This window comes from Hyla sarda, chromosome 6, assembly GCF_029499605.1.
Source record: "Hyla sarda isolate aHylSar1 chromosome 6, aHylSar1.hap1, whole genome shotgun sequence".
NCBI lineage: Eukaryota > Metazoa > Chordata > Amphibia > Anura > Hylidae > Hyla > Hyla sarda.
The window spans coordinates 37,156,465-37,300,643 of record NC_079194.1 but is presented as its reverse complement, the minus strand read 5'-3'; the positions used below and the strand labels follow the sequence as shown (position 1 = coordinate 37,300,643).

General features: G+C 45.2%; 1 protein-coding gene across 1 annotated transcript; it reads left to right on the top strand.

Moving 5' to 3' along the window:
* The first annotated feature begins 75,797 nt into the window (after window positions 1-75,797).
* LOC130275491 (putative gastrointestinal growth factor xP4) lies at window positions 75,798-143,743 on the top strand. The gene is made up of 7 exons (XM_056523536.1): window positions 75,798-75,862; window positions 100,149-100,290; window positions 114,593-114,733; window positions 115,336-115,482; window positions 132,882-133,022; window positions 133,101-133,244; window positions 142,991-143,743. Exons 2-7 carry the CDS (start codon window positions 100,227-100,229, stop codon window positions 142,999-143,001), a joined length of 648 nt encoding a protein of 215 aa, XP_056379511.1. The 5' UTR covers window positions 75,798-75,862; window positions 100,149-100,226; the 3' UTR covers window positions 143,002-143,743.
* Window positions 143,744-144,179: the final 436 nt, after the last annotated feature.

The following is a 144,179-nucleotide window of genomic DNA, read 5'->3' as shown; positions in this document are numbered from 1 at the left end:
ATAGGGGGCTATAGCATTGCATTAACTGATCTTTAACCATAGGCGTGCGCACGGGGTGTGCCGGGTGTGCACAGGCACACCCTAATCACCGCGGCCGCGGCCCGCTGCTGCAGGACTCTTTTTTTTTTCGCCGACATCACCAGCCCGACCCCCCACCCACCCACCACCCCCCGCTCGGCACCGCAACCACTACTACACACATTATCCCTACACTGACCGACCTTACATGCCGCCCGGGGCCGCTTTAAGAGCGCGGGGGCTGATGGGTCAGGCGTCAGTGCGCACGGCTGCACATGACGTCATGACGCACGCGCGCACTGTTTCTGGAGAGCCCGCACAGGAGAGGCCCGCTGCCAGGGCAAGGACAGGAGAAGCCCGGGCCCCCAGCTCTGGAGTCTGGGCTGCTGGAGAGGGCAGCTAAGGAGAGAGAGGCCTGCAGCAGCAGCAAGTGCCGGTAAGTGGCTGCTGACCTGCTGCCATACATGATGGGGATGTAGTCCTGAACTGTGAGCCTACATTATGTAGGCTCACAGCTCAGGACTACATCCCCATCATGTATGATTGTGATTGTCTATTATATGTAGGCTCACAGCTAAGGACTACATCCCCATCATGTATGATTGTGATTGTCTATTATATGTAGGCTCACAGCTAAGGACTACATCCCCATCATGTGTGATTGTCTATTATATGTAGGCTACATATAATAGACAGTCACAATCATACATGATGGGGATGTAGTCCTGAGCTGTGAGCCTGGGCATGTGTGGTGTGGTCAGGGCATACTGGGAGTTGCATGCTGGGAGTTGCAGTTACTACTGTAACGCCCAGCATGCCCTGACACAATCTCGGTCTGCTCTGCAGCTGTCCCAAAATTAGTTTTGGGTCAGCGGCAAAACCATAGGCTGTATCAGCCTGATACAGTCTATGGTTTTGTAGCTGACCCAAAACTACAACTCCCATTATGTTGCACTATACTCCTGAGTCCTGGGGAAGCAATGCATTAATTTTGGGAAAGTTGCAGAGCAGACCAAGATTGTATCAGGGCATGCTGGGAGTTGCAGTTACTATTTGTAATGCCCAGCATGCCCTGATGCAGCTTATGTTTTGCAGCTGACCCAAAACTACAACTCCCATTATGTTGCACTATACTCCTGAGTCCTGGGGAAGCAATGCATTAATTTTGGGAAAGCTGCAGAGCAGACCAAGATTGTATCAGGGCATGCTGGGAGTTGCAGTTACTATTTGTAATGCCCAGCATGCCCTGATGCAGCTTATGTTTTGCAGCTGACCCAAAACTACAACTCCCATTATGTTGCACTATACTATAGTATAGGTTATATGGTGCTACATGCTGGGGGGAGCTGTAGTTTCAGTTCAGCTGCAGAGATATAGGCTGGAATATGGATCAAGAAATTTCCGTGATCCAGATTCCAGCCTATATCTCGGCAGCTGAACCGAAACTACAGCTCCCCCCAGCATGTAGCACCATATAACCTATATTATAGTATAGTGCAACATAATGGGAGTTGTAGTTTTGGTGACCATATATTGTATCAGGGCATGCTGGGAATTGTAGTTGGTAACTGCAAATCCCAGCATTGCATTCCTTGAAGGAATGCAATGTTGGGAGGTGCAGTTACCAACTACAATTCCCAGCATGCCCTGATACAATCTATGATGACCAAAACTACAACTCCACACATCTTGCACTATATAGGAGTACAATTTAGATTATGGTGTAACATGCTGGGAGTCCTAGTTTTGGGTCAGCTGCAGACCCAAAACTACAACGTGCACACTGCTCCAAGCTTGCTGGGTGCCGCATCACTTTTTCAACCAATCTGGTGCAAAAAAAAATTCTATTTGGAATATTCCCCCCTCTGTGCCCCCATCTTATAGTGAAAGCGTTCTTCTGTTTGCCAAGTAAAGAACAAACATGAAGTTTACCATTCAACTTACAATTTTTTTTTCAAATCCACATCAAATGCCTCCCCAAAAACACCAGCAAACATACACACAAGTGGGAGGTCTAGTCAGGGCTGGTGCATGGATTTTTGACACTCTAGGCAAAACCTAATTTTGACAATCCTTTGGCTCCGCCCATTGAACCCCTTGGCAAATATAAGATCAGAGGTAGAATTAGTCCCGTAAGTCTCATGGTAAATTCTAGACTTGTCCTCCTCCCTACAATTATAACTATACTGCACCTAATGTGGGGGAACTATACTGCACCTAATGTGGGGGAACTGTACTGCACCTAATGTGGGGGAACTGTACTGCACCTAATGTGGGGGAACTGTACTGCACCTAATGTCGGTGAACTATACTGCCAACCTAATGTGGAGGAACTATACTGCCATCCTAATGTGGGGGAACTATATTGTACCTAATGTGGGGGAACTATACTGCACCTAATGTGGGGAACTATACTGCACCTAATGTGGGGGAACTATATTGCATCTAATGTGGGGGAACTGTACTGCACCTAATGTGGGGGAACTATACTGCACCTAATGTGGGGGAACTATACTGCACCTAATGTGGGGGAACTATACTACACCTAATGTGGGGGAACTATACTGCACCTAATGTGGGGGAACTATACTGCACCTAATGTGGGGGAACTATACTGCACCTAATGTGGGGGAACTATACTGCACCTAATGTGGGGGAACTATACTGCACCTAATGTGGGGGAACTGTACTGCACCTAATGTGGGGGAACTGTACTGCACCTAATGTGGGGGAACTGTACTGCACCTAATGTGGAGGAACTGTACTACTAACCTAATGTGGGGGAACTATACTACGCACCTAATATGGGGGAACTATACTGCGCACCTAATATGGGGGAACTATACTGCCAAATTAATGTGGGGGAACTATACTGCCAACCTAATGTGGGGGAACTGTACTGCTAACCTAATGTGGGGGAACTATACTGCCAACCTAATGTGGGGGAACTATACTGCCAACCTAATGTGGGGGAACTGTACTGCACCTAATGTGGAGGAACTGTACTACTAACCTAATGTGGGGGAACTATACTGCACCTAATGTGTGGGAAATATATTTCCATCCTAATGTGGGAGATTTATACTGCCAACCTAATGTGGGGGAACTATGCTGCCAACCTAATGTGAATACAAAAATATAAAATTGTACTATTCTGATCCCTATAGCCCTTTATTTTTCTGTATATGGGGATGTATGAGGGTAATTTTTAGCGCTTTGATTTGTAGTTTTTATCTGTACCATTTTTTTTTTTTTTGCTTTTTAGATATTTTTTATGGTATTTGAAGTGACCAAAAATGTGTTAATCTGATTAGTGCACTATTACGACATTTGGGACCCCACTTCTGATTTTGCCCAGGGCCACGCTAAGCCTAAAACTGGCCCTGGATCCAATCCTCCTACACTATGCAAGCAGGAGTGTGTGTATATGTATGCGCAGATTGAGTTTGTGCTTTAAGGTGCACACCCTAATGCAATAGGCGCAGGGGACGCAGATTGAGTTTGTGCTTTAAGGTGCACACCCTAATGCAATAGGCGCAGGGGACGCAGGGGACGCACGCCGGAGGCCTGCAGCAGCGCGGACGCGACCCAGGTAATTATGCCACCGGGGATGGGGGGAGGCAACGGGGCAGCGGTGCCGGCAATGGGTGCCGCTGCCCCTTCTCTCCCCCTGGCTGTCAGCGCCGCTTCTCTCCCCCTGGCTATCGGCGCCGACAGAGGGGCGCCGGCACCGATAGTCAGGGGGAAAGAACGGGCAGCGGCGCCGATAGCTAGGGGGAGAGAAGAGCCGGCAGCAGGGCTCTAGACCCCAGGAAAGGCAGGGGGAGAGAAGCGGGCAGCGACGGCCTCTCTCCCCTTGCCTTTCCTGGGGGTGTATCAGCGTATAACACGCACATAGACTTTAGGCTAAAAATTTTAGCCTAAAAAGGGCGTGTTATACGCCGATAAATACGGTATATATTTCACATTCATGTTTGTGAGAGTAGATATTCTGCAGTTGATTTTTATCTTTTCTCTTCTTGTTTTTTTTTTTTTATACAGAAACCTTAATGAAAGCGTGATGTCCACACGTGACCTGAACCATCTGATTCCCTGTGACACAAATGCCACCAGCAAAAAACATGAGAAATATGACTACAATTACAAATGAAGAAAAACAAATGTCATTCACACGTAATTCAAAATATATTCTGTAATGATAAAAAAATATATATATATATATATATATCTTTTGTTAATAATCAATAAATCCTATTCTCCAGGTAGATTACATCACATAAATGTTTTTTCATCCTTTGTCATATCAGGGAACTGGTGAAGGGTTGGGATGGTTCCTTGCTGATGTTTTCTAGATAGAATTATTGCTTTAGTCAAGATAATCTTTGCACAGTTGATCATATGTTATTCATTCAAATGTATTAATGCACCACATAAATTGTAAGGAGACTTCCCTAATGGCAGGCAGACGAAAATTGTCCACGAAAGGTCCAGGTTGGTTTTTTGTCTGTCCCTAAGGCCAGGTTCATACTACAGAATTTCCGAACGGAATTATGTTTCTGAATTTAGGTGGGAAATTCCGTTCCCTTTAGGTAAAATGCAAGTGAATGGGTTCTCCATTAACCGATTTAAACTGCAGAATTTTCTGGGCGGAATTTCTGTCCAAGAATTTAGATGCTCAATGTTCTGACAGAATTTTTAGACCTGCATTTTCTGGCCATAAATCCTGTAGTGTGAACCCAGCCTAAAGGGAAAACCTTAATGTTTAAATTTTTCTCTCCTTTTTTCTCTCTACAATTAAAATATCTTGTAATCTCACTTCTAAGTAAAGTTTTACATGCATTAATCCACTGTGAAACAAATTCTTTTTGGCTTCCATATAAATAATGCTTGGTGACCTTTAACCCCTTAAGGACCCGGGCTTTTTCCGTTTTTTCATTTTCAATTTTTCCTCCTTAACTTTAAAAAATCATAACTCTTTAAAATTTTCACCAAAAATTCTATATGATGGCTTATTTTTTGTGTCACTAATTCTACTTTGTAATGACATTAGTCATTTTACCCAAAAATCGACGGTGAAACGGGAAAAAAAATCAATGTGCGTCAAAATTTATGAAAAATCATTTTGTAAGTTTTGGGGGCTTCCTTTTTTACGCAGTAAATTTTTTGGCAAAAATGATACGTTATCTTTATTCTGTTGGTCCATAAGGTTAAAATGATACCCTACTTATATTGGTTTGATTTTGTATCACTTCAGAAAAAAATCATGAATACATGCAGGAAAATGTAAACGTTTAAAATGGTCATCTTCTGACCCCTATAACTTTTTTATTTTTCTGTGTTCAGGGCGCTATGAGGGCTCATTTTTTGCATCGTGATCTGAAGTTTTTAGTAATACCATTCAGAATTTTTGATCACTTTTTATTAACTTTTTTGTGGTATAAAAAGTGATCAGAAATGCGCTATTTTGGACTTTGAAATTTTTTGGCGCGTACGCCATTGAACAAGCGGTTTCAAAAGCAGTATGTTTTTATAATTCGGACATTTCCGCATGCGGCGATACCACATATGTTTATTTTTATTTACACAGTTTTTTTTTTATTCTTGAAATGCCGGGTGATTCAAACTTTTATTAGGGGAAGGGATAATTCAAAGGGTTAATGATTTTTTTTACACTTTTCTTATGCAATCTTATAGCTCCTATAGGGGGCTATAGCATTGCATTAACTGATCTTTAACACTGATTGATGCATCTCCATGGGAATGGATCAATCAGTGTTTTCGGCGATTGATTGCTCAAGCCTGGATCTCAGGCTTGAAGCATTCATTCGGCGATCGGACAGCCAAGGTAAGAAGACCTCCTCCTGTGCTACAGCTGTTCGGGATGCCGCGATTATGCCGCGGCGATCCCGAACAGCTCCCTGAGCTAGCCGGGCACTTTCACTTTGGTTTTTAGCCGCGCGCTATTAGCGGCGGGTCCCGGTTTCACTATGACGCCGGGCCTGCCGCGATATGATGCGGGGTCACCGTGTGACCCCGCGTTATATTGCAGGACCGGGACTCATGACATACGCGTACGTCATGGGTCCTTAAGGGGTTAAGCATTTATCTAAGCAAGAGATAATTAAAATCGTGTTACCTATTATATTAATTAATACAGTTAAATACTGGGATAACATTCTAAAAAATTAAATAAAAAAAAAAGAAACAACTGCTAATAAACAGTAACAACCCTATTGATGCTTCAGTCAAGTGTTGCCACAATATTACCATCATTATCTTATTTAAGTGGACACTTCATCTAAAACATAAACAATAAATACATATTTAAAAATGTCCTCCATAAATATGTCTGCCAATATTTCAACAATGGAGTCATAATGCATCCAAATATTGTAAATAGAAAAAAATCCAGTTTTATAAGCAACACATTAACCCCTTAATCCCTTAAGAACCAAGGGCCTACAGGTAGGAAAACTTTTTTTTTTTAAATCAACTGCTGCCAGAAAGTTAAACAGATTTGTAAATGACTTCTATTAAAAATTTTTAATACTTCTAGTACTTATTAGTGGCTGAATACTACAGAGGAAATTATTTTCTTTTTGGAACACATTGCTCTCTGCTGACATCACGAGAACAGTGCTCTCTGTTGACACCATGACCACAGTGCTCTCTGCTAACATCTCTGTCCATTTTAGGAACTGTCCAGAGCAGCGTATGTTTGCTATGGGGATTTTCTCCTATTCTGGACAGTTCTTAAAATAGACAGAGATGTCAGCAGAGAGCACTGTGCTCGTGATTCCTGCAGAGAGCTCTGTGTTCCAAAAAGAAAATAATTTCCTCTGTAGTATTCAGCAGCAGTAAGCAGTAATTTACTGCTAATTCAGCAGTAATTTACAAATCTGTTTAACTTTCTGGCAACAGTTGACGGAGGGCGTACCTATACGCCCTCAGCCCACTCCCTTTCTATAACGCGGGGCCACGGCGTGTCGGGTCAGAAACCATTGAGAAACCATTGATCAATGTAAAAGATAAAAATATAACATTAATTAAGCCGCATGGTCAATGGCGTACGTGCAAAAAAATTCCAAAGTCCAAAATGGCATATTTTTGGTCACTTTTTATGTCATGAAAAAATGAATAAAAAGTAATTAAAAAAGTCTGATAAATACATAAATGGTACCGCTAAAAACTTCAGATCATGGCACAAAAAATTAGCCCTCATACCGCCCCATACGCGGAAAAATAAAAAAGTTATAGGGGTCAGAAGATGACAATTTTAAACGCATACATTTTACTGCATATAGTTATAATTTTTTTTCCAGAAGTACGACAAAATCAAACCTACATAACTAGGGTATCATTTTAATCGTATGGACCTACAGAATAAAGATAAGGTGTAATTTTGTCCTTACCCATGAAAACATGTTGCTGGTCAGGTATAAGGATAAGAGGGATGTCCTTATGCTGACCACGATTCATGGTAATGACAGCTCACCTGTTCCTGTGCGAGGTACCACAACAATGGTCCTCAAGCCAATTGTATTCTGGACTACAATCAGTATATAGGGGAGTTGATCTCTCTGATCAAGTCCTCAAGCCATACATGGCCATGCGGAATACACAGGTATGGTACAAAAAAGTTGTGGTCTACTTGGTACAGGTTGCCATGTACAACTCTTTTGTACTGTCCCAGTACGCTGGCAACACTGGGACATTCCTCCAGTTCCAAGAAGAAGTCCTAAGGGCCCTGATCTTTGGTGACCGGGAAAGAGCAGACTGGAGTTTCAAAGGAACTGAAGTTATAGGTGCCAGGATCGTCCCAGGCCAGCACTTTCCAGGTGAGGTCCTCCACACTGTAAAGAAGGAATGATCCCAGAAAAAAAGCAGTGTGTCACAAGAGGGGGATACGGAAGAACACCACCAATCAATTTGACACTTGTCCCAATTATCCTGGCCTCTGCATTAAGGATTGCTTCAGGGAGTATCACATTTCCATGCAGTACTAAATTTTCCCTTTTCAGTTTAATTTCCCATAATTTGATCCTAATGTACCAAGTCCAGAGTGCATTCCAAATTTTAACCCCATAAACCAATAAATTGCCCCCAAAAAACTCTTTCATCAAAAAAACTAAGAAAAAAAAACCTGATAAGACCTCTGGGGTGGGGTGGGGGGATCACTGAGTCACAAGCATCAGGGTCTTTTTTATGTTGCCTCAAATGTGCAGCGCTCTTTCTCCACCTGAGCGGTGTGCGCATTTGGGGAACAGGTTAGCAACGGCCACACACATCACATTCCCTGAATGATGTTTCAGAGCATAGGGTTTAGGGCGGGCATATTTTATTCTACTTTTGGCTATGCTCTGGGTCACCATTCTGGGAACACAATTGGCATATCAGTAGTAACATTGGAATTTTAATTTCCCCCCCGAAGAACACTTCATCCATTCCTGGAAAATAAATTTAGGGAATATACGTCCGTTCCAAGTGTCCAGTTCCCCTTGTACACCTTCCCCAGGGGGTGTACTGTCTGTAATAGGGTCACATGTGGGTGTTCCTTTCTTCTATTTTCCGCTGAATGTATGTAACCATCAGCTACTGATATGCCATAGGCCTCAAATGCAAACAGACCTCTATGACTCTTAAGCCCTATAGTGCGCCCCCACAGCACTACATATTGGATATTTCCGTATTCAGAAGCAATTCAGAACGGGTTACAAAATTTGGGGGGCATTTTCTCTTATTACTACTTGTGCAAATGAAAAATTTGGGGTAACACCGGCATTTTTGTGAAAAAAACAACTATTTTGTCATTTTACAGCCCAATGTTCCAAACATCTGTGAGGTGTAAATACTCACTGTACCCCTTGTTACATTCCCTGAGGGGTGTAGTTTCCAAAATGATGGCACTTGAGGGGGTCCCACTGTTCTGGATCCATGGTAGCTCTGTAAACGCTCAAGGCCCCTGACAAAATTCTCCAAAAGCTGAATGGCGCTCCTGCTCTTCTGAGACCTGGTGTGCACCCACAGAGCAGTTTACGTCAAATATGAGGTATGTCCTTTCTCCTATAACCACTTGTGAAAATGAAAAATTTGGGTTAACCCCAGCATTTTAGTGTAAGAAATCAATTTTTTCCTTTTCACATCCCAGTTTAATGAACATTTATCAAACACCTGTGGGGTGTTAAGGCTCACTCTACCCCTTGTTACATTTCTTGAGGGGTGTAGTTTCCAAAATAGCATACCATGTGTTTTTTTTTTTTTTTTTGCACCATAGGGGCATCCTAAATGTGACATGCCCCCCAAAAAACATTTCAGCAAAATTTGCTTTCAAAAGCCAAATGTCACTCCTTCTCTTCTGAGCGTTGTAGTGCACCCGCAGTGCACTTGACATCCACACATGGGGTATTTCCATACTCAGAGGAGATGGGGTTACAAATTTTTGCAGGGGTGCAAAAATGTAAAATTTGGAGAAAAAATTCTAGTGAAAAAAATAATAATTTACATGTTACGCCGAGCGCTCCGGGTCCCTGCTCCTCCCCGGAGCACTCGCGGCGTTCTCCTCTCTGCAGTGCCCCGGTCAGACCCGCTGACCGGGAGTGCTGCACTGACATTCACGATGGGGATGCGATTTGCATAGCGGGACACGCCCGCTCGCGAATCGCATCCCAAGCCACTTACCCATCCCGGTCCCCGGCTGTCACGTTCTGGCGCGCGTGGCTCCGATCTCTAGGGTGAGCGCGCGCCAGCTCTCTAAGATTTAAAGGGCCAGTGCACCAATGATTGGTGCCTGGCCCAAATCAGTCCAATTAGCCTCCACCTGCTCCCTGTCTATTTAACCTCACTTCCCCTTTCCTTCCTTGCCGGATCTTGTTGCCTTGTGCCAGAGAAAGCGTTTAGTGTTGTCCAAAGCCTGTGTTCCAGATCTTCTGCTATCGCCATTGACTACGAACCTTGCCGCCTGCCCCGACCTTCTACTACGTCTGACCTTGCCTCTGTCTAGTCCTTCTGTCCCACGCCTTCTCAGCAGTCAGCGAGGTTGAACCGTTGCCGGTGGATACGACCTGGTTGCTACCGCCACAGCAAGACCATCCCGCTTTGCGGCGGGCTCTGGTGAAAACCAGTAGCAACCTAGAACCGGTCCACCGACACGGTCCACGCCAATCCCTCGCTGACACAGAGGATCCACATCCAGCTAGCCGAATCATAACATTACACATCCAACTTTAACGTAAAGTCGTCAAACCCCTGTGGGGTGTTAGGACTCACTGGACCCCTTGTTACATTCCTTAAGGGGTGTAGTTTCCAAAATAGAATGCCAATTTTTTTTCCTGTTTTGGCACCATAGGGGCTTACTAAATGTGACATGCCCCCCAAAAACCATTTCAGAAAAACTCACTCTACAAAATCCTATTGTCGCCTCTTCCCTTCTGAGCCCTCTACTGCGCCCAATGAACACTTTACATACACATATGAGGTATTTCCTTATTTGAGAGAAATTGGGTTACAAATTTAAGGGGGATTTCTCTCCTTTTACCTCTTGTAAAAATGCAAAAACTGGGTCTACAAGAACATGAGATTTTGAATTTTCTCCTTCACTCTGCGGCTCTTCATGGGAAACACCTAAAGGGTAAAAACACTTTCTGAATGTCATTTTGAATACTTTGAGGGCTGCAGTTTTTATTATGGGGTCATTTATGGGGTATTTCTAATATGTAGGCCCTTCAAATCCACTTCAAAACTGAACTGGTTCCTGAAAAATTCAGATTTTGAAAAATTTGTGAAAAATTGGAAAAATGCTGTTAGCCCTCTGATGTCTTCCAAAAGTAAAAACATGTCAACTTTATGATGCAAACATAAAGTAGGCATATTGTTTATGTGAATAAATATATAATGTATTTGGTATGTCTATTTTCCTTACAAGCAGGGAGCTTCAAAGTAAAAAATAAATAAATAAATAAATAATAAAATGCTACATTTTAAAATTTTAAATCAAAATTAATTAAACCCTACGGTCAATGGCGTGAAGTCCAAAATAGCATATTTTTGGTCACTTTTTATATCATAAATAAATGATTAACAAGCGATAAAAAAGTCCGATCAATACAAAAATGGTACTGACAAAAACTTCAGATCACATCGCAAAAAAAAGAGCCCTCATACCGCCCCGTACACGGAATTTTTTTTTTATAGGGGTCAGAAGATGACAATTTTAAACGTATACATTTTCCTGCATGTACCGTATTTATCGGGGTATACCACGCACCGGCCTATAAGACACATGCTCATTTTACCAAGGATATTTGGGTAAAAAAAGTTTTTTACCCAAATATCCTTGGTAAAATGAGGGTGCGTGTGTGTGCATGTGTATACCCCGATACACGGTTTCTGACCCCGCAGAAGCCCCCAGGAAAGGCAGGGGGAGAGAGGCCGTCACTGCCCGCTTCTCTCCCCCTGCCTTTCCTGGGGTCTAGACCCCTGCTGCCACCGCTTCTCTCCCCCTGCTATCGGCGCCGCTGCCCCTTCTCTCCCCCTGGCTATTGGTGTGGCGTAGTTGCGTCGCCCTGCGTTGTTGCTATGCGCTGCACGGCGCGGCGCAATGACGAGTGACGTCACTCGTCATTGCGTCTCGCAGCGCATAGCAACGACGCAGGGGACGCCACACCGGAGGCCAGAAGCAGTGCGGACCCGACCCCGGCAACAGGTAATTATACAACCGGCGATGGGGGAGGCAACGGGCAGCGGCGTCGGCAATGGGTGCCGCTGCCTCTTCTCTCCCCCTGTCTATCGGCGCCGCTGCCCCATTGCACCGATAGCCAGGGGGAGAGAAGGGCCAGCGGGGCCGATAGCAGGGGGAGAGAAGCGGCGGAAGCAGGGCTCTAGACCCCAGGACAGGCAGGGGCAGAGAAGCCGGCAGCGACGGCAGGTCTCTGCACCTGCAAAAGCCGCTGCAGTTCATTGATTTAAAGCGCCCGCTTTAAATCATTGGACTGCAGCGGCTTATCGGCGTATACCACGCAGATATACTTTTGGCTAAAAATTTTAGCCTAAAAAATGCGTGTTATACACCGATAAATACGGTAGTTATGTTTTTTTCCATTATTAAGACAAAATCAAACCTATATAAGTAGAGTATAATTTTAATCGTATGGACCTACAGAATAAAGAAAAAAATTCAATTTTTTTCCGAAAAATTTACTGCGTAGAAACGGAAGCCCCCAAAAGTTACAAAATGGTGGTTTTTCTTCAATTTTGTCACACAATTATTATTATTTTTTTTCACCATAGATTTTTGGGTAAAATGACCGATGTCATTAGAAAGTAGAATTGGTGGCGCAAAAAGGGTTATGATTTTTAAAAGGTAAGGAGGAAAAAACAAAAGGGCAAAAACAGAAAAATGCTTGGTCCTTAACCCCTTAAGCACTCAGTCCATTTTCACCTTAAGGACACAAACAATTTTATTTTTGCGTTTTATTTTTCTCCCCCCTCGCCTTCTAAAATTCATAGCTCTTTTATATTTCCATGCACAGACCCACAGGGGTGATTTAAACTTTATTGGGGAGAGGCTTTTCCACATTTTTTTTCCATTTTTTTTAACCCCTTAAGGACCAAGCCTATTTTAACCTTTAGGAGCAGGCCAATTAAAATTTTGTGTTTTCGTTCTTTCCTCTTTGCCTTCTAAAATCCATAACTCTTTTATATTTCAATCTACAGACCCATATAAGGGCTTGTTTTTTGCGAGACCAATTGTACTTTGTAGTGAAACCTCTCATTTTACCATAAAATGTACGGCGAACCCAAAAAAAAATTATTTTTAGGGAGGAAATTTAAAAGAAAACCCCAATTTTGCACATTTTGCAGGGTTTCGTTTTCACACTGTACACTTTACGGTAAAAATGATACATGTTCTTAATTCTGTGGGTCAATATGATTAAAATGATACCCATGGCTAGATACCGTATTTATCGGGGTATACCACGCACCGGCCTATAACACGCACACTCATTTTACCAAGGATATTTGGGTAAAAAAAGTTTTTTACCCAAATATCCATGGTAAAATGAGGGTGCGTGTGTGTGCGTGTATACCCCGATACACCCCCAGGAAAGGCAGGGGGAGAGAGGCCTTCGCTGCCCGCTTCTCTCCCCCTGCCTTTCCTGGGGTCTAGAGCCGTGCTGCCGGCCCTTCTCTCCCCCTGGCTATCGGCGCCGCTGCCCGTTCTGTCCCCCTGACTATCGGTGCCGGCACCCCATTGCCGGCGCCGATAGCCAGGGGGAGAGAAGCGGCGCCGACAGCCAGGGGGAGAGAAGGGGCAGCGGCACCCATTGCCGGCGCCGCTGCCCCGTTGCCTTCCCCCATCCCCGGTGGCATAATTACCTGGGTCAGGTCCGCGCTGCTGCAGGCCTCTGGCGTGTGTCCCCTGCGTTGTTGCTATGCACGGCGCGGCGCACTGACGTCATGCGCCGCGCCGTGCAGCGCATAGCAACGACGAAGGGGACGCACGCCGGAGGCCTGCAGCAGCGCGGACCCAACCCAGGTAATTATGCCACCGGGGATGGGGGGAGGCAACGGGGCAGCGGTGCCGGCAATGGGTGCCGCTGCCCCTTCTCTCCCCCTGGCTATCGGCGCCGGTACCGATAGTCAGGGGGACATAACGGGCAGCGGCGCCGATAGCCAGGGGGTGAGAAGGGCCGGCAGCTGGGCTCTAGACCCCAGGGAAGGCAGGGGGAGAGAAGCGGGCAGCGACGGCCTCTCTCCCCCTGCCTTTCCTGGGGCGGTATCGGCGTATAACACGCACATAGACTTTAGGCTAAAAATTTTAGCCTAAAAAGTGCGTGTTATAAGCCGATAAATACAGTACTTTTATTTTTGTACAGCTTAAAAAAAAATAAAAAAATATTGTACAAAATGAGTAATCTAAACTAGCCCTATTTTGACCACCTATAATTTTTTCATATTTCCGTATATAGGGCGGTAAGAGGGCTAATTTTTTGCATTGTTATTTTTTGGGGAATAAAATGTGACAAAAAGCAGCATTTTGGACATGTTTTTATTTTTTACGTTTATGCCGTTCACCATATGCGATCATTAACATTATATTTTGATAGTTTGGAAATTTATGCACGCGACGATGCCAAATATGTTTACAAAAAAAATGTTTTACGCTTTTTGGGGGTAAAATGGGAAAAACAGACAATTTTCATTTTTATTGGAAGAGGGGATTTTTCACTTTTTTTTACTTTTTATTTTTACATTTTTTCAAATCTTTTTAAAAACTTTTTATGTCCCCATAGGGGACTATCTTTAGCAATCATTTGATTTCTAATACTGTTCAGTGCTATGCATAGGACATAGCACTGATCAGTATTATCGGTCATCTTCTGCTGGAAGGCAGATCAGTGCAGAAGACCTCAGGAGATGGACGGAGGTAGGTGAGGGGACCTCCATCCACCATCTTGGCTGATCTGATCCCTGCGGCAGTGCCGCGGGTGATCAGATCAGCTATTATAAGTGCCGCACTGCCACAAATGCCGTGATCTGTATTGATCATGGCACCTGAGGGGTTAATGGCAGACATCGGTTCTTGCCATGAGGTACCATGTTGAACTTCCAGTGACCAGTATTAGAGAGTGTGAGTGATAGCAAAATATTTAGGGCACCTGCTCGCCATTCACACCTGAGACCTTGTAACACCAGCGAGTCACATGACACCGGGGAGAAAAAATGGTTGATTTTATTTTGTTTGAGATTTAGACGTTAATGGACTCACTTATGGAAGATACCGTACATAGTACAGTTGAACCTTTTGCTGTGATTTAACCAGGATTAAGAGTGAACAAATTAATTAGCCTGTTATGCCATTTTATCAGGTTACTGGTCCATAAAATACAGTGGAAGAATTAAATCATCTATTCATCATAAATTAATTTACTAATAAATCCCAATTGGCAGCAAGTGAACAAGAACATTTTCCTTACCCCTTGTAAACAGAATTGAAGAATGGGGTTCACCATGAACAGGATGAGAAGAAATTGCTCCACAGAGATGTAGTTTAGGAGAAGAGCTGCTTATCTGTGCCAAATATTTCTTTATTGGGGATAAGCTGACATCTTTTTACAAAGACTTATCTGAATGCTCTTCAAGAAAAGAAGGGTTAACTGCTGTCCCCAGGACAACACAATTCCAATTTAGGCAATACACACATCTTAGGAACCTTTAATTCTGTCTCATTTAACCCCTTAGGGACTGATTTTCACCTTAAAGTGGTACTCCGGTGCTTTCGCATCTTATCCCCTATACAAAGGATAGGGGATAAGATGCCTGATCACGGGAGTCCTGCAGCTGGGGATGCCCGGGATCATGCACGTGGCACCCCGTTTGTAATCAGTCGCCGGAGAGTGTTCGCTTCGGGACTGATTATGGTCGACCGCAGGGCTGGTGGCGTGTGACGTCATGCCCCCTCCCGTAGCTATCACGCCCCCTCCCATAGGCTTGCATTGAGGGGTGGAGCATGACGTCACACGGGGGCGGGGGCGTGACCATAATGGTCGACCATAATCAGTCCCGGAGTGAACACGCTCCGGCGACTGATTACAAACGGGGTGCCGCGTGCATGATCCCGGGGGGTTCATTTGGTCCTTTTGGGGGTTCCCGTTTCAACGCAGTGCATTATTTGGTAAAAATTATACCTTATCTTTGTTCTGTAGGTCCATACTGCTACAAGGATACCCAATTTATATTGTTTTTATTTTATAATACTTAAAAAAAATATAAATTAAATGCACCAAAATTAGTTAGTTTAAAATTGGCATCTTATGACCCCTATAACTTTTATTTTTATTTTTCTGTGTATGGGGCGGTATGAGGGTTCATTTTTTACGCCGTCATTTGTAGTTTTTATCGGTACCATTTTTGTTTTGATGGGACTTTTTGATCGCTTTTTATTAATATTTTTATGGTATCTGAAGTGACCAAAAATACACAATTTTGGACTTTGGTATTTTTTTAAGTGTATGCAATCGACCATGTGGTTTAGCTAACATAATATTTCAATAGTTCGGACATTTACATGCAAGATGGTACCAAGTATGATTATCTTTATTCTTTATTACATTATTTTATTTAAATGGGAAAAGGGGGGGGGGGGTGATTTAAATTTTTAAAAGGGAAGGGGTTAATGAAGTTTTATTTAAAAAAAATTTAAAACATGCAATCTTCTGATTGCATACACTAATCAGTGTAACCGGCGATCTGCTGCTCTAGCTTGCTGCACTGGCATGGAGCAGTAAATCACCGATCGGACAACGGAGAGGCAGATGAGGACCCTCCCATTGTCTGGTAAGCTGATCAGGACATTGCGATTTTGTCGCGAAATTCTCGATCGGCTCCGATGAGCTGCCGGGATTCTTTTACTTTCATTTTAGAGAGCTTCAAAGTTAGAAAAATGCTAAATTTTCAATTTTGTCATGACATTTTGGAATTTTTCACCAAGAAATGATGCAAGCATCGTCAAAAATTAGAATATGTCATGAAAAAACTTTCTCGGAATCAGAATGAAAAGTAAAAGCATCCCAGAGTTATTAATGCTTAAAGTGACAGTGGTCAGAATTGCAAAAAATGCTCCCGTCTCTAGGGTTATAATGGGCTCCATCCCTAAGGAGTTAAAGGGGTACTCCGGTGGAAAAAGTTGTTGTTTTTTTTAAATCAACTGGTGCCAGAAAGTTAAACAGATTTGTAAATTACTTCTAATAAAAAATCTTAATCCTTCCAGTACTTATTAGCTGCTGAATACTACAGAGGAACTTATTTTCTTTTTGAAACACAGTGCTCTCTGCTGACATCATGACCACAGTGCTCTCTGCTGACATCTCTGTCCATTTTAGGAACTGTCCAGAGTCAGAGAAAAAATCCCCATAGAAAACATAACATGGGCAGAGATGTCAGCAGAGACCACTGTGCTCGTGATTTCAGCAGAGAGCACTGTGTTTCAAAAAGAAAATAAATTCCTCTGTAGTATTCAGCAGCTAATAAGTTCTGGAAGGATTCAGATTTTTTAATAGAAGTAATTTACAAATCTGGTTAACTTTCTGGCACCAGTTGATAAAAAAAAAAAAAAGTTTTCCACAGGAGTACCCCTTTAAGGACTCAGGGAATACCTTGTACCCCTTTAACTCCTTAGGGACGGAGCCCATTATAACCCTAGGGACGGGAGCATTTTTTGCAATTCTGACCACTGTCACTTTAAGCATTAATAACTCTGGGATGCTTTTACTTTTCATTCTGATTCCGAGAAAGTTTTTTCGTGACATATTCTACTTCATGTTAGTGGTAAATTTGTATCGATACTTGCATCATTTCTTGGTGAAAAATTCCAAAATGTCATGAAAAAATTGAAAATTTAGCATTTTTCTAACTTTGAAGCTCTCTGCTTGTAAGGAAAACAGACATTCCAAATAAAGTATATATTGATTCACATATACAATATGTATAATTTATGTTTGCATCATAAAGTTGATATGTTTTTACTTTTGGAAGACATCAGAGGGCTTCAAAGTTCAGCAGCAATTTTCAAATTTTTTCACAAAATTTTCTAAATCTGAATTTTTAAGGGACCAGTTCAGTTTTGAAGTGGACTTGAAGGGCCTTCGTATTAGAAATACCCCATAAATGACCCCATTATAAAAACTGCACCCCTCAAAGTATTCAAAATGACATTCAGAAAGTTTGTTAACCCTTTAGGTGTTTCACAGGAGCAAAGTAAAGGAGAAAATTCTAAATCTTCATCTTTAACACTTGCATGTTCTTGTAGACCCAGTTTTTGAATTTTTACAAGGGTAATAGGAGAAAAAGCCAATTTCTCTCGAGTAAGGAAATACCTCATATGTGTATGTAAAGTGTTCGGTGGGCACAGAAGGGAAAGAGCGACAGTGGGATTTTGGAGAGTGAATTTTTCCGAAATGGTTATTGGGGGGCATGTCACATTTAGGAAGCCCCTATGGTCCCAGAACAGCAAAAAAAAAAAAAAAAACACATGGCATACTATTTTGGAAACTACACCCCTCAAGGCACGTAACAAGGGGTCCAGTGAGCCTTAACACCCCACAGGTGTTTGACGACTTTTCGTTAAAGTTGGATGTGTAAATGAAAAAAAAAATTTTCACTAAAGTGCAGTTTTTTCCCCACATTTACCATTTTTACAAAGTGTAATGGGAGAAAATGCCCCCCAAAATTTGTAGTGCAATTTCTCCTGAGTACAGAAATACCCCATATGTGGACCTAAACTGTTGCCTTGAAATACGACAGGATTCTGAAGTGAGAGAGCGCCATGCGCATTTGAGGCCTGAATAAGGAAGTTGCAATAGGGGCGGACCCGGTTACCCACAATAAAACCCTACACCAGTGTTTCCCAAACAGGGTGCCTCCAGCTGTTGCAAGACTCCCAGCCTGCCAGGACAGTCTGTGGCTGTCCGGCAATACTGGGAGTTGTGCATCAGCTGGAGGCTCTGTTTAGGAAACACTGCCGTGAGATATTTTTCATTTTTATTGGGGGGGGGGGGACATGTAAGGGGGTGTATATGTATTGTTTTACTTTTTATTATTTGTTGGTGTAGTGTAGTGTAGTGTTTTTAGGATACATTCACACAGGCGGGGGTTCACAGTAAGTTTTCCGCTGGGAGTTGAGCTGCGGCGGAAAATTTGCCGCAGCTCAAACTTGTAGAAGGAAACCCACTGTAAACCCGCCCATATGAATGTATCCTGTACATTGACATTGGGGGGGGGGGGGGGGCGGGGCAAACCTTGTGCTGTGGCAAAACTACAACTCCCAGAATGCACTGACAGACCGTACATGCTGGGAGTTGTAGTTTTACAACAGCTGTAGGCACACTGGTGGGGAACCACTGAGTTAGAAAACAGACTCTAGCTCAGTGATTGCAACCAACGTGCCTCCAGCTGTTGCAAAACTACAACTCCCAGCATGTACGGTCTGTCAGTGCATTCTGGGAGTTGTAGTTTTGCAACAGCTGGAGGCACATGGGTTGGAAACACTGAGTTAGGAAACAGACTCTTGCTCAGTGTTTCCCAATCAGTGTGCCTACAGCTGTTGCTAAACTACAACTCCCAGCATGGCCAGACAGTCAGGGATGCTGGGTGTGTAGTTCTGCAATATCTGGCGCTTCAGATGTTGCAGAACTACAACTCCCAGCATACCTGGACAGTCTGGGCATGCTTGGAGTTGTAGTTATGCAACAACTGGGGAAGAACAGTTTGGAGACCGTTAAGTAGTGGTCTCCAAACTGTGGCCCTCCAGATGTTGCAAAACTACAACTCCAAACATGCCCAGACTGTCCAGGCATGCTGGGAGTTGTAGTTCTGCAACATATGAAGGGCCAGATATTGCAGAACTACACGCCCAGCGTCCCTGACTGTCTGGCCATGCTGGGAGTTGTAGTTTTGCAACATCTGGAGGGCTACAGTTTGGAGACCACCGTATAGTGGTCTCCAAACTGTGCCACTTCAGATGTTGCAAAACTACAACTCCCAGCATGCCCAGACAGTCAGTGCATGCTGAAAGTTGTAGTTTTGCAACATCTGGAGGACCACAGTTTAGAGACCATTATACAGTGGTCTCCAAACTCTGACCCTCCAGATGTTGCAAAACTACAAGTCCCAGCATGCCCAGGCAGCTTTTGGCTGTGTGGGCATGCTGGGAGTTGTAGTTTTGCAGCTTTTAGAAGGCCACATAGAAGTTCACTTACCGCGATCTTCACTGCAGCCTTCTGCACGCCGCACTTTCTGGCAGCTCCAACTGCTGTCGATGCCGTCGCTGCTGCTGCCGCTGGTCCAGGATGCCTCCATCGGTCCGGGTAAGCTGGACCATGCTCTCCCCTCGCCGCACGTGTTCCCCCCTGCCCTGCCCCGACTTCGATCAGTGGGCAGAGCGGGGGGAAATGAACATGTTTTTGTAATACAGCAGCTGAATCTAAGAATTTGAAGAATTTAAAAACCGTCTGCTGTCATCTCCCTACTGGACCCGTGCTGCACCCAATTCATTTGAATGAGCCAGACAGATTTAGATAGTGACTCCGGTCGGATCACTTTCGATCTGTATCAGTTTTATTGCTGGACTAAAAACCTTGGCAGACCAATAAGAGAATAAAAAGTGTGAAACTGTATGTACTTAGTTTACAGCTGCAATAGACAATTTGCACTGCTTTTACAAGCTTCCTTCAATGCCTAATATATGTAACAAATTGCTGAGTTGCTAATGGTTTCTTTACAACACTGCCTGGCAATAGTCTATAAACAGTCACATTCAACTGACCACCCCCAAAAGTTACATCTGCAGTCCACAGGCCTGGAATGGAAATATTATCAAGAGGAGAACATGCCAGACTTCATGTGAGCACTTATACTTCCTAAAGCACAATGGGGGAGATTTATCAAATCCTGTCCAGAGGAAAAGTTACTGAGTTGTCCATAGCAACCAATCAAATGGCTTCTTTCATTTTTTTAGGGGTCTTTTCAAAAATGGAACAAGCGATCTGATTGGTTACTATGGGCAACTCAGTAACTTTTCCTCTGGACAAGTTTTGATAAATCTCCCCCAATATCCTTTGGCCATATGCTCTATGATTAAACATGAGAGCCTTCGTTCCTAATGCACCAAGTAACTTGAGCATTATTGAGCGGATTAGCCTCTTTGCACAAGCCACATTTCATCAGTTTTATTTTAGTTTAGCCAAGTTTGCCCTATTATCTTGTCATACTTATTGAATGCCCCAAAAATGAATCACTATGTTTAATAGCATAATAGCATGATGTTGAACATTTTGTCCACCATTCTGTATATATTCTAAGTAGGCCAAAAGTCTAAGTCTTCTCTACAAACCTGCCAGTATGAGAGAGGAATGTACTTATCTCCTTAGATATTTATGGCTGTTTAGATAAGACAGACGACAGGGCAAGTTAGCCAGTCTTGTGTATGTTATCTTAACTAACAATGAATTACCCATTTGAATGGATGGTTAGATTCACACATTTGTGTTAAAAGAGACATTGTATTATTAATCTTCTCCATAAATGTAATAGTGTGGGAAATGTCTATGGTGACTCTATGTCTGGAGATCCACCATATTTGATTACTTAAATGTGTTAAAGCTAATCCCTATATTTTTAATTTAGAGCTCCATAGTGTAGACTGTGGGTTTGAAACTAACTTTGGACAGTTAACCCTTAATTGAAATGATGCTAATTGGTGTAATGTCAACTAACCATACGCTAGGGGGTGCTATTGCATAGGCAACCAGAAATGCATTTTGTTATTGGTGTTATAGTGATGTCATAGTCATTACAATATGTATACGCCCAGCCTACATTCATTGGGGAATTCCAATTTAGGAGGGTGTGTCTAACTGATTAGGACATGGTAATAAACCATATTCAAGAGACAAAGGGATACCTACAAACCCACACCTAGAGAAAAGACTTAGACTGTCAAACACAAAGAGGTCTGCCAATGAAAGAGGTCCACAAGATGGAAGCCATGAAAGCCATGATATTGTAGATCCCAGCAAGCCGGATTGATCACACGGTACAGACTATGGCTACCCATGATGATGCGATGATGGACTATACAGCTTTCCCGGAAATAGAAGTGAGATTCTTACATAGACTTGGTAAGAGACACAAAAATGGTATTCCATTAAATTAAGACCAATTTGGATAATGTGGAGGGAATTATGCAATTTAGATAGGCGAATAAATTAATTAAATAAAATAATGAATTATCTCCATATTAAGATTATAGTCTTAGGATATTGTGAGACTTCATTCTACCTGCAGAAGGATCAAAGGATCACGACTTATAATCTATCAAAGCATTAAATTACTGCTTATAGATATTGATATAATTCCTATTTCACCAAGCTAAATGTTATAAGTAAAATTCTCACACAATAAACTTGACTAGGGCAACATTTACCTCCGCTGTGGCCCCCACACTACCCCCATTTCTCACCAAAACATCACGCAACACCATACTTTGGTATAAAAGGCCACAGCGGCCACTTTATTAAATAACACAACATATTATTATTATTAACCTATTAATAAATAATCAGGTGAACATTACCTGACCAACCATTTACAACATTATTAAAAATTAGTGCTTCCTTAACTCCTTAGCTCCTGCCACTGCAACAACTAAACCACTATTCCCCAAAAATCTCCAAACCCCACAACCCTATAAGTACAGGGCGGGCAGGCGGGCAACTTTCCTGACTGAATTCTCCTCACAACTGGTTCCCCTCCCCTCCTAGCTGAAACATTTATAAACTAACCTGACCCGACCCCTCCCACTTCACTGACCTGTACTTGACCCCTCACTCTACATGCTGCTGAAATGCCACCTGTCATGCACCCTTTCATTGCCATTCTGTCCATTCCCAGGTTCTCTTGACTAGGGCAACATTTACCTCCGCTGTGACCCCCACACTACCCCCATTTCCCACCAAAACATCACGCAACACCATACTTTGGTATAAAAAGCCACAGCGGCCACTTTATTAAATAACACAACATATTATTATTAACTTATATAATTATTAAATATATAATCATGTGAACATTACCTGACCAACCATTTACAACATTATAAAAATTAGTGCAATAACTTCCTTAACTCCCAAAGTAACTCTCCCCACCTAGCCAGAGAGGGACTTGGAGGCTTCCTAATCCTCATGGGGTCTCCTACTTTGCCCTGAGCCGTCCCACACCTAACCCCAGGGCACCGCCTTCAGAGACCCCACCCCTTTGGTCCTCTCCCGCAGGGGTTCACCACCAGAGGCTGGGTTCCGCCCCCCAGCCTCACCATTCCATTTCCTCCAACTTCTCTCCACCTGACTCCAAATCCCCCTCTAGCTCCTGCCACAACGACTGTTCGTGACCCCCTCACAAGCGGCCGTCCCCCCACAAAGCAACCGCTCTTTCGACCACCTCCCGGATCTCCCACGACCACAGATCCGTGCCGATGGGGTTAAGATGGACTCCGTCCGATCCAATAAACAGAGGTGACGCCACTTCCAGCTCCTTAATTCGAACTACCAACTCCCCATTCCTTGCAACAAAACGACCCACTACCCGATTGACCTTGGCCCTAGCCTTATTGATGCCAGCCACCGACCTGGCGTGCCGCCACTTCATCCGCGCCACAATATCGGACAATATGAGCAAGATCCCCGGAAAAGACGCACAAATTCTGAGGAGGTCCAAATGAATATCCCTCATCAGAGAATGGGCCGTACGGCACCCCAAGTCATTCCCCCTCACATGTAACACTAGGACATCAGGGGCCCTGTCCCAACTGACATAAGATTGCAGGAATGGAAGAACCCCAGCCCCCTTTCCCATCCAACGCACCTGTGCCAGATCACGAGAAAGCTCCAGCTGCCTCCCATCAGGGCGCACCGCAGCCCTCTCTGCACCCCGCCTGACATATGAATGACCAAGAATCCAAACCAGACAGGGAGCCCCACCTGAAAAACACAAGCATAAAAAATCAACGCAGAGAAAAACAAACTACCCACTCGATTATAACAAATGAGGACGGACATACAACCGGAACCTATCCGATTCCCACCGCCCAATCCGCTTAATTACCTCGGGCGACAACCCCCACCGGGAAGCCTCAGTAGCCGCCCCAATCCTAAAAGAATGTCAACTAAACTCCATAGAAGCCCTGCCCATCCGCTCCAACCCCAACCGAAAAACGCGCACAAACTGAAATCTAGACAGGAACTCCCCCCCCCGCATGTATTAACAAGGGGCCACCGGGCAAACATTCCACCGGGCAAACTGGAGACGCCCCGAACAGAGCCAATCTAACCACAAAACCCCTGCCCAACTTATCAGTTTTCGACCTCCTAACCAGACACTCCAAACCCCCCCCCCCCCGACTCACACACGTCCCCCGCCAGTAACCCCCCCCAGAAACCTTGCTGGGATAAACTAACTCGGAAATCCAAAACGCCCCAAAAAAGGCCAATGAAAAAGCCAAACAAAATAAAACCCCTTCAAATTCCGAAAAACAAATACCCGGCAGGACGCCACTCAACCCCACCAAAAGGGAAAAAGACACCGGCCTCCTAGAGTCCCTAACCCACGACCCTTTCCTGATGCCCTTCTTACCAAAAACGCCTTAGTGGAGTCCCTCATGCCCCGCACCTGAAACCAGGATGCCAGCGCTGCCAGCCGGCGACCCAGCCCTGAAGGTGAAATCCCATCCCCTTACAACCTACCAACAAAAAACAAAACAGCAGCTTCCCAATCCCCTGCCGACACCAATTCCCCCAAACTGCTTAACAACTCCTCCCATTCCCTCCAGCAGCTAGCGTAGCCAGCCCACGTGCTCACGCTGACACACCTGCGGACCAGAGCCAGGGCCGCCGTCAAACCAGCCTCCACAACTCCTCCGGGCAAGGTATCCCGTGGCCCTCCGCCTCCGGTGCAAACTTCCGAAAACGATTCCACTGGAAACGAGAAAGGAACAGCCCCCACAAAACCAAGTGGCGCAACAACCGAACCACCCGCGGCGAACGTGCAATCTGCGCATTGATAGCCTGCACCACCCCCAGGTTGTCGCACCGAAAGCACACCTTCCTATCCCTAAGCCTTTCCCCTCAGATCACCACCCCCACCAGGATAGGAAACAGCTCTAAGAGAGCCAGGTTCAGTACCAAACCCGACACCCTCCAAGCCTCAGGCCACGCCCCCACACACCATTGACCCTGCAGATACGCCCCGAAACCCTGACTGCCAGAGGCGTCAGTGAAAAGCTCAAGATCCCAATTGGAAACTGGCTCCCCCATGATAACCGACCTGCCATTGTAAGTTTCCAAAAATTGAGCCCACACCGCCAGATCCGCCCTATGTTCAGCCGTCAACCGCACGTAGTGCCTCGGCCTCAGCACCCCCGAAGAGCCGCCGCCAAACGCTGACAAAAAACTCTCTGCATCAGCATAATCCGGCACGCAAAATTAAGCTGCCCCAGCAGGGACTGCAAGTCCCTCAATTGCATTTTACGCGCCTGTGCCGCCGCCTCCACTGTCACCCTCAACTCAATCAGCTTATTGTCTGGCAGCCAACATTCAAGGGCCACAGTGTCAATGACTATCCCCAAAAATGTCAGCTGCGTGGCAGGCCCCTCTGTTTTATCAGGAGCCAAAGGGACACCAAAGCAGCCCGCCACCCGTTCCATCGTCTGCAGCAAGATAGGGCACACCGACGACCCCCCCAAAAAAAAAATCATCTAGGTAGTGCAAAACCAAGTCCACCTGTGACTCAGATCGCACCACCCACTCCAAAAAAGAACTGAACCGCTGAAAAAGGGAACACGAAATGGAGCAGCCCATCGGAAGACAACAGTCCACAAAATAAGCCCCTTCCCAACAAAACCCCAAAAAAACTAAACTCACAGGCTGCACCGGCAAAAGCCGAAATGCAGCTTCAATGTCGGTCTTAGCCAGCAACGTACCCCGCCCGTATTTGTGCACCCAACCTAACGCCACATCAAAAGAGGTATACGATACCGCACATAACGCAGGATCAATGCCGTCCTTCACCGAACCCCCCCACCGGATGCGAGAGGTGGTGAATGAGCCGAAACTTGTTTGGCTCCTTCATCGGCACCAGGTCCAGCGGGGACAACCGCAAATCGGGCAAGGGCAAATGGCCAAAAGGACCGGCAACCCTCCTCCTTTTTTGACTCGTCCGGTTTACCCCTGTCCAAATTAAATTTCTCCAGAGGTAACAGGGAGAAAATCTCCACGTATTCATCCCTCCAAATTTCCTCCCGCTCCTCAGCCTTCAGGTTAGCCCCCAGCGGCCCCTCGAAACAAACGTAAACCTCACCCTTCACCGCATCCGCCAGCCGAACGTCATCCACCTTCTTATCTCCAGCTGCAGGGGCCACAGTAGCCCCGGACGAAGCAACCGGCCCACACCCCAAGCCCCCCACCCCACTACTAAGCCCCGGTGCCAACTCCCCAGACCCACAGCAAGGAGCCACCCCCTGAATGCCCAGCCCCCCGACCGGCGCAGGCCCCACGGGGCCCATCGGAAGACGCCCCAGCAGCCACCTGTCGAGACCCACTTCCACCCGAACTGACTGACCCTGACCCCCAAACCCCCACAGGGGACCCCACCGGGGATCCCGTCCCTCCCGCTGCCCTTTCCCTCAATAAACCCTTAACCTCCTGCAACAGGCCACACAAACCATCCCACAACAACCTCCCCCCATCACCCCCAACCCCCCCCCAAAGAAACGGTGGTCAACTCACCGAGCCTCCCTGGCCCAGATGGGCCAGCGGCCGTAGGTTCAGATGCACTGGGACGATCACGGTCCTCGGATCCAGCCGGCAACTCCAGGGATGAAGAACCGCAGGCCGCAGATAGAGCAGGCGTGCCCACCAAACTCCGTACTGCCGACCGCTGGCACCGGCTCCCAGCAGAAGACGTCTCCGTTGCTGCAGGTATAGGTACAGAAGGAGACCGGTCCACCTCCTCCCCATCGCTGGAAAGCTCCCCTGAGCTCCGATCAGATGTAGCAGATGCGGGCCCAGCCAGCGCCCCCCCCCCCGTCTGGAACTGCGCCCTGCTTCTGACTCCTCCGGCCTCCTATCTGAAAGCTGCCGGCCCCCACGACCGGAAGAGGATCCAGCGCCACCGGAAGTCCCGTCCACCTCCACTACGGCCGCCGTAGGAAGGTCACGTGCGCCCCGACGGGCCACAGGAGAGGCGCTCCGCCTCCGTCCATTCCGCCGGGCTCCCCTAGCGCTCGGAACATCAGCGCAGGGTGTAGCCGTCTCCATCCTCTCCTCAGCACGGCGCCCCCGGTCCGGAGCAGCTGAGGACCGACGGCTAAGGCCCGCCCCCCCGCCGGCCACCGGCGGGTTTCCTCCCCACTACCCCGCAGCCGCCGAAACTCGGAACGGCAGCTGGAGCAGCAGGAGGGTCCCGGACGGGGCTCCCATGGCGCCGACGGGTGCGAGGGACAACATCTGGACTGAGGCACGCTGGTGGGCGAGACCTGCGGGCGCTGGAGCGCTGGGACCCCGAACCACTCGGGGCCCCACTACCAGAGGAACCGAACAGCTGATCCTCCAGCCACCCAGGCCCACGTGCCAGGGCCTCCTCCCTAACTCGCTGAAGGATGGCATCCAGGTCAGCCATCTCAAGGTAAGGGAAACTAACCTGACACTAACAGCACACAACTTTCCTGACTGAATTCTCACAACTGGTCCCCCTCCCCTCCTTGCTGAAACATTTATAAACTAACCTGACCCCACCCCCTCCAACTTCACTGACCTGTACTTGACCCCTCACTCTACATGCTGCTGAAATGCCCCCTGTCATGCACCCTTTCATTGCCATTCTGTCCATTCCCGGGTTCTCTTGCTTCAAGTTCTTCCTCCTAAAATATAGTCTAGCAAAGGTCATATATCTCTGCTATCAGTCTTAATAATCTTACTATTGTCATGTGTAGAAAATAGTCCAGAATGGGGCGGACGTATATTGGGGTCATGTAATGTGTGTCACGATGCCGGCTGGCTGGAGGTGGATCCTCTGTGCCAGAGAGGGATTGGCGTGGACCGTGCTAGTGGACCGGTTCTAAGTCACTACTGGTTTTCACCAGAGCCCGCCGCAAAGCGGGATGGTCTTGTTGCGGCGGTAGTGACCAGGTCGTATCCACTAGCAACGGCTCAACCTCTCTGACTGCTGAAGATAGGCGCGGTACAAGGGAGTAGACAGAAGCAAGGTCGGACGTAGCAGAAGGTCGGGGGCAGGCGGCAAGGTTCGTAGTCAGGGTGGATAGCAGAAGTTCTGGTACACAGGCTTTGGACACACAAAACGCTTTCACTAGGCACAAGGGCAACAAGATCCGGCGAGGGAGTGCAGGGGAAGAGATCAGATATAGCCAGGGAGCAGGTGGAAGCCAATTAAGCTAATTGGGCCAGGCACCAATCATTGGTGCACTGGCCCTTTAAGTCTCAGGGAGCTGGCGCGCGCGCGCCCTAGAGAGCGGAGCCGCGCACGCCAGCACATGACAGCAGGGGACGGGAACGGGTAAGTGACCTGGGATGCGATTCGCGAGCGGGCGCGTCCCGCTGTGCGAATCGCATCCCCGACGGCCATGACAGTGCAGCGCTCCCGGTCAGCGGGACCGACCGGGGCGCTGCGGAGAGAGAGACGCCGTACGCGCTCCGGGGAGGAGCGGGGACCCGGAGCGCTAGGCGTAACAGTACCCCCCCCCCTTAGGTCTCCCCTTCTCTTTGTCCGGTAACTGCCTCCCCTGGGATGAGGACACCGGGAAAGGATGGAGGGATTCCTCAACGGAAGGCAGAACAGCAGGAGTGGGAATGGGGAGGGAGGGCAGAGGGCGAGGCCTGGCACGGGGCAGTGTGACACCAGGACGAGGGCCATGAGGAGGCACCGAGGCTTGCCTGACTGGACTGGGAGGGGGGGAGAGGCACTTCTTAAGGCAGGCAGAGTCCATAACGACCTTAGGGAGACCGGATACAGGAGGAACCACAGGGTCACGGCAGGGAGTACTGGGAACCGGTTTAAGGCAGTCCTTGAAGCAAGAGGTACCCCAGCTCTTGATCTCCCCTGTGGACCAATCCAGGGTTGGGGAATGGTGTTGAAGCCAGGGTAGTCCAAGGAGAATTTCGGAAGTGCAATTGGAGAGGACCAAAAACTCAATTTTTTCGTGATGATTTCCGATGCACATTAGGAGGGGCTCCGTGCGGTAACGCACGGTGCAATCCAACCTGGCTCCGTTGACCGCGGAAATGTGGAGTGGCTTGACAAGACGGGTCACCGGGATGCGGAATTTATTCACCAAGGACTCCCGAATAAAATTCCCAGAGGCACCAGAGTCCAGGCAGGCCACGGCTGAGAGGGAAGAGCTGGCTGAAGTAGAAATCCGTACAGGCACCGTGAGACGTGGAGAAGCCGACTTAGCATCAAGAGACGCCACACCCACGAGAGCTGGGTGCGAGCGTGCGTTTCCCAGACGTGGAGGACGGATAGGGCAATCCACCAAAAAATGTTCGGTACTGGCACAGTACAGACAAAGATTCTCTTCCTTACGGCGATTCCTCTCTTCCAGGGTCAGGCGAGACCGATCCACTTGCATGGCCTCCTCGGCGGGAGGCCTAGGCGGAGATTGCAATGGAGACTGTGGGAGAGGTGTCCAGAGATCTAAGTCTTTTTCCTGGCGGAGTTCTTGATGCCTCTCAGAAAAACGCATGTCAATGCGAGTGGCTAGATGAATGAGTTCATGCAGGTTAGCAGGAGTTTCTCGTGCGGCCAGAACATCTTTAATGTTGCTGGATAGGCCTTTTTTAAAGGTCGCGCAGAGGGCCTCATTATTCCAGGATAGTTCAGAAGCAAGAGTACGGAATTGTATGGCGTACTCGCCAACGGAAGAATTACCCTGGACCAGGTTCAGCAGGGCAGTCTCAGCAGAAGAGGCTCGGGCAGGTTCCTCAAAGACACTTCGAATTTCCGAGAAGAAGGAGTGTACAGAGGCAGTGACGGGGTCATTGCGGTCCCAGAGCGGTGTGGCCCATGACAGGGCTTTTCCAGACAGAAGGCTGACTACGAAAGCCACCTTAGACCTTTCAGTAGGAAACTGGTCCGACATCATCTCCAAGTGCAGGGAACATTGCGAAAGAAAGCCACGGCAAAACTTAGAGTCCCCATTAAATTTGTCCGGCAAGGACAGGCGGAGGCTAGGAGTGGCCACTCGCTGCGGAAGGGGTGCAGGAGCTGGCGGAGGAGATGATTGCTGCTGAAGTTGCGACTGAAGTTGGTGCAAAATGGTGGACACTTCCGACAGCTGGTGGGTTAGATGGGCGATCTGTCGGGATTGCTGGGCGACCACCGTGGTGATATCAGAGATATAAGGCAGAGGGACCTCAGCGGGATCCATGGCCGGATCTACTGTCACGATGCCGGCTGGCAGGAGGTGGATCCTCTGTGCCAGAGAGGGATTGGCGTGGACCGTGCTAGTGGACCGGTTCTAAGTCACTACTGGTTTTCACCAGAGCCCGCCGCAAAGCGGGATGGTCTTGTTGCGGCGGTAGTGACCAGGTCGTATCCACTAGCAACGGCTCAACCTCTCTGACTGCTGAAGATAGGCGCGGTACAAGGGAGTAGACAGAAGCAAGGTCGGACGTAGCAGAAGGTCGGGGGCAGGCGGCAAGGTTCGTAGTCAGGGTGGATAGCAGAAGTTCTGGTACACAGGCTTTGGACACACAAAACGCTTTCACTAGGCACAAGGGCAACAAGATCCGGCGAGGGAGTGCAGGGGAAGAGATCAGATATAGCCAGGGAGCAGGTGGAAGCCAATTAAGCTAATTGGGCCAGGCACCAATCATTGGTGCACTGGCCCTTTAAGTCACAGGGAGCTGGCGCGCGCGCGCCCTAGAGAACGGAGCCGCGCGCGCCAGCACATGACAGCAGGGGACGGGAACGGGTAAGTGACCTGGGATGCGATTCGCGAGCGGGCGCGTCTCGCTGTGCGAATCGCATCCCCGACGGCCATGACAGTGCAGCGCTCCCGGTCAGCGGGACCGACCGGGGCGCTGCGGAGAGAGAGACGCCGTACGCGCTCCGGGGAGGAGCAGGGACCCGGAGCGCTAGGCGTAACAATGTGTAGTTGGTTAGAAGGGGGTGGGGAGTGTATTTAGCATTCCAAATTGAGATGTCTATGATTAGATATTGCCCATCTTGATATCATGAGGTTTCCTCTGGACACAGTCATGTAACCTTTTTGTTATATGATATTCTAACCTAGTAGCTCATGTTGTATTGTAACATAGTTTCTCACTACTCACCTATTGTTCAACTGTATGTAGTCAACTAGCTGAGTACCTGGTGTTGCCCATTTTTTCCTTCCTAATCCTTGTTGGGGAGGAAAATCAACAAAGGAGTAAGCTTTTGACTTCATATCCCGTCCTCATATATTGTTGTCATATCCCAACCCCATATCCATGACCTTCTATCCCGTCCTCATATCCCATCCTCACATCCCGTCTTCATATCCCGACCTCATATACTGTCCTTATATATTTCATCCTCATATCCCATCCTCATATCCCGACCTCATATCCCAACCTCATTTCCTGTCCTCAGGTGGGACTGATTTGTGATGTAGATATTGTAAGCTGAAAATAGAAGGGGACGTGGCTTTGTGGGGCTGGGCATGATTTGTAAGCCAGACCGAGGCACAAAAAGGGTAGAATAAAAGGCGTTGTGCTTAAAATGTGGGCATGTCTTTGTGAGATGAGGTGAGGCTTGCAAGCCGGATTGACACATTCACCAGGAGATGCAGCTTGTGGAATAAGGTACTGGGAGTCCCATATACTTGCATGAGACTAGAAACAAAAACCCATCTTTTATATAAAGGTTGTAGGTAAGGGTTAATTTAACTACCATATATTTTTATTTGACATATAAGTAATATGTGTGCCAGGTATTATTGAAATATCTCCAGCCGTATGGAAGTTATGTGGGAACATACATTTCCCGTTGATTTGCATGGGACTTTAAATACCGACCCTCACAAATGGGGGTAATAAAGGGTTAAATTAACTATCCTATATTTAAAGTGGACATATGAGTAACATGTGACCAAGTATTATCAAAATATCTCCAGCCATTTGGAAGTTATGCAGTAACATATATTTCCCATAGACTTGTATGTGACTTTAAACAAAAACCCCGACCCTGGCAAATGGGGGTGAGTAAGGGTTAAATTACCTATCCTATGTTTGTTGTTGACATATGAGTAACATGTGGCCAAGTTTCATGTAATATCTTTAGCCGTTTGGACGTGATGCTGGAACATACACACACACATACATACACACACACACACACACACACACACATAAACACACACATAAGCCCTCATTTACTAAGAGTGGAGTGTTTATCTCTGAGTGTTTTTTTATATACTCTGTGTATTTTTCTCCCTGATTTACTAATGTGTCGCACGGGGAAAAAATTGTGTCGCACGGGTTGGAAATTGTGTCGCACGCTAAATTTTGAAATTAGAAATATCTCAGAGATGGCAATGCAATTGTGAGCGGAAACATCTGCCGTGGAAATTCTGCTGTGTGCTCAGTGGAATTCTGCACGGACATAAGCATAGCCTCAAAAATGCCCAACATTTATCATTTTTATTTATGAAACTAAATAATATGTTATTATTTGGTTAATTTTTGGTTAAAAAAACTAATTCCCCCCCCCCCCCCAAAAAAAAAAAGGGTGTCTGGCTTTCTTAAAATAAAGTTCAGTGTAATGATTTAAAAAACAATAATGAAATATATATTCTACCAAATTTGACAAAAAGAATAAAAAGTATAACAATAAATGAATAAATGTGTAAATAACTTTAATTAGATTATAATTAAATTTAATTTAAATTTCAGATTGGATTAAATAAATGTATGAAACATTTGTTTAACTAATATAAACATCATAGGACATGTTTTGCCACATAAACCCTCCATTTTACTTTTTATCGACTGCCCAGAGCTGTAGGGTTTTCTTCTTCACAAACTAACATTTTTTTATGGAGTATTTTCTCACATATTTGGAGTGTTTTGGGAGTTTTGTGGGGAACACGCCCATTTTTTTCAATAACCACGCCTCTTTTGTAGGGTTTTCAAAACTCTCCGAGTGATGTCGTGTCATGATACTAGAATCTGTCTCTGAAAGTGTCGCACGGGGTGTGCGACACAATTTCAGTCGCAGAACCCGACAAAAATTGATGGGATTAGTTTAGTAAATGAGGGCTATTGAGTTTTATATATATATATATATATATATATATATATATATATATATATATATATATAGATTAACAAGCTTATAATGCTTACTAACATACCTAAGTGACATTAATTTGTATATATCATTGTGTTTGTTACTCATTTATTTTTATATCCTTATAACCAATAAATCGGCATACTTTTAGAATACCTGCGTATTATTGTATATAGCAAAACTACATCCTTAAGCGTTAATGTCATCCCGTCATAACAGAACTTGTTGATATCTGAGAAAATAGTCGCACTCAGATGTAAATTGTATTGATTGGCTTTGTCTACAATTCACTAGGTCATAATTTAGATATGTTTACATAAATTTTAAAAATTTAAATTGTTCTTAATTAATATTTTTATGACCATAATTCATAATTAAGTTATTACCGCACAACAATTTACCCACTGTAGGGTTATTTGTCCGTCTCAATTTTCCCTGATAAGTATTTGATAAAGTCACAAAGGGAGGTGACAGGGTGCAGAAGAGGTTGTATAGAAGTGGTAGCTCAGCATAAAAATGGCCCTTTTGACAGTGGCCACTCTGCTTAATCCCTGTGCAAGTAGTAGCCGTGTAGTAATTTACAGCCTTGAATGTCCTCTTCCGATAATTAAATAAAAAATTACTAAAAGCACAACATCTGCAATCAGAAAAAATATGCAACAAAAACATGAAAAAAAGCACTACTGTGTGGGGTATAACAGATCAATAAATATTAGAAATGTATAGGATTGCCCAAAATTGGGTATTCATGTGAAAAAAGATGATAACTTTATGTATGCAACCCAACCCCTAGCCACGTGTGCAAAAGCCTCTTTGTTAGACTCCAAATAATAATGAACCCAAAGAAAAAAGGAGCTACCGTATATACTCGAGTATAAGCCGACCCGAGTATAAGCCGAGACCCCTAATTTCAACCCAAAATCCCAGGAAAAGTTATTGACTCGAGTATAAGCCTAGGGTGGGAAATACCTCATCCCCCCCTGTCATCATCCAGACCCGTCATTAACATCCTCATCATCATCCCCTTGTCATCATCCCACACATCCCCCCTTCATCATCCCCTTATCATCCCACACATCCCCCTTCATCATCCCCTTATCATCCCACACATCCCCCTTCATCATCCCCTTGTCATCATCCCACACATCCCCCCTTCATCATCCCCTTATCATCCCACACATCCCCCCTTCATCATCCCCTTATCATCCCGCACATCCCCCCTTCATCATCCCCTTATCATCCCACACATCCCCCCTTCATCATCCCCTTATCATCCCGCACATCCCCCCTTCATAATCCCCTTATCATCCCACACATCCCCCCTTCATCATCCCCCCCCCCTTCATCATCCCCACCCCCCTTCATCATCCCCACACCCCCCCCTTCATCATCCTCTTCTCATCATTCGCCCTCAGTGGTCTTCAACCTGCGGACCTCCGGAGGTTTCAAAACTACAACTCCCAGCAAGCCCGGGCAGCCATCGGCTGTCCGGGCTTGCTGGGAGTTGTAGTTTTGAAACCTCCGGAGGTCCGCAGGTTGAAGACCACTGCGGCCTTCAACATCATCCAGCCCCCTCTCACCCCCTTTAGTTCTGAGTACTCACCTCCGCTCGGCGCTGGTCCGGTCCTGCAGGGCTGTCCGGTGAGGAGGTGGTCCGGTGAGGAGGTGGTCCGGGCTGCTATCTTCACTGGGGGCGCCTCTTCTCCGCGCTTCCGGCCCGGAATAGATGCGTTGCCTTGACAATGACGCAAATGACGCACCTCTGCGTCGTTGTCACGGCAACGTGACTATTCTGAGGCCGGGCCCGAAGCGCTTAGAAGAGGCCTCCCCGGTGAAGATAGCAGCCCGGAACCACTATCCCACCGGACCACCTCCTCACCGGACAGTCCTGCAGGACCGGACCAGCGCCGAGCGGAGGTGAGTACTCAGAACTAAAGGGGATGAGAGGGGGCTGGATGATGTTGAAGGCCGCAGTGGTCTTCAACCTGCGGACCTCCGGAGGTTTCAAAACTACAACTCCCAGCAAGCCCGGACAGCCGATGGCTGCCCGGGCTTGCTGGGAGTTGTAGTTTTGAAACCTCTGGAAGTCCGCAGGTTGAAGACCACTGCGGGTGGGGGAGTTCACTCGAGTATAAGCCGAGGGGGGTGTTTTCAGCACGAAAAATCGTGCTGAAAAACTCGGCTTATACTCGAGTATATACGGTACTCAAAAATTATGAGTCAAAATATTAAATATAAACTTTATTTCATGATGTTAAAAACATAGTGCAATTTGTTAAAAAAGGAGGAATACGGCACAGACAGGCGGCATACCTGGGACAATGGCAATAGATGTGCAAATACTGCTAAATCTCATTAAGTTTGTGTGTACAATTACTGAGGCAAAGAGGTACAATAAGTACATATGCTGGCAATTCAGGTTAAAGTGCAAGTGCAAACAAGATGAGGCCTAAGCAGTCCGGGGACGAAGGTCAGCAGACCGAAACACGTGTAGGGGTGGCGGCATCCTGGGACTTGCAGTATTTCCTCCATATTACTGTGGTATGTATATGTTACTTATCTGTTACTATATGATCAATGCTTAGGCCTCATCTTGTTTACACTTGCACTTTAACCTGAATTGCCAGCATATGTACTTATTGTACCTCTTTGCCTCAGTAATTGTACGCACAAACTTAATGAGATTTAGCAGTATTTGCACATCTATTGCCATTGTCCCAGGTATGCCGCCTGTCTGTGCCGTCTTCCTCCTTTTTTAACAAATTGCACTATGTTTTTAACATCATGAAATAAAGTTTATATTTTATATTTTGACTCATAATTTTTGAGTAGCTCCTTTTTTTTTTTGGGTTAATCAGAAAAAATAGAACACCTAGACCCAAACAGGCACCCCGGCCCCAAGAAAAGACATTGAGCTGGACAAAAACATAAGTGCAGATTCAATTCTCAATTTAAGGTGAACACAACAATGGAAATAAAGTCTGTTAACGACAGAATTATTGATATGTAGGCAAACATTTTGCCATGGCAATAGACTTTATTATAGTAAATGACCATGTTGTCCCCAGTTAAATAAACTTTACTTTCATCACCTTGTCTGAAACTGTTAGGCGCCATTCACACGGCAGAATTTCCAAGCGGAATCCGGCAGAAAAAAAGCTGCTTACAAATTCAGTTGCAGAAAACACTCCAATCGTTTTCAATTCTGCAGCACTGTCCACACTACAGAATTTCAGCGCTGGAAACCTCTGGCATGGAAATTCTGTCCTCCGCAGAAAGAATTGACATTGTCAATTCTTTCTGTGGAATCTGCTCGTAAATGCGTGGCTGTCTATGGAGACAATACATTTTCAAGTGGTCCTAGTTAGGACTGATGATTTGGCGCCTGCTATCCACAGAATGTCCAGCTTCAATTTTTCCAGCCGGACATTCCACAAAAATGTTGTATGCAAATGGGGCCTTACTCTCACCAACTCTAAATTAAATACAGCTCATAAGATGTCCACAATATTTTGGGCAAAGATATCAGAGGCTTATAGTTTGAAAAGTAGGTGGCTTTTGTGAAATTAATGCCATGAATAATCACAAATAAGTATCAAAAAGTAATGGTACCTTTTAAAAATGTCTGCAAAAATATTATCTAAAACTATATTATATTTTCACATAAGTCCTAAAAGTAGATAAATAGAACGAAATCAAACTAAAATATTTGACTTCTCCTAATATCTCATTTATATATTGAGTAAAAAATTCCAATATCCTATATTTGTGAGTGGAAAAATGTAGGAGAACCTTTCCTTTCAGTATCTGGTATTACCCAATTTTGCAGCAATATCTAAAGGGTTCAGGTATTGTTTAATAGCTCTGCCCATTGGCTTGGAATTTGATCCATTCCTCCATACAACATTTCTATTGGATTAAGGTTAAAGTGTACCTGTCAGATCCCACAAAAATATTATAATAATTTTATGTTACTCAGTACCAAATCCTGACCACGCACATCTAATTTTATACCTTTATCACATATATTTAGTATAAAAATCCCTCTTTTCATCCTCTCAGAGGAAGGGGACCACAAGCATAGTAACATAGTTCATAAGGTTGAAAAAAAGACCAGAGTCCATCAAGTTCAACCTATAACCCTAATGAGTCCCTACTGAGTTGATCCAGAGGAAGGCAAAAAACCCTCGTACTAGAGGTAAAAATTCCTTCCCGAGTCCAAATATGGCATCAGAATAAATCCCTGGATCAACTTTCTGTCCCTATAAATCTAGTATCCATAACCAGCGATGTTATTTTTTGTAATAATTTCGTTGTATGGCACAGGCTCCCAACTTGAGCCCGCACCATACCGGCCGGCCCCCAGCTGAGTCCTGTAGCTGAGGGTCGGCGTGTGGCGATTGCCGTGGCCGATTATTAACCTTTTAGATTGCTGCTGTCGAAGTTGACAGCAGTGTCTAAAGGGACATTTAAACCAACCCTAGTGGTCCAGTGGGGTGGATCGCCCTGTGCAACATGATTATGGGGGGGTGATCCAATGCTGAGGCTTACCTCTCCTGCTGTACTGGTACTGGCTCTGAGATTGATAGAGCCTGGCTGAACCTATATAAATTAGGTATCCTTGTAACTGCATGGACTTACAGAGTAAAATAATGGTGTCATTTTTACCAAAAAGTCCACTGCATAGAATCGGAAGCCCCAAAAGTTACAATATTGTGTATTTTTTTTCCCATTTTGCCCCACAAATATTTTTTTTCTAGTTTCACCGTAAATTTTGTGGTGAAATTATTGATTTCATTATAAAGTACAATTGGTGGTGCAAAAAAAAGCCCTCATATGGGTCTGTATGTGCAAAATTGAAAGCGTTCTGATTTTTAGAAGGTGATGTTTAAAAAAACGAAAGAGCAAAAACGGAAAAACCCTGTGTCCTTAAGGGGTTAAAATGATTCCCAACTAATAAAGGTTTTATTTTTATTTTGGTTTATAATACATTTTATATTTTTTGACTATAACATGCAATCATTAGATATATATATACACATATATATATATATATATATATATATATATATATATATATATATATATATATAGCATTGATCAGTGTTATCGGTGCTCGATTGCTCCAGCCTGCCCTCACTGACTGTAGCATCAAGGCACCGATCAGGTGGCGAGGAGGCAGGTAAGGCCCTCCCGCCATACTCTCAGCTGAACGGGACACTGCGGCTTTACCAAAGTGATTCCAATCAGCCCGACTGAGCAGCTGGGATTGTTTTTTTTTTATTTATTTTTTTTATTTTAGGCTCCGCAATCAACTTAGATTGTGGCATCTAAAGGGTTAATGTTGCACATCACAGAGATCGGTGATTTCTGACATTACGAGTCCTGGCCATCCTGCTATGATGCATGCTCAGCTCCTGAGTGTGTGTCATAGAAGGGGAGCGGGACAAGGGTGTGCATGTATGCCCTGTGTCCTTAAGAGGTTAAGTGTCCTCCTGATTTTGGACTCATAAATTTATTAACTATAGCTAATGGAAAAAAGGCCTTTAGTCATATTGCGGTTACCTTGGGTTCCTTTGTTACATCATAGACTATTATATATCTTGCTCTTGGTGTAATCTTTGATGGTCTATTACTTTTGGGGAGGGTCCTAATTGTCTTGAATTTTCTCCATCTATAACCTATCTGGCTGTGGTTTGCTGGAGTCCAAACTCTTTAGAGCTGGTTTTGTAACCTTTTCCATCCTCATGAGCATTAACCTGTTGGGGACGGAGGGCTGTTGGGGATCTGCCCTCCACCCACTCCCTTTCTATAATGCGGCCCCGCATCATAGTGGGTCAGGCCCGGCCTCTAACAATGGCCAGGACCCGTGGCTAATAGCGCGCGGCACTGATCGCAATAAACTGCTCCCAGCAAGCTCAGAGGGCTGTTCGAGATCGCCGCAGCAAAAACACGCCATCCCGAACAGCTGTAGGACAGCAGGAGGGTCCCCTACCTTCCTCCTCACTGTCCGATCGCCAAATGACTGCTCAGTGCCTGAGATCCAGGCATGAGCAGTCAAGCGACAGAATCATTGATCAATGGTTTCCTATGAGAAACCATTGATCAATGTAAAAGATCAGAGTATGCAGTGTTATAGACCCCTATGGGAGCTAAAATGTTGCAAAAAAAAAATTTATAAAGATAATTTAATCCCTTCCCTACTAAAAGTTTGAATCACCCCCCTTTTCCCATTTAAAAAAAAAAAAACAGTGTAAGTGAAAATAAAAATATGTGATATCGCCATTTAGCCCCAAGACAAGTGCAGATCCTTCCTAAGCATGTCCATTACTGTCTGCCAGGTACGTACTGAAATCACCTTATGGTGGATAACCCCTTTAACCCCATAGAAAAGATAAATGCCATGAAATTTGAATGTGATAACAAAAACATTGTTGCCAGTCCCTCATATAAGGGGAGGTCAGTAGTAATACTTGCCAAAGCTTTGCATGGGAGCAAAGTCCTGAACATCATGAATGACACAAAAATCTATTGTATGTTACCTAGGGATCCCACACAAGAGGGTAAATGCTTAGTAAACCTCCTATTAGAGGAGGGTGTAGGATTTGCCATTATAACAACCAAATAAAGGAGTACCTACCTATTCAGGGTGTATATCATTTGCCCTATATTTCATACTGTATTGGTCTCACAAGAACTTGTTTCTACCACCTCTATACCCTATAATAGCCTATTGTAGGCTCCATCATATAAAGGACTACAGTATGTGAAATTTTACATTTTGCTAAACATTTTACTAAACAGATTTCAGTTGGCTGAGGTGATATCTCAGCTTTGTACTCATCTCTACCCCATGACAGAACACACATAGCCTTAGGTTTTTTCACCTCCGTATTTACAGAAGATATTTTGCATCTTTATTTTGTGGGTCAGTACGTATGGTGATACCCAATTTAACCCCTTAAGGACTCAGCCCATTTGGACCTTAAGGACTAGGACAATTTTATTTTTACGTTTTCGTTTTTTCCTCTTCCCCTTCAAAAAATCATAACTCTTTTATATTTTCATCCACAGACTAGTATGAGGGCTTGTTTTTTGCGCGTCTAGTTGTTCGTTGTAATGCCATCACTCACTTTACCATAAAATTTATGGTGCAACCAAAAAAATACTATTTGTGTGGGAAAATAAAAAATAAAAACGCAATTTTGCAAATTTTGGAAGGTTTCGTTTAACGCCATACAATTTATGGTAAAAATGACTGGGTCTCTGGGTCAATACGATTAAAATGATACCCATGATTATACACTTTTCTATTACTGTTGCGCTTTAGTACATTTAAAATCCCCCTATTTTGAAGACCTATAACTTTTTCATTTTTCCGTATAAGCGGTGCTATGAGGGCTCATTTTTTGCGCCGTGATCTGTACTTTTTAATAATACCATATTTGCTTATACAAAACTTATTACATTTTTTATTAATTTTTTGGGGACTAAAATGTTATAAAAAAGGGGCGCATGCGCCCGGCTCACGGAGTAGGACGTAGGTGATGTGAGCTCCGCGCCACATTTGTCTTTAAGCCTCACTTAGCGCCGAAATTCGGCTCCAAGACGCTGATCCACTTACCCATCGGTTCCTGAATATGCCCCGGTCAGGCAGAAGGGGAGCTCTCCGCAATTCTCAGGTCCTCTCTCAATCAATTCCGGACTTATTCCGCTCCGGGGCACGCTCCAAGATGGCGACGGGGAGAGACGCTTCTCCGGCAGGCCTGTCTGATGGGGAGGAGCCTGCAGAGCCCGCTAACTTAACACCAACGGCCATGTTTTGGAGCATTAAGAAGATGTTCCACTCAGCTCTGTCTAAGGCGGTGGATGATTTTACCTCCCAGCTGCAGGACTTGGGCAGGAGACTTTCAGACAACGAGGCTAAACTGGACGTGCTGGCGGACGCAGCGGAGGAAGACAGGAGGGACATTGATGACCACGCGACACAGCTGCAGGACTTTGAACTTAAACTAGAGGACCTCGAAAATCGCTCACGGAGGGCTAATTTGAGGATACGCGGTCTCCTTGAACCCGATGTGGACCTTACTAAAACGGTAACAACTTTATTTTTTGAGCTTGCCCCACAGTTGGAGCCAGAAATGCTCCGTTTTGACCGCATTCACCGTGCCCTAGCTAAACCAAGGGGCCCTGACTTACCTAGGGATGTGGTCCTCAAGCTGCACTACCCCGAGGTCCGCGATGTCCTGCTGTCCGCGACCCGTAATTTGCCGGTGCTCCCTGGGATGCCTCCCTCGGTGAATATATATTCGCACCTAGCTCCATCCACGTTGGCCCGCCGTAGGGACTTCCGTCCTGTCACCCTCGTTTTACAACGTGAGCAAATAAAATACAAGTGGGGCTTTCCATTTTCCATTTCGTTCCAGATGAAAGGCAAGCTACATACCGTGCGTACCCTGCAAGAAGCGCAGGATATTTTGCTGCAAGCACGTGTACCATTAGTGGAGAATCCCCCCTTGCCTCCAAGAGCGCCTCGGCCGTTGAGAACCTGGACTCCGGCACCGCAGGCTAAGCGGGACCGACCCCCCTCACGGGAGCCACGCCAACCTACCTGAAGTGACATGTGCACCTTCATTGGCAAGTTGTGGATTGCTTTTTGTCCCCTGTTTTGATTAAGTTTTTGTTTGTTTTTCAAAAGGGCCTCTAGTCCTGACTGTGGATATTCATTTCATTTCCATTTTTCTACGATGTCTACTAAGCATATGAGAACTCTCCTGCTCAGCAAGACTTTAACTGTTGGATCTGCACCTATTTTTTGCCGAGCTGCCCGGGACTTGTGTACTTGAGACTTAATCTCTGTTGCCTTTTACCCCCACTCTGATCTTCTCCTTTTCTTTTCTTATCTTCCCTCCACCTTTTTCCCACTATGTTCCCTTGTTCTCCTCTCTAAGCTGATCCTGCTTCTCTCTCTTCATCATCCTGCTTTTCGTCTCTTCCCTTGCCCTTACCTTTCCGGCACCTCTCTTGGCTGATCTGGTACCTTTACTTGGGTCACCTATTTAGCTGGCTAGACGCAATGTGGACTATTGCGCCTCACCTGTCTCGACTGGGGCACAGGAAGTACGATGGTTCGGATAATATCTTGGACCACCTTTCCTGAGTATTGTATTGTTTTGATTTGTTTTATTTGGTTTGTTTTTGTCTTTTCTTTTGTTTCAGGAAGTTTACCAGCTACGCCTTTCTTTTATGATGGAAACAGTGTAACAGGATCGGTCGTCGCCTTTTGTAAAGTATATGTGGGTGATAGTTTGCCTTCTCCTTTTATATTCTGCTTTTTTAATTTTGCCCATTATGTGTAGGATAATATCATATAATGTTAGGGGTTTTAACTCCCCTAACAAACGGAAAAAAGCTTTCCATGCATATGTCCGCCTCAAGCCTGACATAGTCTGTATACAGGAATCGCATTTTACTGTGACTTGTTACCCTAGTTTTATTCATAAATCTTTTGTAAGAATGTACAGGGCGTCCTTTACCACTAAGTGTAGAGGAATTGCTATTTTTTTGCACAACTCCCTTCCACTTGAGGGGAAGGAGGCGAAATATGATCCTGAAGGTCGTTATCTAATCATTTTAGGCACTCTGTATGGGAAGAATATCTGTCTTGTGAATACTTATGCCCCCACCGACAACCCTATTTTATTCTTTAGAGATATGTGTTCCATTCTTGACTCCCTGACTGTCAGGATTCGGCAGCCTGGAGGTGGATCCTCTGTGTCAGAGAGGGATTGGCATGGACGGTGTCGGTGGATCGGTTCTAAGTTGCTTCTGGTTTTCACCAGAGCCCGCCGCAAAGCGGGATGGACTTGCAGCGGCGGTAGCAACCAGGTCATATCCACCCGCAACGGCTCAACCTCTCTGACTGCTGAGATAGGCGCGGTACAAGGGATTAAACAAGAGCAGGGTCGGACGTAGCAGAAGGTCAGGGCAGGCAGCAAGGATCGTAGTCAGGGGCAACGGCAAGAGGTCTGGAACACAGGCTAGGAACACACAAGGAACGCTTTCACTGGCACAATGGCAACAAGATCCGGCAAGGAAGTGCAGGGGAAGTGAGGTAATATAGGGAAGTGTACAGGTGAACACACTAATTAAAACCCATGCGCCAATCAGTGGCGCACCGGCCCTCTAAATCGCAAAGACCCGGCGCGCGCGCACCCTAGGGAGCGGGGCCGCGCACGCCGGGGCAGCACAGACGGGGAGCGAGTCTGGTAAGCGGGTCGGGATGCGCACCACGAGCGGGCGCATCCCACATCGCGAATCGCATCCCGGCTGGGGACATTATCGCAGCGCACCCGATCAGCGGGTCTGACCGGGGCGCTGCGAACAGGAGAACGCTGTGAGCGCTCCGGGGAGGAGCGGGGGCCCGAGCGCTCGGCGTAACAGTGACATATGAGACATTGTTGTGGGCAGGTGATTTTAACTTTGTTTATAATGGCAAGATAGACCGTTCTAATACGGTTCAGTTTCGTAGGTCGGGGACTCAACAACGCCTATTATCCAGTCTGTTTTCTATGCACTCTCTTGTGGACAGATGGAGGGAGCATAACGGTACCAGTAGAGGTTACACCTATTATTCCCCGGTCCAACGCCACTACACGAGGATAGATTGGATTTTGGTCAACGCTGCGACGGTGCCTCAGCTGGTCTATGCTCGTCATGTACCCGTGTCATGGTCGGACCATGATCTGGTATTGTCAGTCTTTAATTTTATGTCCCCTCTCATATTACCATTTAGGTGGAGACTTAACGAGTCTTTATTGACTTTGCCTAGAATTAAAACCCAATTGGAGAGTGATATAGCTTTCTACTTCTCTTTAAATAGCTCCCCGCACTCATCTCCACATTGGACGTGGTTGGCCCATAAGGCTTACATCCGCGGATGCCTGATCTCTACGGCCTCGGGTATTAAGCGAGATAGGTCTAGAGTCCAGGCGGCCTTGGAGGCCAGACTGTCTAGATTGGTTTTTGCCCATCAGCAGGATCCTACCCCCTTTCTTTATAAGTCTATTGCAATTGGATGCCCTGCTCTCTACTAAGGTTGAGAAAGCTTTGAGGTGGACGGATGCAACCTATTATAGGTTGGCTAATAAACCTGACAGGTTACTTGCGGCTATGCTTAAGAAAACTTCCTCGTTTAACCGGGTGCATAGTGTTCAGTTGAGACCTGGCCTCCGCACATCCCACCCTGATCGTATTTATGAGGCTTTTTCTTCCTTCTATACTCACCTCTACTCGGCCCCTCCTTCTCCCCCTAATTATTCTGCTTCTTTCAATGCCTTTTTCTCTCAATTGTCTCTCCCATCATTATCTGCTTCGGACCGGGAGGCCTTGAACAGACTCATCACGGTGGAGGAGGTAGAACGGGCCATTGACCATCTTAAATTGGGCAAGTCTCCTGGCCCGGACGAATTTTCAGCCTCCTACTTTAAAACCTTTTCCTCTTTGCTATTTTCTCAACTTGTTTCCTTTTTCAACTCTCTTTTTTCTGGCGCCAAACCTCCCTCTGAATTTCTTGATGCTTTGATCACTGTCTTGCCTAAACCCTCTAAGGACCACACTCTACCCTCTAACTATCGTCCTATCTCTCTTCTTAATGTCGATTCTAAACTACTTACTTCTATTCTTGCTTCTAGACTTAATTCCTATTTGCCCTCTCTTGTCCTCCAAGACTAGGTGGGATTTATCCCAGGCCGACAGGCCCCAGATAATATTAGGAAGATCTTGAACCTTATCAACTATTTAGATGTAACTAAAACTCCCCTGCTTGCCCTAGCGCTAGATATAGAAAAGGCCTTTGATACGGTCTCGTGGCCCTACCTGTTTCAAGTATTGTCGAAATTTGGCATTTCTGGTTCCTTTGTTAGCATGTTGCGTAGCATTTATTCGGCCCCAACGGCCTACTTGAAGCTGCCCTCCACTTCACCCTCATCTATATCTATAGGGAGGGGAACGCGCCAGGGATGCCCCCTCTCACCGGCGCTTTTTGCGCTCCTGATGGAGCCCTTGGCGGTTGCTATTAGAGACAATGTTAACATTAAGGGCCTTGTGGTGGGTTCGATGGAATATAAAACTAGTCTATTTGCAGATGACCTTTTCCTGACGTTAACGAATCCTTTAGTTACTTTACCTAATTTACTCACTCTCTTGGATAGGTTTGCTGGGCTGTCGGGGTTGAAGGTGAATGTGGCTAAATCGGAGGTTATGTATTGCAATGTCCCACCCTTGACACGTCATTTGATTTAATTAAATTTTGGGTTTCACGACTCCTCCCAGGGCCTGTCCTATCTAGGTGTTAATCTTACTACATCCCTTAAAACTTTATATGCAGCGAACTATCCTCCACTATTTCGCTCTATTAGAGCGGATCTCACTAAGTGGACAGTACCCCATATCTCGTGGATAGGTCGCATAAATGTATACAAAATGGTTATTCTTCCACGCATCCAGTACTTGTTCCGCTCCCTTCCCATCCCGGTAGTGAAAAAAGACATATGCTCTCTTCAACACACTATTTCCCATTACATCTGGAATGGTAGACGACCCCGCATTAATAAGACTGTTATGCATTATCATAAAAGGGTGGGTGGTCTATCGGTTCCCAACCTGCTTGGCCCTAACACACGCCACACAGAATGCCCCTAGATGGGTGGGGTTGGAGGCATCCCTTATCTCTCCCTACTCTTTTTTCCTTGTCTGTTCCTTCTCCTCCCCTTTCTTTCTAATCCCTCTTTTCAACCTGGCATTTCCACTGCCTCATATTCCTGGTGGCGCTCTGCTAAACTAACTAAATTATGTGACCTGCTGGTGGGTAAACAATTGATCACCATAACACAACTCTGCTCTATACATATACTCCCACCTGGGGATTATTTCCGGGCCCTTCAAATCCTATCATATTACTCCTTGTTGGGACCTAAGGGCTTTAGGGTGAACACTACATTCTATGAAACAGCCTTGCTTTATGGTCCTACGTTGTCAGGCATGCTTTCTCACATTTATGCTCATCTAAATGCCCCCCCTACTGATACTAAACTGCGGTTCATGGTAGCCTGGGAACGTGACCTACGTGTGACCCTATCTTTGCCCCAATGGCATGCTTGTTGCACGGCTATTAGTAGGGGTAGTTGGCAGGTCTCCTTAATGGAGACATCTATTAAAATCCTACATAGAGTCTATATGGTCCCTTCTAGATTGCACACACTTTACCCATCGGTATCTCCTCTTTGCTTCAGGGGAAGTCAGACTAATGGTTCTATGCATCATATTTGGTGGAGCTGCCCTACGGTAGCACAATTGTGGAGAAGGGTTCACACGCTCCTGGTGGATTTATTTGGTGAACGCATGCCCAGTGTTACGCCGAGCGCTCCGGGTCCCCGTTCCTCCCCGGAGCGCTCGCCTCATCCCCGTTGCTGCAGCGCCCCGGTCAGATCCACTGACCGGGTGCGCTGCGGTCCCGCCTCCTGCCGGGGTGCGATTCGCGATGCGGGTGGCGCCCGCTCGCGATGCGCACCCCGGTCCCCGTACCTGACTCGCTCTCCGTCGGTCCTGTCCCGGCGCGCGCGGCCCCGCTCCCTAGGGCGCGCGCGCGCCGGGTCTCTGCAATTTAAAGGGCCAGTGCACCAATGTTGGTGCCTGGCCCAATCTTCCAATTACCAATTAGTGTGATCACCTGTGCACTTCCCTATATTACCTCACTTCCCCTGCACTCCCTGGCCGGATCTTGTTGCCTCAGTGCCTAGTGAAAGCGTTCCCTTGTCTGTTCCTAGCCCGTGTTCCTGACCTCCTGCCGTTGCCCCTGACTACGATCCTTGCTGCCTGCCTCGACCTTCTGCTACGTCCGACCTTGCTTCTGCCTACTCCCTTGTACCTCGCCTTTCTTCAGCATCTTCAGCATCTTCAGCAGCCAGAGAGGTGAGCCGTTGCTAGTGGTTACGACCTGGTCACTACCGCCGCAGCAAGACCATCCCGCTTTGCGGCGGGCTCTGGTGAAAACCAGTAGTGTCTTAGAACCGGTCCACTAGCACGGTCCTCGCTATCCCTCTCTGGCACAGAGGATCCACTACCTGCCAGCCGGCATCGTGACAGTAGATCCGGCCATGGATCCCGCTGAAGTTCCTCTGCCAGTTGTCGCTGACCTCCCTACGCTGGTCGCCCAGCAAGCTCGTCAGATCGCCCAGCAGTCGCAACAGATAGCGCAACGAGATCAACAGCTGGCATACTTGACCTCCGAGGCACTGCGTATTCAGTCACAGATACAGCAGCTGCAGCCGCAGATACAGCAACAGCTACAGCTGCAACTACCTTCTCCGCCGCCGGCTCCTGCAACTCCTCCGCAGCAACCGGCCGTTCCTAACCCCTGCTTGTCCCTGCCGGACAAATTTGGCGGAAAGATCGCCCAACGAGATCAACAGCTGGCATACTTGATCTCCGAGACACAGCGTCTTCACTCACAGTTACAGCAGCTGCTGCCGCAGATACAGCAACTTCAGTCACAGCAGCTGCTGCCGCAGATACAGCAACTTCAGTCACAGCTACAGCTGCAACAACCATCTCCTCCGCCGGCTCCTGCAACTCCTCCGCAGCAACCGGCCGTTCCTAACCCCTGCTTGTCCCTGCCGGACAAGTTTGATGGGGACCGCAATGATTCTGCCACAGCCACAGTCCAGTCCTTCTTCGCTGAGGTCCGTGGTGTCTTCGAGGAGCCTGCCCGAGCTTCTTCTGCCGAGATTGCCCTACTGAACCTGGAACAGGGTGTTTCTTCCATTGGCGAGTACGCCATTCAGTTCCGTGCTCTTGCTTACGAGTTGTCCTGGAATAGTGAGGTTCTCTGCGCGACCTTTAAAAAAGGCCTATCCAGCAACATTAAAGATGTTCTGGCCGCACGAGAGACTCCTGCTGACCTACATGAACTCATTCATCTTGCCACTCGCATTGACATGCGTTCTTCCGGATGGCGTCTGGAGCTCCGCCTGGATATGGACTTTGTTCGCACGAAGCGTTTTTTCTCCCCGGCTCCTCTCTCCTCTGGTCCTCTGCAATCCGTTCCTGTGCTTCCCGCCGCGGAGGCTATGCAAGTTGACCGGTCTCGCTTGACACCTCAAGAGAGGACACGACGCCGCATGGAGAATCTTTGCTTGTACTATGCCAGTACCGAACACTTCCTGAAGGATTGTCCTATCCGTCCTCCCCGCCTGGAAAGACGTACGCTGACTCCGCACAAAGGTGACACAGTTCTTGATGTCAACTCTGCTTCTCCACGCCTTACTGTGTCTGTGCGGATATCTGCCTCTACCTTCTCCTTCTCTACTATGGTCCCCTTGGATTCCGGATCTGCAGGAAAATTTTTTTTGGCCTCTCTTATCAACAGGTTCTACGTCCCTGTGACCAGTCTCATGCGTTTCCGCACAGAACCCCTCCTAATGTGCATCGGACCTCTTCACGGAAAAATTGACTTTTTTTTCCTCAGGTTCTTTGGCCCCAAGAAGAGGGGGAGACCCAAGGGGGGGGGTACTGTTACGCCGAGCGCTCCGGGTCCCCGTTCCTCCCCGGAGCGCTCGCCTCATCCCCGTTGCTGCAGCGCCCCGGTCAGATCCACTGACCGGGTGCGCTGCGGTCCCGCCTCCTGCCGGGGTGCGATTCGCGATGCGGGTGGCGCCCGCTCGCGATGCGCACCCCGGTCCCCGTACCTGACTCGCTCTCCGTCGGTCCTGTCCCGGCGCGCGCGGCCCCGCTCCCTAGGGCGCGCGCGCGCCGGGTCTCTGCAATTTAAAGGGCCAGTGCACCAATGTTGGTGCCTGGCCCAATCTTCCAATTACCAATTAGTGTGATCACCTGTGCACTTCCCTATATTACCTCACTTCCCCTGCACTCCCTGGCCGGATCTTGTTGCCTCAGTGCCTAGTGAAAGCGTTCCCTTGTCTGTTCCTAGCCCGTGTTCCTGACCTCCTGCCGTTGCCCCTGACTACGATCCTTGCTGCCTGCCTCGACCTTCTGCTACGTCCGACCTTGCTTCTGCCTACTCCCTTGTACCTCGCCTTTCTTCAGCATCTTCAGCATCTTCAGCAGCCAGAGAGGTGAGCCGTTGCTAGTGGTTACGACCTGGTCACTACCGCCGCAGCAAGACCATCCCGCTTTGCGGCGGGCTCTGGTGAAAACCAGTAGTGTCTTAGAACCGGTCCACTAGCACGGTCCTCGCTATCCCTCTCTGGCACAGAGGATCCACTACCTGCCAGCCGGCATCGTGACACCCAGTTCCCCGTCTTTTTGTCTTTTAAGCAACAGACCCAGTAAGATGCCATTCCGCACCTTTCGAATGGCTCAATTCATTCTTATGCCTACCAGGATACATATAGCAGCCCAATGGAAGTCCCCGTTATTGTCATTTCAGAAGGTTATAGATAGAGTTAACTTTATTATGCTTTGTGAAAAACTGTCTGCCATTCGTGAGAACAGGGTGGAATATTTTGATAAATTATGGGAAGAATGGCAGGCCTCCTCTTATTGCCCACCTATACAGAATTGCCTTTCTCTATATTGAACTGGGAGGCGGGGAAGTTTCCTAGGTTTTATATGTGCTTGAGGCGTGTTTGTGGACGACCGATCCTGCCATTAACCTGTATCTGTATTGTTTTCCATGCGTATGTAATATATTCTTTGATTCTGTGCGAAGCAACAAGATGATGTAACCTCCATGTTCTTTGTTTTATCTGTTACTATGTGATTTTATGCCTGAAGAGGCATTTTACTATTTAACTTTTGCCTTTTGTACTGCTATCATTATTCTTTTCAATAAAAGATTCTTGGTTTGACTGTTAAAATGTTATAAAAAAAAGCAGCTATTTTGGACTTTTTGTTTTTTTACGTTCACGCCGTTCACTGTACGGGATCATTTACATTTTATTTTAATAGTTCGGATATTTATGCATGTGGTGATACCAAATATGTATATAAAATAATTTTTTTACACTTTTTGGGGGTAAAATAGGGAAAATGGGACAATTTACATTTTTATTGGGGGAGGGGTTTTTTCACATTTTTTTACTTTATTTTTTTACTTTTATTTTTACACTTTAATAGTCCCCATAGGGGACTATTTAAAGCAATCACTCGATTGCTAATCCTGTTCAGTGCTATGTATAGGACATAGCACTGATCAGGGTTATCGGTGATCTTCTGCTCTGGTCTGCGGGAAGGCAGCAGAGCCAGGTGAGGGGACCTCCGTCTGCCGTGCAGGATGATCGGATCGCCGCGGCAGCGCTGCGGGCGATCCGATCATCCTGTTAAGTGACCGCGGTGCTGCAGATGCCGTGATCGGTATTGATCACGGCATCTGAGGGGTTAATGGCGAACATCCGCGGGATCGCCGGTGTCCGCCATTACCGGCGGGTCCCTGGCTGTGATCCACAGCTGGGACCTGCCGCGCATGATGCTGGCATCGCTCCGATGCCCGCGGTTATGCTCAGGACGTAAATGTACGTCCTGGTGCGTTAAGTACCACGTCACCAGGACGTACATTTACGTTTTTAATGTTGCCATATTCCGACAGCTATAGCTTTTTTTTATTTTTTTGGGGACAGTTGTATGGGGACAGTTTTTTGCAGGACCAGCTGTACTTTTTATTCGTATCACTTTTGTGAAACATGCTAGATTCAGATCATTTTTATTACTTTTTTTATGATGTTCACTGTGCGGGATAAAAAATTATCATAATTTTATAATAGTTATGAATGTGGCGATTTCTATTATGCATATATTTTTGTGATAATACAGTGCTTTATTGGGAAATGAACATTCATTTTTTTTCCACGTTATTGATTTATTTATAAAAAAAATGTACATTTTATTTTAAACTTTTTACCTGTATATCTGTACTGCAATAGACCATAACAGTCAATAACTGACTTACAGTTCACCTGTGAGACACATCCTATGGCTGGACCACACAGGCTTCCATACTTAGCAGACAAGTGGCTAGCATCAGGCCTTCAGCTACCATGGCAACCATCGGGACCCTGCGATTGCATTGATCGTTCACCCTCCTATTGTCAATCCTATAGAGGTCGTGATCGGTAGAGTTGTTATATCTCAACTCTGATAAGCATTTTTGGTTATATAGATATAGCAAGCATGGGCATGACTCCTGGTGCATTACAACACAAATTTATCATGCCATTTCAGTATCATCTAACAAAAAACCTAAAGGGGTACTCCCGTGGAAAACCTTTTTTTTAAATCAACTGGTGCCAGAAAGTTAAAAAGATTTGTAAATCACTTCTATTAAAAAATCTTAATCCTTCCAGTACTTTTTAGGGGCTGTATACTAAAGAGAAATCCAAAAAAGAAATGCATTTCCTATGATGTCATGACCACAGTGCTCTCTGCTGACCTCTGCTGTCCATTTTAGGAACTGTCGAGAGCAGCATATGTTTGCTATGGATATTTTCTCCTGCTCTGGACAGTTCCTAAAATGGACAGCAGGACTCAGCAAAGAGCACTGTGGTCTTGACATCCGAGGAAATGCATTTCTTTTTTGGATTTCTCTTTAGTATACAGCCCCTAAAAAGTACTGGAAGGATTAAGATTTTTTAATAGAAGTGATTTACAAATCTGTTTAAAGGGGTTGTGCGCTGCCCTGACTTTCGGAGCTCCGGTCACAGCGTCCAGAAGTTCATTACTCCGAACCCCGTGTGCGGGCTTCCGTGTTCGCGGACGCCGGGCGTGACGTCACGCCCGGCCCCTCGTGACGTCTCGCCCACCCCCTCAACAAAAGTCTATGGGAAGGGGGCGTGACAACTGTCACGCCCCCTTCCCATAGACTTTGGTAGAGGGGCCGGGCATGACGTCACGCCCGGCGGGCGCGAACACGGAAGCCCGCACACAGCGTTCGGAGTAATAAACTTCAGGACACTGTGAGTGGAGCTCCGAAAGTCAGGGCAGCGCACAACACCTTTAACTTTCTGGCACCATTTATAAAAAAAAATAAAAAAAAGTTTTCCACTGGAGAACCCCTTTAAAGCTTCTATGGAGGGATTTATCAAGGCTGGCATCTCATACGCCAGTCTAAGTGAATCACCCATCAGCAGACACCTTTACACAAATGCCAGTCTGAGCTTCTGTTAATTTCAACTACAATTTACACCTGCTAGCAGGCATGGACTGTAGTAAATTTGGCATGTGAAACCACTCTCCTACAAGCAATTCCAACAGAGAAGACAGGACTGCACTCACCATACAACGGAGCTTTATTGGAGTATTCCAGGCATGTCAAGTAGGTGTGGTAGTGGAAGCCCAGCCCAGGAGAGTGCACAGCAGAATAGCAAAAAGTCGCAAAACTTTGTGACTTTTTACTTTAGTGAACTAAGATAAGCAAAGATTAAATAAATGTCCAACCAATGATATTTGAAACATCAAGTAAGAGAGGAGAAAGGGGGATGGGCACTACAACACGTAAACAGCTGGCTGAATTCAGCACAGGTAATGAGAGACCCGGTGAACAAAAATAAAAGCATGGGGTGCTAGACAATAGCAGAACCAGCAATTCCACAAAAATATCCAATATAGGAAAAAAGCATGTCTGCACTCACCATGTTAGATGATTAAAATTCAGACTTTATTGAGGCAGTGTCCATGTACAAATCTTGTTTGGACTTTATTGAAGCATAGTCCATATACAAAGCATGTTCACCTGGGTACAGGGAGAGAAGGCAGCCACCAGCCCGAGCGTATCAGCAGAACAACACAGCGGTTTCGCGTTATTGATGCATAATTCGCAGAGAGAAGATACAATAGGTTTAGAATTGTCATGCAATTTGCAGTAAAGTGCATATCTAATTTTTGATGCTTAGTCATGCTTTGTAATTACATTAATTCCACAATAGCAACTTGGTCTTCCAAAAGTGGGCATGTTGTTAGATTTTGTCTAGGTTATCAGATATATTATATTATCTAGATTATCAGGTATATTATCAGTGGATTTCTCCTTGTAATGCTTCCATGTCATGTCCTCAGAATGATACATAATACACTTCCATAAAAGTGTTATGAAGATTGGAATTGGATAGATTTCTGCTTTTTAAATAAAACAGGTCACCCACTTACTTATAAAAGAATGACCAAGTCTTGTTTTCTGATCCTCTCATAACATAGTAACATTGTTAAGGTTGAAAAAAGACCAGAGTCCATCAAGTTCAACCTATAACCCTAATGAGTTCCTAATGAGTTGATCCAAGGCAAAAAAAAACTTTTTTTTTTTTTTTTCAAATTACAAAATTACAATAATGCATTTCAAAATTCCCTTTACACAATATAAATAATCCCACCCACACCCCTATCCCCCCACCCACTACCAGCTAGGATGCCTCATCCCATTACTTCCACTCGTTTTCAACTTTTTGACCTATCTTTTTTCCCTGATAGTAAATAGCTTCAAATCTTCTCATTTGTTGAACTTCCCTCTGCCACTCAACCCAACATGGGCCCTGGGGAGCAAACTATCTCCTAAGAATAATTATTCTAGCTAATCCGAAAGCCTTTATCAGAACACTGTTCTTGCACTGCATCCTAAGTCCTATCCCTAGAATGGCCGTTTTAATATCAAAGCTTATCTTAGTACCCAATTTCGTTTCTACCATATTGTATACCCCTGTCCAAAAGGAAAGCAGTTTTGGGCAGCTCCACACCATATGTGACAAATCTGCACCTTCCATATTACATTTCGGGCATTTAGAGTCAAGTCTTTTTCCTATCTTATACAAGAACCCCGGTGTATATGGGATCCTATGTATCAGCTTTATCATAGAGGTTTTATGGTTCATATTGAGAGATGATTGGGAAATATTTATGAATACTTCCCTCCATTCTTCCCCATCAATCTGACCTACTACTTGCTTCCCATTATCCCTACTCTTTGGAGGAAATTTTTCAACGGAAAATCTAACTAGGCCCTTATATAAGTTACCTAATACCTTTGTCGAGGAGGACCGAAGCCCAAACATATAGTCAATTAACTCATGTCTATTTATTGCCCATCTAGGGTTGTTCTTCTCCTTCTCAAAAGCGCTTTTGATTTGTAAGTATGAAAAGTATTCGCTCTGACTAATACTAAATTCCCTATTGAATGTTTTCCACTCTTTTAGCATGCTTTCTGTCACAAAATCTTTAACTCTAATAACCCCATTTCTTTCCCAGTTAACATATTCCTTTAGTTTCACCATTTCTGGAAAATTTCCATTACCCCACATTAGTGTGTAGTGCATACTACCCTTAATCCCTAATAAACGTCTCGTGAATCTCCATACTTTATTAAACATATTACAAGTGGGGATTTTTCCCCTGTGCATACATCTTCCCCCTTCAATTAATTCCAAAGTGCTATCCCCCCTAATACCTAGTTTAGAAAAAAAAATTTTTTAAAACATCATCTTCCTTTATCATGTATTCAATTTGTGCCGCTATATAATACAGTTGCATATTTGGTATACCTAAACCACCACTACTCAAAGGAGGACTCAAAAATGTGTGTTTCGTCCGTGTTTGTTTCCCATCCCATAAAAAATCATTGATCTCACTCTGTATTTTATTAAAATGGTGTTCCCCTAACCAAACCGGTGCTGCTCTAATCACATGCAAAACCATAGGGAAAATAATTGTCTTTATCAGAGTATTTCTTTCAGCCATATTCATACGCAACTTTTTCCATATTTTAATTTTGTTTCTTACTTTATGTCTCAATGGGGTAATATTCAGCTGGGCAAACTCTTCTATATTTCTCAAAATCTTAATTCCTAGGTATTCCAGGGCCTTGTTTTCCTGCAAAACATGTATCACTCTCTGGCAGCCCTGGCTATCACCTGACAACATTAATAATCCTGATTTATTCCAGTTTATCTGAAAGCCAGAATATTTACTAAAATCCTTTATCAAATCAATAATGCTAACAAGCTTTCTTCCTGGATCTGTGACAAACAATACAACATCGTCTGCATAAAGCAGTATTTTCTCCTCCTCTCCCTCGACACCAAACCCATCAAACAAGCTGGAAGATCTAATCAACTGCGCGAGTGGTTCAATGAAGAGGGAGAAGAGGAGCGGTAGGAGCGGTAATAGAGGGCATCCCTGCCTAGTTCCTCTCTGCAGCGTCACTACCTCCCGGGAAATAATATTATTAATATTAACTTTGGCTTTGGGGGATCTATAAAGGGCCCTAAGCCCCTGTAAGAAGCCTTCTCCAAGATTCATATGTTCTATTATTTTAAAGAGGAAGCCCCACTCCACCCTGTCAAACGCTTTTTGAGCATCAAGAGACAGGATGGAGTGGGAGCCACCCTCACCCCTTGCCTGCATATTAAGAAAAACTCTTCTTATATTATTATAGATATTTCTTCCCTGCATAAATCCTTTCTGTTCCTTCCCTATTAGCTTATCCATCACTCGTTGCAAGCGCCTGGCCCAAATTTTAGCTAAAATTTTCTGGTCTGTGTTTAGGAGTGAAATTGGCCTAAAATCATCCATTAGGCCACTTTCCCTACCTTTCTTAGGAATCAGTACAATGATGGCTTCAGCCATAGTTGGGGATAACTCCCCCCCTACTCAAGGATTCATTATAAACCTCTAAAAGGTATGGCAGTAGCACACCCCCAAAACATTTATAAACTTCAAAGACCAGACCATCCGAGCCCGGGGCGGAGTTATGTACAAAGGACTTTAGAGCAGATTCCATTTCTCCTATACTAATCTCTTCCCCCATTTTCACCTTTTCTTCCTCGCTGATACTAGGGAGCCCTATTTTCTTCAAAAAAATGTCAATTTCATCATCTGACACAAAGCTTTCCCTCGAGTATAAATCCTGGTAAAATTGGGTTGCCACACTTGTTATTTCCTCCTGTTTAGTACATTCCCTACCCTCTTTATTTTTTATCCCAATAATTGTTTTTTTCACTTTCTGATTAATAATTCCCATAAGTGTTTTGTTTGGTTTACCTGTTTCAACATATTGTCTCTGTTTCCTGAAAAAAATAGCGCGTTGAGCCTTCTCTAGTGCAATTTTACTGTACAGGTCTTGCAGCTTTTTAAGATGATCCCAGTTCTCCGAGTTAGGATTAATGCCATATATGCTTTCGGCTGCCGCTATTTTCCCCAGTATCGCGTTTTCCTTCTCCTTACATTTCCTTTTAAACCTGGCGATATTCCTAATGAGAAGCCCCCTCAAGAAAGCTTTTAATGTATCCCATACTATCAGAGTATCAGCTGTGCTTTTGTTTATTTCCCCAAATTCTCTAATTTCGGAGCTTACCCCCTTTGTTACGCCCTCAATTTTTAACCAATGGGGATTTATATACATACTCCTAGAGGCTTCCTGTGTCTTCCTCTCCTTTTTAATATAACAGACTAACATTGCGTGATCTGACACACACCCAGGCTCATACACTATTTTATGAGTAAAAATTAGACCTGCATTATTAACAAGGACGTGATCAATTCTGGAGGCTGTTTTGTGAGTGGCATTATAACAGGAGAATTTCTTCTTGTACGGGTATAACTTTCGCCAAGCATCCTCCCATCCCACCTCCTGACACCAGCTATAAAGCAGAGTATTATTATTTCCCAAATTTCTACCCTTCTACCCTCATACTAGAGGTAAAAATTCCTTCCCGACTCCAAATATGGCATCAGAATAAATCCCTGGATCAACCTTCTGTCCCTATAAATCTAGTATACATAACCATCAATGTTATTCTCCAAAAATGCATCCAGACCCCTTTTGAATTCTTTTACAGAGTTCACCATGACCACCTCCTCCGGGAGAGAATTCCACAGTCTTACTGCTCTTACAGTAAAGAACCCCCGTCTGTGGTGGTGTAGAAACCTTCTTTCCTCTATACGTAGAGGATGCACCCTTGTTATATATACAGTCCTGGGTATAAATAGATCATGGGAGAGATCTCTGTACTGCCCCCTGATATATTTATACATAGTAATTAGGTCTCCCCTAAGCCTTCTTTTTTGTAAACTAAATAACCATAATTCTGATAATCTTTTTTTGGTACTGTAGTCCTCCCATTCCCCGTATTACCCTGGTTGCCCGTCTTTGAACCCTCTCCAGCTCCACTATATCTTTCTTGTACACTTATGCCCAGTACTGTACACAGTTTTCTATGTGTGGTCTGACTAGTGATTTGTACAGCGGTAAAATTATTTCCTTGTCGTGGGCATCTATGCCCCTATTGATGCACCCCATGATTTTATTTGCCTTGGCAGCAGCTGCCCGACACTGGTCACTACAGCTAAATTTACTGTTCATTAAGACTCCTAAGTCCTTTCCACGTCAGTCGACCCAAGTGTGCTCCAATTTAATGCATAATCCAAGCCCAGATTATTCTTCCCCATATGCATTACCTTACATTTATCAGTGTTGAACCTCCTCTGCCACTTCCCAGCCCAAACCTCCAACCTATCCAGATCCATTTGTAACAGTGCACTGTCCTCTATAGTGTTTACCGCTTTACAGAGTTTAGTATCATCTGCAAAGATTGCTACTTTACTATTCAACCCCTCTGCAAGGTCATTAATGAATATATTAAATAGGACAGGACCCAAGACCCCCTGTGGTACCCCACTAGTAACAGTCACCCAATCAGAATAAGTACCATTAATAACCACCCTCTGCTTCCTATCATTGAGTCAGTTACTTACCCACTTATATACATTCTTACCAGCCCAATCCTTCTCATTTTATGCACCAATATTTTATGTAGCACCATATCAAATGCTTTGAAAAAATCCACATATACGACATCCAGCGATTGCCCCTGGTCCAGTCTGGAGCTCGCCTCCTCATAAAAGCTGATCAGGTTAGTTTGACAGGACTGATCCCTCATAAATCCATGCTGATATGGAGTCATACATTTATTTTTTATCAAGATATTCCAAAATAGCATCTCTTAAAAAACCCTCAAACAATTTACATACAACCGAGGTTAAACTAACAGGCCTCTGATTCCCGGGGGTCACCTTTTGACCCCTTTTTAAATAATGGCACCACATTTTCCCAGCGCCAGTGCTGGGGAACAGTCCCTGTCACTATAGAGTCCCTGAATATTAAAAATAGTAGTCTGTCTATTACATCACTGTATTTCACCTGGCATTTCATTTTCCTCGGTGAATACAGTGGAGAAGAATTTGTTTAATATATTTGCTTTTGCCTGATCCCCGTTTATAATTTCTTCTTTATTGTTTTTTTAAGGGCCAACACTTTCATTTTTAACCTTTTTGCTATTTATATAGTTAAAGAACATTTTGGGGTTAGTTTTACTTTCTTTGGCAATGAGTCTTTCTGTCTCTATTTTTGCGGCTTTTATCTGTTTTTTTACATATTCTACATTCTTCTCTATAGCTTTTTAATGCTTCTTTACCGCCGTCCTGTTTTAGTAGTTTAAATGCTTTATTTTTGTCATTTATTGCCCCCTTAACTTTTTTATTCATCCATATTGGTTTTCTTTTATTCATGACCCTTTTAGGTATATACATCTACAGTGAGAATTTAAGATACTTTTAAAAGTCTCCCATTTAGTGTCAGAATTCTTGTTTCTGAGGACATTATTCCATTTTATATTGTTAAGGGCTTCTTGATCAAACTTTGCCTTCCTAAAGTTCATTGTTTTTGTAACCCCTCACAAGATTCTCTTATTGAAGAAAAAGCTATAATGTATTATATTATGATAACAATTTCCTAGGTGTCCTTCTACTTGCACATTAGTTACTCTGTCAGGTCCCTCCTGTAGGTACCACCACCCCCAGTCCCTAGTTTAAACTAGGGGTCAGAAGTGATAATGGGCAAAGACTTATGGAAGGGAGGTCATAAACATACTGGATGACACAAGTACCTACTGATGGTTACCTGAGGAACTTACACAAGAGGGTAAATGCATAAAGGGGTACTCCACCCCTAGACATCTTATCCCCTATCCAAAGGAACCCCCTGCGATCTCATCTGCAGCACCCTGTGTCATCTGCTGCATGGAGTGAACTTTACTCCGTGCCTGATGACAGGCGTTACAGGGGCCGGAGTAATTTGATGTCACGGCCCGCCCCCTCAATAAAAGTCTATGGGAAGGTATAGGATTGTGCATTAACATCCAAAATAAAACTAAAGAGTGTCTGGTTAACCCTTTCTATTCGTGACGCCAGGGTGAGGGCTCCTCTGTAATGCTTGTCCTACCGCCACCCTTCCCAAGAGCGATAGGGAGGTATAGAATAATTGAATGTCCACAACCGGAGAGTTTGCTGAAAACAGTCGGAACTTTACGGAAGATTTTATGCAAGCTTCATAACCGGAACAGTCTCTATACATGCAAAGTCTCTTAAGCATTGACAGTGGTTGGGACCTTAAGCGTTTTAGAGTCCGTAGACTGATATGCGCTGTTCCACTGGATTTAGGGGATTTAGTTGCAGTCCAGTAGTCATGCTAGCTTTAGCGGGGATTAGTTTAGAACTCACAGTTTAGTTTAGGCTGAGGCCAGCATGTCTTTGAAAGTTGCGCAGATCCGTCCTGCTAGTCCGGCATCCATGAGAGCAGCAACCCAAGAGAGCGATAATTGGCTGCAGCTCCCTTATATGGGGGGCTGGACTAGAGCTAATTGGTCCAATACTTCTGTCAATCACCTTTACATAGAATTATGGGTAGCAAAGGTCCTCTAACATACCATAGAGGAATTAACATAGTCACATGACGGAAGGTCCTGCAACACTAACAAGTTAAGTATACTATACATTATACTAAATATACATTATTAAATATGTACATAGAAACATTATAGGCTTAGAAAAAGAAGAGAGGAGACTAGGGGCTGTCCCACCTGGGGGACCCTGCCTGAGTGTAGTAACTCTGACTTTGGGGACCACCATACAAGGTACGGTATGCAATACGGTACCGGGACACCACATATTCATGGAGTAGCCTATTTGCTGTATATTTCCCACTGTATGTGCCTTTCAAGAAATTACTTCTACCACCTCTATGCCATATAATAGCTGGGGTATGGTCCCATATAGACAATTTCTGCCTGTGGCTATATGACATTCTTCAAGCATTGGTATGTAGAAACCCAGAATTCATAAAAGACACCAAGGACGTAAGACTATGTGAGATTTTACTTAACAAACAATTATGCCAGTTGTATAACATGTGATGTGTCAGCTTTGTACACATTTATACCTCATGACAGAACACTGATAGCCTTAGGTTTTTACCTCAGTAATTACAGTAGATTTTCTCATAAGCTGAAAGAAAACATAAAGACAGACACTAACTTTGTTAATGCATAGCATAATATATGAATAATAATATATGATGGAGTCTTCTTTCTCCAGGTCAGTGGTTATCCAATTGGGGCCAAAATTGCTCCCTTACTGAACCAATTTCTTTATAGCCTGATAGGATGAAGAATAGCATCCATCTTTTCTTTTGACAATCCATTCCTTCGTCCCATTGTGGTACAGTTGTTACATTGATGATGTGTATGTGGTGTGTGTGTGTGTGTGGGGGGGGGCAAACTTCATGATCTATATTAATAGTAAAGATAATAATCTTATTTGTACATTTTTTACATCAGCACTTTCTGACCAGGAGGTGTTGTTCCTTGATTTGAAAGGGTTTATCCAATCCAAGTTTTTAATTTTCATTTCCATTACGTAAAATGAGGGCAACGAAAACACATTAATTGGGTGTCTGTAAAAATGATGAACCAATCCCAGTGTTTGCTCTGCTGCCAGGTCACCACAACCCCAACTCCCATCATACCTTACACAGAGGGAACAAAACATCATAGTTTATGGGATGCTTTGTTCCCTGAATAGTCTGTCCCCTACACATGAATCACGTCATGTGACTCTTTACAAACACGACCCACTATAATCTGCTTCCTGTGCAGTAAGGAATGTAATGCTGCCTGTTTCAGGACCATGGCTAACACCAGCATACTAGAGAGCAACGCTTTCTTCTGACCTCCTACCCTGTTAGAACATCTAAGCTGCCTAGCTCCTAGTCTTCATCTCTTCTGTCTCTTTCTTGCAGCAGTCAGTTCACCGAGAAGGAGGGGAAGGGCACACAGCACAGTGAAGGCATGCAACAGCACAAATTAAGAAAACTAAGCTGTAGCACCCCATGACCCTTAACTGCAATGACCACCCCCACCCTCCACTGTTGCCTTGGTAAGGGAAATGTAATGACGTGTTTGCATGTGTGTGTGCATATGTGTGTATTTGTGTATGCATATAGTTTGTCTACATGTGTGTATGCATGTAGTGTATATGCACACCATGTGTATATTGTTTGTATGTTTGTGTGGATGCATATAATGTGTGTACATGCGTGTATACATTGTCTCCTTGATCCTGTCTGCATTCCTTTCAGAATTCCACAAAGCTTTTGAAGAACCCTCCCGAGCCTCCTCTGCCGAGACGGCTCTACTGAACCTTTGTCAAGGAAACTCCCCCATTGGAGACTACCCTCAGAACTTTCTTTTAATGACGAGGCCTTGTGTGCTACCTTTAAAAAAAGACTTTCCCCTCGAATCAAGGATGCTCTCGCTGCACGAGATTCTCCGACTAACCTGAGCAAACTTATCCATTTGGCCACCCATATTGATGTGCGTTTTGCCGAGAGGCAGGAAGAACTTCTTTTGGAAGGAAAACCTGCCCGAACATGGCGATTACCCCGACTGGCACCTGTGTTCCAACATCCACCCCTTCTCTTTACTTTGCCTCCTGCCGAAGAGGCTACAGTTGTGGACCGCATTCGATTAACACAACAGGAAAGATCCTGTCGATGCAGTGAGAGTTTATGCTTATATTGTGCCAGTCCGGAGCACATTCTCAAAGACTGTTCTGTACATCCTCCGCATCAGGGATAACGCTCTCATCTTGGTTAAGCTGGAGTGGCATACCTTGGTGTGAATTTTGCCTCTCATCGCTTGACCATCCCGGTTCAAGTGTTCACCTCTGCCAGAACCTCTTTTATTGTCTGCTCTTTTGGATTCTGGTTCCGCTGGTAACTTCATTGGTTACTGGTCCATAAATACCGTATTCTAGTGTCACATCTCGCCAAGCCCTTCTACATCTCTTCTGTAAATGGACAGAATCTGAATTGTAAGGTGTAATTTCGCACGCAACCCCTTCACATGCATGTGGGAAATTTGCATAAAGAAAAAATTGTGTTCTATGTGCTACCATATTGTACTTCAGAGCTTCTTCTTGGTCTTTTTTGGTTTCAATGCCATTCACCACATCTTGACTGGAAGACCGGAGAATTCCTGGTTACAATATTGGCAAGATCACTGTCTTGATCCTCCTGTGATTCCTTCAGTACCTGTTAAAAGACGGAAGACTCCTTGACAGAATCCTGCAAGTTCTTTACAGCCTTTTGCCCATTTCTATCACCCCTTAGTCTCATGTGGTGGGGAACTTTTTTAGTTCCAAAGAAAAGGGGGAGACCAAAGGGGGGTACTGTAACAGCCGCGCTGTCATGTCTCTGTTGCCGGCGGGGCTGGGATCCACATCGCGGGACGCGAATCCCAGCCCATCACTTACCTCTGTCTCAGCCACTGCCTTACTGTGTCCCTGTCCTCACAGCTCCGGTCCGTGTGCCTCCGCCTTCTAGGGCACGTGTGCCCCGGAGCTCTGTTTCTTAATGGGCCAGTGCCCAATTAATTAATGTGATTACACCTGTCCCCTGGTCCATATATTCCTGCCCCTCCCTTGCTTTCCTGATGGATCTTTGGTTGTTTATGCCATAGTGAAGTCATGTGTCTCGCTACTGTGCACCTGTTCCCTGTTCCCCTACCTACCTATACCTGTGTATCTGCCCTTACCTTCTGCCATTCCGCCACGTTCTGCCAGTAACATCCTGCCAGTCTCTGTCAGTGCCACGTCACCCTCCAGCTACATTTGGTGGACGAGTCGTGCCAGGGGTAGCGACCTGGGTGCCACCTGCCGCAGCAAGACCATCTCGTTTTGTGGCGGGCTCTGGTGAAAACCAGTGGCACCTTAGACCCCGCTCCCTGGCATGGCTCAAGTCTCCTTCCACACAGGCCCAGAGGATCCACCACCTGCTGTCCACCTGCCGTGATTCCTAACACTGACCACACTGCGGTCAGTGTTAGGAATTGGATTTATTAATGGCTAAGGAGCGGGGCCGCGCGCGCCGGGACAGCACAGACGGGGAACGGGTCTGGTAAGCGAGTCGGAATGCGCATCGCGAGCGGGCGCGTCCCGCATCGCGAATCGCATCCTGGCAGGGAACATTATCGCAGCGCACCCGGTCGGCAGGTCTGACCGGGGGCTGCGAATAGGAGAACGCTGTGAGCGCTCCGGGGAGGAGCGGGGACCCGGAGCGCTCGGCGTAACAGTACCCCCCCCTTGGGTCTCCCCCTCTTTTTGGAACCTGAGAATTTGAGGATAAGATTCTTGTCCAGGATGTTGTCCTCAGGTTCCCATGATATCTCCTCTGGGCCGCAATTCTCCCAATCAACCCAAAAATTTTTTTTACCTCTGACCGTCTTGGATGCCAGAATTTCTTTCACCGAAAAAACGTCAGAGGACACGGAAACTGGAGTGGGAGAAACAACTTTGTGAGAGAAGCGGTTAAGGATGAGTGGTTTAAGGAGAGAGACATGGAAAGCATTGGGAATACGGAGAGAAGGAGGAAGAAGGAGTTTGTAAGAGACAGGGTTGATTTGGCACTTGATTTTGAAAGGACCAAGATAACGTGGTCCCAGTTTATATCTGGGGACACGAAAGCGGACATACTTGGCGGAGAGCCATACTTTGTCTCCGGGAGAAAAAATGGGGGGAATTCTTCTTTTCCTATCGGCATGTTTTTTTCATCCGGGATGAAGCCTGTAAGAGAGAATTGTGAGTCTCTTTCCATATGGTGGAGAAGTCCCGAGTCACCTCATCAACAGCGGGCAAACCAGAGGGCATGGGAGTGGGAATGGGGGGAAGAGGGTGACGACCGTACACCACGAAGAATGGGGATTTAGCGGAAGATTCCGAGACTCTGAAATTGTACGAGAATTCGGCCCATGGTAGAAGATCTGCCCAGTCATCCTGGCGGGAGGAAACTAAATGTCGCAAATAGTCACCCAGAACCTGATTAATTCTTTCTACTTGCCCATTGGATTGGGGATGATAAGAAGACGAGAAGTTTAATTTGATTTTGAGCTGATTACAGAGGGCCCTCCAGAATTTAGACACAAATTGAACGCCTCTATCCGAGACGATATGCGTGGGCAGCCCGTGAAGGCGAAAAATGTGTATAAAAAATTGTTTCGCCAACTGAGGCGCAGAAGGAAGACTTGGAAGAGGGATAAAATGTGCCATCTTGGAGAATCGATCAACGACCACCCAAATAACTGTGTTGCAATGGGATAAAGGTAAGTCAGTAATAAAGTCCATACCAATCTGAGACCATGGTCGTTCAGGAACAGGCAGAGAATGGAGGAGACCAGCAGGCTTCTGGCGAGGGGTCTTGTCCCCGGCACAGACTGTACAAGCCCGCACGAAATCAACAACATCAGCTTCCAGGGTAGGCCACCAATAAAATCGAGAGATGAGCTGGATGGATTTTTTGATGCCAGCATGGCCTGCGAGGTGTGAGGACAGTCCCCACTTGAGAATCCTGAGGCGCTGGCGTGGAAAGACGAAGGTCTTCCCTGGAGGAGTTTGTCTGATGGAAGCTGGAGAGGTGGAGATCAGACAGTCCGGAGGAATAATGTGTTGCGGGGAAGCTTCCACTTCAGAGGCATCCGATGAACGAGAGAGGGCATCGGCCCTAATGTTCTTGTCAGCAGGGCGAAAATGAATTTCAAAGTTAAAACGGGCAAAGAACAATGACCACCTAGCCTGGCGAGGGTTCAACCGTTGGGCAGACTGAAGATAAGAGAGATTCTTTTGATCAGTGTATATAATAACTGGATATTTGGATCCCTCCAGCAGGTGCCTCCATTCCTCAAGCGACAATTTTATGGCCAGTAGTTCTCGATCACCAATGGAGTAGTTTTTCTCCGCCGGAGAGAAGGTCCTAGAAAAGAAACCACAAGCAACAGCATGCCCGGAAGAATTTTTTTGTAGGAGTACTGCTCCCGCTCCCACCGAGGAGGCGTCTACCTCCAGCGAGAAGGGCTTAGATGGATCAGGTCTGGAGAGTACGGGAGCAGAAGAAAAGGCAGTCTTGAGATGATTGAATGCGTCTTCCGCTTGAGGGGACCAGGACTTAGGGTTGGCGTTTTTCTTAGTTAGGGCCACAATAGGAGCCACAATAGTGGAAAAGTGCGGAATAAATTGTCTGTAATAATTGGCAAACCCCAAAAAACGTTGGATAGCACGGAATCCGGAGGGGCGTGGCCAATCCAATACGGCTGATAGTTTATCTGGGTCCATTTATAGTCCCTGGACAGAGACTAAGTATCCTAGGAAGGGAAGAGATTGACATTCAAAGAGACATTTTTCCATTTTGGCATATAATTGATTGTCCCGAAGTCTCTGAAGAACCATGCGGACATGCTGGCGGTGTTCTTCTAGGTTGGCAGAAAAAATCAGAATATCGTCTAGGTTAACCACAATACAGGTATATAGGAGATCACGAAAAATTTCATTTACAAAGTCTTGGAAGACGGCAGGGGCGTTGCAAAGCCCAAAGGGCATAACCAGATATTCAAAGTGTCCATCTCTGGTGTTAAATGCGGTCTTCCACTCGTCCCCCTCCCTGATGCGGATGAGATTATATGCACCTCTTAAGTCCAGCTTGGTAAAGATGTGGGCGCCTCGTAGGCGATCAAAGAGTTCCGAGATAAGAGGTAGGGGATAGCGGTTTTTTACAGTGATTTTATTAAGTCCGCGGTAATCAATGCAAGGGCGTAAGGAGCCGTCTTTTTTGGAAACGAAAACAAATCCAGCTCCGGCAGGGGAGGAAGACTTGTGGATAAACCCCTTTTTTAAATTCTCTTGGATGTACTCCGACATGGCTTGTGTTTCTGGAGCAGACAGAGGATAGATTCTGCCCCGGGGTGGAGTAGTACCAGGGAGGAGGTCAATAGGACAGTCATAAGGCCTGTGAAGAGGCAAAGTCTCTGCTTGTTTTTTTCAAAAAACATCAGCACAATCCAGATAGGCCTTGGGGAGACCAGATATCGGAGGAACCACAGGGTCTTGACTGACAGTGCAGGGAGCAGGCTTAAAACAGTCCTTGTGGCAAGAAGTACCCCAGTTCTTGATCTCCCCCGTGGTCCAATCGAGGGTTGGGGAATGGCGTTGAAGCCACGGTAATCCAAGAAGAATTTCCGAAGTGCAGTTAGAGAGGACCAGAAATTCAATTTTTTCGTGATGGGTTCCGATGCACATTAAGAGGGGTTCCGTGCGGTAACGCACAGTACAGTCCAATCTTTCATTATTAACAGAGGCGATGTAGAGGGGTCTGGCGAGACTGGTCACCGGGATGTTGAACCTGTTGATGAAAGAGGCCAAAATAAAATTTCCTGCAGATCTGGAATCCAAGAAGGCCATAGCTGAGAAGGAGAAGGTAGAAGAAGAAATCCACACAGGCACAGTAAGACGTGGAGAAGCAGAGTTTACATCAAGAGCTGTCTCACCTTTGTGCAGAGTCAGCGTGCGTCTTTCCTGACGTGGAGGTCGGATAGGACAATCCTTCAAGAAATGTTCGGTACTGGCACAGTACAGGCAAAGGTTCTCCATGCGGCGTCGTGTCCTCTCTTGAGATGTTAAGCGAGACCGGTCAACTTGCATAGCCTCCACGGCGGAAGGCACAGGAACGGATTGCAGTGGACCTGAGGAGAGAGGAGCTGGGGAGAGAAACCGCCTCGTGCGAACAAAGTCCATATCCTGGCGGAGCTCCTGACGCCTTTCGGAAAAACGCATGTCAATGCGGGTGGCAAGATGAATAAGTTCATGCAGGTTAGCAGGGATTTCTTGTGCGACCAGCACATCTTTGATGTGGCTGGATAGGCCTTTTTTAAAGGTCGCGCAGAGGGCCTCGTTATTCCAGGACAATTCGGAGGCGAGAGTACGGAATTGGATGGCGTACTCGCCAACAGAAGAATTACCCTGGACCAGGTTCAGCAGGGCAGTCTCGGCAGAAAAGGCTCGGGCAGGTTCCTCGAAGACACTTCGAATCTCCGTGAAGAAAGAGTGTACAGAGGCAGTGACAGGATCATTGCGGTCCCAGAGCGGTGTGGCCCATGACAGGGCTTTCCCAGACAGAAGGCTGACTACGAAAGCCACCTTTGACCTTTCAGTTGGAAACTGGTCCGACATCATCTCCAAATGCAGGGAACATTGTGAAAGAAAATTATGGCAAAATTTAGAGTCCCCATCAAATTTGACCGGCAAAGATAAACGGAGGCTGGATGCGGCCACTCGCTGCGGAGGAGGTGCAGGAGCTGGCGAAGGAGATGGTTGCTGAAGCATCACGGTCAGTTGAGACAGCTGGTGGCCTTGTTGCGCTATCTGTTGCGACTGCTGGGTGACCACCGTGGTAAGGTCAGCGACCATTGGCAGCTGGACCTCAGAGGGATCCATGGCCGGATCTACTGTCACGATTCGGCTGGCTGGAGGTGGATCCTCTGTGCCAGAGAGGGATTGGCGTGGACCGTGTCGGTGGACCGGTTCTAAGTTGCTACTGGTATTCACCAGAGCCCGCCGCAAAGCGGGATGGTCTTGCAGCGGCGGTAGCAACCAGGTCGTATCCACCGGCAACGGCTCAACCTCTCTGACTACTGAGATAAGCGCGGTACAAGGGAGTAGACAAGAGCAAGGTCGGACGTAGCAGAAGGTCAGGGCAGGCAGCAAGGATCGTAGTCAGGGGCAACGGCAGGAGGTCTGGAACACAGGCTAGGAACACACAAGGAAACGCTTTCACTGGCACAATGGCAACAAGATCCGGCAAGGGAGTGCAGGGGAAGTGAGGTATAAGTAGGGAAGTGCACAGGTGAAGGTACTGATAAAACCTCATGCGCCAATCAGTGGCGCACCGGCCCTTTAAATCGCAAAGACCCGGCGCGCGCGCGCCCTAAGGAGCGGGGCCGCGCGCGCCGGGACAGCACAGACGGGGAACGGGTCTGGTAAGCGAGTCGGGATGCGCATCGCGAGCGGGCGCATCCCGCATCGCGAATCGCATCCCGGCTGGGAACATTATCGCAGCGCACCCTGTCGGCAGGTCTGACTGGGGCGCTGCGAATAGAAGAACTCTGTGAGCACTCCGGGGAGGAGCGGGGACCCGGAGCGCTCGCCGTAACATCCATGCTCCAAGGTAGACTATGGGAGATTGCGTTCTAGTATCAAGATATTCCTGTTTCTACTGGAGGCATCTGGGGGATTGCGATAATTCCTGTTTAGCTATAGATCCCTGTTTTTGGTCCATGGACTTGGAGTCTATTGGACGTTCTGGGGGATTATGCTATATTCCTGTCTGTTCCTATTGTCTGTTGACTTATCCGTTTTCCTGTCTGGTGTTTTGAACTCTATTTGTTATTAGTTCTTGTATTCTGATCTCTTGAGTTTTGTACATGACTACTTATCTATAGTGATCTCTGTTCATGACCACAGATCCATAGAAACCTCTGTTCATGACCACTGAGTCCTCTGTTCATGTCCAATGATCTTTAGTGTCCTCTGTTCGTGTCCGCTGATGGTGTCCTCTGTGCTGCTCACTGATCTCTGTCCTCTGAACTTATATACTATAGAGTTGTATTTCCTGTTACTTTTCTGGTTGGTGACCAACTATTTATTAGTGTGTGTTTTTATTAGGCCCCAGCTCTTTAGTTCAGGGAGGGACCGGAGTCCAGTTTTTGTCGATTCACCATTTAGGGTGGATGGGCAAGTAGGCAGGGAGAGATGGTTTTAGGGTCAGTTTAGGGCTCACTCTCCCTGTCCCCTGGTCAGTCTCTGACAACGACAGTCCGGTTTGTTGCCAGATGGTAGAGAAGTCTCAGACGAGCTCATCAACAGCTGGCACACAAGAGGAAACTGGGAGTGGAAGAGGAGAACGGACATGGAGTCCGTAGACAACAAAAAAGGGAGACGACCTTATGGACTCGGGAGTAGTTCGACCCAGTCGTCTTGGCGAGCTGAAACAGAATGACGAAGATAAGTCTCTAGAATTTGATTAACTCTCTCTACCTGTCCGTTGGACTGAGGGTGGTAGGCAGAGGAGACATCCAGATTGATGTCAAGGCGGGTACAAAGGGCTCGCCAGAACTTAGAAACAAACTGGACTCCATGATCCAAAACGATATGCTGTGGAAGACCATGAAGAGGAAAGATATGTAACAAGAAGTACTTCGCCAGCTGTGCGGCAGAAGGGAGACCAGGTAGAGGGATGAAATGAGCCATCTTTGAAAACCGATTAACCACGACCCAAATGACGGTGTTATTACGAGATGGCAGAAGATCGGTGATGAAATGGGTAAAGGCTGTCCAGCAGGTATCTGCCGAGAAGTTTTGTCCCGGGCACAAGTATCACAGGAATGGACAAAATCAGAAGCATCACTTTCAAGGTGCGGCCACCAGTAGTGCCGAGAGATTAGAAGTAGAGTCTTACGTACTCCAGGATGACCAGCCGTCAAGGAAGAATTACCCCAATTCAGTACCTTGCGTCTCAATTTTGTGGGCACAGTTCCAGGAGGAACTTGCTGAATATCAGGAGGAATAATATGCCCCGGCGTGGAGTCCAAACTTATGACCTCAGAGGACCTGTAGAGAGCATCAGCGAACATCCTTGCTTCCCCCCTTCCCTTTAATCCCCACCCACCATCTGTAATAACTTGATGTATGTGTGTGTGTGTATATATATATATATATATATGTGTGTGTGTGTGTGTGTGTGTGTGTAGGCAAAACCCCTATCCATAGTGGTAAAATCATAATACATTATACTAACAGAAATCTATAACAACATATATCCTTTCCACTGGCATCAATTTGCCTACACCAAAACAATCCACCATATACAAAAGTCTTAATTGACACACAGGTACCTACACCCTGTTTCATTTACAAACATCTCCCACTGCTTCAAACATTAACATCTGCAGCCATCCACTGACCATTTCTTATATTACTCTGTGTAACTACATTGTAATGTTAGAAATTGCATCAAACCATTATCATTTGCTGCCACCTACTGGCTGTTTCTTAGATTACTCTGTGCAACATTACATGTCCTACCATGTATCCCCCACGCTGACCTCTTTGTTTACTTTCCCATGGCAATTGACACAGTTCTGCCTGTCTCAATTGATTTGGTGCTCTCATTGACACACTGACCCAGATATGTTCATCATCGTTAAATACTACAACCATGTTAAAGTTTATTCACAATCCCCAGGATTCGATCCCCATTATGTGGTCCCCCATTCAGGCCACAGGCGTGCACCCTGCTGCTCAGCATCATCACTCAGCCACAGATTTTACATGGGCTCTAACCAGCCAATTGATTTCAATGGGAAAAAATCATTGATGTTGAAAATATCATATAGTGAACCACATACTGAATGGCAAAAGGAGAGGAGCCGCGGGGCCATGTGACATCACCACTGACCCCGTGACCCTTTCTCCTGCCCTTTTTTGAATTTTGCTTTGGGTATTTATAATGTGCATTATGTAACAAAATGTAACTGGAGCTGAAGAAGAAGGTGTAACCTTTGAAACGCGTTGTCGTACTGTAAACTGCCATTCCTTACCAATAAAGACGGTGCATTGCCGTGGAATGAGATTTGCCATAGAATGAGATGGTCCGCCTCCATCACATCCTATTGGCTCTCTCTTGTCACGTGACATATTTAAACGTCACGCATCGATGCGCACAGCAGTGTCAATTTGGCTATCACAGGGAGAGGATCTCCTCACCCTGTGATAGCTGAAGCTGTACGGAGCTCTCATGGCCTCTGTGGCCCGACAGAAGTTCACACATGTACGCAGCTCATACGGCTGCCTCATATACATTTACTGTTGATCCACAGCGCTATCGGGATCCCGATGCCCGATGGCGCTGTCATCAGTGTGCGTCCCCGCGAGCGCCCCACGCCCGCAGCTCTACTCCCCATCCTCCGACCCCGCAGCTCTACTCCCCGTCCCCCGCAGCTCTACTCCCCGTCCCGTTAACGCTCAGGGAGCGGGGAACAGAAAGTAGAGCATCGGGCGCAGGTTAAGTTATTCGCGTAGTGCTGCGCATGCGCAGTACTACTTTACCTGCGCCCGATGCTCTACTTTCTGTTCCCCGCTCCCTGAGCGTTAACGGGACGGGGAGTAGAGCTACGGAGGGACGGGGAGTAGAGCTGCGGGGGACGGGGAGTACAGCTGCGGGCATGGGGCGCTCGCGGGGACGCACACTGATGACAGCGCCATCGGGCGTAGGAATCCCCATAGCGCTGTGGATCGCTCCCTGAGCGTTCACAGGGGACGGGGAGTAGAGCTGCGTAGGACGGGGAGTAGAGCTGCGGGGGACGGGGAGTAGAGATGCGGGGGACGGGGAGTACAGCTGCGTAGGACGGGGAGTAGAGATGCGGGGGACGGGGAGTAGAGATGCGGTGGACGGGGAGTACAGCTGCGTAGGACGGGGAGTAGAGATGCGGGGGACGGGGAGTAGAGATGCGGGGGACGGGGAGTAGAGATGCGGGGGACGGGGAGTACAGCTGCGGGGGACGGGGTGTAGAGCTGCGGGCGTGGGGATCCTGATGACAGCGCCATCGGGCATAGGGATCCCGATAGTGCTGTGGATCAACAGTAAATGTATATGAGGCAGCCGTATGAGCTGCGTACATGTGTGAACTTCTGTCGGGCCACAGAGGCCATGAGAGCTCCGTACAGCTTCAGCTATCACAGGGTGAGGAGATCCTCTCCCTGTGATAGCCAAACTGACACTGCTGTGCGCATCGATGCGTGACGTTTAAATATGTCACGTGACAAGAGAGAGCCAATAGGATGTGATGGAGGCGGACCATCTCATTCTATGGCAAATCTCATTCCACGGCAATGCAACGGCACTGATTTACAAAACTGAAGTCTCCGGGAGTGCGCTATCTGAGCCATATAGTCAGAATTTTCTCCCTGGTCCAGAGGCCAGACTGCCCTCTCTCCAGCTATTCCCTTCTGTCTAGGCATTAAAGTGATACACACACAATTTAAAACCAACAGGTCAGTGAGGGACTCAACCTGACAGGGCCTAAAGGTAGTACAAGAGCATGTCCTGTACTGGGACATCACACATTATATACAGTATCTCCCATAATTGAGTTTACCCCTCACATTATATATACAGTATCTCCCATAAGTCAGTACACCCCTCACATTATATATACAGTATCTCTCATAAGTGAGTCCACCCCTCACATTATATATACAGTATCTCCCATAAGTGAGTCCACCCCTCACATTATATACAGTATATCCCATAAGTGAGTCCACCCCTCACAATATATACAGTATCTCTCATAAGTGAGTCCACCCCTCACAATATATACAGTATCTCCCATAAGTGAGTCCATCCCCCACACTATATACAGTATCTCCCATAAGTGAGTCCACCCCTCACATTATATATACACAGTATATCCCATAAGTGAATCCACCCCTCACATTATATATATACAGTATCTCCCATAAGTGAGTCCACCCCTCACATTATATATACAGTATATCCCATAAGTGAGTCCACCCCTCACATTATATACAGTATCTCCCATAAGTGAGTCCACCCCTCACATTATATATATAGTATATCTCATAAGTGAGTCCACCCCTCACATTATATGTACAGTATCTCCTATAAGTGAGTCCACCCCTCACATTATATATATAGTATATCTCATAAGTGAGTCCACCCCTCACATTATATATACAGTATCTCCCATAAGTGAGTCCACCCCTCACATTATATATACAGTATATCCCATAAGTGAGTCCACCCCTCACATTATATATACAGTATATCCCATAAGTGAGTCCACCCCTCACATTATATATACAGTATCTCCCATAAGTGAGTCCACCCCTCACATTATATATACAGTATCTCCCATAAGTGAGTCCACCCCTCACATTATATATACAGTATCTCCCATAAGTCACTCCACCCCTCACATTATATATACAGTATCTCTCATAAGTCAGTCCACCCCTCACATTATATACAGTATCTCTCATAAGTTACATAGTTACATAGTTGTATGGTTGAAAAAAGACATATGTCCATCAAGTTCAACCAGGGAATTGAAAGGAAGGGTGTAAGGGGATAAGGGGAAGGGATGTTGCTATATAATTCTGCATAAGCATTAATGATATTTTGTTCCAGGAATGTATCTAGCCCTGTTTCAAAGCTATTAATTGTTCCTGCTGTGACCAGTTCCTGAGGTAGACTGTTCCATAAATTCCCAGATCTTATGGTAAAGAAGGTGTGTCGCCCCTTTAGACTAAACCTTTTCTTCTCCAGACGGAGGGAGTGCCCCCTCATCCTTTGGGGGGGGGGGGGGTTAACCTGGAACAGTTTTACTCCATATTTTTTGTATGGGCCATTTATATACTTATATACATTTATCATATCCCCCCTTAAACGTCTCTTCTCAAGACTAAACAATTGTAACTCCTTTAATCTCTCCTCATAGCCAAGATGTTGCATATTAGTTTAGTTGCACGTCTCTGCACCCTTTCCAGCTCCGCAGTGTCCCTTTTATGGACAGGTGACCAAAACTGAACAGCATATTCCAGGTGAGGCCGTACCAATGCTTTATAAAGGGGGAGTATTATGTCCCTGTCCCTTGAGTCCATGCCTCTTTTGATACATGACAATATCCTGCCGGCTTTGGAAGCAGCAGCCTGACATTGCATGCTATTCTGTAGTCTGTGATCTACAAGTACACCCAGATCCTTCTCTACCAGTGACTCTGCCAGTTTAATCCCCCCTAAGACATACGACGCATGCAGGTTATTAGTACCCAGATGCATAACTTTACATTTATCCACATTGAACCTCATTTGCCAAGTGGATGCCCAGACACTTAGTCTATCCAAGTCATCTTGTAACTTATGCACATCCTCTATAGATTGTACCGTGCTACAAAGCTTGGTGTCATCTGCAAAGATAGAAACAGAGCTGTTAATACCATCCTCTATATCATTGATAAATAAATTAAACAACAGCGGTCCCAGTACTGAACCTTGGGGTACACCACTAATAACCGGGGACCAATCAGAGTACGAATTATTAACCACCACCCTCTGGGTACGATCCATGAGCCAGTGTTCAATCCAGTTACAAACTAAAGTTTCCAAACCCAAAGACCTTAACTTACATGTCAGATGTCTATGAGGGACAGTATCAAACGCTTTAGCAAAATCCAGAAACACTATATCCACAGCCATTCCTCTGTCAAGGCTTCTACTCACCTCTTCATAAAAGCAAATTAGATTGGTTTGACAACTTCTATCCTTAGTAAACCCATGCTGGCTATCACTTATAATACAATTATCCCCTATGTATTCCTGTATGTAATCCCTTATAAGTCCTTCAAACAATTTACCCACGATGTACGTTAAACTTACCGGTCTATAATTGCCTGGGGAAGACCTAGAGTCCTTTTTGAAGATTGGCACCACATTCGCCTTGCGCCAAGTGAGTCCACCCCTCACAATATATACAGTATCTCCCAAATGTGAGTCCACTCCTCAAATTATATGTACAGTATATCCCATAAGTGGGTTTCCTTAACTAGTAGATCATCTCATTTTTAACTTGGCCAGGTAGTCTATATATCACACCTACACGAGTTGCTGCATGATTACCAAACTGCAACATAACCCAAACTGACTCTACGTTGGCCTCACTAACTTGTATTAGGTTAGATTTTATGCTATCTTTCACATATAGGGCCACTCCTCCTCCTTTCTTGCCTTCTCTGTCTCTTCTGTATGAAGAGTACCCTTGTATGGTTATGTCCCAGTCATTACTTTCATTAAACCATGTCTCACTAGCAGCCACTAAATCTACATTCTCAGATGCCATTATTGACCCAAGTTCATTGATTTTATTACCTAAAATTACCGAGCATTTGTAGACAGGACTCTGAGATTGTCATTTCTTCACCTCTGTGCTACTAACATGTTCTGGCAGTGTTTCGGGGCCAATACAAGGAGGAATATTGTGACCATACATATCACCATCATAGTGTTAGTGACCAAATCATAAATACCAGGGCCAATATTACCAATAATGATAGTATACATGAAACCAATTATACCACTACACAAAGACTGAATAATATCACAATACTGAGTAAAAACCACTATACACAGACTAACAATACCAATAATAGCAGTAAACAAATAATACAAGGGCCAAATTATACTGGGGCATCAGGAACACAGTATACATCAGTGACTGACTAATGCACTGTACTGTTACCGAATAAAGCCACTGTAAACAGACCAGTATTCCCCATGCCCATATAGAAGTAGATACCAACTGTACCCAGAATCTGTATACAATATAAATGATAATATACAGAACTATATAGAGGTATATGCCAGCTGTACACAGATCTGTATACTATGTAAGTGATTAAAGTTGCATCCAGGGACCCACAGGAGACATCTTTTCTGATCAAACATGACAAACATTTCTGACAAACATGTATTTTTTACAGACAAAAACCTGTCCAGAGGAAAAGTTGCTGAGTTTCCCATAGCAACCAATCAAATCGCTTCTTTCATTTTTCAGAGGCCTTTAAAAAAATGAAAGAAGCAATCTGATTGGTTGCTATGGGCAACTGAGCAACTTTTCCTCTGGACAGGTTTTGATAAATCTCCCCTAATATCCCCATGTATTGGCCAGGTAGGTAACTAGCAAGGTATACAGCCAGGTAGATGGATGGATAGGTAAGTAGGTAGATATTCAGGTGGTTAGGTAGGTAGGGAGACAACTAGATAGGTATGTGGGTGGTTAGTTAGGCAGACAGCCAGGAAGGTAGGAAGGTAGCTAGCTAGATAGATAGGTAGCTAGTCAGGTAGGTAGCTAGCTGGGTAAGTGAATAGCCAAGTGGGTAGGTTGGTATGTACACAGAAAGGTGGGTAGGTAGGCAGACAGCCATATGTGTGGGCAGTCAGGTAGTTAGACAGCCAGGTGGGTCAGGGGACAGGTAGTTAGACAGGCAGGTAATTAGACAGGCAGGTGGGTAAGCGGACAGGTAGTCTGACAGCCATGGGGGTGAGCGGGTGGGCAGGTAGTCTGACAGCCATGGGGGTGGGCAGGTAGTCTGACAGCCATGGAGGTAGGCAGGTAGTCTAACAGCCATGGGGGTGGGTGGGCAAGAAGGTAATTTGACAGCCAAGGGGTTGGCAGGTGGTCAGGTAGTCTGACAGCCAGGGGGGTGGGTGGGCAGGTAGTCTGACAGCCAGGGGGGCGGGCAGGCAGGTAGTCTGACAGCTAGAGGGGTGGGCTGGCGGTCAGGTAGTCTGACAGCCTGTGGGGTGGGCAGGTAGTCTGACAGCCAGGGGGGTGGGCGGGCAAGTAGTCTGACAGCCAGGGGGTGGGCAGGTAGTCTAACAGCCAGGGGGTGGGCGAGCGTGCACGTAGTCTGACAGCCAGGGAGGGGGGTGGGCGGGCGGACAGGTAGTCTGACAGCCAGGGGGTGGGTGGGCGGTCAGGTAGATAAGTCCCCAAATCGCCTCCTAAGCCCCCATCTCCCACACAGGGCTGCCATCAGAAATTTTGGGGCCCCTTACGCAGCTCATGGCCTGGGACCCCACCCCTGTGGCCTGCCTGCTATCTTCCCCATTGTCTATGAAAAAAATATTTTAAAACACAGGACAGGAAAAACAAGAGCCCTTTAGTTTAAAGGAGAACTCCGGGATGTAACAACGTATCCCCTATCCTAAGGATAAGGGATAAGTGTTCGATCGCAGGGGGTCCGACCGCTGTGGCCCTCCTGAATTGCCTGATCTCCTGAATTGCACCCTGGGTCCCTGCATGAAACGAGCATTTTTGATCACAGCATGAAGTTACGGCTGACACGCCCCCTCCATGCAGTTCTATGGCAGAGCTGGAGATTGTCGAAACCAGCGCTCCCATAAAGCTGCATGGAGGGGGTGTGTCAGCCGCAGATTCGTGCTGTGATCGAAAATGCTTGTTTCATGCAGGGAGCTGAGGTGCCGTTCGGGAGATCGCGAGGGGCCCCAGCGGTCGGACCCCCTGCGATAGGATAGGGGATAAGTTGTTACATCCCGGAGTTCTCCTTTAATAAGGAAGAAATAAATGTGGTGTCCCGGCACCTGATTGCATCCGTTGCCTTGTGGTGAGGTCCCCAAAGTCAGAGTCCCTAGGTGTAGGTGGGGTCCTCATCCTTAGTTAGCCCCTTGTCACCCCTTTTGTAATTATAATTATTTAAATTTAATGTGTATATATTTGTATAGTAAGTGTACTTACCTAGTTAGTGTCACAGGACCTGCGGGTCACGTGATGCGTTCCAAAGACTCTATGGTTTCTGTGTATAGGACCTTTGGAGGAAGTCAGGTGTTCACCCATCAGGCTATGTAACGGTGAGTGACAGCTGACCATGGACCAATCCAAAAAGGCCCCGCCCCTGCCCATATAAGGGCGCGGCGGCCATAGCTCGCTCTCTTGTTCCTGGGCTGTTGACAGGGAAGGATCTGCGCTGCTGTCATCAGTGAGTTAGGCCCGAGCCTTGCGGCGACAGCTGATCTTAACTAAACTGTGAGTGTAATCAATCCCTACGCACTCTGCAAGATCACCGGACCATATTGAACCCCTAAATACGGACGGATCTTCGCAAATTACCCTAAATTCTAAGACTTATATCAAAAGTCAAAGTCTGCAACAACTGTCAGTCACTGAGGTGTATGGAGACTGTATTAATGAGACTGTTACTGTTCATTGGATGTACCACAAGTCTTTAAGTAAAGTTTATCCAAGTTCAAGTTTAACTACCTTGTGGACCTTCAGTCATTATATGCATGCACCTATCGTTACTGGGAAGGGCAGCGATAGGCCGGAGAATTACCTCAGCATACTAGCCCTCAGCCTGGCGTCACGAGTGACAGGGTTAACCTTAACCCCTGATATACTGAAGCAACACCCTGACTACATTACCCCTACCCCAGAGGCCTACCACATAAAGAATATTACCATCATACTGTTACTGACCAACCCTGTATACTGACCAATATTACCAATAATAAAAGTATTCAAGGAGGAATACATCTTACCATCATACTGTCACTGACCAAATCCTGTATACTGAGACCATCATTACCAAAAATAGCAGTATACAAGTGAGAATAATACTGCTACACCGTTACTACTACCATTACCCACTTGATCCCTACCCTAGGTGCCCCAAATAATTCCTCCCTTGCTGCCCTGTTGAGAATAAGGGAGTAAGTATGTGTGTTGGGGGGAAAGTGTAGAGTGATTGGGTGGTGGTGGTGGGTAGGTAATTTCCCCGCTCCTATCAGATAGTGGCCCCAGTAGGTAGGTAGTGATTTCCCCCATTAGGTCGGTAATGCCCTATTAGGTAGGTAGTAGGTAATGCCCTCAGTATGTAGGCAGTAGGTTATGCCCCCAGTGGGTAGGTGGTAGGTGATGCCCCCAGGTAGGTTGTAAGTAATGACCCAAATGGGTAGAAAGTAGGTAATGCCCCAGTATTCAGTGCCCAAAGGTAGTTTGTTCCCCAAGGTAGGTAATGCGCCCAGTAGAGAGTGCCCCCCCCCCCCCCCCCCCCGGTAGGTAATGCATTTAGTAGGTAGTTCCCTCAATAGGTAGTTCCCTAGGTATGTAATGCCCTCATTAGATCAGTGTGGTGTCTCCAGCTGTTGCAAAATTAGAACTCCCAGCATGCCTGGACAGCCAAAGTCATGCTGGGAGTTGTAGTTTTTAACAGCTGGAGGTCAGGAAACACTGAGATATAAGAAAGATATGAGATAGATAGGTAAATAGATAGATAGATATGAGATAGATAGATAGATAGATAGATAGATATAGATAGATATGAGATAGATAGATGATAGATAGATAGATAGATAGCATCAACAGGAGAATACAGCAGCACACTCCTAGCACAAAGATATAGATAAAACATGAGTATATAGATAAAACATGAGTATATAGATAGAACATGAAAAGCTATACAGCTGTAGTGCAATAAATGAAAATATGAAATTATGAGGTACTTAGCTTGCAAATTTGGCGGCCAAATAGCGTGGACCGTCCCACCACGGTAAGGTGACCTCCTTCTGGGACGGACCCTACACTATGAATATGCCTCTGTGTGAACAGTACAGCAGGCATTGCAAAGTCTGAAACATTCTTTGGTTAGATAGATAGATAGATAGATAGATAGATAGATAGATAGATAGATAGATAGATAGATATGAGATAGATATGAGATAGATATGAGATAAATAGATAGATATGAGATATATAAATATGAGATAGATAGATATGGGATAAATAGATATGAGATAGATAGATATGAGATAGATATGAGATAGATAGATAGATAGATAGATAGATAGGAGATAGATAGATAGATATGAGATCGATAGATAGATAGATAGATAGATAGATAAATATGAGATAGAGAGATAGGAGATAGATACATAGATATGAGATAGATAAATATGAGATAGATAGATAGATAGATATGAGATAGATAGATATGATATAGATAGATAGATAGATATATATGAGATAGATAGATAGATACGATATAGATAGATATGAGATAGATGGATAGATATGATATAGATAGATATAAGATAGATAGATAGATAAAAAAACAAGGGATAAGGAGCAGCACTCTGCAAGATATAGGTCGAAGGTGGGTGCACACGGCCGGAATCCCAGGTCACGGGAGACACTTTACAATGTAGAAAGGAGAAGACTGTAGCACTCCAATAAGATGAAAAGTGAATGTGGCTTTATTCCAATTCAGACATCAAGGCAACGTTTCAGCTGCACGCAGGCAGCCTTTGTCAAGGGCTTGACAAAGGCTGCCTGCGTGCAGCTGAAACGTTGCCTTGATGTCTGAATTGGAATAAAGCCACATTCACTTTTCATCTTATTGGAGTGCTACAGTCTTCTCCTTTCTAGATAGATAGATAGATATGAGATAGATAGATATGAGATGATGGATAGATAGTTAGATAGATAGATGGACATGAGATAGATAGATATGAGATAGATAGATCAGTGTTTCTCAACCAGGGTGCCTCCAGCTGTTGCAAAACTACAACTCCCAGCATACCATGCTGGGAGTTGTAGTTTTGCAACAGCTGGTGGCACCCTGCTCAGGAAACATTAAGAAATCACCCACTGACCCCTAAACAGCAATTTGTCCCCTTCCCTCTTTCCCCCCAGAAAGTTACCTTATTGATGGGTGGCCTCAGCGCGGGGGTGTGTGGGAATCCTCGGTGGAGCACGAAGCAAAGCATGGCCCTGTTCCAATAGGGCTGCAGCCTGCACGCAGAGGAGTGTGGGGGGAAGGGGAGGAGCATCTCTCTGCTCTCCTCCCAGAGAGTCAGTGCGGCTGCAGCCCCGGCCCCTGCACTGACATTAAAGGGCTGCAGGCTGAATATTTTAAAGGAAAATGGTGCTGCAGCGGCAGGCCCCCTCGTAGGCTGGAGTGTCCCACCATCAGTCCAGCCCTTCTGTGCTGCGCCTGCTGCAGGGGGGTACAGTGGGGGCCCGGGCTGTACCACCCTGATGGCGGCCTCAGTCCCACAGATACATTAAAAATAACAAAAATATATACTCAGTCCCACGGTTCAGTCTGGTTGCATACTCCTTCCTCTGCGTGGCCGCGACCTCTGTCCTCGTGCACAGTGCAGGCAACGATGAGTGACATCATCGGCGCCTGCGTCAGGGCAGAGGTCACGGCAGGCCTGCTGTGACTCACAGGTATGTTCTAACTGTATGCGCACGGGCGCATACAATTTTAAACGGCGCTCTTCGCTTGGGGATCTGGGGCAAGGGTAATTTTTTTTTCTACAGTGCTGCTGGGCCAATTTTAAGATAGGGGCCTGGAGCGGCCGCTCCATCCGCCCCTATTTTAATCCGGCCCTGGGTCCACCACCCGAATTATATATATACAGTATCTCCCATCAGTGAGCCCACTCCTCACATTTTTTTTAAATTCGATTCGGCCAATTCACCGAATTTTCCCCCATAATTTGTTTTGTTCTGAATGTATTTGCAGCGAATCACTATTAAAAATGGCTATTTCTGGCCTACAGAGAGCCTCAATATTGCTGTAACATGCATAGGGTGTGTGTTGAGTTAGTGAAATAATACTGTTATTCAGTATAACATGCAGATCAGAGGCCTCACTATTAGAATCACTGCCTCAGAGCATCAGCAGGGAGACCATATGGCGTCAAAATTAAAGAGAATAAAGAGATTTTTTATGTAATATTATTTTAATTTAATTAAAATATATTACAATTTTTTGATTACCCATTCTGGTGAGCATCGAGCTGGCGGTCCTCAGCCAGGTGAGATACCACCTGTTGCAGCCCCTGCCTCTGAGCGCCCCCTGACGGTGAAAGTGTGAATGTTTCATTTAATCAGTTATGCTTCATTGTTATAGCTCCAAGCTGTTTAATTGGATTCCTGTGATAATTCCACAGGTAATATGATGTCGATGACCATAAGGCCTCAGTCGATTATATTGTTTTTTTTTTTTTATTTAAATGTAAGATTTATATTAGATTCCCAGGTTTAATGTCCGGGTGTTTACTTTGAACTAATACTTGTATGCCCAAGTAAACCCAATCTAACAAGGAGTCACATGGCGGACCAAATACAGAGCCTAGAAATACCATGCTACCATGAAATAAAAAAACATATAGTGGCTGAATGATACAGCCTGGAGGTGGTGACAGCATGAGGAGACCATATAGTGGCTGAATGACACAGCCTGGAGGTGGCGGCAGCATGAGGAGACCACATACTGGCTGAAGCACACAGCCTGGAGTTGATGGCAGCATATAGTGGCTGAATGACACAGCCTGGAGTTTGCGACAGCATGAGGAGACCATATAGTGGCTTAATGACACAGCCTGGAGTTTGCGACAGCATGAGAGTCCATATAGTGGCTTAATGACCCAGCCTGAAAGTGGCGGTAGCATGAGGAGACCATATAGTGGCTGAATGGCAGTCTGGAGGTGGCGGAAACATGTGGAGACCATATAGTGGCTGAATGACACAGCCCGGAGGTGGCAGCAGCAAGAGGAAAACATATGGTGGAAGTATGAGACAGATAGGAGCTCGCATCAGCATGAGAACATTTGGTGGCAGAATAAGACAGCCTGGAGGGGGTGGCAGCATGAGGAGAACATATGGTGGCTGAATGACACAGCCTGGAAGTGGCGAAAGCATGAGGAGACCATATAGTGGCTGAATGACATAGCGTGGAGGTGGCGGCAGCATGAGGAGAACATATAGTGGCTGAATGACAACCTGGAGGTGGCGAAAGCATGAGGAGACCATATAGTGTCTGAATGACACAGCCTGGAGGTGACAGCAGCATATAGTGGCTGAATGGCACAGCCCCGAGTTTGCGGCAGCATGAGGAGACCATATAGTGGCTGAAGCACACAGCCTGGAGTTGGCAGCAGCATATAGTGGCTGAATAACATAGCCTGGAGTTTGTGACAGCATGAGGGGAGCATATTGTGGCTGAATGACACAGCCTGGAGGTGGCGGCAGCATGAGGAGACCATATAGTGGCTGAATGACACAGCGTGTAGGTGGCTGCAGAATGAGGAGAACATATAGTGGCTGAATGACAACCTGGAGGTGGCGGAAGCATAGGGAGAACATATAGTGGCTGAATGACACAGCCTGGAGGTGGTAGCAGCATATAGTGGCTGAATGGCACAGCCTGGAGGTGGCAGCAGCATGAGGAGAACATATGGTGGCAGTATGAGACAGCTTGGAGCTGGCATCAGCATGAGGAGAACATATGGTGGCAGAATGAGACAGTCTGGAGGTGGCAGCAGCAGCAACAGGAGTCCTGAAAGTGACCCGGTGACAGAGTGGTGCGGTGGGTGGCAATACCAGTACCTGGTGACGAAGGTGTGTGAAAAAAGGAGAACTTGGCCCCCTATCCGCATGGATAATCAAGAAATTGGTGATGGTATTTCTCTGTTCGTATAGTTGGTCTAACATATGGAGGTTGAAATTCCAAAATGTGGAAACGTCGCAAATCAGACTATGTTGGGGGATACCATTCTGACGCTGCAGCCCAAGGAAGGTGTGCTTTGCGGTGTATGAGTGGCTGAAGTGCATGCAAAGATTCCTTCTCATTGTTTGGATGTCTTGCAGATCTGGGGAACACTTCAGGTACTACTTGACAACCAGACTGAACACGTGTGCCATGCAAGGCGCATGTCTCAGGCTTTCTTATCGCAGCGCAGACAAGATGTTCTTCCCGTTGTCTGTCACCATGGTTCCCATTTCCAGTTTTCGTTTAGTAAGCCATGATTTGATTTCTTGATGAATAACGTTTAGCAGTTCCTCCCCTGTGTGACTCTGTTCACCAAGGCAAACAATGTGAAGAACAGCGTGACACCGCCTTGCCCTGCACACATGGTATGCTGTAGGGGCACTGAGAGGAGGCGAAGTCGCACACTGTCACAAGACCAACAGCTTGAGAGCGTGGAGGAGGAAGCGGCATGACCTGTCCAAGTTGCTGTTGTGGCTGTGCAGGAACCACATTCACCCAGTGGGCTGTAAACGACATGTATTGTCCCTGACCGTAGTCAGGGCTGCCATCAGAAATGTTGTGGCCCCTTACACAGCTTTTAGTCTGGGCCCCTTAAAGGTGTATGAGTTGTACCCCCTGATGGCGGCCCTGACCGTAGTTACAGCTCCACACGTTGGTGCTGCCGTGCACTTTGGTACACACTGACACGCTCAAGGAATGGCCCACCTTCTGTTCCACAAAATTGTGCACGGCTGGTACTGCCTTCTTTGCAAAGAAATGATGGCTTGGCACTCTCCACATCGGCTCAGCACAAGCAATCAATTCTCTGAAAGGTGCATAGTCCACCACTTGAAAAGGGAGGGACTGCAGCACCAGCAACTTGGACAGGAGCACATTCAGCTTCTGCACCGCTGGATGAGTGGGCTCATACTGTTGTCTCTTGGACATGGCTTTGCTGATGGATTGCTGGCAGAATGACTGACTCGAAGTAGGAGGAGCAGGAGCATCTGGAGCGACATAAGATGGGTATGACACACAGCTCACTTCGGCTGAGGTGGTGGAGCCTTGGCTGGCTGAAACAGGGAGCGGCATGCCACTGGGTGATGCAGCAGGCTGGACCACCACTTCGGAGCCATGGTTCTCCCAGGCCACTTTATGGTGACGCTGCATTATGTTGACGCAGGGCTGTGGTGCCAACATTGGGACCCTGGCCACCCTTCACCTTCTGCCGACACATTTTTCATGTGGCCAGGTTAACCTCCTCTGGATGCTTGATGAAAACTGCCACACCGCCGAGTAGCTGATTTTCCCACCAACAGTCTGCACTGATTGATTGCTACTGCCACCAACTCCAGGAACCCCTGTTTCACTCCCTCCCGGAAAGGTAGGCTTCCGCCAAGCAGGTGGTCTACCCCGGGCATGTTTGGCTCCAGACTTTCCACTTCTGCCACCATGCTGACTGCCAACCATGCTACCACCTTGCTGGCTCAGTTGCTGCCTCACAGGCAACCTGCAACCCTCTACTCCTGATGATGATGAAGCCTCTTCTGCACCCAGCTCCCAAGTGCTATCATCATCGAGTTGTGTCTGCATGTCACTCCTCAGGTTCCTCAACAGTGTCTGCTTCAAGAGCCTGAATGCTCGCAACACCACCTCCCATGTCACTCTCCTCATGACTAATTACCCGCCTAGCGTAGGAAGGGTCGGATGTCTACACCACTTTCTGGTTGGGCAGTAGCTGCTGACTGTCCTCTAGATCATCCTCAATAAATAGTGAAGCTAAACCCACAGCATAAAATACTTCTATGGGGAGGGAACACCATAGGACAGTGGGAATGGGAGGACAGGGACTTCTCGTGGGCCATGCCAACTCAGGGTTTTGCCTCAGGAACCCACCGACTGTTGACTGGGGGTATCAGATGTCACTTGTGATGAAGTGGATGACCGCGTTAACCAATCGATAATGGCAGATGGGTTGCTGGTTCAGGCACGACTGCTAGCTCAGGCCTCTCCGGGAGATCAGGCCTCTTGCTGCGACTCCTGATGCCACTAGCTCTTAGTCTGCTGAAACCTCTGCCTGATGAAATTAGGTCTCTAATATTCCTCTGGGCATGTCCTTGCACTTATTTGCCTGACACACTTAGTGCATATATGAGTTGAGTACAATAGGCTACAGTACGCTTAAAGTATTTGTGTACAACACCAGCCAGTGAGTACTTTTGCCTGGCCTTTCACAGTATCTAGGCCCTTGAGACTTTAACAGGTACAAAATAGTGCACCACTTAGATGTACGTATGTGGTATGCACTTATGAGGGGAGAAAAATGCGCTACAGTACGTTTAAAAAAGTATTTGTGGACAATGCTAGCTGAAGAGTACTTTTGCCTGGCTTTTCACAGTATCTAGGCCTTTTGAGACTTTTACAGGTACAAAATAGTACACTACTTAGATGTATGTATGTGGTATGCATTTATGAGGGGAGGAAAATGTGCTAGAGTATGCTTAAAAAAGTATTTGTGCACAACACCAGCCGGTGAGTACTTTTTCCTGGCCTTTTTACAGTATCTAGGCCCCTGAGACTTTTACAGATAAAAAAGAGTATACCACTTAGATGTACATATGTGGTATGCACTTATGACGGCAAAATGTGCTACAGTATGCTTAAAAAAGTATTTGTGCACAACACCAGCAGTACACACCAGTAATGCAGCACTACACCCAAAATTGCCCTCTCTCTCTCAATTTCACTCCCTTCCCTATCATTACTTCTATGTAGGATTTGTGCTTGAGCTGAATCGCTGCTGTTCTTCTGTACAACACACTGCTCTCTGTAATAGAACGCAGTGACTGTAAGGTAAATTGCTCCAGTAAGAATGCTATTATGTCAAACACACACTGCTCTATGTCCCTCTCTGACTTGACTAGGAGGTGAATCGCTGCTGGAAAAAGCTTTTCTGTGCAACACACAGCGCTGTCTGTCCCTATCTATCTCTCTGCAGTGAAAGGCTGAAGTGACTGGCCGCAAAATGGCTGCCGTTTTATATATGGCTGTGACATCACGGGGGTGACTGGCTGCAGATAGGCTGCATCCTGCATGTGATTCAGGGTCATCCCGCCTACCCTTGTTCCTGCCTTCCCAGGATTCCTTGCCTCATGTCCTCACATGTCCTCACATTTTAGATGCCCTGGAGCCTGGGCTGCACTAAATGGAGTTTAATGAAAGGAATCGTGGCGATATTCACATTCATTGCGAATCAAATTTTTCCAGAAATTCGTAACAAATTTGGATATGTCAGATTCAATTTGCTCATCCCTAAGTATAACCTATTTGGGAGTACAGATTCCTGCTAAATTAGATAGTCTGTTCTCTCTGAATTATCTCCCATTACAAAATAAAATAGCCATGAATCTAAATGCTTATCATAATAAGTTTGTGTCCTAGTATAGTCAGATAAATATAAATAAAAAGGGATATATTTCCGAGCCATTTTTTCAAGGTGATTCAACGAGAGTTCGCACATTTTATATGGAGTAGTGGTAAGTCAAGAACCAGGATAGAGCTCTTGAACAAAGACTGCCTGAATTACAGACCTATCAAGAGGTGGCAGTTATTAAATCAGTGTTAGATTGGGTCCGTCATCAGGCAGACACGGAAAAATGAGTTTCCATGGTGACATCTTTGTCACTTATTAGCTTAGAAGCACTCCCATGGATACTGAAGATAGGTAGGCTCTCCCAAAGATGCCAATCCTTACAGAGAATGCCCTGCGGGTGTGGGACAGATGGGTGGATAAGTTAGAAATCACACAAAGGCCAGGGGGGTTGACCACATTGTTCGATAACCCAACCTTTCTACCGGGGTTTTAGGACCCAACTTATCTTCAATGTCAATTGAGAAGGGCAGAGTGCGAGACCTATTAATATATGATCAGCCGGTTACCATGAATACATGGACAAAAACATTTCTTGATTCCAAAATTTCCTGGCTAGAAGATGTTCAGATCAAATCATTTTCAGCCCTAAATCTTAAGGCAAAGGACATCCGACCCCCTACAGATATAGATAAGTTGTTTATGAATAGAGATACAGGTGTCAAGATTCTATCCAAGGATACCATCTGCTGTCAACATTATGCAACTTCGGCAGGGCTAACTTCTTTGATAAGTGGTAGGAGGCATTAGGGGTAGCTTTGAACGAGGAAGAAGTGGGGAGAAGTGGTTTTCTGAGAAAGCCTCATTGTATGCTGGTGATAAAGTGGATAATACACCGCAGGTAGCGTTACTGATGCTTATTGCAGGGTCATTTAAGACAGGGGTTCTGACATTCTGCTCTGCTTACCACGGCAAGACTAATGATCCCTAGATATTGGCATAGGGAAGAAGCCCCTCACCCCTAAGAGAATAGTATTCTGAATCAGCAGCCATTGCAAGAGCTGAGGAAGGGATGGCAGTGGCACAGGGGAAAATAGACCTGTATGACCAGATTTGGAGCAAGTGGCTGGCCTTTGCGGAAACATCAGAATTTCTTAGGTTTCTCTTATAGGTGCGGGGCGGGAGGGATACTTACCTGGGGGGGGGGGACTAATCAGATTTTGGTAACCCACTTTCGACATGTAGCTGGTCAAGGTAGCGGGTAACCCACCTCCGATAAGTGCCTGGTCTAAGTATTAGGACATAATTCAGATAATGGGGAAAGTATTAGAGAGGGGGGCTGGCCAAGTTAAAGAGCAAAGTTCTGGTTAAGAGGAGTGTAATCAGATGTAAAGCGCTCCTGCCCCCTTTTGTCCGTCTTTTTTTTTTCTCTCTCTCTTTTTATGTTATATTTTGCTTCACAAAGGTATTGCGTTTGTTGCTATGACTGGATGACTTTCAATTTTAACATTAATTATCAATAAATTAAAATAATGAAGATGCCAAAATAAATAAACAAATTAAAATAAATAAATACATAAAAAATCTCCAAGTGCCTTGTGTATTTATTTAACTTGTAAGTTACCACTAGGTACCATGTTTACCCCCTCTATGTTGGGTAACTATGAAATTACCTTTGCCTTAAAAAACGGTTCAGAAGTCTATAGATACACTCCTAGGTGACCTAATGGTTATACAGGGCTTTTAGGGCTGGTAGACAGTGTTATACATATGTTTTTGCGATATTGGTGAAGTACAGGTTTGAACAAGATTAGTTAGGTCAGAACCAGAACTTTTTCCATAATTTAGTGAACCAGAATAACCTAAATTTTGAAAAGTGTGTTCATTTCTACTCAGAAGCAGCAGAATGGATGTTGGGGTATAGCAAGCTCATGGCATTTCTTTCTTCTTAGATTTTCCACCATCCGCTCTAAGTGTTTTTATTGGAATGTGGAAAGGTTTAGAAACCCCAGCAATTTAGAAACAAATTGGAGAGCAAATAAAATTACAGAGTGGGGTCCCCAAGTGCTTAGGTGCATAAAGGTCACCAATGCTCTGCTGACTCAATAACTGAAGAATACCCAACTTTATCTGGCATTAAAATCAGAACAAAATATCTATGCCAGCAGCTTTATGGCACGGGTTTTGATTAGGGATGAGCGAATCAAATCTGACGAACCCAAATTCATTAAGAATTTCAGGAAAAATTTGCTTTGCAACTAATCAGAGTATCGCGCGATTCAATCGCATGAATCACCTTATTAAACTCCATTTAGTGCGGCCCAGGCTCCAGGGCATCTAAGATGGTGGCTCCACATGTTAGGACATGGGGCAAAGAACGCTGGGAAGGCGGGAACACGGGTAGGTGGGATGACCCTGAATCACATGCAGCCTATCAACAGTCAGCCACCCCTGTGATGTCACAGCCCTATATAATTGTCAGTCATCTTGCAGCCAGTCACTTCAGTCTTCTATAGCAGAGAGAGAGATAGAGAGAGAGGGACAGAGAGCAGTGTGTGTTGCACAGAAAAACATTTTTACAGCAGCGATTCACCTCAAGCCCAAATCCAGCCTAGAAGCACTCATAGGGAAGGGAGAGAGATTGAGAGAGAAAATGCAATATTGGGTTTAGTACACAGCGACTGTGTGCTGCAGCACTGGTGTGTACAAAAACTGAAAAGCTAATAGTAGCCAGCCAGTTAGGGTGAGCAGCGCATTAAAAGCCATAATCACTGTTACGCCGAGCGCTCCGGGTCCCCGCTCCTCCCCGGAGCGCTCGCTTCACTCCCTCCGCTGCAGCGCTCCGGTCACGTCCTCTGACCCGGGGCGCTGCGATCCTGCTGCCAGCCGGGATGCGATTCGCGATGCGGGTAGCGCCCGCTCGCGATGCGCACCCCGGCTCTCCTACCTGACTCGCTCCCCGTCTGTTCTGTCCCGGCGCGCGCGGCCCCGCTCCCTAGGGCGCGCGCGCGCCGGGTCTCTGCGATTTAAAGGGCCACTGCGCCGCTGATTGGCGCAGTGGTTCCAATTAGGGTTTTCACCTGTGCACTTCCCTATATTACCTCACTTCCCTTGCACTCCCTTGCCGGATCTTGTTGCCTTAGTGCCAGTGAAAGCGTTCCTTGTGTGTTCCTTGCCAGTGTTTCCAGACCTTCTGCCGTTGCCCCTGACTACGATCCTTGCTGCCTGCCCCGACCTTCTGCTACGTCCGACCTTGCTTCTGCCTACTCCCTTGTACCGCGCCTATCTTCAGCAGCCAGAGAGGTGAGCCGTTGCTAGTGGATACGACCTGGTCACTACCGCCGCAGCAAGACCATCCCGCTTTGCGGCGGGCTCTGGTGAAAACCAGTAGTGGCTTAGAACCGGTCCACTAGCACGGTCCACGCCAATCCCTCTCTGGCACAGAGGGTCCACTACCTGCCAGCCGGCATCGTGACAGTAGATCCGGCCATGGATCCCGCTGAAGTTCCTCTGCCAGTTGTCGCTGACCTCACCACGGTGGTCGCCCAGCAGTCACAACAGATAGCGCAACAAGGCCAACAGCTGTCTCAACTGACCGTTATGCTACAACAGTTGCTACCACAGCTTCAGCAGTCATCTCCTCCGCCAGCTCCTGCACCTCCTCCGCAGCGAGTGGCCGCTCCTGGGATACGCTTATCCTTGCCGGATAAATTTGATGGGGACTCTAAGTTTTGCCGTGGCTTTCTTTCCCAATGTTCCCTGCATCTGGAGATGATGTCGGACCTGTTTCCCACTGAAAGGTCTAAGGTGGCTTTCGTAGTCAGTCTTCTGTCCGGAAAAGCCCTGTCATGGGCCACACCGCTCTGGGACCGCAATGACCCCGTCACTGCCTCTGTACACTCCTTCTTCTCGGAAATCCGAAGTGTCTTTGAGGAACCTGCCCGAGCCTCTTCTGCTGAGACTGCCCTGTTGAACCTGGTCCAGGGTAATTCTTCCGTTGGCGAGTATGCCGTACAATTCCGTACACTTGCTTCAGAATTGTCCTGGAATAATGAGGCCCTCTGCGCGACCTTCAAAAAAGGCCTATCCAGCAACATTAAAGATGTTCTGGCCGCACGAGAAATTCCTGCTAATCTACATGAACTTATTCACCTAGCCACTCGCATTGACATGCGTTTTTCTGAAAGGCGTCAGGAACTCCGCCAAGATATGGACTCTGTTCGCACGAGGCGTTTCGTCTCCTCGGCTCCTCTCTCCTCTGGTCCCCTGCAATCTGTTCCTCTGCCTCCCGCCGTGGAGGCTATGCAGGTCGACCGGTCTCGCCTGACACCTCAAGAGAGGACACGACGCCGTATGGAGAACCTCTGCCTGTACTGTGCTAGTACCGAACACTTCCTGAGGGATTGTCCTATCCGTCCTCCCCGCCTGGAAAGACGTACGCGGACTCCGCACAAAGGTGAGACAGTCCTTGATGTCTACTCTGCTTCTCCACGTCTTACTGTGCCTGTGCGGATGTCTGCCTCTGCCTTCTCCTTCTCTACAGTGGCCTTTTTGGACTCTGGATCTGCAGGAAATTTTATTTTGGCCTCTCTCGTCAACAGGTTCAACATCCCAGTGACCAGTCTCGCCAGACCCCTCTACATCAATTGTGTAAATAATGAAAGATTGGACTGTACCATACGTTTCCGCACGGAGCCCCTTCTTATGAGCATCGGATCTCATCATGAGAGGATTGAACTTTTGGTCCTTCCCAATTGCACCTCGGAGATTCTCCTTGGACTTCCCTGGCTTCAACTTCATTCCCCAACCCTGGATTGGTCCACTGGGGAGATCAAGAGTTGGGGGTCCTCTTGTTCCAAGAACTGTCTAAAACCGGTTCCCAGTAACCCTTGCCGTAACTCTGTGGTTCCTCCAGTAACCGGTCTCCCTAAGGCCTATATGGACTTCGCGGATGTTTTCTGCAAAAAACAAGCTGAGACTCTACCTCCTCACAGGCCTTATGATTGCCCTATCGACCTCCTCCCGGGTACTACTCCACCCCGGGGCAGAATTTATCCTCTCTCTGCCCCAGAGACTCTTGCCATGTCCGAATACGTCCAGGAGAATCTAAAAAAGGGCTTTATCCGTAAATCCTCCTCTCCTGCCGGAGCCGGATTTTTCTTTGTGTCCAAAAAAGATGGCTCCCTACGTCCTTGCATTGACTACCGCGGTCTTAATAAAATCACGGTTAAGAACCGCTACCCCTTACCCCTCATCTCTGAACTCTTTGATCGCCTCCAAGGTGCCCACATCTTCACTAAATTGGACTTAAGAGGCGCCTATAACCTCATCCGCATCAGAGAGGGGGACGAGTGGAAAACGGCATTTAACACCAGAGATGGACACTTTGAGTATCTGGTCATGCCCTTTGGACTGTGCAATGCCCCTGCCGTCTTCCAAGACTTTGTCAATGAAATTTTTCGTGATCTGTTATACTCCTGTGTTGTGGTATATCTGGACGATATCCTAATTTTTTCTGCCAATCTAGAAGAACACCGCCAACATGTCCGTATGGTTCTTCAGAGACTTCGTGACAACCAACTCTATGCCAAAATTGAGAAATGTCTGTTTGAATGCCAATCTCTTCCTTTTCTAGGATATTTGGTCTCTGGCCAGGGACTACAGATGGATCCAGACAAACTCTCTGCCGTCTTAAATTGGCCACGCCCCTCCGGACTCCGTGCTATCCAACGCTTTTTGGGGTTCGCCAATTATTACAGGCAATTTATTCCACATTTTTCTACCATTGTGGCTCCTATCGTGGCTTTAACCAAAAAAAATGCTGATCCCAAGTCCTGGCCTCCTCAAGCAGAAGACTCCTTTAAACGACTCAAGTCTGCCTTTTCTTCGGCTCCCGTGCTCTCCAGACCTGACCCTTCCAAACCCTTCCTATTGGAGGTTGATGCCTCCTCAGTAGGAGCTGGAGCTGTTCTTCTACAAAAAAATTCTTCCGGGCATGCTGTCACTTGTGGTTTTTTCTCTAGGACCTTCTCTCCAGCGGAGAGGAACTACTCCATCGGGGATCGAGAGCTTCTAGCCATTAAATTAGCACTTGAGGAATGGAGGCATCTGCTGGAGGGATCAAGATTTCCTGTTATTATCTACACCGACCACAAGAACCTCTCCTACCTCCAGTCGGCCCAACGGCTGAATCCTCGCCAGGCCCGGTGGTCTCTGTTCTTTGCCCGATTTAATTTTGAGATTCACTTTCGTCCTGCCGATAAGAACATTAGGGCCGATGCTCTCTCTCGTTCCTCGGATGCCTCAGAAGTTGATCTCCCTCCGCAACACATCATTCCACCTGACTGCCTGATCTCCACTTCTCCTGCCTCCATCAGGCAGACTCCTCCAGGAAAGACCTTTGTTTCTCCACGCCAACGCCTCGGAATCCTCAAATGGGGTCACTCCTCCCATCTCGCAGGTCATGCGGGCATCAAGAAATCTGTGCAACTCATCTCCCGCTTCTATTGGTGGCCGACTCTGGAGACGGATGTTGGGGACTTTGTGCGAGCCTGCACTATCTGTGCCCGGGATAAGACTCCTCGCCAGAAGCCCGCTGGTTTTCTTCATCCTCTGCCTGTCCCCGAACAGCCTTGGTCTCTGATTGGTATGGATTTTATTACTGATTTACCCCCTTCCCGTGGCAACACCGTTATTTGGGTGGTCGTTGATCGATTCTCCAAAATGGCACATTTCATCCCTCTTCCTGGTCTTCCTTCTGCGCCTCAGTTGGCTAAACAATTTTTTGTACACATTTTTCGTCTTCACGGGTTGCCTACGCAGATTGTCTCGGATAGAGGGGTCCAATTCGTGTCTAAATTCTGGAGAGCTCTCTGTAAACAACTCAAGATTAAATTAAATTTTTCCTCTGCATATCATCCCCAGTCCAATGGACAAGTAGAAAGAATTAACCAGATCCTGGGTGATTATTTGCGACATTTTGTTTCCTCCCGCCAGGATGACTGGGCAGATCTCCTTCCATGGGCCGAATTCTCGTATAACTTCAGGGTCTCTGAATCTTCCTCCAAATCCCCATTTTTCGTGGTGTACGGCCGTCACCCTCTTCCCCCCCTCCCTACCCCCTTGCCCTCTGGTCTGCCCGCTGTGGATGAAATTTCTCGTGACCTTTCCATTATATGGAGAGAGACCCAAAATTCTCTCTTACAGGCTTCTTCACGCATGAAGAGGTTCGCGGATAAGAAAAGAAGAGCTCCCCCCGTTTTTTCCCCTGGAGACAAGGTATGGCTCTCCGCTAAATATGTCCGCTTCCGTGTCCCTAGCTACAAGTTGGGACCACGCTATCTTGGTCCTTTCAAAATTTTGTGTCAAATTAATCCTGTCTCTTATAAACTTCTTCTTCCTCCTTCTCTTCGTATCCCTAATGCCTTTCACGTCTCTCTTCTCAAACCACTCATCCTCAACCGTTTTTCTCCCAAGTCTGTTCCTCCCACTCCTGTTTCCGGCTCCTCGGACGTCTTCTCTGTCAAGGAGATTTTGGCTGCCAAAAAGGTCAGAGGGAAAAATTTTTTTTTAGTAGACTGGGAGGGTTGTGGTCCTGAAGAGAGATCCTGGGAACCTGAGGACAACATCCTTGACAAAAGTCTGCTCCTCAGGTTCTCAGGCTCCAAGAAGAGGGGGAGACCCAAGGGGGGGGGTACTGTTACGCCGAGCGCTCCGGGTCCCCGCTCCTCCCCGGAGCGCTCGCTTCACTCCCTCCGCTGCAGCGCTCCGGTCACGTCCTCTGACCCGGGGCGCTGCGATCCTGCTGCCAGCCGGGATGCGATTCGCGATGCGGGTAGCGCCCGCTCGCGATGCGCACCCCGGCTCTCCTACCTGACTCGCTCCCCGTCTGTTCTGTCCCGGCGCGCGCGGCCCCGCTCCCTAGGGCGCGCGCGCGCCGGGTCTCTGCGATTTAAAGGGCCACTGCGCCGCTGATTGGCGCAGTGGTTCCAATTAGGGTTTTCACCTGTGCACTTCCCTATATTACCTCACTTCCCTTGCACTCCCTTGCCGGATCTTGTTGCCTTAGTGCCAGTGAAAGCGTTCCTTGTGTGTTCCTTGCCAGTGTTTCCAGACCTTCTGCCGTTGCCCCTGACTACGATCCTTGCTGCCTGCCCCGACCTTCTGCTACGTCCGACCTTGCTTCTGCCTACTCCCTTGTACCGCGCCTATCTTCAGCAGCCAGAGAGGTGAGCCGTTGCTAGTGGATACGACCTGGTCACTACCGCCGCAGCAAGACCATCCCGCTTTGCGGCGGGCTCTGGTGAAAACCAGTAGTGGCTTAGAACCGGTCCACTAGCACGGTCCACGCCAATCCCTCTCTGGCACAGAGGGTCCACTACCTGCCAGCCGGCATCGTGACAATCACCTGCTATTAGTGCCTAATACAGGTTGTGTAGCGGAGCGTACTGTCCTCTATTAAGTGTTATCAGTGCACACATAGGTGGTGTACCATTATGTTCCTGTTAAAGTCTTAAGGGCCTAGTTACTGTGAAAGGCCAGCCAAAAGTACACACCTGCTGCTGTTCTAGACAAATACTGTTTTAAGTGTAGTGGAGCGTATTGTACTCCCCTCATAAGTGCATACAACGTACGTACATCTAAGTGGTGTACCATTTTGTTCCGATTATAGTCCTAAGGGCCCAGTTACTGTGAAAGGCTAGCCAAAAGTACACACCTGCTGCCGTTCTAGAAAAATACTGTTTTAAGCATAGTGGAGCGTATTGTCCTCCCCTCATATACGCACTAAGTATGTCAGACAGGGAAGCGCCAGGACGTGCACAGAGGAATGGCAGAGGCCTAAATTGATCAGGCGCAGGCAGAGGTCACAGCAGACTAGGGGCGAGTGGCAGCAGGTGTCGCAGCAAGAGGCCTGAGCTCCTGTTATCAGCTAGCGGTCGTGTCTCGACCAGCAACCCATCTTCTGTCATTGACTGGTTAACTCGGTCATCCACTTCATCACAAGTGACATCTGACACCCCCAGTCAGTCGGTGGGTTCCTGAGACACAAACCTCAGTTGGCATGGCCCGTGAGCAGTCCCTGTCCTCCAATTGGCTCTGTCCTATGCTGTTCCCTCCCCCACAAAAGTATCCTATGCTGTGGATTCAGCTCCACTTTTTAGTCAGGACGATCTACTAGAGGATAGTCAGCAGCTACTGCCCAGCCAAGAAGTGGAGGAGATATCCCCAGCTTCCTTCGCTAGGCCGGCAAGTAGTCATGAGGAGAGTGGTGTGGTAGTTGGTGTTGGGAGAGTTCAGGCTCCTGAAGAGGACATCAGTGACGTGCAGACGCAACTCAATGATGATGAAGCAATCTCACTTGGGAGCCGGGTGCAGAAGGGGCTTCATCATCATCAGGAGAAAAGGGTGGCAGGTTGTCCGTGAGGCAGCAGTTAAGCCAGCAAGGTGGTAGCATGGTTGGGAGTCAGCATGGTGGCAGCAGTGGGAAGTCTGGAGCCAAGCGTAGCCTGGGTAGACCACCTGCTTTGCGGCAGCCTTCCTGCCTGGGAGGTAGTGGAATAGGGGTCCCTGGAGTTGGCAGCAGTAGCAGTCAGTCATTGAGAACTGTTGGGGGAAAACAAGCCACATCCAATTTAAAAAATATATCTTTTATCTTTTCAATTGTGAGGCCCTTTGGTCTTATCAGGCTGCCACCAATTCAAGGCTGTGTCATTCTGCCCAATTATGGTCTCCTCATGCTGCTGCCACCTATTCACTATAAGGTGATTTTAATGCGTACCTGGCAGACAGTAATGGACATGCTTAGGAAGGAGCTGTGCTTGTCTTTGGGCTAAATGGCTATGTTGTGAGATTACCATAACACTGTGGCTATCTTTTTGTGAACTGGTATTTCCTGTTTGATTTTTCTTTTTTTGACTACAAATCCCATAATTCAATTTTCCTCGCTCCCACACATCAGCCACCCAACCCATTGAAACATAAATGAACTGCATCCATTCAAAAGACCTGTGAATTTCAATCAGGGTGCCTTCAGCTGTTGGATTAGTTGCAGATTGATCTCTCTCCCACCAAGGAACCACTCCAGCCATTGAAGCAGACAGGCTCCCTGTCATCACTAGTGAGTCAGGTCTCAGCCGCATTGCAAGCTGGGAAAAATCTGAGACAATAGTCATTTTGTATGCTGTTAAAAATAAATATTGGGGTGAAAATCACAGAAGAATTGTGAGAAAACTGTCACACACAGATACAGACACTATATTATGAAATACTTTAACTTTACAGCTCCTGTAGCATAGTCAAATAAAAAAAAATCCTGGAATACCCCATTAAATTAAACTCTAAAATTTTAATCTATCTAAAATCTTCAATTAAAATTTTGCCAAACATCTTTAATCTTTTCTATTGTGAGGCCCTATGTTCTCGTCAGGCTGCTTCCACCTCTAGGCTTTGTCATTGTGCCGCCATGTGACTCCTTGTTATATTGGGTTTTGTGGTCATACAGTATTAGTTCAAAGTAAACGCTTTGAGCACCTGGGACATTAAACTTGTGAATCTATTCAAAATCTTACATTTAAAAAAAATCTATGTAATCTTTTCATGACTGAGGCTCTATGGGCGTAGACTTCATATATAATCTGTGGAATTACCAGAAGAATCCAATGAAACAGCTTGGAGTGATAACAATGATCCATAACTGATTAAATGAAACATTCTCACTTTCACAGTCGGGGGGGGGGGGCACTGAGAGGTAGGGGCTGGAACAGGTAGTAGCTCACTTGGTGGAGGACCGCCAGCTCAATTTTAAGATACAAGTACAGAAGCTGAATGGGCTCGTGTCCAAGTTGCTGGTACTGCAATCTCTCCCTTTTCAAGTGGACACTCAGAGCATGGGGGTGCGCTGAGAGGTGGGGGCTGGGACAGGCGGTAGCTGGCCTCGCGTTGGACCACCAGTTTGATTTTCAAGATACAAGTACGAGCTTTTTCACTACAAAAAATGATACACTGCAGCAATTATACACTATTAGAGCTGGAATTACAGCGGCTGCTGGCACAAGACTTGCCCTCCAATGGGTCCTCAATAGAGATGAGTGAATCAAATCGGACAAATCACTTTTTTTTTTTTTATTCCCTCCTCTCTAGTTGTCATCATATATTACCTCTGGAATTACCACAAGAATCCAATGAAACAGGTTGGAGCTATAACAATGAACCATAACTGATTAAATGAAACATTTGCAGTTCCACACAGAGTAAGACAGTCGGGCGCACGCTGTGAGGCATTGGCTGGAACAGGTGGTATCTCACCTCGCAGCAGACCGCCAGCTTGATGCTCCCCAGAATGTGCCCTCAAAAATGGATTAAATTTTTTTTAAATAAATTCAAATTTTAAAAAAATTACATAAAAATATCTCTTTAATCTCGTCAATTGTGACGCCATATGGTCTTACAACCCTGCTGCCACATCCAGATGCTCTGTGGCAGGGATTCTAATAGTGATGCCTTTAATCTGCATTTCATACTGAATAACAGTATTTCACTAACACAGCACACTCCCTATGCGTGTTACAACAAGGCAAAGTGCTCTACACCCCTATTGAGGGTCTCTGTAGGCCAAAAATAGTCATTTTTAATAGAGATTCTGGGGAAAATTTGGCAAATTGGCCAAATCAAATTTTGAAAAAATTCGCTCATCTCTAGTTTTGATGGCTGAGCAGTAGTGATGATCATCAGGGGCCATATTCCAATTTGCCAAAAAGACAGAGAGCTCTCCCTGTGGGGAATCAATGAGGACTAACAGTGAGGGAGTATTTGTGAAGAAATCTCGCTCACCTGGTTCAGTTGTGCTGGGAAGGCGCAACACTCTCAGAGGTATAAGCACAAAGAGACTGCAGCGGCTTCCCACACCGACTAGCGGACACGATACTATGCAAAGAGAGAGAAAAGTGGGAAGGTGGAAGCTGAGATTGTGCTGCCATGAAGTATGGACAAATCCAGGATGTCAGGTAAGGTTACTTCATTCTTAAAACACACGCTGTGGCGTGTGTTTTAAGACTAAAGCAACTTTACCTGATATCCCGGATTTGTCCATACTTCATGACAGCGCGATCTCAGCTTCCACCTTCCCACTTTTCTCTCTCTTTGCATATTTGAATTTGCAATATTTCGCGATCATATTGATGATTATTCGTCCTATGTTCGAGAAATTCGCATATTCGCTATTTTCACTCATTTTGCATAAAAATTTGCATGTGAAAAAAAATATTTGCTTGGAAAATTTGCAAAGAAATTTGCATAAAAATTAGCATGTGAAAAAAAATGAATATTCGTCATTACGATTATATAGCACTATATTCTAAATGTTTGCGAAATAGCAAAGTCCCGATATTCGTGTTAAAAATTTGCATTACGAATATTCGTGCTCAACACTACTGAGCAGATGCATGCAAGCCTTACAACACCAAGCACAATGCCAAGCATCAGATGGAGGGGTGTAAAGCCCTGGACTCTGGAGTAGTGGATATGAAGTGAATCATCACACTTCTCTGTCTGGAGTCTGGTGAAGGAGTCTTGGTTGGGGCAATGCCAACTGCGTGACTGCATCATGCCAGCTGGAAAGCTTTATGGAAGAGGAATAATGAATGCTATGAAGTCTCTTTTTAGGGAATGACCTAGGCTTCTTAGTTCCTGTAAGGCTGGGTTTCGGACTACGGAATTTCTGCCTGCAATTCCTCTTTGAAATTTCAGGTGGAAATTCCGCTTGCTAAAATGTAAAGTGTAGTGAATGGGTTTCCGTTCACAAATTCACACTTCAGAATTTGTGAAGCGGAATTTGTGAACGGAAAATCCGCTTGGAAATTTCTGCCTGAAGAATGGCGTTGCTCTCTCTTCAGGTGGAAATCCGCGCGGAACACATTGCAGTCTATTGGAGACTGCAGTGTCCGCACTGTCCTAGCGCCGACTGATTGTCAGCACCGGACGCACTCTGAATCTCCAGGTGGAAATTTTCTGCCCAGAGATTCCATAGTCTGAACCTAGCCTAAAGGGAAATCTTCATGCTTCACCATATCAGGACATGTTATGCAATCAATTGCTTCCAACCTTATTGAAACAGTCTGGGTTCGGCCTTTTATCGTTCCAGTATGACTGTGTCCAAAGCAAGGTCCATAAAGGAATGGTTATGGGAGTTTGTTGTAGAAGAACCTGTCTGGTCTGCACAGAGCCCTGACCTCAATCCCATTCAACACCTTCGGGATGAACTAGAATGGAGATTATGAATCATTCTCATTTGTCCAGCAAGAGCCTACAACTTCACAAATGCTCCTCTGGATACTTTCCAATAACTACATTCCACACAATTAATATGATGTATGCTCAGACTGATTAGAATATTTTATCACAAGCCTTATATATTATATTTACTTTTCTGCTCTTACAAACATCAGGTGCTGCATGGTTTCATCAATTCCAGTATAATCACAAGGATGTTGACTTTTATTAAAAATGTATAAATATATTCCCCATTTTAGCTCCTAGTGGAAGCATTCGGTTCTGCAGAGAGAAGCAACAATCTGGAGAAATCTCTGCTCTGTTCCGGAGATCTCAGAATGTCTGCATCAGGATTCTTACTTCTGCTCATATCTGCCATGATTGGATGGGCAGCACCACAGGGTAAGAAATCATTCAACTTATCATAAGTTTTTGTATAAAACCAGGTTTACACTGCGCAGTTTTGATTTTTTTTAACCAAAAGGAGAACAGGCTGCCAGTAAGTATAAGGGTGGTTTCACACGTGGCTTTCTGTTTTTTTATTTTTTCATTTTATTTTATTTTATTAATTTTTTTAAGCAAAATCCAGAAGTGGATCCAGCAGGAAGGAAAAGTACTGTATAAGTACTAGTTCTTATTCCTTTCAAATCTACTTACTACTTAAAACTGAATGTAAAACTGCCACAAAAAACTTTGTGAAACCACCCTTACTTTTCTTTTATACTTTCCTTCTCACGAGGATTCATTGTCAACTTTATCACCAAAGACTACACAAAACTGCCATGTGTGAATAGGACTTAAAGGGGTACTCTGCTGCTCAGTGTTTGGAATAAACTGTTCTGAACACCGGAGCCGGCACTGGGAGCTCGTGATGTCATAGCCACGCCCCCTCACGATGTCATGCCCCACCCCATCAATGCTAGTCTATGGGAGGGGGCGTGACAGCCGTCACGCCCCCTCCCATAGACTTGCATTGAGGGGGCGGGGTGTGATGTCATGAGGGGGAAGGGCTATGACATCACGAGCTCCCGGCGTCGGCTCCAGCGTTCGGAACAGTTTTTTCCAAACGCTGATGATATACCTTTTGATGATATATCTCCATACATGTCTTCCCAGACATTAGTGATCTGTTTGAACGTATGCCTTTTGTTGAGAGATATTAACAGCACCAGTCTTCTTGCTTTCCCATCTAATGTGCTCAGGGCCAATTCTGCCTTTAAAGGGTTACTCCGGTGGAAAACTTTTTTTTTTTTTTTTTTTAATCAACTGGGGCCAGAAAGTAAACAGATTTTTAAATTACTTGTATTAAAAAAATCTGTTTACTTCCAGTACTTATTAGCTGCTGAATACTACAGAGGAAATTATTTTCTTTTTGGAACACAGAGCTCTCTGCTGACATCAGGAGCACAGTGCTCTCTGCTGACATATCTGTCCATTTTAAGAACTGTCCAGAGTAGGAGAAAATACCCATAGAAAACATAGGCTGCTCCGGTCAGTTCCTTAAATGGACAGAGATGCCAGCAGAGAGCACTGAGCTCATGATTCAGCAGAGAGCACTGTGTTCAAAAAAGAAAATAATTTCCTCTGTAGTATTCAACAGCTAATAAGTACTGGAAGGATTAAGATTTTTTTAATGGACATAATTTACAAATCTGTTTAACTTTCTGGCACCAGTTGATTAAAAAAAAAAAAAGTTTTCCGCCGGAGTACCCCTTTAAGTGTGTGGCCATACTGCAGAGCCTAGCGGCTCCTTCTAATCTTTCTACCCAGTGTTTTAAACGCCAATAAGGAAAACTTGAGTCACTTCAAGAAATTCCATTTCAAATTAAATGTTTATTTCATCAGTTAAAATCACCAAATTATGTTAAAAAAGGAGGTATACATACATCACACACAAAGACAACATATCCGGAACCTGCACTGTCAGTGGGTGATTGCTTATATGAATATTAAGGGTTATAAAAGTAAGAATGGCAGTAAGAATGGCAGTAAGAATGGCAATCGCAATGAGAATGGCAGTAAGAATAACAATCGGAGTAAAAATGGCAATCACAATGAATTATTGTACCGTATATATCACGAGCCGTGCATAAACACGGCTCATGATATATACAATAATTCATTGTGATCGCCATTCTTACTGTTATTCATAGAAGCAATCACCCACCGGCGCGATGTTCTGCCTCGGCCCATAATAGGCTGAGCACCATGTGACGCTTCGTTCACGCGGAAGTATGAAGAAGATGGAACGGAGGAACGATCAGCTGTAGTGGCGCTCCGCGGGAACCCAGGAAGGTGAGAGATGGTTTATTTTCATTTTTTTTGCAGCCCAGGCAGGACGGAGCAGGAGTAGTCTGCATCAGAGTACTCCTTTAAGATATCTTCTTTATTTTTACAGCATTTATTTATTTTTTATTAACATTTTAAATGAATTATAAACCTAATAATTTTTCTTTAAATTTAGAACATTTTGGAAATTTGAAAAGTACATTTACTTTTTATATCTGCTATGCAAGGTTTGCAGAAACTTAGAGGTAGTAGAACATAGAATCCCCCCCCCCCCAATTACCCCATTTTAGAAACTAGACCCCTTAAAGGGGTTCTCCACCATAAGGTGATTTTAGTACGTACCTGGCAGACAGTAATGGACATGCTTAGGAAGGATCTGCGCTTGTCTTGGGGCTAAATGACTATGTTGTGAGATTACCATAAGACTGTGGCTAGCTTTATGTGAACTGGTATTTCCTGTTTGACTTTTATTTTTTTTTTACTACAAATCCCATAATTCCATTTTCCTCCCTCCCACACATCAGCCACCCCACCCATTGAAACATAAATGAGCTGCATCCATTCAAAAAGACCTGTGATTTTCAATCAGGGTGCCTACAGCTGTTGCATTTGTTGTAGACTGACCTCTTTCCCACCAAGTGATCCCTCCACCCATTGAAGCAGACAGGCTTCCTGTGATCAGCTGACTAGTGACTCAGGTCGGCCGCATTGCAACCTGGGAAAAATCCGAAGCAAAAGTCTATTTGTAATCTGTTAAAAATAAATATCGGGGTGAAAATCACAGAAGAATTGTGAGAAAACTGTCACACACAGGTATAGACACAATATTATGAACTACACTAACTTTGCAGCCCCTGTAGCATAGTCAAATAACAAAAAATCCTGGAATACACCTTTAAGGTATTTACTAGAGGGTACAGTGAGTATTTTAACACCATAGTTTTTTTTAGCAAGAATTATTACAAAATCAGTGTTAAAAATTCGAATTGCTTTTTTTTTTCACAAATACTTTATTTGTGGGACATATTTTTTGTACATTTCTTCTGATATTGAAAGAAATGTACCCTATATTTTATTGAACAACATAAATAGAGAAACACAGCTGTACATCCACAAATTGTATTTTGATCTACTTGCTTCTTAGCATGATTTAACAAACTAACAGGTTGTTAGTATACATTTTGATCTTAAAGTACAAGCCCACTCGCCACGTCAAGGCCACCTAGTCAAAGTGGGTCCCTATCCTAACACTGGCGTAGCGCCGGACGGCAACCACTGCCTCCGCGACACCAAGCCCACAGGGGAAATGACCCAGTGGCCAGGCAGCCCTACTGCGGCCCGACCAAGCCCGTGGCTCTGGGTTACGCCACCCCACAGACAAAGCATCATAAAAGCAATGGCCGCCACAGAGCACCACAACAGTGTGAACACCTAACTTGTGCTCCCTGCCAGAGGGCTGGGAGAATGCTAGGAGGAAACCCATCTGCTGTCTCCTGCTAATTAAAAACATCTGGGTCGAATGGGTGGAGTTGAGTGTTGGCCATGGAAGAAGGGAGAGACTACAAATGTGCACCAAAAATTTAAACACAATGTTTATGTTCTTGCACCGCAAACGGTGAAAATGTAAAAAAAATATCAAACACCAAAAATACTGATTTTTAATCACATCATATATCAGAATTTTTTTTTTTTTTTTTATGAAAATGGTGCAGATGAAAACTGTCACGATGCCGGCTGGCAGGTAGTGGATCCTCTGTGCCAGAGAGGGATTGGCGTGGACCGTGCTAGAGGATCGGTTCTAAGTCACTACTGGTTTTCACCAGAGCCCGCCGCAAAGCGGGATGGTCTTGCTGCGGCGGTAGTGACCAGGTCGTATCCCCTAGCAACGGCTCAACCTCTCTGGCTGCTGAAGATAGGCGCGGTACAAGGGAGTAGACAGAAGCAAGGTCGGACGTAGCAGAAGGTCGGGGCAGGCAGCAAGGATCGTAGTCAGGGGCAACGGCAGGAGGTCTGGAACACAGGCTAGGAACACACAAGGAAACGCTTTCACTGGCACTAAGGCAACAAGATCCGGCGAGGGAGTGAAGGGGAAGTGAGGTGATATAGGGAAGTGCACAGGTGTAAACACTAATTGGAACCACTGCGCCAATCAGCGGCGCAGTGGCCCTTTAAATCGCAAAGACCCGGCGCGCGCGCGCCCTAGGGAGCGGGGCCGCGCGCGCCGGGACAGAACTGACGGAGAGCGAGTCAGGTACGGGAGCCGGGGTGCGCATCGCGAGCGGGCGCTACCCGCATCGCGAATCGCATCCCGGCCAGAGGCGGTATCGCAGCGCCCCGGGTCCGTGGAACCGACCGGAGCGCTGCAGTGAGAGGAGTGTAGCGAGCGCTCCGGGGAGGAGCGGGGATCCGGAGCGCTCGGCGTAACAGTACCCCCCCCCTTGGGTCTCCCCCTCTTCTTGGAGCCTGAGAACCTGAGGACCAGACTTTTGTCCAGGATATTGTCCTCAGGTTCCCAGGACCTCTCTTCTGGACCACAACCCTCCCAATCCACTAAAAAGAAGGTTTTCCCTCTGACCTTTTTAGATGCTAAAATTTCTTTGACGGAGAAGATGTCCGAGGAGCCGGAGACAGGAGTGGGGGGAACAGATTTGGGAGAGAAACGGTTAATGATAAGTGGTTTAAGAAGAGAAACATGAAAGGCATTAGGAATACGAAGAGAAGGAGGAAGAAGAAGTTTGTAAGAGACAGGATTAATCTGGCGCAAAATCTTGAAAGGACCAAGATAGCGTGGTCCCAACTTATAGCTAGGGACACGGAAGCGGACATATTTGGCGGAGAGCCATACCTTGTCTCCAGGGGAAAAAATGGGAGGAGCTCTTCTTTTCTTATCCGCGAATCTCTTCATGCGTGAAGAAGCCTGTAAGAGAGAATTTTGGGTCTCTCTCCATATGATGGAAAGATCACGAGAAATTTCATCCACAGCGGGCAGACCAGAGGGCAAGGGGGTAGGGAGGGGGGGAAGAGGGTGACGGCCGTACACCACGAAAAACGGGGATTTGGAGGAAGATTCAGAGATTCTGAAATTATACGAGAATTCGGCCCAAGGTAGAAGATCTGCCCAGTCATCCTGGCGGGAGGAAACAAAATGTCGTAAATAGTCACCCAAGATCTGGTTAATTCTTTCTACTTGTCCATTGGATTGAGGATGGTATGCAGAAGAAAAATTTAATTTAATCTTGAGTTGTTTACAGAGAGCCCTCCAGAATTTAGACACAAATTGGACGCCTCTATCCGAGACGATCTGCGTAGGCAACCCGTGAAGACGAAAAATGTGTACAAAAAATTGTTTAGCCAACTGAGGCGCTGAAGGAAGACCAGGAAGAGGGATGAAATGTGCCATTTTGGAGAATCGATCAACGACCACCCAAATAACAGTGTTGCCATGGGATGGGGGTAAGTCAGTAATAAAATCCATACCAATCAGAGACCAAGGTTGTTCGGGAACAGGCAGAGGAAGAAGAAAACCAGCGGGCTTCTGGCGAGGAGTCTTATCCCGGGCACAGATAGTGCAGGCTCGCACAAAGTCCACCACATCAGTCTCTAGAGTCGGCCACCAATAGAAGCGAGAGATGAGTTGCACAGATTTCTTGATGCCCGCATGACCTGCGAGATGGGAGGAGTGACCCCATTTGAGGATTCCGAGGCGTTGGCGTGGAGAAACAAAGGTCTTTCCTGGAGGAGTTTGCCTGAAGGAGGCTGGAGAAGTGGAAATCAGGCAGTCAGGAGGAATGATGTGTTGAGGAGAGAGTTCAATTTCAGAAGCATCTGAGGAACGAGAGAGAGCATCGGCCCTAATGTTCTTATCAGCAGGCCGAAAGTGAATTTCAAAATTAAATCGGGCAAAGAACAGAGACCACCTGGCCTGACGAGGATTCAGCCGTTGGGCAGACTCGAGGTATGAGAGGTTCTTGTGATCGGTGTAAATAATAACTGGAAATCTTGATCCCTCCAGCAGATGCCTCCATTCCTCAAGTGCTAATTTAATGGCTAGAAGCTCTCGATCCCCGATGGAGTAGTTCCTCTCCGCCGGAGAGAAGGTCCTAGAAAAAAACCCACAAGTAACAGCATGCCCGGAAGAGTTTTTTTGTAGAAGGACAGCTCCAGCTCCCACTGAGGAGGCATCAACCTCCAATAGGAAGGGTTTAGATGGGTCAGGTCTGGAGAGCACGGGAGCCGAAGAGAAGGCAGACTTGAGTCGTTTAAAGGCGTCTTCCGCTTGAGGAGGCCAAGACTTGGGATCGGCATTTTTTTTGGTTAAAGCCACAATAGGAGCCACAATGGTAGAAAAATGTGGAATAAATTGCCTGTAATAATTGGCGAACCCCAAAAAACGTTGGATGGCACGGAGTCCGGAGGGGCGTGGCCAATCTAAGACGGCAGAGAGTTTATCTGGATCCATTTGTAGTCCCTGGCCAGAGACCAAGTATCCTAGAAAAGGAAGAGATTGGCATTCAAACAGACATTTCTCAATTTTAGCATAGAGTTGATTGTCACGAAGTCTCTGAAGAACCATACGGACATGCTGGCGGTGTTCTTCTAGATTGGCCGAAAAAATTAGGATATCATCAAGATATACAACAACACAGGAGTATAACAGATCACGAAAAATTTCATTAACAAAGTCTTGGAAGACAGCAGGGGCGTTGCACAGGCCAAAGGGCATGACCAGATACTCAAAGTGTCCATCTCTGGTGTTAAATGCTGTTTTCCACTCATCCCCCTCTCTGATGCGGATGAGGTTATAGGCGCCTCTTAAGTCCAATTTAGTAAAGATGTGGGCACCTTGGAGGCGATCAAAGAGTTCAGAGATGAGGGGTAAGGGGTAGCGGTTCTTAACCGTGATTTTATTAAGTCCGCGGTAGTCAATGCAAGGACGTAGAGAGCCATCTTTTTTGGACACAAAGAAAAATCCGGCTCCGGCAGGAGAGGAGGATTTACGGATAAAGCCCTTTTTTAGATTCTCCTGGACGTATTCAGACATGGCAAGAGTCTCTGGGGCAGAGAGAGGATAAATTCTGCCCCGGGGTGGAGTAGTGCCCGGGAGGAGGTCGATAGGACAATCATAAGGCCTGTGAGGAGGTAGAGTCTCCGCTTGTTTTTTGCAGAAAACATCCGCGAAGTCCATATAGGCCTTAGGGAGACCGGTTACTGGAGGAAGCACAGAGTTACGGCAAGGGTTACTGGGAACCGGTTTTAGACAGTCCTTGGAACAAGAGGGCCCCCAACTCTTGATCTCCCCAGTGGACCAATCCAGGGTTGGGGAATGAAGTTGAAGCCAGGGAAGTCCAAGGAGAATTTCCGAGGTGCAATTGGGGAGGACCAAAAGTTCAATCCTCTCGTGATGAGATCCGATGCTCATTAGAAGGGGCTCCGTGCGGAAACGTATGGAACAGTCCAATCTTTCATTGTTTATACAATTGATGTAAAGGGGTCTGGTGAGACTGGTCACTGGGATGTTGAACCTGTTGACGAGAGAGGCCAAAATAAAATTTCCTGCAGATCCAGAGTCCAAGAAGGCCACAGAAGAGAAGGAGAAGGCAGAGGCAGACATCCGCACAGGCACAGTAAGACGTGGAGAAGCAGAGTGGACATCAAGGATTGTCTCACCTTTGTGCGGAGTCAGGGTACGTCTTTCCAGGCGGGGAGGGCGGATAGGACAATCCCTCAGGAAGTGTTCGGTACTAGCACAGTACAGGCAGAGGTTCTCCATGCGGCGTCGTGTCCTCTCTTGAGATGTCAGGCGAGACCGGTCGACCTGCATAGCCTCCACGGCGGGAGGCACAGGAACAGATTGCAGGGAACCAGAGGAGAGAGGAGCCGAGGAGAAGAAACGCCTCGTGCGAACAGAGTCCATATCTTGGCGGAGCTCCTGACGCCTTTCGGAAAAACGCATGTCAATGCGAGTGGCTAGGTGAATAAGTTCATGAAGATTAGCAGGCATTTCTCGTGCGGCCAGAACATCTTTAATGTTGCTGGATAGGCCTTTTTTAAAGGTCGCGCAGAGGGCCTCATTGTTCCAGGATAATTCAGAAGCAAGAGTACGGAATTGTACGGCATACTCGCCAACGGAAGAATTACCCTGGACCAGGTTCAACAGGGCAGTCTCAGCAGAAGAGGCTCGGGCAGGTTCCTCAAAGACACTTCGAATTTCCGAGAAGAAGGAGTGTACAGAGGCAGTGACGGGGTCATTGCGGTCCCAGAGCGGTGTGGCCCAAGCCAGGGCTTTTCCAGACAGCAGGCTGACTACGAAAGCCACCTTAGACCTTTCAGTGGGGAACTGGTCCGACATCATCTCCAAGTGTAATGAACATTGGGAAAGGAAGCCACGGCAAAGCTTAGAGTCCCCATCAAATTTATCCGGCAAGGATAGTCGTAGTCCAGAAGCGGCCACTCGCTGCGGAGGAGGTACAGGAGCTGGCGGAGGAGATGGTTGCTGAAGCTGTGGTAGTAACTGTTGTAGCATAACAGTCAGTTGAGACAGCTGTTGGCCTTGTTGCGCAATCTGTTGTGACTGCTGGGCGACCACCGTGGTGAGGTCAGCGACAACTGGCAGAGGAACTTCAGCGGGATCCATGGCCGGATCTACTGTCACGATGCCGGCTGGCAGGTAGTGGATCCTCTGTGCCAGAGAGGGATTGGCGTGGACCGTGCTAGAGGATCGGTTCTAAGTCACTACTGGTTTTCACCAGAGCCCGCCGCAAAGCGGGATGGTCTTGCTGCGGCGGTAGTGACCAGGTCGTATCCCCTAGCAACGGCTCAACCTCTCTGGCTGCTGAAGATAGGCGCGGTACAAGGGAGTAGACAGAAGCAAGGTCGGACGTAGCAGAAGGTCGGGGCAGGCAGCAAGGATCGTAGTCAGGGGCAACGGCAGGAGGTCTGGAACACAGGCTAGGAACACACAAGGAAACGCTTTCACTGGCACTAAGGCAACAAGATCCGGCGAGGGAGTGAAGGGGAAGTGAGGTGATATAGGGAAGTGCACAGGTGTAAACACTAATTGGAACCACTGCGCCAATCAGCGGCGCAGTGGCCCTTTAAATCGCAAAGACCCGGCGCGCGCGCGCCCTAGGGAGCGGGGCCGCGCGCGCCGGGACAGAACTGACGGAGAGCGAGTCAGGTACGGGAGCCGGGGTGCGCATCGCGAGCGGGCGCTACCCGCATCGCGAATCGCATCCCGGCCAGAGGCGGTATCGCAGCGCCCCGGGTCCGTGGAACCGACCGGAGCGCTGCAGTGAGAGGAGTGTAGCGAGCGCTCCGGGGAGGAGCGGGGATCCGGAGCGCTCGGCGTAACAAAAACTACAAATCAAAGCACAAAAAATAAGCCCTCATGCATCCCCTTATATGGAAAAATAACAAAGTTATAGGGGTCAGAAAAAAGACAATTTTATGCATAAACATTTAAGTTAAAACAAAGTTTGCATTCTTTTAAAGGAGTACTCTGGAGCGCTGGTACTTAAAAAAAAGTTTACCTCATCTGATAGCTCTTTCAAAGACCTTTCCAACGATACCTCATTTGTCAAATTTGGCCCAGCCATTGTCTTGTAATTGCCACCTGTAGCAGTAAGCAGCCATGTCATAAAGCCTACATTTCCCATGACTCCCTGCGCCAGCTTCCTGTTAGCTGCTGCTCTTTCCCCCTCCTCTCCCCCCCCCCCCTAGGGTTGCCACCTTTCCCTCAGAATAATACCGGCCGTGGGTGTGGCTATGTGGGGGTGGAGCTAAAAAAAAGGGGAGGGGTCGATTGCACAGAGGACGAGGGATCAGGGGTTTAAGAAATGTCATGGGGGATGGGGGGGTAAAGAAATGGCATGGGGGATGGTAAAGAAATGGCATGGGGGATGGGGGGGGGTAAAGAAATGGCATGGGGGATGGGGGGGTAAAGAAATGGCATGGGGGATGGGGGGGTGTAAAGAAATTGCATGGGGGATGGGGGGGGAAGAAATGGCATGGGGGATGGGGGGGTAAAGAAATGGCATGGGGGATTGGGGGGGTAAAGAAATGGCAGAGGGGATGGGAAGGATACAATATATATGTGGGGGGAACTTTCCTATATTGCACAAAACAATTACATTTAGAGAATAAAACTTACAATTGTAAATAACATTTATTTAATAGCAGGCAATAAATTTAAGGGGATACCCAGCAAATATAAATATAATATAAATACATTTGACAACCTCACCAAATAGTGCAAATGCAAACATTTTAACAGCTCCTCTGTATACACACTACCAAAAACAAAAAATAGGATGAAAAAATCATCAAAACCAAACTGATACCGATAAAGCCCTCATATAGCTCTGTAGGTGGAAAACTGAAAATGTTGTACTGAATAAAACCACCATACACAGACCAGTATACTATAAAGGATCTGTATAAGTGATTATATACAGGACCATATGGCGGTAGATATCAGCTGTACACAGGATGTGTAGACCATATAAGTGATTACAGTTACATTTTGGAACTCACAATTACGTATTTTCTGATCATCGGCGTCCTCTTTCCTTTTCTTCTCCGTCCGGATAAGACCGCCATGTGGATCTCTTAACATCTGCAGGAAAAACATGTCAGACTCTGCATACATTCAGTGCCCTCCTCTACACAATCTTCCCATCTATAGGCCCACAAACTGTAATAATGCCCTCCTTGGTGTCCTGCACAGTAAAAGGGCAGGTAGGTAGGTAGCCAGGTAAATAGGTAACTAGGTAGGTAGATCAGGAAGCCAGATATGTAGGTATGTGACAAGCCAGGTAGGTAGGGGGCTAGCTAGGTAGTTAGGCAGCCATGTATGAAGGCCAGGTACATAGTTAGATAGCCTGGTATGTAGGTAAGTAGTTAGGCATCCAGGTTTAAAGTCAGGTAGCCCCCCAATAAGTATAGGTAGTTACACCCCCCCCCCCGTTCCCTATAGGCAGAGTCACCCCCTCTCTTCCCCATAGGTATAGGCAGTTACCCCCCCTCTCTTCACCATAGGTATAGGCAGTTACACCCCCCTCTTCCCTATAGGCAAAGGCAGTTACCCCCCCCCTCTTCCTCATAGGTATAGGCAGTTACCCCCCCCCCCTTCTTCCCCATAGGTATAGGCAGTCCCCCCCCCCCTCTTTCCCATAGGTATAGGCAGTTACCCCCCCCCCCTCTTCCCCATAGGTATAGGCAGTTACCCCCCCCCTCTTTCCCATAGGTATAGGCAGTTACCCCCCCTCTTCCCCATAGGTATAGACAGTTACCCCCCCTCTTTCCCATAGGTATAGGCAGTTACCCCCCCCCCCCCCACTTTCCCATAGGTATAGGCAGTTACCCCCCCTCTTTCCCATAGGTATAGGCAGTTACCCCCCCCCTCTCTTCCCCATAGGTATAGGCAGCTACCCCCCCCCCTCTTCCCTATAGGTATAGGCAGTTACCCCCCCCCCCCCTCTCTCTTACACATAGGTATAGTAAGTTACCACCCCCCCCTTGGAATTGGGGTGGGTGGGTGGGTGGGGCGGGAATTGCCACAGGGGAATTGCCACAGGGGAATTGGGGTGGAATTCAGAGACAGAGACACACACACAAACACTGACACACACACACTGGCAGACAGACACACAAACACTGACTGACAGACACACAAACACAGACACACACATAGTAACAGACACACTTACCTACTACCGCAGCACCTCTCCAGTCTCCTCTTAGTCTCGGCGAGTGACGTGACGTCCTGCGCGGGTCTGCGGAGTGACGTCACTTCCGCAACGTCCCTCCGCAGATCCGGCCGCACAGCATTGCACAGGTAAAGTTTTAGACTGGGACTGGGAGACAGGGACAGCCTCAGAGTCAGTCAGACAGGGTGCTGTACTCCCGCTCAGCGGTGCCGGCACTGAACAGAACAGGAGGTTGTTGTTTTTTTTTCAGGTTAGTGTGACGACAGTGAATGAAAAATACCGGCAATTGCATGGCCGGTATTTTTCATCCAAACTTACCGACACAGCCCGGAATCTGAATGAAAATACCGGCTGTGCCGGTAAAATACCGGCAGGGTGGCAACCCTAACCCCCCCCCCCCCCCCAGGAAATTATAATAAATTATAATAAAGTGACGCCCAAAGCTCCTTCCCTTGTGGTTATCTCCTCCCATCCTCCCCCTCCCAGCTCATCAGCCCTCTCCATGTGCCCACTAGCCCACTGATCCACCCATCCATGTGCCCACTAGCGCACTGATCCATGTGCCCACTAGCGCAGTGTTTCCCAACCAGGGTGCCTCCAGCTGTTGCGAAACTACAACTCCCAGCATGCCCGGACAGCCGACGGCTGTCCGGGCATGCTGGGAGTTGTAGTTTCGCAACAGCTGGAGGCACCCTGGTTGGGAAACACTGCACTAGCGGTGTCACTAGAATGCCGCAGCACTACGCAAATAGCGTAGGGCTAACGTAGGCAGCGATAGGAGCCTAGCGTTAGCCCTACGCTATTTGCGTAGTGCTGCACATGCGCAGAATACATTAACTTTGGGGGAGTAGCCGACTCCGGGCGGGGAGGCCGGCGCAGCCCGCAGTAACTCATGGGAGCGATGAGTCACCGGGCGAAGATGGCGGCGGATCAAGAAGAAATACAGGTCGAGCGTCATCAAAAGACCCAGCTTCCGGCCGGAGAGAAAAGCGAGGAGAAGACCGGGAAGAAGACCATATGGAAAACGTGAGTATATTAGAATGTTACATAACTTTGCTTCATGCTCCAATTCCCCCATAAAAGGTTAGCTCCAGAGTACTCCTTTAAAGCAGTACAATAATAAAAAATAAAAAAACTATATAAGTTGGGTATCAGTTCAATCACATTGACCTACATAATAAACATGATGTATCATTTTACCATAAAATGCCCTGCGTAAAAATCCAACCTCGAAAATTAGCAAAATTGCAGTTTTCTTATAAATTTCTGCCCGCAAATATAAATTCTTTTTTGTTTCATGGTACATCTTATGGTAAAAGGAAAGAGGTCATTACAAAGTACAATTGGTCTTGCAAAAAACAAGCCCTCATATGGGTCTGTAGGTGAAAAATAAAAGAGTTATGGATTCTAAAAGGAGAGGAGGATAAAACAAAAACGCAAAAATGAAAATTGGCTTGGTCCTTACGGTCAAAATGGGCTTCGTCCTTAAAGGGGTACTCTGGTGGAAAACAATTTTTTTTTTTTTAAATCAACTGGTGCCAGAAAGTTAAACAGATTTGTTAATTATTTCTATTTAAAAAATCTTAATCCTTCCAGTACTTATAAGCTGCTTTATGCTCCAGAGAAAATTTTATTTCTTTCTGGAGTTTTTTTCTGTCTGACCACAGTGCTCTCTGCTGACACCTCTGTCCCTATCAGGAACTGTCCAGAGCAGGAGAGGTTTGCTATGGGGATTTGCTCCTGCTCTGGACAGTTCCTGATATTAACAGAGGTGTCAGCAGAGAGCACTGTGGTCAGACAGAAAAAAACTCCAGAAAGAAATACAACTTCCTCTGGAGCATACAGCAACTGATAAGTACTGGAAGGATTAAGATTGTTTAATAGTAATATACAAATCTGTTTAAATTTCTGGCACCAGTTGATTTTAAAAAACTAAAAATTTTAATTCCACTGGAGTACCCCTTTAAGGGGTAAAAGGGTCTGAATACTTATGTCAATGTTATATTTTAGTTTTTCCATTTAAATAAATTAGGAAAGATTTGTAACATTCTGTTTTCACTTTATCATTATGGGGTATTGAGTGCAGAATAATAGGGAAAACATTTTTTTAGCCACATAACGAAATGTGAAAAGGGTCTGAAGAGTTCCCATATGTATTAGGCGCCCGCACTCAGCCGTATAAGGGAACTGTATTTAATGTATGTCTATGAGCCGACCGGAGTGAACCGCAGACTCCGGTCGGCTTTGTTTTCGGCCGTATGCGGTTTCCCGGCCGTAGGCAAAAACGCTGTCGACCACGTTTTTGCCTGTGGTCGGGAAACCGCATACGGCCAAAAAAGCAGCCGACCGGAGGCTGCGGTTCACTCCGGTCGGCTCATAGACATACATTAAATACGGTTCCTCTATACGGCTGAGTGCGGGCGCCGCGATTAAGCCCCGCCCCCTCCTCCCAGCCGTATACGGGAACAGTATTTAACAAAACATGGTGTGAACCCAGCCTTATATACTATCATATAAGGTACAGTATGTGTATGTGAAGGTACAATATGGGCCCATAGAAATACATGGAAAATGTTTTATGGATCCATACCATGGCACAGGTTCCATACAGTAGAGGATTTAGTAATACTGTAAACAACTCATATTATAATTCCACATTATTGTACATTTTCTAACAACAATTTTTATTTTATTTTTAATGGTAACAGTAAATGAGTGTGGTGGAGCTGTTAATCTAAGAAGGGGTTGTGGCCATACCGGGATTACTGCTGATGAATGCAGAAAGAAGAACTGCTGCTTTGACTCCAGAGTTTCTGGGGCGATCTGGTGCTTCACTAAACAGTCACAAGGTAAGTACTATAACACTGCGGACATAGATCTAATAATCATACATCAGAATTAAAGGGGTACTCCGGCCCTAAAACATCATATCCCCTATCCAAAGGATAGGGGATAAGATGTCTGATCGCGGTGTTCCCACCACTGGGGACCCCTGCAATCTAGCATGCAGCACTCACCTGTGAGCACTGCGGGAATTGCTGGAGGCTCCAAGTCTTCTGCCTTCCGACCACAGGGAAGGAGTATCGTGATGTCACAACTCCGCCCCCGTGTGACGTCACGCTCCACCCCCTCAATGCAAGTCTATGGGAGGGGGCGTGACGGCCGTCACGCCCCCTCCCATAGACTTGCATTGAGGGGGCGGAGCCTGCTGTCACATGGGGGCTGAGTCGTGATGTAATGATACCCCGTCCCCGTGGTAAGGAGGCAAAAGACTTGGAGCCTCCAGTCATTCCTGCAGTGCTCACAGGTGAGTGCTGCATGCTAGATTGCAGGGGTCCCCAGTGGCGGGAACACCGCGATCAGACATCTTATCCCCTATCCTTTGGATAGGGGATAAGATGTCTTAGGGCCGGAGTACCCCTTTAATGACAGACAAATAATTGTGTTGTAGACAAGGCCCAGTGTGGTATGAGCCTCTATAGCAGAAGACAATGTGGTCACCCAGGAATCGATACCAGAGCCTGTTTTAACAGAGGATGCTGCTACAATTCTTCAAGTATTCCTGGAATACCATCGTGTTTCTCCCCAGACGATCCAAGTAAGACATTATTAGATAACCCTTTTCCTCCTAATCTAGTTAATTTATATAAAGACCCAACTTACTATTTACATTTCTGAAGTATAATTATTAATTCACTGTGAAGATGCAGAATCTCAGACAGACTCAGTTATTGTCATATAGTACTTATAATACTATAGTAAAGTAGTACAGTAATATTATCTTACGCTTGTATACTTTAGCCGTATATGAAATACACTGCCCATATAATACTACCATACTAGGCTTATATAATAAATACTGCAATACACTGCTCATATAATACTACCATACTAGGCTTATATACTAAATACTGAAATACACTGCCCATATAATACTACCATACCAGGCTTATATAATAAATACTGCAATACACTGCTCATATAATACTACCATACTAGGCTTATATACTAAATACTGAAATACACTGCCCATATAATACTACCATACCAGGGTTATATAATAAATACTGCAATACACTGCTCATATAATACTACCATACTAGGCTTATGTAATAAATACTGCAATACACTGCTCATATAATACTACCATACTAGGCTTATATACTAAATACTGAAATACACTGCCCATATAATACTACCATACCAGGGTTATATAATAAATACTGCAATACACTGCCCATATAATACTACCATACTAGGCTTATGTAATAAATACTGCAGTACACTGCTCATATAATACTACCATACTAGGCTTATATACTAAATACTGCAATACACTGCTCATATAATACTACCATACTAGGCTTATCTACTAAATACTGAAATACACTGCCCATATAATACTACCATACCAGGCTTATATAATAAATACTGCAATACATTGCTCATATAATACTACCATACAAGGCTTATATACTAAATACTGAAATACACTGCCCATTTAATACTACCATACCAGGGTTATATAATAAATACTGCAATACACTGCCTATATAATACTACCATACTAGGCTTATATAATAAATACTGCAATACACTGCCCATATAATACTACCATACTAGGCTTATATAATAAATACTGCAATACACTGCCCATATAATACTACCATACTAGGCTTATATAATAAATACTGCAATACACTGCTCATATAATACTACCATACTAGGCTTATATAATAAATACTGCAATACACTGCTCATATAATACTGCCATACTGGGCTTATATAATAAATACTGCAATACACTACTCATAAAATACTACTATACTAGGCTTATATAATAAATACTGCAATACACTGCCCATATAATACTACCATACTAGGCTTATATAATAAATACTGCAATACACTGCTCATATAATACTACCATACTAGGCTTATATAATAAATACTGTAATACACTGCCCATATAATACTACCATACTATGCGTATATAATAAATACTGCAATATACTGCCCATATACACTACCATACTAGGCATATATAATAAATACTGCAATACACTGCTCATATAATACAACCATACCTGGCTTTTATACTAAATACTGCAATACACTGCCCGTATAATACTACCATACTAGGCTTATATAATAAATACTACAATACACTGCTCATATAATACAACCATACCTGGCTTTTATACTAAATACTGCAATACACTGCCCGTATAATACTACCATACTAGGCTTATATAATAAATACTACAATACACTGCTCATATAATACTACCATACTAGGCTTATATAATAAATACTGCGATACACTGCTCATATAATACTACCATACTAGGCTTATATAATAAATACTGCAATACACTGCCCATATAATACTACCATACTAGGCTTATATAATAAATACTGCAATACACTGCCCATATAATACTACCATATTAGGCTTATATAATAAATACTGCAATACACTGCTCATATAATACTACCATGCTAGGCGTATATAATAAATACTACAATACACTGCCCATATAATACTACCATACTAGACTTATATACTAAATACTCCAATACACTGCCCATATAATACTACCATACCTGGCTTATATAATAAATACTGCAATACACTGCTCATATAATACTACCATGCTAGGCTTATATAATAAATACTGCAATACACTGCTCATAAAATACTACCATACTAGGCGTATATAATAAATACTGAAATACACTGCCCATATACACTACCATACTAGGCTTATATAATAAATACTGCAGTACACTGCTCATATAATACTACCATACTTGGCTTATATAATAAATACTGCAATACACTGCTCATATAATACTACCATACTTGGCTTTTATACTAAATACTGCAATACACTGCCCGTATAATACTACCATACTAGGCTTATATAATAAATACTGGAATAGACTGCTCATATAATACTACCATACTTGGCTTACATAATACTGCAATACACTGCCCATATAATACTACCTTACTAGGCTTATATAATAAATACTGCAATACACTGCTCATATAATGCTACCATGCTAGGCGTATATAATAAATACTGCAATACACTGCCCATATAATACTACCATACTTGGCTTATATAATAAATACTGCAATACACTGCCCATATAATACTACCATACCTGGCTTATATAATAAATACTGCAATACACTGCTCATATAATACTACCATACTTGGCTTATGTAATAAATACTGCAATAAACTGCTCATATAATACTACCATACTAGGTTTATATAATAAATACTGGAATAGACTGCTCATATAATACTACCATACTTGGCTTACATAATACTGCAACACACTGCCCATATAATACTACCATACTAGGCTTATATAATAAATACTGCAATAGACTGCTCATATAATACTACCATACTAGGCTTATATAATAAATACTGCAATAGACTGCTCATATAATACTACCATACTAGGCTTATATAATAAATACTGCAATAGACTGCTTATATAATACTACCATACTTAGCTTACATAACAAATACTGGAATAGACTGCTCATATAATACTACCATACTAGGCTTATATAATAAATACTGCAATACACTGCTCATATAATACTACCATACTTGGATTACATAATAAATACTGGAATACACTGCTCATATAATACTACCATACTAGGCTTATATAATAAATACTTAAATTGACTGCTCATATAATACTACCATACTTGGCTTACATAATACTGCCAAACACTGCTCATATAATATTACAGAATATAGCTTATCCTCTTAACCCCTTAAGGACCCAGGACGTACTAGAACGTCCTGGCACCCTGGGCTTTAAGGACCCAGGACGTACTAGTACGTCCTGGTGTTTCTCCGGTCTCTGCCGCGCCTTCAGCAGGGCAAACGCCGAGGGGGGCCATGTAGGCCCCCCATGTCGGCGATCGCCGCAAATCGCAAGGGAAATCGCCCTTGCGATCTGCGGCGATACCGGGCTGATCGGGTCTCTGGGACCCGACCGCCCGGTAATTTCGCATGATCCCGGCTGTCACAGACAGCCAGGACCATGCTAACGTATAGGAGCGAGGTGGCAAACCTGCCACCTCCTCCTATTCCCTGCGATCTGTCGGTTAGTTAACCGACCAATCGCAGGAGGGGGGGCGGTTACTTCCTCCCGTCCTGCCCGGCCCCTTGAAGTCCGGAGAGGACGGGAGGAAGACCGGAGGATGCGGCGGGGGACGGGGGAGTGCTGGGGACCAGCCCCGGTTCTTACCTCGTCCCTGAAGACCTGGATCCCGGCGATGAAGATGGCGGCGGCGGCGACAGGTGAGTTGATCTTCAGCCGCGGTCGGGCCCTTTACAGCAATGCACGTCGCCGTAAAGCGACATGCATTGCTGTAATGGGACCCTGTAAACTACAACTCCCAGCATGCCCAGACAGCCCTTGGCGTCTGGGCATGCTGGGAGTTGCAGTTTTGCAACATCTGGAGGTCCACAGTTTGGAGACCACTGTGCCCTTCCAGATGTTGCAAAACTACACATTCTCAGCATGCCCTTACTGTCCAGGCATGCTGGGAGTTGTAGTTCTGTAACATCTGGCCCTTCAGATGTTGCAGAACTACAACTCCCAGCATGCCTGGACAGTTTTGGCATACTGGGAGTTGTAGTTTTGCAACATCTGGAAGGGCACAGATTGGGAACCACTGTATTAGTGGTCTGCAAACTGTAGTCCTACAGATGTTGCAAAACTACAACTCCCAGCATGCTGGGAGTTGTAGTTCGGCAACATCTGGCTCTAAAGATGTTGCCGAACTACTACTCCCAGCATGTTTGAGAATGCCGAGAGTTGTGGTTTTGCAACAACTGGTGGCACACTGGTTGGGAAACATTGTCTGTTTCCTAACTCAGTGTTTCCCAACCCGTGTGCCTCCAGCTGTTGCAAAACTATAACTACCAGCATGCACTGATAGACTGTGCATGCTGGGAGTTGTAGTTTTGCAACAGCTGGAGGTCCCCCCCTGTGAATGTACAGGATACATTCACATGGGCAGGGGGCTTACAGTGAGTATCAGGCTGCAAGTTTGCGATGCAGCAAATTTTGCGCGGCAGCTCAAACTCGTAGCGGGAAACTCGCTGTAATCCCCCACCCATGTGACTGTACCCTAAAAACACTACACTACACTAAGACAAAATAAAATAAAAAGTAAAAAACACTACATATACACATACCCCTACACAGCCCCCCTCCCCAATAAAAATGAAAATGTCTGGTACGCCACTGTTTCCAAAATGGAGCCTCCAGCTGTTGCAAAACAACAACTCCCAGTATTGCCGGACAGCCGTTGACTGTCCAAGCATGCTGGGAGTTTTGCAACAGCTGGAGGCACCCTGTTTGGGAATCGCTGGCGTAGAATACCCCTATGTCCACCCCTATGCAAATCCCTAATTCAGGCCTCAAATGCGCATGGCGCTCTCACTTCGGAGCCCTGTCGTATTTCAAGGAAACAGTTTAGGGTCACATATGGGGTATCGCCGTACTCGGCAGAAATTGCCTAACAAATTTTGGGGGGCTTTTTCTCCTTTCACCCCTTATGAAAAGGGGAAGTTGGGGTCTACACCAGCATGTTGGTGTAAAAAAACAAAATTTTTACACTAACATGCTGGTGTTGCCCTATACTTTTCATTTTGACAAGAGGTAAAGGGAAAAAAAGCCCCCCAAAATTTGTAATGCAGTTTCTCCTGACTACGAAGATACCATATATGCGGGCGTAAAGTGTTCTGGGGGCGCACAACAAGGCCCAGAAGGGAGAGTGCGCCATGTACATTTGAGGTGATTTGCACAGGGGTGGCTGATTGTTACAGCGGTTTTGACAAACGCAAAAAAGAAAAAAAAAACACATGTGACCCCATTTCGGAAACTACACCCCTCACGGAATGTAATGAGGGGTGCAGTGAGAATTTACACCCCACAGGTGTCTGACAGATCTTTGGAACAATGGGCTGTGCAAATAAAAAATTTTGTACAGCCCACTGTTCCAAAGATCTGACAGACACCAGTGGGGGGTAAATGCTCACTGAACCCCTTGTTACGTTCCTCAAGGGGTCTAGTTTCCAAAATGGTATGCCATGTGGGGGTTATTTTGCTTTCCTGGCACCATAGGGGCTTCCTAAATGGGACATGCCCCCCGAGCAAAATTTGTTCTCAAAAAGCCAAATATGACTCATTCTCTTCTGAGCATTGTAGTTCGCCCGTAGTGTGCTTCAGGTCAACTTATGGGGTACCTCCATACCCAGAAGAGATGGGGTTACAAATTTTGGGGGGTATTTTCTGCTATTAACCCTTGCAAAAATGTGAAATTTGGGGGGAAAAAAACACATTTTAGTGAAATTTTTTTTTTTTTTTTACATATGCAAAAGTCTTGAAACACCTGTGGGGTATTAAGGCTCACTTAATTCCTTGTTACGTTCCTCATGGGGTCTAGTTTCCAAAATGGTATGGCATGTGTTTTTTTTTTTTTGCTGTTCTGGCACCATAGGGGATTCCTAAATGCAACATGCCCCCCAAAAACCATTTCAGAAAAACGTACTCTCCAAAATCCCCTTGTTGCTCCTTCCCTTCTGAGCCCTCTACTGCGCCCGCCGAACACTTTACATAGACATATGAGGTATGTGCTTACTCGAGAGAAATTGGGCTACAAATACAAGTATAAATTTTCTCCTTTTACCCCTTGTAAAAATTCAAAAATTGGGTCTACAAGAAAATGCAAGTGTAAAAAATGAAGATTGTGAATTTTCTCCTTCACTTTGCTGCTATTCCTGTGAAACACCTAAAGGGTTAAAACGCTGACTGAATGTCATTTTGAATACTTTGGGGGTGCGGTTTTTATAATGGGGTCATTTGTGGGGTATTTCTAATATGAAGACCCTTCAAATCCACTTCAAACTTGAACTGGTCCCTGAAAAATAGTGAGTTTGAAAATTTTGTGAAAAATTGGAAAATTGCTGCTGAACTTTGAAGCCCTCTGGTGTCTTTCAAAAGTAAAAACTCATCAATTTTATGATGCAAACATAAAGTAGACATATTGTAAATGTGAAAAAAATAAAATAAATATTTGGAATATCCATTTTCCTTACAAGCAGAGAGCTTCAAAGTTAGAAAAATGCTAAATTTTCAAATTTTTCATCAAATTTTGGGATTTTTCACCAAGAAAGGATGCAAGTTACCATAAAAATGTACCACTATGTTAAAGTAGAATATGTCACGAAAAAACAATCTCGGAATCAGATTGATAAGTAAAAGCATCCCAGAGTTATTAATGTTTAAAGTGACAGTGGTCAGATGTTCAAAAAATGGCCGGGTCCTAAGGTGTAAAATGGCTGGGTCCTTAAGGGGTTAAGGACATAGCCCATTTATATTTGTGGTGGCCCAGTACAGAAGTAGCCCTTCTGTACACTGCTGGTCCTATCAGGTGGACTCAGTCCCAGTCCCTTGGCCTTCACACTCCTCAGTACTCTCATTATTCCTTCTATAATACAAATGGTTAATGTATTATATTCATCATAATGTGCCTTTAAGTGTTTTTACTAAGTATGTGTAACCAAGGAAGGTGCCAGTGACCAGGTGACTTCAGGGTGACCTATGGGGGTCCTTAAAAATTGCTCTCTTATATACTGGGGAGGAGCTGTCTAGTGTCCTGAGGGAGACCAAGGCCTAACCATGCAGCCCCGCTTCCATCATCAGTGAACCCCCTTCAGGGTGATTTAGCAAATTTTTGGAAGGTTTCGTTTTCACATTGTACACTTTACTGTTAAAGTGACCTGTCTTTTCTTTATTCTGTGGGATAATTCGATTAAAATTATACCCATGGCTACATACTTTTGAAAAAACTTGTGTTAAAAAAAAATTATGTTTAAAGGGGTACTCCGCTGCTCAACATTTGGAAAAAAAATGTTCCAAATGCTTAGAGCCAGTACCGGGAGCTCTTGACATCATAGCCCTGCCCACTCAATGCAAGTCTATGGGAGGGGGTGTGGTAACTGTCACACCCCTTCCCATAGACTTGCATTGAGGAGGGACATTACATCATGAGGGAGCGGGGCTATGACATCACAAGCTCCGGCGCCAGCTCTAAGCATTTGAAACATTTTGTTCCAAACACTGAGCAGCGGAGTACCCCTTTAAGATTGCCCTATTTTGACCACCTATAAGTTTTTATAATATTTCTCCATATATGGGGCTGTATGAGGGCTACTTTTCTGTACCGGGATCTGTACTTTTTTTATTGATATCACTTTTGCGTATATGTGACTTTTTATTAGTTTTATTTATTAACCCCTAAGGACCAAGCCCATTTTAACCTTAAGGACCAGAGCATTTTTTGCACATCTGACCACTGTCACTTTAAGCATTAATAACTCCGGGATGCTTTTACTTATAAATTTGATTATGAATTTGATTCTATAAAGGGGAACTCCGGTGGAAAAAAATTTTTTTCAAATCAACTGGTGCCATAAAGTTAAACAGATTTGAAAATTACTTCTATTAAAAAATCTTAACCCTTCCAGTACTTATCAGCTGCTGTATACTACATATATACTACAGAGAAATTTGTGAAGTTCTCTCCAGTCTGACCACAGTGCTTTCTGCTGACACCTCTGTCCATGTCAGGAACTGTCAAGAGCAGGAGAGGTTTTCTATGAGGATTTGCTTATAATCTGGACAGTTACTGACATGGACAGAGGTGTCAGCAGAGAGCACTGTGGTCAGACTGGATAGAACTTCACAAATTCCTCTGTAGTATACAGCAGCTGATAAGTACTGGAAGGCTTCAGATTTTGAAATAGAAGTAATTTACAAATATGTTTAACTTTCTGGCAGCAGTTGATTTGAAAACATTTGTTTTCCACTTGTTTCCACCGGAGATCCCTTTAACACAGTAGTAAATTTTTTGTCGATACTTGCATCATTTCTTGGTGAAAAAATCCAAAATTTCATGAAAAATTTCAAAATTTAGCATTTTCTTACTTTGAAGCTCTCTGCTTATAAGGAAAATAGACATTCCAAATAAATTAGATCTTGATTCACATATACAATGGGGGATATTTATCAAAGTTGCCTATGTCCCGCATCAATATAGACCAAACTACAGAGGGTTAGTCCGGTCTATTGTGCACCTAATTTATCAAATGGCGCACGGCTCTTGATAAATTCTGTGCACAGACTGCATGATCTATGCTTTAGTCTATATTTAAACCTGCTCCAGTATGGTCTGACATTTCGGCGTACTTTCAGCCTATGCGACTTGTCGCTGAAAAGTCGCTTTTGATAAATTCAGCACCAATGCATTTTCAAATCCTCTAGAGCAAAAGGCGCAGAAAAGTCGCACATATTTAGACTGCGACTTTCTGTGCGACAAATTTAGACAAGAAAAACCAGTCTAAATCCTTTGATAAATCTCCCCCAATGTGTCTACTTTATGTTTGCATCATAAAGTTGACAAGTTTTTACTTTTGGAAGACATCAGAGGGATTCAAAGTTCAGCAGCAATTTTCCACAAGATTTTAAAAATCTGCACCCCTCAAATTATACAAAATGACATTCAAAAGGTTTGTTAACCCTTTAGGTGTTTCACTTGAATAGCAGCAATGTGAAGGAGACCCATGTTCTTGAAGACCCAGTTTTTGAATTTTTACAAGGGGTAAAAGTAGAAAAAGCCCCCCCCCCCCCCAAAAAAAAATGTGTAACCTAATTTCTCTTGAGTAAGGAAATACCTCATAAGTGAATGTAAAGTGCTCTGTGGGTGCACTAGAGGGCTCAGGAACGAAGGAGCAACATTGGGATTTTGGAGAATGAATTTTGCTGAAATGGTTTTTGAGGGGCATGTCACATTTAGAAAGCCCCTATGGTGCCATTACAGCAAAAATAAAAAAAATAAAAACACATGGCATAATATTTTGGAAACAAGGGGTACAGTGAGCCTTTTCACTAAACTTTATTTTTCACCAAATGTACTATTTTTACAAGAGGTAATAAGAGAAAATGTCCCCCAAAAGTTGTAACCCCATTCCACATGTGGAAATACCCCATGTGTTGATGCAAAGTGCTCTGTACGCGCACTAAAATGCTCAGAAGAGAAGGAGCCACATTTGGCATTTTGAAAGCAAATTTTGCTGAAATGGTTTAGGGGGCATGTCACATTTAGGAAGCCCCTATGGCATCATAACAGCAAAAAATAAAAAATTTAATAAAATAAAAAACACATTGCACACTATTAGGGAAATAAAACCCCTCAAGGACCGTACAAGAAGTACAGTGAGCCTTTACACCCCAGAGGTATTTGACATATTTCTGCTAAAGTTGGGCGTGAAAATGAAAAATGTGATTTATTTTCACAAAAATGCTGGTGTTACCCCAAATTTTTTATTTTCACAAGGGGTAATGGGAGAAAAAGCCTCCAAAAATTTTTCAACCCCATTTCTTCTGAGTATGGAAACACCCCATATGTGGATGTAAAGTACTCTATGGGCGCACTACAATGAAGAAGAGAAGGAGCGCCATTGGGCTTTTGAAGAGAGAACTTGTTTGAAATGGAAGTTGGGGGCCATGTGCGTTTACAAAGCCCCCATGCTACCAGAACAATGGACCCCCCCCCCTGCATGTGACCCTATTTTGGAAACTACACCCCTCACAGAATTTAATAAGGGGTTCAGTGAACATTTACACCCCACTGGCATTTGACGGAACTTTTGAACAGTGGGCTGTGCAAATGAAAAATTACATTTTTTATTTTTACGGACCTCTGTTCAAAAAAATCTGTCAGACATTAGTGGGGTGTAAATGCTCACTGCACCCTTTATTATGTTCCATGGGGGGTGTAGTTTCCAAAATGTCACATGTGGGGGGGGGGGGGGGGCTTTTCTGGCACCATGGGGGCTTTGTAAATGCACATGGCCTTCAATTCCAGACACATTCTCTTTCCAAAAGCCCAATGGCGCTCCTTCTCTTCTGAGCCCTGTAGTTCGCCCGCAGAGCACTTTACATCCACATATGGGGTGTTTCCATACTCAGAAGAAATTGTGTTACAAATTATGGGGTCTTTTTCTGTAACAAAAATTCTTCAAACACCTGTGGGGTGTTAAGGCTCACTATACCCCTTTTTACATATCATGGGGGGTTTCGTTTTCAAAATGGGGTCACATGTGGGTGTTTTTTTTTTTGCGTTTATGTCAGAACTGCTGTAACGATCAGCCCCCCCTGTGCAAACCACCTTAAATGTACATAGTGCGCTCTCACTCCTGAGCCTTATTATGCACCTGCAGAGCATTTTACATCCACATACGGGGTATTTCCGTACTCAGAAGAAATTGTGTTACAAATTTTGGGGGTCTTTTTTCCTTTTACCTCTTGTGAAAATGAAAAGTATGGGGCAACACCAGCATGTTAGTGTAAAAATTTTTTTTTTTCAATAACATATGGAGTAGACCCCAACTTCAGCGTTGCCTTGAAATACGACAGGGCTCCGAAGTGAGAGAGCGCCATGTGCATTTGAGGCCTAAATTAGGGATTTGTATAGGGCTAGACCTGGATGCAAGAATTACACTTGCCTCCGATACCAAAATTACCCTATGGCAGTGTTTCCCAAACAGGGTGCCTCCAGCTGTTGAAAAACTCCCAGCATGCGTGGACAGTCAATGGCTGTCCGGCAATACTGGGAGTTGTTGATTTGCAACAGCTGGAGGCTCCATTTTGAAAACCGTACCAGACGTTTTTCATTAGTATTGGGGGGGGGGGGGGGGGACTGTGTAGGGGTATGTGTATATATGTAGTGCTTTACTATTTATTTTGTGTTGTGAAGTGTAGTGTTTTTAGAGTACATTCCCACGGGTGGGGGTTTACAGTAAGTTTCCCACTGGGAGTTTGAGATGCAGCGGAAAATTTGCTGCATCTCAAACTTGCAGCGAGAAACTCACTGTAAACCCCCACCCGTGTGAATATCCCAGCATGCCCTTTGGCTGTCTGTGCATGCTGGGGGTTGTAGTTATGCAACAGCTGGAGGCACACTGGTTGCATAACACTGAGAGTATGTTGCTCACTGTTTCACAGCAAGTGTGCCTCCAGCTGTTGAAAAACTACAACTCCCAGCATGCAAAGTCTATCAGTGCATGCTGGGAGTTGTAGTTTGCAACAGCTAGAGGCACACTGGTTGCGAAATACTGAGTTAGGTAACAAACTCTCAGTGTTTCGCAACCAGTGTGCCTTCAGCTGGTGCCACCTCACTCCTGCTGGGCACCAATCACCCTTTTTTTCCGGGTCATTGATTGAATTGATCGTCGACACTTCTCTAATCTGCTGACAGCAGACCAGAGAAGAAGGAAGGATGGAGGCAGGTGAGGAACCCCTGTCCGCCATCTTGAATAAGCGGATCCCCGCAGCCATGCCGCGGGGCGATCTGATCATCCATTTCAAGTCCATTTCCGCAGATACCGTGATCAGTATTGATCACGTTATCTGAGGGGTTAATGGCAGACATAAAATGTGCCACGAAACAAAAAAATTATTATTTGTGGACAGAAATTTATAAGAAAACTGTAATTTTGCAACTTTTGGAGGGGTTTGGTTTTTAAGCAGTGCACTATGCATTTAGGTTAAAAATCATAGATTACTTTTATTCTAAAGATCGATGCGATTGAAATGATATCCAATTTGTATAGTTTTTCTAATATTGTACTACTTAAAAAAAAAAAAGCTTACTTTTGGTATGCATAACATTGTCCTTTATATATGAAATCATTAGATTGCATTCACTGTATAATGCTATGCCTATGGTGATCCACTGATATAGCCTGGATAAGCCAGCAAACATCAGTGGATCAAAGATCAGCGGCAAGAGGCAGGTAAGGTGACCCTCCTCTTCCATTTTAGCTCACAGAAGCCCCACGATCACATTGTGGGAGGGTTCCGTGAGCTCCACTGAGCTACCGGCAAGTTTCACTTTCGTTTTAGATGCTGTGATCAGTATTGATCACGGCATCTAAAGGGTTAAATGTCGGGCAGCAGCAGGATCACCACTGCCCGACATACGCAATGAGTACTTTAAAGCTCTTACTGCTTCAAAGCAACTTAATGCGTCAGGGCGTACAGGGCTCTGGTGCCTTAAGTACCAGGACACAAGGGCGTACCTGTATGCCCTGCATCCTTGAGTGGTTAAAAATGAAAAACTAAAATGTCACCCGTTGCTATGACAATTGAAATTGTGCTCTGAGGCCTCCCTTTTCTCCTGATAATCCTTGATCAGCGTCACCTCATGCGTGGAGCCACAGATCTGGAGATGGGTACAAAAACATTTAGCTCCACTGAAAGCTCCTAGGAGTAGAGTGGTTTTCACAATTCTTAAAAATAATCACTTCCAAGATTCCTCCTAGAGCTGCCACCCAACCAAACAAAGTAATCAGGGAGAAGGTTCTTGGTAAGAGAGGTGACCAAGAACCCAATGGCCAGTCTGACTGAGCTCTAAAGCCCTGTATGCAAATGGTAAGAAGGTAAACCATTACTGCAGCACTCCCCCAATCTAGGCATTATGGTAGATTGGCCAAAAGGAAGCCTCTCCTCAATAAAACAATATCAAGGAAAGACTTCAAAGGAACCCGGCTCCACGGAGCTGAACGACCACAACAGGTGAACCATAAAAGGGAGTTTATTTGACCAGAATGCAACGAGTTTCGCTGCGCATGCGCAGCGAAACGCGGTGCATTCTGGTCAAATAAACTCCCTTTTATGGTTCACCTGTTGTGGCCGTTCAGCGCCGTGGAGCTGGGTTCCTTTGAAGTCTTTCCTTGATATTGCCATATATCTACCGGAGGGCAGCAGTCGACCTATGATTATTCTATGCTTACATCATTGTTGTGTATGAAGTTGCACAACCACCCAGGGTGAGCAATTTATTTATATTTTTATCTCACCACGGGATCTCAACGTTACTACTCTATGGAGCACCTGTCTCTTCTATCTCCTCAATAAAAGATACATAAGAGCCACCTGAAGATTACTAAGAAGAACATAAAGAACTCTCTCGCAGGGAGATTCATCAAACTTTTTGCAGAGGAGCAGTGAAGAAGTTGCCCATAGCAGCCAATCAGATTCCTGCTTTTAAAAAGCTGGAATCTGGTTTCTATGGACCACTATTTTGCTGATCTTTGGCACAAGGTTTAATAAACTAGATTGTCCCTGGTCGATGAACCCAAGGTAATATTTTTGGTAACAATCCGAATGTCATGTCTGGAGGAAACCAGGCACTGCCCGTCACCTGCTCAATACCATCTATGCTAATGCACCACTTCAAGGTTATTTTTTATGAAATATTGGACTTGTTACACATACCGTATTTTTCGCCATAGAGGACGCACCTGCATGTAAGACGCACCCTATTTTAAAGGTCCAAAATCTAGAAAAAAAAGATTCTGAACCCAGCATGCCGTTGGCTGTCCGGGCATGCTGGGAGTTGTAGTTTTGCAACATCTGGAGGTCCACAGGTTGAAGATCACTGGTATAGGAGGTAATACTCACGTGTCCCCGCCGATCCGGACCCATCACCGCTGCCCTGGATGTCGCTCCATCGCTGTCACCGCGTCCCCGTGGTGTCCCCGATGCTCCGGACATCTTCTTCCCCGGGATCCACGCTTTCCGTCGCCATCATCGTGTCGCTACGCACGCCGCTCCTATTGGATGACGGGACGGCGTGCGCGACAATGTGACAACGACAAAGGAGAGCGCCGGCCATGCAGGGGATCCTGGGACGGAGCAGACACCGAGGAGACAGGTAAGATCCGTCCCGGTGTCCTCTAAGCTCAAATCCCGACTCAAATTAAAGGGGTACTCCACCCCTAGGCATCTTATGCCCTATCCAAAGGATAGGGGATAAGATGTCTGCCGCTGGGGACCCCCGCAATATAGCATGCAGCACCCACCTGTATATGCTTCTGGTAGCACTGGAGGTTCTGGCCCCACGACCATGGGGACGAAAGATCGTGACGTCACGACTCCGCCCCGTGTGACGTCAAGCCCTGCCCCCTCAATACAAGTCTATGGGAGGGGGCAATGACGTGACACGGGGGCAGAGTCGTGACGTCACAATCTTCTGTTCCTGTGGTCGGGAGCCAGAACCTCCAGCGCTTCCGGAAGCATATACAGGTGGGTGCTACATGCTATATTGCGGGGTTCCCCAGTGGCAGGACCCCCGCGATCAGACATCTTATCCCCTATCCTTTGGATAGGGCATAAGGTGTCTAGGGGTGGAGTACCCCTTTAAAGCCCATTCACACTTCTTAAATTCTACTAGCGGAATTCCGCAAGCGGAAATTCAGAAGTATAAATGGTAGTGTGGAATCCCATAGAAGTCTATGGGCTTTAATTTGAGGTGGAATTCCGGAAGTGGAAATTCTGCCGTGTGAATAGACCCTAAGGTTCCTATTGAAGAAGCTGAGGTGATCACCTCCCTTGGAGATTGGAACCCCATAGATTGAAAGGTTGTTGCTATGATGATGTGAGGCGCTAAAGCTGAAGCCAGTTTTTTTGGAATATTGAAGACATCGGCCCACATTTATTATTGTAGGTGTAAGCGAAGCATTTTTCTACACCTTTTTTTTTGTGTGCCGGTAATGTGTAGCAGCACCAAATGTATTAAATGGTCAAAGAGCATTTGATAACTTTTGTGCAGGTCACATTTTCTGAAATTTCGCTCTTCACATACACCAAAAAGCTACACCATGGGGGACATGTATCAATAATGGTGTAGCAATGTGTGATTTTATGTATGTTTTTTTTTGCGTCAAATGGAGCATATTTGTGCCAAAATTATTAATTGCCGTACGCAAGTTTGTTATTTTGGCACAAATGTAGCCCTACAAAAGGCGCAGACCCCAGAATTCCAGGCAGTAAATCTGACTTTGGGACGTTCTATTGTTGTAGCTATTTTCTCTGCCACTTTATTCATGGTGTAGATTTGCGCCTAAATGAAGGTATTTGCGCCTAAACTTGCACCAAATCGAAAAGTCGCAATTAATGAATTCCAGACCAAAGAATGATTGTAACTGAAATCCCGACTAACAAAGTGAAATCAGTGATTTTGTTCTAAACCATTTGGCGCAATTGTTTGTCACAAAAAGTGACATAAAAGGAAATTTGAGACAAATCACAGTAAAAAAAACAGGGAAAAATCCTTCCTACATACCCCCCCATGTCTGGGCTGGTGTAGTTTTAGAGACTTAAGTGGCTTTGCGCCTTTTTTGCTCCTTTTCACAAAAAAGCGCAGTTGATAAAATCCTTCCATATCATGTGTATTGCCAAAATCAGTGGATTGCAACTTAAAATCAGCAGAAACGTGTAAATAAAAAGGGGGGAAAAAGGCGCAAAAAACCCTGCTTGCTCCTTTTTTGCCCCTTTTTTAGACACAAAAAAACTGTCTAAAGACAATGATAAATGTCGGCCAACATTGCCAGAGACTTACATTTAGACAGTGGAGTGGGAAGTTTTAGACCTGGAGCGTTACCAAGTGGACTGCAATTTGTTCCTTCTGCTGCCCTTGTGCCCAGTAAATCGAAATTGTCCTATGGACGGCGCCCCTTTGCCATGAATTTTTCACCTTGGACTGTGAAAAATGACATAAAATCCCTGTATCCAGGTGTGCACCCCTTGAGATCTCATCGCCAAGAAGACTGGAGGCTGTAATCACTGCCAAAAGGGATTTAACTAAGTCCTGAAAAAAAAGGTCTGAATACTTGTGTCACAGCAAGATTTTAGTTTTTCCTTTAACCAAATTAGAAACAGGATTTGTAACATTATGTTTTCACTTTGTCCTTTTAGGGTATTAAGTGCAGAATGATGGAGGAAAATTTAATTTATTAAAAAAAAAGATTTTTAGCACAAGGCTGCAACATAGCAACACAGTGAAAAAAGTAAAAGGGTCTGAAGACTTCGTGAATTCATTGTTTACTATGCCCTTAAGCCCTTAACAATATAAATTGGGAGAATATCCCGAAAAACAAGAATACTGACACTAAATGGGAGACTTTTAAAAATATATGAAATTCTCACTGTAAGAGGTAAATACACTTATGGGAATAAAAGGGTCAGGAATAAAAGATAACCAGTCCCTGTGATCAAGCGGAACGCGAAACGCGCATTAGGGAAACTGTCTGTGTGACCCGCAGGTAACTTGTGCAGCTCTGGGGGGACCTCTTTTGGCTACAGGAGGGGGTATGGTTTATTTTGTCAGTATTCACATATATTTTCCGACTGTTTAGTTAACATGTACGGATATTCTTGGGCCATTTAGGGTTTGTGCAATAAGATCCGGTTACTTGATATATTCACTTTGTTGCGTGTTTACATATAATACAGCACCATTTTACTGCCGGGATATTTTTGTTGCAATTTTCTACCCTGTTTTGTGCCTTTTATGTGTTTTTAGAATTTTTTTTTGTAATTTCAATAAAATATATATTTGATTATGATTTTTGTCTCAGTCTACCATTTGCTTTTGTAGAAGATATATACAAGAAAAACAGCACAGATGGGGGTTCTCTCTCCCAGAGGAAATGGTCATGGTGAACTCAGTAAAAGATTTCAAAAGGGGTCTGGATGCATTTTTGGAGAATAATAACATTACAGGTTATGGATACTAGATTTATAGGGACAGAATGTTGATCCAGGGATTTATTCTGATGCCATATTTGGAGTTGGGAAGGAATTTTTATCTCTAGTATGAGGGTTTTTTGCCTTCCTTCCTATGAACTATGTTACTATCATATAAAACTGAAGGTATGTGAAGGTACTGTATGGGCCCGTAGAAATGCATGGACATTGCTTTATGAATCCATACCATGGCACAAATTCTTTACAGTAGAGAATTTAGTAATACTGTAAACCAACCCATATTATGGTACATTTTCTGTAAAAATTTTTTTTTTTTTTTAATGGTAATAGCAAGTGAGTGTGGTGGAGCTCCTCATCTAAGAAGAGAATGTGGATATGCCGGGATTAGTCCTCATGAATGCAGAAGCAAAGACTGCTGCTTTGACTCCAGTAATCTTGATGTGAAGTGGTGCTTCCATAAACAGTCAAAAAGTAAGTGCTATAACACTGCAGACATAGATCCAATAATCATACATCAGTATTAATGACAGGCAAATAATTGTTTCGTAGACAATATCGTGTGTGCTGTGGGTCCCCTGGACAGAAAACGATGTGGTGACCCCGGAATTACCGAGAGACAGTGTTTTAACAGAGGATGCTGCTTTGACGCGAGTGTTCCTGATGTAACATGGTGCTACTCTCCAATTGATCAAAGTAAGAAATTGTTAAATACCTCTCTTTATCCCTCCCCTTTTTTCTCCTCCTAATCTAGTTGATTTAGATAGAATGGACCTAAGTTGCTATTTACATTTCTTAATTATAATTACTTATTTACTGTGAAGATGCAGCAACTCAGACAGACTCAAATACTGTCATAAAGTACTCAATTGTAATATTACAGTACACTGCTCCTACACTACTTGCATACATGGCTTATAAAATACTGCCATATAGTAATAATACACACATAAATAAATAATGCACATAAAATAAAACAAAAACAATGCACCGGCAAAAATGTCAGCTTGTAAGAAAACTTTGCACTTATTTCTCAGGCAGATATGTAAATAATTACAGATGTGGTCTCATTAAACACTGTATCTTGCCACAAGAGGGTTTAAAAGTGCTTCTTCCTCTAACCTATTAAATACTCTCAATGGCTTCTTTTGGGTAGTGTAGCTCTTGGTGAAAATCGTTGACTGCTAGACATGCCTCTCTCTGACACACTCAGAGAGACAGGAAGAATTTTTTTTTTCCATTGGCAAACCTCGTATTAGTGCAGTATTAGACTGAGAGAGGCAGGATCAGGGGCTGGCTGGGCTGGAGGGGGTGGGGATATATGCTCAATAGGCTAGTTGGTCTGTAGAACTATCTCAGCTATCAGTGGCGCATTTACCTTTAAATGTACAGTTAAATGTACACTCACTTTCAACTGAGCGAAAAACAAATTGGCTCCTCACCTTGTTAATCACTCTTGTGGCCACCTGAATTTTCCTGCAGCTACAAGAGGCCAGGTAGCTTTTCCTCTGCACTCTGGCAAAGATGAGTGATGTCATCAGTGCCTACAGAGTAGGGGAGAAAGAGGAGAGGACATGCTGGAGACTGCGCGGTGGGAAATTGAGTATGTTTTTTTTTTTATTTATATTATTTTTAATCTTGTTGAAGTGGCAACTATCAAAAGGAGTATTCTACCTACACGGGGGCTGCTACCTACAGAGGCCTAACACCTACAGGGTGCTGATACCTTAAGAGGGCTTCTAGCCTCGGGGGCTGCTACATACAGATGACTACTAGTTACAGAGGGCTGCTATTGACAAGGAGCTACTAACTACAGGGGGCTGCTATTGACAAGGGGCTACTTACTACAGGGGGCTGCTACTTACAGGTGGCTACTACCTATAAGGGGCAACTATCTACAGGGAAACCTACCTACAGGGTGTAACTATCTACAGGGTGACCTACGTACAGGTAGTACCTTCCTACTCGGGGCAGCTATGTAATTGGGAAAACTATGTGAAGTGATTTGTCTACCTACTAGAGTGACCTAACTACCTAATGGGGGAGGGAGGTGGTCTACCTACTCTTCCTCAACCCACTTATCTACCCACTCTACTGTGTGAAACACCAAGGGGTTGGGCATTAATACTGTTTAGGGCTCTATAAAGTGCTGGAAAACTGCGGAGCCTAAAATGTTTGTCTTGGAGGTTCTTCAGAGACAGATCTTGGCTAGAAGAAATAATCATGATGGTCTGGGCTGGATGAGAAGAGAAGGGAAAGTGGATCACTCCCTGTGTGGGGGTAAATTTCCACCTTGTATACTGGTATTTTACTGGTAATATTGATCAGTATACATGATTTGGCCAGTAACTATCATGGTAATAATATTCCTCCTTAAATCATGTTATTATTGGTAACAGTGTTCTCAGTATACAGGATGTGGTCAGTAACAGTATAATGGTAATATGAATGGTGATAATATTCCTCCTCGTATACTTGTATTATTGGTAATATTGATATCAGTATAGAGGATTTGGTCAGTAACAGTATGATGTATGGTGATAATATCCCTCCTTGTATATTGGTATTCTAGGTAATATTGGTCTCAGTATACAGGATTTGGTCAGTGACAGTATGATGGTAATATGTTTGGTAATAATATTCCTCCTTGTATACTGAAAACAAAACAAAAAATATGAACCGCCTCATAAGGTAATAACATCAGATATCAATAGTGATACAGAAAATATATATAACAAGGTGCTCACCTGGGTAGGTTGTGGGATAGCCACAATACTATGAAACACCCATCAGTCTCACTGCGCGAAGACAACAACATAGGATGTGCAGGGTGGGGAAGGGAACTGGTATGTTACCAATGAACAACCAGGATGACAAGGCTGAACAAAAAAGCAAAAATAAAAAATCGCACCACAATCCACTAGTCAGTGCAGAATAGGTAGAAAAAGCTAAACTATTTATTATCTAATATTATATTGGACAATAAATGGTTTTGCTTCTTCCACCTATACTGCACTGACTAGTGGATTGTGGTGTGATTGGGAATTAGTTTTTAGCTTTTTTGTATACTGTATACTGGTATTCTTGGTAATATTGGTCTCAGTATACAGGATTTGGTCAGTAACAGTATGATGGTGATATGTATGGCAATAATATTCCTCCTGGTATACTGGTATTATTGATAATATTGGTTTTAGTATACAAGATATTTTTCCATTGCACAGTATAGCGGGAGATGCTAGTACTGTACTACATAGGCTCTGCAGTCCATATAAGTAATTACTAGTGGGGTACCACAGGGGTCCGTCTTGGGTCTTACTCTATTTAATATATTACAATTGAGAAAGAAGCACAGACGCACCGGCACTACTGCAACCACAATGCCCTGAAATGTGCAGAGGATGGGCCGCTGACACAGTGACTTAAGTAAAGTAGAAATCTCCAGGTGGTGCAGACTATCAATCAAGGAGCAGGAATCCACTTTATAACAAGAAGACAAAAGTCGCACTCACCCAGTTTGATGCAAACAACGTATCCATATATTTGAACACCAGCAGTGGATGACAGGATAAAAAGTCACTGACACGCGGGGAGCGAGGGCGCACGCCATAAGACGCGGGGTAAACCACAGGAGGCGACTAGTTTTGCGTCATAGCAAGATGCTTCTTCCGGGTATACGCCTACCTGCAGCAGGTAACATGAATTTATATTGGTAAAAGTAGTAGCGTGGTGACATGATGCAACATACAAAAACACAACCAAGTGCCAAAACCAATTAAAAACATATTGACAACATATAAAATGTAGTACAAACTAACGGAGGCAAAAGGATTCACAAAAAAGCAGACAGATCTTGTCTATCATTCATACCTATGGATTCCATAGGTATGAATGTTGTCAATATGTTTTTAATTGGTTTTGGCACTTGGTTTTGTTTTTGTATGTTGCATCATGTCACCACGCCTACTTTTACCAATATAAATGCATGTAACCTGCGGCAAGTAGGCGTATACCTATTGGCCGGAAGAAGCATCTTGCTATGACGCGAAACTAGGATCTGGATAGGTTGGAGGTTTGGGCTGAAAAGTGGCAGATGAGGTTCAACACTGATGGATGTAAGGTAATGCACATGGGGAAGAAAAATCCGGGCTGGGATTATGTATTAAATGGGAGAACACTTTAGGACGACTGATGTAGGAAAGGACTTAGGAGTCTTAGTTAACAGTAAATTTAGCTGTAGTGACCAGTGTCAGGCAGCTGCTGTCAAGGCAAATAAAATCATGGGGTGCATCAATAGGGGCATAGATGCCCACGACAAGGAAATAATTCTACCGCTTCTTTCATTTTTCCCAGGCCTCTTTAAAAATGAAACAAGCGAACTGGTTGCTATTGCCAACTGCACCACTCTTCCTCTACACAGGTTTTGATAAATCTCCCCCATGTTACTATGTTACAGTGCAGATTTCTCACAGGTGACGTCTTCTCTGATCAGAGTCATTCACTTTCTCTTTTCTTCTCCCTCTGATGGCAAGATGATTACTCCCTAATGTGACTCGTCTCTGCAGAGTATGTTGCTCCGACTAATGTACCATAATAGTATGACTAACATCCTCCTTAATAATTAACCAACTGTACCCCTGAAACACTAAAATTGCCCCTACTGGGCTCCCCACAAGTGATGAGTGGCATAGGCCATATTCGAATTTGCGATATTTCGCGAATATGAGGACAAATATTCATCCTATATTCGTGAAATTCACATATTCGTTATATTTGTGCCGTTTTTTTAACATTGCGAATTTTCGTCATGCAAAAATAATTGCCACTCGCGGACATGCTGGGAGTTGTAGTTCTCTAATACCTCCTCCTGTAATATCCTCTGATATCACATAATAACAGTCTGGACATGCTGGGAGTTGTAGTTCTCTTATACCTCCTCCTGTAATATCCTCTGATATGACATAATAACAGTCTGGACATGCTGGGAGTTGTAGTTCTCTTATACCTCCTCCTGTAATATCCTCTGATATCACATAATAACAGTCTGGACATGCTGGGAGTTGTAGTTCTCTTATACCTCCTCCTGTAATATCCTCTGATATCACATAATAACAGTCTGGACATGCTGGGAGTTGTAGTTCTCTTATACCTCCTCCTGTAATATCCTCTGATATCACATAATAACAGTCTGGACATGCTGGGAGTTGTAGTTCTCTTATACCTCCTCCTGTAATATCCTCTGATATCACATAATAACAGTCTGTACATGCTGGGAGTTGTAGTTCTCTTATACCTCCTCCTGTAATATCCTCTGATATCACATAATAACAGTCTGGACATGCTGGGAGTTGTAGTTCTCTTATACCTCCTCCTGTAATATCCTCTGATATCACATAATAACAGTCTGTACATGCTGGGAGTTGTAGTTCTCTTATACCTCCTCCTGTAATATCCTCTGATATCACATAATAACAGTCTGGACATGCTGGGAGTTGTAGTTCTCTTATATCTCCTCCTGTAATATCCTCTGATATCACATAATAACAGTCTGGACATGCTGGGAGTTGTAGTTCTCTTATACCTCCTCCTGTAACGTCCTCTGATATCAGATAATAACAGTTCGGACATGCTGGGAGTTGTAGTTCTCTCCTCTTATACCTCCTCCCGTACGCAAATTATTTCCTGGAGCCAGCAGCAATATGGTTGGAAGTAATTTCAGCAAAAGTGAGGATAAACTGGGTTCACTCTGCGTTTTACAAGTACAGTTCCTGCATACGGCGGGGGGAGGAGAGGGGCTGGGGTAGGAGCGGCAACCGCACGCTGCCGTATGCGGGAACCGTACTTAATATATTTCAATGAGCCGGCCAGAGTGAAACGCAGCCTCTGGTTGGTGGTTTCCCGACCGGTCCTAAAACCAGGGTTGAACACGGTTTTAGGTCCGGTCGGGAAACTGCATGCGGGCGAAAAATGAGCCAACCAGAGGCTGCGTTTCACTCCGGACGGCTCATTGAAATACATTAAGTACGGTTCCCGCATAGGACTGCGTGCGGTTGCCGCTCCTCCCCTTTTTTCTTTTAAATCAACTGGCGCCAGAAAGTTAAACAGATTCGTAAATTAATTCTATTAAAAAAAATCTTAATCCTGCCTGTACTTATTAGCTGCTGAATACTACAGAGGAAGTTATTTTATTTTTGGAACACAGAGCTGTCTGCTGACATTATAATAATAATAACTCTTTATTAATGTAGCGCTCAGACCTATTTGTAGATGTTGTCCTCAGTGGGTTTTGAACCCACTGAGCCACCATGCTGCCCTTGCTTTATATTTGCTAAAATGGACAGAGATGTCAGCAGAGAGCACTGTGGTCATGATATCATCAGAATTTCTTCTGTAGTATTCATGCAGCTAATAAGTACATGAAGGATTAAGACTTTTTTAATAGAAGTAATTTACAAATCTGTTTAACTTTCTGGCACCAGCTGATTTGAAGAAAAAAGGTTTTCACCGGAGTACCCCTTTAAAATTATGGTATAAGATCAGATAGCAGTGTTGCAAAACTACAAATCCCAGCATGCCTGGACAGCTTGACATCTGGAGGCACCCTGGTTGGGAAACACAGGTGTGCAGGTAGGGTCGCCACCTTTCTTATAAAAAAAATATACCAGCCATGCTATTTAGCATAGTTAATAATTTATGCCTGACATCATAGGGCTGCGTTCCGTGAGTTTCGCCGTTGTCGTGGACTTCTGCGCAGCGGTATTGCATGTATCCATCGAAGGAGATCACTACAATGTGCTCTGTGGTTAAAAAAATAAAAATAAATACGAATATTCGTATTCGCGAATTCACAAATATGCAATATTCGCATCGAATATTCAAATTTTAAATATTCGTGAGCAACACTACTTCCCACACATCAATAATGCCCTTACTATTATCCCATTCACAAATAATGCCCCAAGGGTACTCTCTCAGTAATAATGCCCTCTTTGCCCCATGTAATGCCCCCCCATGCCTCCATATAGTAAAAATGTCCCCTGTGCTTTCATACCATACAGTAATAATACTGTGCCCCAAGTGGTAATAATGCCACCTGTCCTGTGGCTCAAGTTGTAATTATTCCTCCCATGCCCCAGAGTTGTAATAATGCCCCCTGTTCTGTTCCCTCAAGTAGCACTAATGCCCCTTTTGCCATAAGTTGTACTAATGCTCCCTGTCCTGTGCCCCCCACATAATAATAATTATAATAATAATAATAAGTTCCCATAATTCGGTGCAATGCCATACTGGTGATCAGTCCTATCAGAGCTCTGCTTATACAGTCTGCTTGAGGGAGAAGAAAGCTCCACCTGAATGGCCTCCTTTTTGGTCTCTGCCTGACCTGCTTCCTTTGAAATGGAAAAGAGCTCCACCTGTTTTGCTCTCTGCGAGAGTGTTATACACATGATTTAGAGCAGTTGCAGTGCTGACAGTAAGGCCGGGTTCACACAGCTGACAATGTAAGGAAAGTTCACCCAGAAAACACGGGCGGACATTCTGCACATTTAACCCCTTAAGCCCTTAAGGACTCAGCTCATTTGGACCTTAAGGACTAAGACAATTTTATTTTTACGCTTTCGTTTTTTCCTCCTCCCCTTCAAAAAATCATAACTCTCTTATATTTTCATCAACAGACTAGTGAGGGCTTGTTTTTTGCACGACCAGTTGTCCGTTGTAATGCCATCACTCACTTTACCATAAAATGTATGGCGCAACCAAAAAAATACTATTTGTGTGGGGAAATTAAAAAGAAAACCGCAATTTTGAAAATTTTGGAAGGTTTTGTTTTCACGCCGTACAATTTATGGTAAAAATGACATGTGTTCTTTATTCTCTGGGTCAATACGATTAATATGATACCTGTGATTATACACTTTTCTATTACTGTTGCGCTTAAAAAAAATCGCAAACTTTTTAACCAAATTAGTACATTTAAAATCCCCCTATTTGTAGACCTATAACTTTTTCATTTTTCCATATAAGCGGTGGTATAAGGGCAAATTTTTTGCGCAGTGATCTGTACTTTTTATTAATACCATATTTGCTTATACAAAACTTTTATTAAATTTTTTATTACATTTTTTTGGAATACCGTTCACACCGTTCACCGTACGGGATCATTTACATTTTATTTTAATAGTTCGGATATTTACGCACACGGCGATACCAAATATGTATATAAAATATTTTTTTTTTACACTTTTTGGGGGTAAAATAGGGAAAATGGGACAATTTACGTTTTTATTGGGGGAGGGGGTTTTTCACATATTTTTTTACTTTAACTTTTTACTTTTATTTTTACACTCTTATAGTCCCCATAGGGGACAATTTATAGCAACCATTCGATTGCTAATCCTGTTCAGTGCTATTTATAGGACATAGCACTGATCAGGGTTATCGGTCATCTTACGCTCTGGTCTGCGGGAAGGCAGATCAGAGCAGAAGACTCCCGGAAGGCAGCGGAGGCAGGTGAGGGGACCTCCGTCTGCCGTGCAGGATGATCGGATCGCCATGGCAGTGCTGCGGGCGATCCGATCATCCTGTTAAGTGACCGTGATGCTGCAGATGCCGTGATCTGTATTGATCACGGCATCTGAGGGGTTAATGGCGGACATCCGCGGGATCGCGGGTGTCCGCCATTACCGGCGGGTCCCTGGCTGTGATCCACAGCCGGGACCTGCCGCGCATGATGCCGGCAGCACTCCGATGCCCGCGGTTATGCTCAGGACGTAAATGTACGTCCTGGTGCGTTAAGTACCACATCACCAGGATGTAGATTTACGTCCTGCGTCGTTAAGGGGTTAAGGACATATGACGTACTGGAACGTCATGTGTCCGGTCCCGATCTATAACGCGGGGCCACGGCGAAATCGCGGCATCCCGAACAGCTTAAAAGACAGCTGGAGGGTCCCTACCTGCCTCCTCGCTTTCCGATCGCCGAATGACTGCTCAGTGCCTGAGATCCAGGCATGAGCAGTCAAGCGGCAGAATCATGGATCACTGGTTTCCTATGAGAAACCAGTGATCAATGATAAAGATCAGTGTGTGCAGTGTTATAGGTCCCTATGGGAGCTATAACACTGCAAAATAAAAGTAAAAAAAAAAAGTGAATAAAGGTCATTTAACCCCTTCCCTATTAAAAGTTTGAATCACCCCCTTTTCCCATAAAAAAAAAAAAACACAGTGTAAATAAAAATAAACATATATGGTATCGCCGCGTGCGTAAATGTCCGAATTATAAAAATATATCGTTAATTAAACCGCACGGTCAATGGCGTATGCGCAAAAAAATTCCAAAGTCCAAAATAGTGCATTTTTGGTCACTTTTTATATCATGAAAAAATGAATCAATGATCAATAAGTCCTATCAATGCAAAAATGGAACCGTTAACAACTTCAGATCACGGTACAAAAATGAGCCCACATACCGCCCCATACACGGAAAAATAAAAAAGTTATAGAGGTCAGAAGATGACAATTTTAAACGTATTAATTTTCCTACATGAAGTTATGATTTTTTCCAGAAGTACAACGAAATCAAACCTATATAAGTAGGGTATCATTTTAATCGTATGGACCTACAGAATAAATATCAGGTGTCATTTTTACCGAAAAATGTACTATGTAGAAATGGAAGCCCCCAAAATTTACAAAACAGCATTTTTTAAAAAAAATATTTTGTCTCACAATGATTTTTTTTCCCGTTTCGCTGTAGATTTGTGGGCAAAATGACTGATGTCATTACAAAGTAGAATTGGTGGCACAAAAAATAAGCAATCATATGGATTTTTAGGTGCAAAATTGAAAGAGTTATGATTTTTTAAAAGCATGGAGCAAAAATCGAAAATGCAAAAACGGAAAACCCTCGGTCCTTAATGGGTTAAATAATCTGGCAGGTGCTAGGACTGCTCAGAAATGCATCATCTGAGCAGAATCCACAGAAAGAATAGTCAAGTCTATTCTTTCTGCGGGTGCGAAAATCAGGATTTCCGTAGCAGAAATATTTGCAACGGAAATTCCTCTGTGTGCACAGTTCAGCAGAATGCCAATTGGGGATGGGACCCCCACTGCAGCGTAATGTCTGTATGTCCACCGTGTAAATATAGCCAAAGGGCCCATTCATAATACACATTTTTAAAGCGGAATTCCGCTCCAGAGTTTTGCTGTGGAATATACGGTGCAGTAGCCTCCCATTGGTTTTACCAGTATTTAGTTGCGCCATTCACACTACAAAATATCCACAGCAGAAATTCTAGACCCCAGACTCTGCTGGAAAAATGTGGTCTTAGCGCCATTGTGTGGTCTTAGCGCCATTTTTGTGTAAATGATCCCTAATTTATTTTCTGTTATTTGTGGTTGTGATTCTACAGTTAATCTTTTCTATTATTTCCACTTTTTTATAGAAAGTCCTTAATGAGAACTGGATGGCCACACGTGACATGAACCATCTGATTTCCTGTGAAACACATTCCACCAGCAAAATACATGCGACAGGTGGCTACAATTACAAATGAAGAAACACATAAGTCCGAAAAAATATTCTGATAAAGAAAAATAATGAATATTGTTTTTGCCAATAATCAATTACTGATATGTCATATTCACCTGATGTATTGAATTCTGCTTCATAAATCTCTCACTACATGTTATTTTTATATCATTTTTTTTTTTATTTATCCAGAGTAGGATTTATTTGTTTTATCCTATGCCGTACCAGGGAACTAGTGAAGGTTTAGGATGGCGACATGCTGATGTTTTTAAGACAGACTTATTGCTTTAGACAAGATATTCATTCTTAAAGGGGTACTCTGCTGCTCAGTGTTTTGGAACAAACTGTTCCGAACGCCGGAGCTGGTGCCGGGAGCTCGTGACATCACAGCCCCCCACTCATGATGTCACGCCACGCCCTCTCAATGCAAGTCTATGGGAGGGGGCATGACAGTTTGTTCCAAACGCTGAGCAGCGGAGTACCCCTTTAAGTTAAACATAGATTATGTCATTAAATAAAATTTAGTCTTGTGCAACATCGATTGTAAGAAGACTTCCCTAATACAGACAGAAAGAAATTGGCCTAAAAGGTCCATGCATTGGGTAAAGAGCCAGGTTTTCTGTCTATCCTTAAAGGGGTACTCCGGTGAAAACCTTTTTTCTTTTAAATCAACTGGTGGCAGAAAGTTAAACATATTTGTAAATTACTTCTATTAAAAAATCTTAAACCTTCCTGTACTTATTAGCTGCTGAATACTACAGAGGAAATACTTTTCTTTTTGGAATGCTCTCTGATGACATCACGAGCACAGTTCTCTCTGCTGACGTTATTAAAGTAATAATAATGCTTTATTTATTGTTGCCCTTAGTGGGATTTGAACCCAAGTCCCAGCACTGCAAGGCAGCAGTGCTAACCACTGAGCCACCATGCTGCCCTTAGCATACATCTGCTATGCATGGTTGCTAAAATGGACAGAGATGTCAGCAGAGAGCACTGTGCTCATGATTCATCAGTGTTCCAAAAAGAAAGGAATTTCCTCTGTAGCATTCAGCAGCTAATAAGTACTGGAAGGATCAAGATTTTTTTAATAGAAGTAATTTACA

Excerpts from the sequence above, each read along its gene's own strand:
- LOC130275491 (XM_056523536.1), top strand. The coding sequence starts at position 100,227 with ATGTCTGCATCAGGATTCTTACTTCTGCTCATATCTGCCATGATTGGA. Across the intron at positions 100,291-114,592 it reads TGGATGGGCAGCACCACAGG|TAAATGAGTGTGGTGGAGCT; the intron begins GTAAGAAATCAT and ends TAATGGTAACAG. Across the intron at positions 114,734-115,335 it reads CTTCACTAAACAGTCACAAG|ACAAGGCCCAGTGTGGTATG; the intron begins GTAAGTACTATA and ends ATTGTGTTGTAG.